Source organism: Corvus hawaiiensis, chromosome 3, assembly GCF_020740725.1.
Source record: "Corvus hawaiiensis isolate bCorHaw1 chromosome 3, bCorHaw1.pri.cur, whole genome shotgun sequence".
NCBI classification, from domain to species: domain Eukaryota; kingdom Metazoa; phylum Chordata; class Aves; order Passeriformes; family Corvidae; genus Corvus; species Corvus hawaiiensis.
In genome coordinates, this window is record NC_063215.1 from 72,603,411 (window position 1) to 72,725,306 (window position 121,896).

A 121,896-nucleotide genomic window follows, 5' to 3' on the forward strand; every position below is an offset into this window, starting at 1 on the left:
GCTTACTGTGTTACGTTCCTTTAAAATTTGAATTACTGAAATCACTCAGTTATTGGACCTTCTGTTATCTCCACCATGGTGGTTTGCCCTTAGGAAAACAGCCCATTTACCTCTTGACAGATCACTTCATACCAGCCTGTCCTGGCTGCTGTTTGCCCACAATTTACTTTCTACAGTGAAGGCTAGTGATCAACTGTTTTCTGACCTCTTCCCTGTCCAGCAGTACACAGGAAGCTGGAGAAGCACAAATGTAGTTCATAAAAATAATACCCAAAGCCTCTCTTGGCCTACTGAAGGTTTATGTACGGGTGAAAAAAGAGTTGCCCCAGGAGTCTGGAAATCTTGCATAAAGCAACGAGTTAAGTATTTCTAGTTCACATGTGCAAATGGAACAACGTTTCAGGAGGCTGCAACTCATCACCCGCATCTTTGAAAACCAGAGCCTGGTGTGCTGAAGAGAAGAACATTGCACCTTGTGCTTACAGGCACTTTATGGACTTTGTAAAAAGGATGATTTTGTTAATGGTTAGCCAAGTCAGCAAGAAGACTGGGAAAACTGTTAATGCTGTATTTACCCAAGAGTGCAGCTAGAGCAATTTGAAAAATGATGTGTGATATCCACATGAATACACAGACATATCCCAGGGAAAAGTGGGCAGAGTTTCACGAGCGGAGTGCAAGCTTCCTGACTCACAGGACAAATAAAAGAATCAAGGGAGTATCACTTGGAATGATTCCATCCAAAAAACAGCATTATATAAGGACAAAAATTCACTCCAGTTGTGGTGGATTTCATTTCATTTTTGACTGCCCACACTTGGGGTCAGAGCAATAACTTGTGCCAAAGAGTCCTTGACTCAGGATCATCCAGATTCCTGCATGTTGCTGTGATGACTGGATGCTTTTGTTACGCAAACACTAAATGATACGGAGCACAGGCAAAAAAGAGGACTGGTTCGAACTGGGATGTGGCTCTATGGCTCCCAGTCATTCCCTCCGTTTCAGCCCCACCTCTGAAGAAAATGGCAGCCTTGCTTATGGATGCTGCCTAAAATGTCAGTGGCTGCATATTAGTGCCACTTTGTTCCCTGCCTTCTCGTGAGATCAGCTTCTCAGGGACAATCCCACTCCCTGTGCCCATTTGTGCTAGCCCTGCCACAGCCTGTACATTACAGCACTGTTTCTGTTCATTAGCAGGGCGTGGTTTTGAAAGGCCTCTGAACCACCATGGGCATCCTCCTCTGCAGGCTGGGGAAAGGCTACCACTCTCTCCCATCTTTCTCTGGCTCTCTGGGGGGCTCACTAAAAACAGCAGCTGATGGTCTGTTCAAAGGGAGCTTTCACATCTGTCTGTAACCATAGTGACCAGTGACTTGGGGCCAGTGTTCTGGAGTTCCAGGAGCTAGAAATGCAAGTGTGTGTGTCTCTTCTGTGGCACCTTCTCTTTTCTCTGAAAATATCTGCATGTTCTCCTCACACTATAGCCCTGGAGTTCAGACTTACAGAATTTCCCTTTTCATTTTTAAATACTTTTAGAGCCTGTTTTTTATTTCCAAAGGAGAAACACTTGGCTTCAAACAATGTATTTAAAACAACATAACTTCTGTGATCATCCTTCATCCACTGGATGTACATAAATATATTCACTCAGAAAAAAATGCTCAGAAGATTATTAATACAATGCAAATCATATTAAAATATGATCTGTCCCTTCTTTTTGTATTACAAACTGTGTCTTTGCTGAGTAGTTTCTCTTTGCATTAAGATGCTCAATATTGCTGCTTGGCTTTCTGCCACTTTTCATTGCTTAACTCGTTTTGATAATTAGCAGCTCTTCTGTTTATTAGGTTTGTATTCGTTTAGTAAAGCATCTCCACTGGGCACTGTTAAATCTCTCTCTCTCTCTGTCTCTCTCTCTCCTTCTCTCTCTCTCACAGCATTCCTCATACTTAGTGACTAGTTTCTCCTGTCTCTGCAACTCCGTTTAGTGAAGTCCCAAGCTTCTCAGCCTGAAGTGTAGCACACAATCAGTGCCACAGCATGCAACAGTGCAGGGGAGAGGAGTGTCCTAGTCACAGGTTGGCCCCACAGCCCACTACTTCTGTATAGGAGTCCAGATCCCTCAGTGGCTCCTACACAAGTAAATGGCCAGCCTGGATACTGGAGGCTTTGCACACCCCTGGGGATCTGCAAGCAGGGCAGGATATGGGTGAGCCCTAACCTGAGAGACACTGACATAAATCTTTTGAAGAGAAGCAACATAAAAGCACCAATATCAGTGTAATATGTTTGTATAATGAAGTTAGAAAGTTACTGGTTATCAGAGTGACTAAAGGGGGTGATGTGGGTTCTGCTGAGGCCTGGAGAACTGTTTTTTCTGCCTCTTGTGCTCTGTTTGGGCTTTTAAACTGAATTTACTTAGTCTGTCATGTACACAGCTGCTATGGAAGCACATATATGTAAATATTGACTAAGATAAATATACTAGCTTTAATAAATGCATCAATAAAACCTGTCCAGCTAGCATAAAGCAGTACAGATACTAAAAGTAGGGGTAACAAGTAGAAATTTCTCCTTTTGTGTGTCACAGTAGATGTCAACTAACTTGTCTCTATTGCCATGATCCTCTTATCTGTACCATAAGTGGTCTCTAGGCCTGCATTGTGGAGATGAAGAAGAGGAGGGTTTTCCTCAGGACAGCTACACTTAAAAATGGGAATTCTATCCTTAAGCAAGACAGAGATGACCTTGGGTTTTTCAGGAATGCTTCAGAGTCTGGAGTTCCTGAGACCTCCATTTATCTGCCACAGAAAAACAGGCTGCAGGAGTCGCTGCCAGAGCCATGTCGACTGAGTGTGTAGCTGTCACATGGGCAAAGCTCCCACAGCCCAGGGGCTCTGCAGCTCCCTTGATCTCTAAGGCTCAATATTACAAAGTGACAGACCTACTTTGCCCATGCTGAAATCTCTCAGCCTCTGTGGAAATTACCTGAAGTGGAAAGTTCTAAACACTTTCCAAGAGCTACTTGACACTCTGCAAGCTGAAGCTGTAGCAGTTTGTCATTTATTTATCTTTCATTTGCATGTTGGCCATCTTGCTGAACGGTGCCTGGTGCATACTTACACTAAGGTTTCCCTGGATCACTACAGGATTAAGGTGTGGTGGTGACACTCAGGTGCACCTATATGGTGAGTATATGGTCTTCAAAGCCCATATACTCAAATTACTCTCTCTCTCTCTCTCCTTCTGAAAGGCTTAAGCTGAACTGTCAAAGGCTGCTTCTCTGCTGCAGGCTGTCAAGTAAAGGTGCTTGTGAAGAGATGAGCTAGAATTTACAATAAGATCTGATAAATGGAGGAAGGAAGACAAAAAAGAGCAAGAAAACCTAACTACCTGCATACTGTAAATTGTCACTGGTATTCTTATGCTCCCTTCAGACCACTGAACCCTTTTAAAAGAATAGAGGTACAGTTTATGACATCTGATGCTAGCTACAAACTGGAAAGTTTGGAAACTGAATCTCAGGATCTGTGCCTACTGAAGTCTGACTAATGTTTTGTGTCTTTGTTACATTGACTTGATCTCCAGTTCAAATTACAGCTCAGAAACTGAGACCATAAAGAGATAAAAGAGAAGTTTATCTGTATCAGACATAACCTTTGCCTCCCTTGTGCCTAGTCTCTCTCTGGGTGAATTGGCATAGCTCGACAGGATGTGAGTGAAAAAGGAATAAAATATTTCCAGATACTTTACCTATACAAGAACCATCCTTGCTCAATTTACCCTACTTTTGTTTCTCTTTTGTTTTCTACCAACATTTGCAAAAACTGTTTCTTTTTGCTGACATTTCAGGGAGACTTTTTTTAATAGACCAGTTTTAGATAAACTCACTACATAGCAGAAATAATGCATATGATTTAACTGATGAGTCACATGCAACAAATAATGAATTATGGATAGTAGAAGTCGAAAGAGAAGTCACAAGCCTAATGCAGCATTTAAATCCTGTTTGCAACATCAAATGAATGTGCTTACATTCAGTTCTTTGCATATTTGCCAACAAACTGGCAACCTTTCTGGTTTCTGTGACCCAGAAAGGAACGTCACTGATTTCCCTTTGCTAGTTCTTGCTTTCCATACCTTGCTTTCCAACCTATTAAAATAAAAGGGAGAAAAAAAAGATAAATAGGAAAACATAAGAAACAAAGAATCAATAAATGTCCTTCAGGTGAAACTTTTAAAAGGGCAGCCATTGGCCAATGCACAGAGACCACCACAGCTGCCAGGAATTGCCAGCGTTGCTGAAAGACTGAGCCCAGGGAGGAAGGAGCAGGTGCCTGTGAGAGGCAAACTGCTGCAGCCCCTCTGCCCCCATCTCTGTGGCCCCATTGCCTGGATGAGGCACGTTAAAGGCCATGCTTACACTGTGTTTGTCTTGTGGTTAAAGGTACAGTTTTACTTGCCGAAAGCCTTGTTTCGGCATTTCTCACAAGTGTTCTGATCATGCATATTAAATTCATATGTGGGCATGGGTAGAAGAAACATGAAGCACATTTTGATTGGTTGCAGTAGAGTCTGAGGCTTGGAATAAAAGTGTCACTGCAAAATTTGTTATACCCCTACTCTGGGACCAAGACTATATGTTTTATGTATAAAGCAGTCAGCCAAAATAGTTGCTTGCTTTTGCACCTTCTGACATGGAAATTGGTATGATACTGATCTAACACAATCTTTCTCTTCAGGATCACACAGCTCAACATCTGCTCTGCACATACCAGCCCCTGTCTCTCTGACCCCAGAGGCAGAGCTGGCTGATGCAGGGAGTGCATTTAAAGCAAAAGCAGGGAGGCAAAGTTGGCTGGCATTGCTCCTGGATCGTACTGTGTCCCTGATTACCTCCTCTCCAGACTGGCTATCAAGCCAAACCCTTTGCCATCCCTTTTTCCCAGTTCCTTCACTTCCAGCCAGTTTCATTGCCTGTTCTTTCTCTTGTTCTTTGTCCATGGTTTATTCCCTTCAGCTGTGGCTTCCTTTCCTCGCCCAGACAAAATTATGACGGTCTGTTCTCTCCTCCCTCCTTTTACTTTTTACTAGTGGATCAATCTGCAGTGCAAGCCCCTTGCAGCAAACACTGCCTTACTGTGAGTTTGTGCAGTGCCCACCACACAATTATCCCAATGCAATCTGAGCCTTCTTGGTGTTGCTTAGCCAGCCCATCCACTGTATGAGGAGAGCACTGCCCTCTCTCCTGTGGATGTAACAAGGTGATTTTGGCCCCTACCGTCTCAGAAGGCCCAGCTGAAATCACATGTCGTATGGGAGCTGCCTGATGACGACCATCATCTTCAAGGAGTAATTAATTCTGTGACAAAATCCCTTAAGTCTTCACCTCTGCCTGTTACCCTCTCGCTCTTCTGCAGCTCCATGGCTTTTCCACGCTACAGCTCCAACAGCCAGTGGAGCCAAGGTACTGTGTATTTTCTCATCCATGCCTTTACAGGCTTGGTGGAAGCCACATATATAATTTCCTCACACTCCTAGGATTGGGATGCTGAAGTGGCATAGGTGGAGCAGGGAAGAGACACCCTGTTTCTCACAAGTGAGCAGAGCTGTCCTAGGCTGGTGGCCTCTTTCTGCTCTGGCTTGTGAGGTTGTTGCCTGCTGCCTCCTCCCCTGCCTGAGGTGAGGGAGCTCCCTGCCTCTTCCAACAGCCCCAGCCGGCCCAGCTTGCCAGAGCAGCACAGGGAGACAAAGGCTGGCAGTGCCTTCCCTGCACCTGCAAGCTGCAGGGCCACCGCTGCCTCTCACCACACAGCACCACGTGCTGGCGTGGGCTGCTGCTCATCACCTGTCTGCAGACTTCTGGGCAAGACGTGGCCTCGAGTGGGACTTCCCAGGCTTGCTTGGGGAGCCTGATGTCAGCTGGTGCAGAGGAGATTTGGAGGCTGCCTCAGGGCTGAAGAGGCATCTGGCCACATTGTAGGGAGCTGAGCAGGGTCTCTCCCACTCAAACTCAGGAAGACAAAGCAGAGCACTTGAAATTCCCATGTGTTCCATGTCCATTAAGTCAACCTAGGTAATGTTTTCCTGCTAATTTCCTGCTAATACTCTGCTAATGTGTTGGGGTTTGGGGAGATCTTATGGCAAAGAAGAATGCTGGGAATGGGTCTGTGGAAATGGTCCCAGAGAGCTGATGTTCATGTAGAAGTGGCAGAAGGATGTCTCCTTCCCTTAGGCCCCTTACAAAGTGCCTTCTGGTCCTTTGCAGGCACCTTGCTCCAGCTCGCCATCCTGCCCCTGCAAGCAGCTGCCTGGCTTACTCTTACCCAGGGATCGCTGTCACTTCATTGTGAGGAGACAGGAGTTTTAAAAGGCTTCTGGAACCTCTGTTTGCAAAAGAAGTTCCTCCTACCCTCTGCTTCAGTCTAGCCAGCAATCAGAGGTTGCAGTAGGAAGTAACATGGGCACCTCTGCCAATCTTAGTGATTCTGTACTTTGCGGGGCAGAGAGTTTCATCCCAGAGCTGCCTATGCAACCTGCTTTAAGCCCTGGCTCAGAGCAGTCAGCAACCCATGAAGGTGCCTGCTAACAGAAAAGCCATGGGGAAGTGAGTCTGGGTACTATTTATAAGGATAAGCATTATTGGCAGCGAACCACACTTCATGTGCAGCATTTGCTCTCACTCACGACATGATGTCACTCAGCCTGTGGCCTTATTCTGTAGTGTAGGAAAATGAATACTTTTGGTCAGTACTAGTCAGCTGATCCATTCCTATTTGGAGGCAAATTTCATGCTGGAAAATGAGTGTGTAGTTAGTTGGCAGAAAGGAAACAAAGGCAAAACTTTACTACACAGAATGTTTTTATTGTTGAAAATTATGCAATTATAATAAGCCCAATTCATTAGCTCTCTTTTAAAAGTCACACACCTTCAGAGATAACAATCTACATTTTAATACCATTTCTATGTGACTTGGTTTGACCTGTTTTGCTAGAAATAATAATCCTGCTCATGAATACCATCTGCCCATTCAGACTGCTCATGTACCAAATAATATCTTCAAGTCTGGAGCTTACAGCTTTAACTATCACATGATACACAGTCCCATGCCTCTTAATCAGAGCATCAAGTGATTTATTCAATGTGCTTTTTTATTTCCTGCCACGGCCTGCACTCAGAAGTTTCCAACAGCTCGAGGCAGCCAGAATTCATTCTTGGGGCTGTCTACTTTCTGACCAACAATGCTGCTATAAGCAGCAGCGTTTTCTGCTTTATCTTGCTGTATTTGCTTCTCTCCCAGTAAACTTCTCCTTGTAAAGCTGGTCTAGTGAAAGCTCATGGTAGGGGGGATGGAACAAGATGATCTTTAAGATCCATTCCAACCCGAGCTGTTCTATGATTCTACAATTCCCACGCTGTCTGATGAAGCACACAATTCTGCAGTGAGCGCAGCAAGATCTTCTCTGGCTTCAAAACCTGCTTTAAGAAAGAAGATCATTTATTTGTATCCCACCTGGCCCAACAGGACCCTGAACCAAGGCCACACTTCAGGCAGTACTGCACTGTAAATGTAAGAGAGAAATTGACAAGATTGCATGAGTAACACTACATGATGTTTCCATGTCACATTGCTACAGAAAAGCTCAGCTTGTAATGTATTTGGCAACTGACTTTTTTGTGTTTATGTGGCCATGGCCTGAAAACAGCATCTCGTAGGTGAGCCATGGGTCAATCAGTACAGCACTGAATGCTTACTCCAAGCTTGCTTTTAAGACAAGCAGCCACACTGATTTAGACATATAGAGAGCATTCATTTAGTCAGATTTTCTATTGGAAATGTAACTAGCTCTAGTTAACCAAATTTGATCTGATCACCAGACTTTAAATCCAGCATTTCTGGGTTTTATTCTTAAAAGTTCTTATAATCCTGTAAGCTAAGGAAGCACGTCACTCACTCTTTCCTAGGGCAAACAGTGACCAAAACTACTGAGAAAAATTTTGAAAAGCTTGATGTTGACCTCCTGACTTGTAGCCTGTGATTATAATCACAAGACTATCCTTTCTCCTGTTTTAGTAATAAAAAGAAACAACAAAAACCAAAGACTGAAATGAAACAAAAATGTCTCTTTTGTTTGAAAGTGTTTAAATATTAAGGATGTGTATTGCTGTTTGTTGTTATTTTAGGTCACGATGAAGTTAAGGAAGGAAACTTTCTTAGCATCTCCTTTCAAAATCTCCCTGAATGTAGGTGCATGATTTGATTCTGGCCATTTTATTGCAATGACAGCTTCCATCTGTGACTGAGTTGCACTGTGTTTCTCTTACGGCTGTGCAAGCAGAATGTTAGGAGCTGTTACACTGTTCACTGGATTGGGAGGGAGGCTGTTGTGAGAGCAGTGGAGCACAGAGCCAAAGATACCATTACCAGCCTTTCTTGACTCTTACATTACATTCTGCATTTTTGTGTTTTAGGTGGAACACTGGAGAAGAAGAAGAAGCAGAACCCCCTGGCATGAGTCATTTGTATATCCTGTGATTGTGGTTTTGTTTTACCATCCTGCCAAGATATAGATTAGAATCCTCTGAAGGATGACTAAAAATTTTTGTATGTTGCTGCTAAAAGAGCATCAGCTGTCTACATTAGTATGATCTTCTAATTTTTGTAATCTTTCTGATTCTTCTCCTAGAGGTTTTGTGTTAACAGGAGCAGACATCCAGCTTTCTTAAACGGCCTAGCATTGCTACCACTGGCTGGGACAGCATTAGTGCTGCTGAGGTGACGCTTCTGGTGGCATCCAAAGTATTAGAACAGGATTTCCTGAGCATATTCAGTACAAGTAGGATGTGTTAAAGCAGCTGGTATGTAGAGTGCATGCCACATGGGAGAACCTCTGGTCTCCAGCATCACCTTGTGAAAAATATGTATTCAAGAACTGGCCTGGTAAGGCAGCACCAGTGTAAGCAAAACGGATCTAACTTATGCACTGTAGAGATATTATTCCAGATGCAAGAGTCTTTCTTCTGTCTCCATGGTGTCCATATCAGTTCTGTCTATAGTCATGGTGGCTTGGACACCAGTCCCAGACACCTGAAGCTTTTTCTAAGTTTTCAAACAGGGGCCTTGTTGTACAGTGGGAGAGGATGGAGTATGTAGTCTGCTGGGCTACTCCACTCAGTCCCCTAGTGCAAACACCAGTCTGAAGTTCTTTTCTTAGAAAAGAAGGTGATGATCAGCTTTCATTTCCTACTGGTCATGAATAGTTGAGAGATGTCCGAGTTGATTTCAGGACATGACAGGACTGTGTAGGAAGAGCCAAAATCTCAAAGACATCTCCCAGATTTCATGATGTTGTCATCAGACACCTTCTAGCAGCAGCCTGCCAGGACGGTTCCATGCTGCACCTGAAACAATTCTTTGTGACCTCTTTTAGATCCAGACTCTGACCAAAAACTGAGGTTCTTGGGTTGCAAAATGAAGACTAGCAACTACAAAACTGCTGGATGGGGAAATGAGTGTATCTGTGTCTTCATCAGGAGTTTGGCACCACTGCACCTCAGATCCGGCAGCTGGAAAAGGATTCATCTGGAAACTTCTATGTTATCCTAGGCAGTATTGCCTGGACAGTGGCTTGTGGCTGGGAGACCTGCAGTGGGCATTGCTGCAGTGTTTGGAAGCAGAGGTGAATGGTACAGCAGCACTCCTGGAAATGCTGATAGATGAGCTCCCCAAGAAACCTCAACAGGAGCTTAGTCTGATCCTCTTCCCCAACAAGTCCTGAAGAACAATAACCTAACCTGATCTGCGGTAAAGCAGGTATTAGAGAGCCATTGTGGATAGGGCTGGGGCATGAATATCACATGAGAGGACACACTGCATACAATAATGGTCCATCCAATCTCTTTCCACTGGACTACATTGGAGCTATTGTTGCCATCTTTGTGAGCATCTGACTGAACATCTACAGGAAATATTGATGAAAATTGCTTTTGGCCACTTGTGTAACCACATGTAGTATTACTGGTGTTTTCAATTAACTCTCTTATCAGGATGAAAGTTAGTAGAAATTGCTGAAGAAAATGCTTGAATAAATTCCTGTAACCAATAACTGACATCTGATACCAGGTTTTCCTCGGGAAAGGAGCTGGAACGCATGAGATAAGTAAAAGTTATTTAGAGATATAATCACAAAAATTGTAATGCCCCAGTCAGGAAACTAGTACAGAGAGAATCCAGTACCTGCTCAGGTAGCAGTAATTTTTTAATGTGGTATTTGCAATGAGTATCTTTTAAGGGCAAATCTTAACAGACTCCTCTGATTAATTTTATTTTTCAACCAAAGCATAGATGTACAGACAGTATAGTTTGTAAGTGTAATTAATGTACTTGTTGGAAAACCAAGTGTTTTCTGTAATAGAGCCAACCAAATACCTAGTGCAGTAAAAACTGATGAGCTATGTGGTATTTTACACCCCAGTAATGTTTTGGTATATAGCCACAACTTCATTCAAAATGAGTATTATTCACTTTGTTTTCTCTTCATTGCCAGTATAAAATGCTTCAAAAGAAAATCCCAAATACCCTGGACTGTGAAGTACGCACAGTGCTAACCTGAGCTAACAAGAACATCCTGCAACTAAAAAAAGAAAGAACAGTCTTCTGAGCATCAGAAATAAGGAAAGAAGCAAGAGCTATGATCATTATATTAAGCTGTGCAGCCAGTTACTAAGTGCTAATCAATAGACACCGATTTAGAAACAAACATAAGTCCTTTCCAGTAACAGGAGTAAGCAGAGGGCTCAGAAATAGCATAGCAACAAACCTGCTCTCTCTGGAGGAAGCCATTTCCATCACTCAGGCTCCACTGCCGTCAGCTGTGACACACGCAGGCCCTGGAAACGGTACTGCTTCAGCACTGAGTGCATGCAGCATTGAGGCTTTTCTGCTCCCAAATTACACACACTTGCCCTCTTATCTGAGCAGAAATGTCTGTTTAAAATTGTACTCAGCGTAAGATTTATGTCCTTCCTGGACTGGAGCCAGCAAGTGACAAATTGACTTTGTCCAATATGCAGAAAAACTTGTAAGCCTGACATTTTCACTCTCTGCCAGAGGAGCATTTCCAGACTTTCAAGTGCTGCAGACTTCTGGACCTACATCAAGTGCTTGTGCTTGTCTTCCAGTATGGTGGGCACACGCTCAGGGTGAGCAGGATCTAAACTCTGCCCTGGCTTTGGACCTCTGCACTCCTGCCCAGTGTGTGCTTCCTCTGCCCACAGCAGTCACCTACCTGAGAAAAGAGACCCCTCTCCCCATGCCCATACAACTGCATTGTCCCTGGCACTTCCCAGCAGCCTGAGTTCCACAAGTTAATGATAGCTCAAGAAGTTAGAATAAAACAGGCTTGCACAAGTTTCTGACTCACCTGTGCCTTGCTTAGACAGCACCTGACACGCACAGCTCTAGATTACTCTGACAGCCCACTTCATCTTCATGAATCTGGGGTTTTTTTGGTTCAGATTCATCCTTTAGTGAGTCCAGAGGAGTTCTTTTCCTTCTTCAGTTTAAGGTCTTGGCTTCTTTCACCTTCAGTGGTGAGGAAGGGAGAGGGGCATTTTCAGGGTTCAGTTCACCCCACATATGCATAGCTACTGGGTGGATTGAGTTCCCTTCTGGAGGTTACTCCCTCTCCCCACTCACCATATAAGAATTTTTGTTTCGACTGCATGTTGAATTTATTGTAAGGAGAAGTTAGGTAATACAAAGATCAAGATCCACTTACCTACTGCAGATGTCTATCTTCCAAGCAAAACTCTAAATGCCATCAAAATATTTAGAAATGCCCAGACAGATGTACAAACAGATTTCCTGGTCACCTTATGACAGGAAGGTACTACAGCACCAATGCAGGAATGGTTTTAGGTCTCTGTGTCAGACAGATTTTTCTGCTATAGTATTTCATAGTGTTCTGTGCTACATTTTGTCTCCTTGAAATTCAGAAGAAGCTTCCTCTTGGTATAAGAAAAGAAAAGACTTCTACATCCAGAAAATTTCCAAAAGGTTAGCAAAGCTGAGAAGTCAAACTAAATAGTGATTAAATGTTTTCAACAACATTGCACTGGCAATGATCCATATCTTCCTTCCTTCATACCAGCTGCTCCTTGTACAGAGATTGCCTGAGTTACCCCTCAGACAACTATAACTTTGGAGTAAATCCTCTGAAGTTAAGGTAGTGCAGGTCTGGTGACTATAAATACAGACTCAAGCATGGTAGAACTGTGCTTATCCAGGATCTGTGCTGTCCGAGTGTATGGTGAACTTTGCCTTCATGGTGAGGCTTAAGAGATGTTCATGCAGACTGAAATCAAAATGGATGGCACTATCCTCCATCTTGCATGTCCCCCTCCACCCTTATGTTGGCAAAGTACTTGTGACTATGCCATCAAAGAGATCAGCAAGCTGATCCGGTTGAAAACTTGCCATAGAAAAATAGCAGATTGTTTTTCAGCTGGGTCAGTGGGCTGATCCAGCTGACTGCAAGATCAGACAAGCATGAGCACTCCTGTTCCAGCACCTGGGCTTAGTGAAACTGTGCCCTGAGATGTAGATGTGACTATGCAGAAAGTAAAAAACAAATACACTTAGTATATACTCAAGGCAAATCCCAAGTCCATATTATAGTGACAGGAGAAGCCGTAAAGGTAATTCAGTGTATTAAGACTAATAGGTAGATCAGCATGGTGATATTTATTAGGAAAGCTAAAAGAAGAAGTCTCAACCATCAGACTCTTCATAAAACCCACAAATATTACACTGACAGTTTCGGGGAGGTGCATCAAGATTTAGTGACTTTAGTGTTTTTGACACCTTAGCACACTCACAGTGCTAAGGCAGATCACTGTATTAAAGGGTTTGTGGCTCTGGATGTCTTCACATTTTGCTGATACCTGCTGACCAGTATTAGCCATAAGAGGGTTGTTGCCTATGCAGTTGGGATCACTCAGATTTAGATCAAGTAATTTGGTATTTTAGAACCAATATAATTTCTTTAGTGTGACTAGAATAAGGGAATCCTGGCCTTGTTGTCCTTGCAGTTGGAAATTCAAAAGGAGACATCTAAAACTTCAGTCTCTGAGAGGTATACATAGACTTTGAATTGCAAGGTCTGATCACCCTTCTCCTTTTTTTTTTTTATTTTGTTAATGTTGTGCTTGGAGAAATGACATCAGTTGGAGACCAGAAACAATTTTTGCAGATCAGCTCAGATTGCTTATTGAGAGTCTTTTTGGCAGAACAGGACAGAGTTTTGAGTTTTTCACTCAGCCATCTCAGTTCATGAATATGGCCTTAAGGCTGAACTGTTCCCTCTTTATATGCCTATATACAATACTCAAGCAAACACAATGGAATGGCACATTGGAAAGCTTTTACACTCTTGCACCACTTAGCACAATCTTTTTAGCTGTCTGCACTGTTTATTCATGCTCCTGCACCACTGACAGTAAAAGCCTGCAGGAATCCATTTTCTTTCCTTCCTTTCCTACGTGTTTTTTTCTCCAGCAGCACTGCAGACACAGCAGCATAACCAACTCAAAGGTAAACAAGCCAAAGCAACTTTTGAATTCCAAGACTCTGCAGGACAGGCTGCTTTTGTGAAGCTGAAAGGGAGCCAGAGCATACCAGCAAGGAAGCTGTGATTTCGTCCAGCAGTCTGACAGAAAATCCAAGGTTCCACCGCAGCAGTTTGTGCAGATGCAGCAGCCTCCCTCTGGCTGGGTCCATGTCAAATGCTAACAGAGGAGTGCCCAGGAGGATGATGCCCACATAATTCTGTGTCGCTGCCCCTTTGCTTTTTAGTAGCAACTCTCTGTGGAAAGCAGGTATGCTCTACAGGTTTTCAATCAGTTTTTATTCCTTGTGATGATGTCTGATTTCTAAGGTAAAGGGAAGCTGCTAGGAAATGGGAAAGATTGTTGAGGGGAAGAAAGCTCCCCAGGGAGGGTCGTTCCTCTTGCCATGGAGTGGTAATAGTGGTGTGTGAGGATGTGCAGGAAAATTAACCAGAGTGGAGGTGGCTGGGGCACTTGCCTGGGGTGCAGGTTAGCAGGGAAGTCTCTGGTGAGGTCCGGCATGAGGACTCAGGGATGATTAGCACCTGAGTCACACATGTTTTGGTGTTTGTCTGGGGATGGATATTTGTGGTTTGGCATCTGTGCATCAGCTTGTATGCCACATCAGCAAGCAGGGGAGAAACACTGATCAGGAGGGGCAAAAGGTTTAGGATGGTGTGTGCTGGGTTGGGGAAACACTAAAGATTGTATCAAACCCATTTGCACCAGTGTGACTCTGGAATGACTCTGCTGACAGCAGTAGAGTAAAGCTGACAAAACTGCGAACAGGATTTTGCCTTATACTGTGAAAACGAGAGGATTTGGCAGAGGGCCTGGATGTGTGCTGGGAGCTAGTGTCTGAATGTATAAATGCATATGTTTCTGAAAAAGTCTGTGCCAGTTGCTGGATAGATGTCTGAAGCCCTACAAGCATGCAGCACTCTTCCCTTCATAGGAAACAAAGAGGCTGCTGCACTTCAGACAGCACTGAATTATTCAATGCAACTAAATAACCACAGAGATCCAATGAGTTACATAAAACTGAAAAACTGGCTCACTCCCTTGACTTGAATCAATGGTTTTTTTCTCTTTCTGAGCGCTACATTATAGCAGTAAATCCATGGTTTGGAGCAATGCTCACCACACTTGGAGAAAGAACAGAAAACGTAGTAAGAGGACCATGGAGGTGAACTGACAGGACACTGTAAGAAAGACTCCGGCTGAGGAACAGACTCCTGCTCCTTGTGAGAAAGTGACAGTGTCTGAAATGGGCATATTTTGTGTCTTCAGAGCTAGTGCCTGCCCAAAAATGCTAATTTGGAGACAGAAAAGCAGAAAAGCACAATGGCTGAGTGTTTTTACTTCATGTGCTGGGTTTATTCCAAAGCAGGCGATGCAAACCCTGCATACCATCCATGCTGGCTCTTTAGCACCCTTTCGCTTGCCCAAGATCATCATTCTTCTTGTCAGAGTCCCCTACTGTGCCAGAGCTGAAGCTGTGTCATGGTTTTAAGTCCAGCTGGATATGAAACACCACACATCCTCTCTCCCAATATGCAATGGAATGGGGAGGAGAATGCAAGTAAAACTTTTATCTTGAGATAAGAACATTTTAATAATTGAAAATAAATATAAATATAAATATAATAATAATAATAATAATAATAAAGGAAAAAACACAAAATTATGCAAGATGTAATTGTTCATGCTCTGCTGATTGATGCCAGACCCCCCTTCCTGAACCCAGATTGGCTGTCATTCCAGGTAACTCCCCCAGTTTAAATACTGAGCATGACATTCTGTGGTGTGGAATATCCCTTTGGTCAGTTCGGATCAACTGTCCCAGCTGTGCTCCCTCCCAGTTTCTTTTACATACTTCCTCACTGGCAGAGCAAGAGACAAAGAGAAAACAAAAGTCCTTGACGAGGAATAAACGACTTAGCAAAAAACCAAAACATCCATGTGTTTTCAACACTGTTCTCATCACAAATCCAAAACACAGCACTGTAGCAGCTTCTGAGAAGAAATTAACTCTACCTAAACTGAAACCAGGACAATATCCACCCCTTATTCCATACCATTATATCATGCCAAGTTTCACACTCCCCAATATCCCATCACCTTCTCTATACATCTGTTTTGATAGACATACATACAAACATAATTCTCTTGGTCTATGGAATAACTTTGTCAAATGTTCATAAAACATCCACACACACACACACAAAAGTGTGTTGAATTCATTTATTCTGTGACTTTGGCCATCATCCTTGATAAGGGTCCTTCAAGCAGGAAAGAAGGTGTGGGTGTTGGATTGTTGCATGCTGCCCATTTGGGTCAGTTCTGATTCCAGTACTGCTGCGCTTGTTCAGTTTTATCAAAGTTCATTCTTCATTGGTGTGAGTGTGACCATCAGAGGGAAGTCAGGCTCAGATCCTTAGAATGCTTGTGGTTAAGATTGATGCCATGACATGCTCAGTGAGATGATGCACACGTAGCCACAACAGAAGTAGTAATATTACCACTGGATAGTTATTAACACAACACAGTGTAATTAATTGTTTATATTCACCCAAAGCCAAATCCCTTTAAGGCATGCTGGACTTCTGCCATGTCACCCATCAAGTGCATCCAGGTCTTTCAGCAAAAGCAGTCCCATGGATAGGTTTGCCTTTGCCTAAAGCAGCAATAACCCAGGTTTTCCCCAGCATGTTTTTAATGTGTACCACAGGAACTTTATCCCTTTCTAAAGTATGTAAAAGTTTTGATTAGGCAGGGCCATCCCAATTGGTCCTCTGGTGTTGACTAACCAGGTGGCTTTTGCTAAACGTGTACTCCAATATTTGAACCTCCCACCACCCATTGCTGTTAGCGTAGTCTTTAACAGTCCATTATATGGTTGGATCTTTCCAGAGGCTGCACAATAGGGAATGTGAGACAACCGCTTAATGTCATGTTCTTTGGCCCAAGTGTCTATAAGGTTGTCTCAGGAATGAGTTCCGTTGTCTGATTCAGTTCTTTCTGGAGTACTACGTTGCCGTAGGCCTTGCTTTTCAAGGCCCAGGATAGTGTTCCGGGTGGTGGCATGGGGCACAGGGTGTGTCTGCAGCCCTGCTGTGGTTGCTTCCACCATCATAAGCACATGGCACTTGCCATCATGTGTTTGGGTGTGTGGTACAGACAATCTGCCAGGCCTCCCCATGCTTAAATTTCAGCCATTGTCCACCACACAAAAGAGGCTTTAACCAATTGGGCTGCTTGATAGCAGCACATGTTTCACATTCATGGATAAGCTGAAGCTGGCATGTGTACCAACAGGGAACCAAACATCTCTAAATATCTGGAGTTGCTGGGCTGGGGGGAGCATTTTGTCCCCATTAGAGCAGTTCTAGGGAAATGTCCTGTTTGCAATGCTGCCACGAGCACCCACAAACACTGTGACTGGTGGGGAACAGGCACTGAACCAGCCCCTCACCTCCCCCTGACACCACACCTCTACCTCCTGCATGGCGGAACAGGCAGCCATGAGCCGTCTCAGCACCAGAGAATTATTTGAAAGCAGCCTTATGATTGCTCTGTGTCTGCTTTACCAGCAGATAAAGAGCACCCTGAATGCTGCTTAGCATTCCATGCTTGGAGGTGGTTACTGCTTCTGAAGATGGAGATACTCAATGCTCAGAAAAAAAGTGTTTGCAAATATTGAACATTTGTTTTTGCTGAATCACCTTTTCTTTTCCAGCAAAGTCACTAAGAAATTAGAACTATTAGACTGATAATCAGAAATCACAGGGAGAAATGCAGTATCAGTCTTATGCAGAAGCAGAAATGTTTTAAACAGCTTCCTTTATTTGTTTTTATGTAGCAGTAATACATGGGTAAAAATCATAGTTTGCCAGAAAAATGTAATATTTGCCTCATAATTTATTCATAGTCTTGTGATTAATAGGTCTGTGTGGTTGGCCTGTATTATCTACTTTTCTTTAAAAAAACCATCAACAAAAACTAATCAATATAGAGTGACTATTTTCATGAAATACAAAGTTGTGCTGCTGAATCTTTCTAATGCCACACTGACTATACTGAACTCATGAAATGTTAAAAGGTCAAGTCTCAAAGAAAAGGCTGCAGAAATATTGAACAAACTGGTAGAAAATATAATATATAATGTAATTAGCAGGTATATAAATATATGTGATATTATGAAAAAAAATTGATATAACTTTTATAGAAAAAAATATCTCACATCTCAATGGAGTTTTTTGGGAGGAGGGAGGAGAGGGAAGTCCCCAGTGAAGTCTCAGAAATCTGCCCCTGGAATTGTGTTGTTTCACATAGAAGTTATCTGAAAAAAGAAGCATAGCCTGAGGTGAGAGAATTTCCTGATGGCAAGTTCCTCTAGGTAGCAAAAATGAAAGTCAGCCAGAAAAAAAAGGATTTCATGCAATGAATTATTTGGTTAAAATGGCAGAAGAAAATCAATGTTGTCAAAGGAATCCTAACACTGTGTGCAGAAAGAGAAGTGTTGAAGAGAGAAGTCCTATTACTCGGCCAGAAGAGATCCCTGAGTTACGACACACAGTTTTATAAAGGGCAAGAAAGCTGAACAAATGGTACAAACTGAATGATTAAACAGCCAGGGACTCTTCAGAGCGGAACAAAAGAAGCAGATGGGTGATTTGACAAGGAGTCTTAAAAACATGAGCAGTGTAGAGAGAGGAGCTAAAGAGTCATTATTCCCTCCTTCACCAAGCAGAAGAACTAGAGGAAACTAAGAGAAATGGGCAGGTAAAAAGTCCAAAACAAATTTAAAAAGGTGTTTTTTTGCCAGACATGTAATTCAACATGAACACTGCAGGACTTGGTGGGTGCCAGAGGCTTTTGGGGGCTCGCACAGCTACTGGACAAATCAATGGAAGAAAAATGAATCAAAGTCTGTAAACCATGAAGACACCACATCTGTCCCAGGATGTTACTGAACTGCAGACAGCTGCAAAGTGGAACAGGTACTGTGTCACCATATACTTGTCCTGATCATGTAGCCTTCTGCAGGCAACTGATGCTGGGCTGAAAGGTCTGCTGTGACCCAGACTGGCCATTTTGAAGGTGGGACTGAAATCCATCAGGAAACTGAAACAGTGAAAAAGACATGGAGGTATCTGCATTGAAACAAAACCAGAAACTGATCCCATGTGACAAACTAAAGAGCAAAGGAGAAAGTTTAGCTGTCACTAGAATAGTGACAGGTGGTTCCAACTGTCTTCAGGCAAAATAAATAGGATTTTCCTTCTTGCAAATGGGAAGAGATACACCAGGAGTGTGAGAAACAGGGTGAAAGGGTTCAACATGAAAGCTTGGCTAAGCTTTATCCAAATAAATATATACTCCTATCGCCCCAGCCACATAGTTGATGGGGTTTGGACCTGCAGTTTCCAGATCTACCATTCTCATGATATGCTTCTTTAAAAGACAGATTGTTATCCTGACAAATTCTTGGGAATAACCTTTATTAGGATATGAATGGATAGGCAAATTATGACAGAAATGCACACATGGCAACAAGGTCACTTTCAGGGGCCTCTGCATGCTTTTGTGAATTACCTCTTTTTGTATTGTTTGCCCTTTATAAAATATCTACCCATTCTAAATTCTAAAGTACAACCTTAATTTTTCAAGAAGAGCAGTGCAAAAATTCAGAAATGGTGCATAACAGGTGAAAATGAAAATCTGCTAGAACTTTTCCTATGAATAAGAATTAAAAAGAAGTTTTAAAAAAATAATACTTCTTTCTATGAATTAGGCAATTTCATAGAGTTGATTGGGAAAAGATAAGTATAAAGCATATCTGTTATTTAGAACTGCAGGTACGGTTTTTGCAGTGGATTAGGATGATAGTAATTTTGCGTGGGTTGTAGATTCAGCTAAAGACAATGGTGTGCCTAATAAGGACATGTGAAAACTGCAGCCTGACATGCTTTTAATGTGGTTTCATCTCAGTTTCACCTCTTGAACTGACTCACTTCAAGAACACATCCTTTGCTTGTGTCCTGCAGAACAGGTGTGAGTCTTAAGACACATGACAATGTGTAGCTGTAAGAGGCTATGATGTGGTGTAATTCATGCATTTATGAGCCGTGAGAAGGTCCAAAATGAGACTCAAAGTCTGTACATATGTTTTTAAACCATTTGCATTTCTCATTAGGCTTCTCTCATTCTTTGTAGTGGGAATTGTTCTCGCTTCAATCATTTCTGCATAAATCAAGTTTTCTTACATCATCCAAACTCATTGCACTAAAGGCAATTTAATTCTAGTTCAACATACATTGCAACTAGTGATTTACCTCAGTTGTGTTTGAGTAAACTTTAAACTGGATTAGTTCCTTCTAAATGAAAAAGCCAAGGCTGGTCAAAATGGACTCACTGATTCAAAACTGATAAAGCAGGTAATTTTTAATTCTTTCATCTAGATTAGACATTGGACAGATTCAGGGGTCATTCAATGTCATTTCACCAGGCTAACTGCCTACCTCCTGTTCTGGAAATGGGCCCTAGAACCATCAGTAAAAACATTCTGATGTCAGAGTGTGCTGACCAGGAATAACTGCAATGAAAAATCAAGTGTCACTGGAAATCAAGTCCTGCTTGCAGTATGCAAACCTAAACAAGGATTATAAACAACTAGGGAGACTTTCCACAATTCCTGTGCTTTAAGCCACTTTTGGAAGCATTTAATTTCACCCTTGCTTCTGACCTACTAGATGATGTTTTACTTTTGTGTCTGGTCTTTCATGGTAATCAAACATGAAGAAGGCAAACATGAAGTGTTCAGCTTGTATTTCTTTGTCCTTGAATTCATTCAACAACTAACTCCTCCAATGCTGATCTGGAAGTGAGTAGATACTCACAAACTGTTTCTCCTCGTTATATAGATAGACCCACACCTAGACAAGTATATTTTTTTAATGAATCACATAGACCATTCTTTGATTTCCTAAGTGCAAAACTCTTTTTCTATTTTATTCACTCTTTTGATTTTTTGAAGTAGTATAGGAATAAAGGAGTAATGTGCTTCCTTGGGAAAACAGACCGTTATTCATTCCCTGCTGAAAGGCTGCTCATCTCAGCTGACAAAAAATGCCCTTTCCACAGACCACTCTGATTTGAGATCATGGACTCAAGACAGCTCACGTATTATATTAATTACTGCACGGTTTTAAATATTGTTTTTATTATATCATTAAAACACAAGTAAATTTTCCTAGACAAATACATGCTCATTGGAAAGGAGAGAAAATGAGACTGTAGAAGTGGCTTAGAAAATCTAGACCTTACATTACTTTTGCAAGGCTTTCAGCTGAAACGTTTATGATGAGAGTAGATGGAGCTTTATGAAAAATGTCTAGTGAGTACTTAAGAAGCTCTGGGAACGGACAGTGGCTCACTGAACATTAAAATTTTGGAACCATTGACCTCAAACCACTCTCTGTGAACATTATTACCACACACTGAAGAATCTGAGTACTAGCGTGATCTGTGCAGGTCTCAGTGCTGTGGGCTTGTTCTATTCTTCAGGAGAACAGTAGGGAAATACCACTTGTATTCTTGCTCCTTGCTTGTTTTCCATCTTATTATCTTCTCCATCTATGCAGAAGAGAAAGAATTATAGTAGAAACCCAGGAAGAATTCTGCTGAAGAACTTCATAGATTTCAAGTGAGATTCAAGTGCTGTTAATAGGATTAAGGGAGCCATCAGTGAACCAATGATGACAAGAAGAACCAGACTTGATTTGAAGTTATTCTGGTATGAACTGGTGTCATTCTACTCACTTTCATGAAGGTGCTGCAAATTTATATTGATGTAAATGAATTCAGAGTGCTTAGTACTTTACTGAAAAACTTTGATTTGAAATTGAAGATCAGGCAAAGTGTTGTATCTGAGCAGGATCTTTAATTATTGTAACTTAAAATCTGCATGGCTGAAAGACAGGTTATACTTTGAAGCATTCAAGTGAGAAAAACATCATTCTGATAAAAACTTTAATTGCCTCTACAGTTTATAATCTTTTTTTTAGCACACATGATAACTGTTCAGTGCACTTCAACTTAGGCTATGGCATACTTCCCTTCTAAAGATTTTAAGTAAATGCATTCTGAAGATTCACCCAGATGGTTGTATGCAATGGCCAATTCTCTTCTGAAAAGTCTTATTTTCAGTAAAATTTATATTACCAATCTGAAATGTTCACGTTCTTTGCACTGTAAAATCTAATATTGCAAGGGTGAGTTCACATGCTGTTGGCTGTTGACTTCATTTTCATGGCTGCTGTTACAGCTTTGCTGTACAATCACACAACGCAATGTACAGCCTGCTTAGCCTCACTGGTCTCCAGTGAGGACTCCATAGATAATGTGCAAATGCCAAGCACTGTGTTTGCTCTGTCCTACACCTGCTGCTGAGGAAAACTGGGCAGCAGCAGAGGGAACAGCAAAGAGCCTTGGAGGTATTGGCAGACAGGAGTTTAACAGGAGAGGCCAGTAGAAACCTCTGTCTTCAGGATGCCGTCAGCAGTGAGAAGGGACACACATATGCATTCATCCTTTGGCAACTGTAAGATCTGAAAGAAAGATAAAATAGTGGTATCTCTTTTTTTTTTTTCAGTTAACAGGAAGTCCTGGTTCTGAGGTAGAAGAGACTTTTCTTTCTTCTTGGCTGCAGGAAGTAGAGAAGATTTGTGTGAGCATTATTAGGGCAAGGACTTCCTGAGCCTGGGTTTGGGAATCTTGGCTCACTTTCCTCTCCAGTAGCTGCAGTGCCAGATGGGCTGGGCTGGACTGAATCCTACCACATTCTCCAGGAGTTTAAAATAAACTGGCTTAAAAGTAGGATTTAGTCTGCCTGAATTAGCAACTAACTGGCATCTAAAGTCCAGGACATTGATTGAACCACTTTTCCCTAAGTCCTCTGTGGCCACTGAAGAGGCCTGGGTGCCTTTGAAAGCCACTTGTCTCTCTGAGCTTCTCAAGGGTGGGCACCTAGGCAGGAACATGGGGCGTCACTGGGGCTCCCACACCTGCAGCTCTGTGACTGTGCTGTGTAACCTTGCTTAACAGCAAAGCAGTGTGTTAGGCTCCTTGCCCTTCCTGGTTTGTTGAAATACTGGTGGCACTTGCCTAGGACTGCTTTTCTCAAGAGATTTAAGCCATTTTTGAGTGCAGAAATGTTGCCTAGGTGTTTAATTCCCAGAGAAAGGCACTGTCTTGGGGTCAGTGCAGCTGGTCCTTGCAGGGAAGTTGCTCTCTTGGCTTGGACTAGAGGCCTGTTTAGCCCAGTACCCATCTGACAGGGATAGGTTGCTCCCTGTCAATAAGGTGAGGACAAACATGAACAACAGCCAAAAGCAGGTGCCAAGGGAAAAAAATAAGAAATGTGGTCATAAATATATGCCATGGGAAAGAGTATGAGAAGCAAGGTGTACCGGCAGATCGAAGTTTATATTTGCAAGACTTAACTGCTGTTACCTCGTGTGTATCTAAACTTCCTTTGGCAGGTGGGTCCTGGGATCCTGCTGTTTGAAGTATTCCCAAGATTTGGCTCTGTCCATCCGTGTAATCCCTGCAGGCAGCCTGGTTTAAGTTTTACAAAGCCAATATGCCACCAAGGTAGCCATCAGGCCCTGGGATGGATAAGTGAAATGCAATTACACCGTCCTCACCAGAAAAGGCAGCAAAGGTCAGGGAGTAGGAGGCCAATGCACAGGGGAGAGGCATAAGGATGTGAGAAAGATGCACTTGTGCACCCTCTGTATGTACATTTTTCTGATTTCGAGAATCAGGATGGTGATGCCAAACCTAGGCATTCATGAATACATGAAGCACATTCTTATTAACATCTCCTGTGACATATTGCTGTCACTTTCAGAAAATTACTAACTTCCCTGGCCGTGCAAGGTGAATTCCTGAAGCAGGAGAGAGCAATGACATGCAGTCAAGCCTCACTATTTATTTATTTGCCTACACGAACCAGTTCTGACAGGGAGTTGATCGAACAGCATTCAGGGCAACCCTTTCTTCTGGGCATTCCAGCCAAGTGCCAAAGCCCAGCTCCGCAGCCGTAAACCTGCTCCAAGAGTTTACTCTGAGCAAATACCAAAGCAGAGTGCAGACCCTCCGGAGTCCTTCGTGAGGCAACGCAGCGCGGCGGTGACAGCGGCTCGCAGCAGCCCCGCAGCGCCAGACGCCAGCGGGAGGAAAGGCCACAGATACGTGACACGCATGTTAAGGGCGTTTTTAATGTTGACGTTAAAGCCGGGCAGGGTGGTGGTGGTGGTGAGTGAACCGGCTTAGGGGGGGACCTGCCGCCCGCTCGGCTCCCCAGCAGGAGCTGCAGGCCGGCCGGCTGCCCATGTGGCACTCACCGGGCGCTGTCACGGGCCGACCACGGGAGCACGGGGAGCCGGCAGTCGCAGGCTCGCCTCTGCACTCCCAGGAGCGCCCTTCCGCCGCCAGCCCGGCCAACCCGGCGGAGCCGCGGCGGCGGGCCCAGGGCGGGCGCGGAGGCGCGGGCGGGAGCGGGCGGGGCGAGCGCTGTGTTGCCGGGGAGACGGGGGCGGGCGGCGCGGCGGGGCCGGGCAGGAACCTCCCGCCATGGGCTGCCGGGACGCTGTCAGCGGGATAAGAGCGGAGCGGGAGGCCGGGTACGTCGGCTCCGGCGGGGCGAGGAGCGGGTAAGGGCGGGACGGGTACCGCCACCGCGGGGGCTCGCCTGGCGGCGCGGGGCCGTGGGAGGGCGCTCAGCATAGGCCCTGTCCGCGGGTTTCGGCGGGCCGAAGCCGGCAGCCGAGGCGCCGGGGCGGGGTGTCAGTGGCGCTGCTGTCGCCTGGAGATACCGCTGGAGGCTCGGGGCAGCCCGGCGGCGGCGGCCGTAGTAGGCGGAAGGAGCCGCCGGCAGTGGCGCGGGTGGGGCCCGGCCCGCCCCGGGGCTCCCCGGCAGCAGCGGCCGCCGGCGGCGGGAGGGGCGCCGCGGGCTCGGGGCCCGAGTGTTCCCGGGGCCGCCCGGAGCGGTCCCTGCTGACATGAGGCCTCGGCCTTGCCGAAAGGCGACGTTTAGTACTCCGTGTGCGAGTCCAGGCGGTGCGTGCGGGTTCTCCTCCGCCCCCTCCCGTGTTACCGGGATGCTGTGCGGGTGACCGAGCACTGGAACAGATTGCCCAGAGAGGTTGTGGAGTCTCCCTCGCTGGAGATGTTTCAGAAGCGTCTGGACACAATCCTGTGCCACGCTCTAGGATGACCGTGCTTGAGCAGGGAGGTTGGAGCAGATGCCCCACTGTGGTCCCTTCCAACGTTGTGTGCGAGGTGTTGGCGCAAAGCGGGAACATAACGCCTTTGCTGTCAGCGAGGCGTGTGTTGCAGCTAATGATTGAAGAAAAACAAATGTGGGCTGTTCACGGAAACGCGATAACGCTGGCGGACGTGGAATATACAAGGGTCGCAGCGTTTCAGCACCTGAACTACCTTTTTTTAACAACATCCATCAAAATGAGTGGACAGAGGAGCGATGGGAACTCTTCTACATATTCTTTGAGAGTGGGGAGAACGTTCAAAGATGCTTTTCCGAGAGAAAAACAAAAATCTGAGAATTGCATATTGCCTGATATCCCCAGAGGAACTAAAGAGCTACCTTTTACTAACATCTGCAGTGAAGGGAGAAGGCAGGAAAAGCAGATGCATCACTGGAAGTGAAAATAAAAGCTCTTGTATGAGAAAAAGCAGAGCAATTGAAGAAATTCAGAAAGAAGATCAGATGACTGAATGTCATGGCCTAGGAGTTAGAAAAGCATCTAATGTGGTTATAAATGGGACTGGCTAAAAAAAATCTGGATGGCAGACTTTTTGCTTGCTTTCTTTCTTTCTTTTTGCTTGTAGTGCCATGTGAATCAGTAAGACTTCATTATAAGGATCTACAGAAATCTGGAGCTAGTGACACAAGCTTGTGTACTGTTGCTGATGAGATGGTGGGACAGCTATCTGTTTTAGTCATGTGTATCATAATCTTATGCTAGGTAGCAGAAAAGAGGTGTCTGGAACATTTAGCATTTCCTGAAGGAAGGATCTGATTTTGTTTGCTTGGACAAGAAACCATGTCTGCACAGAGCTTTTATCATAATGGAACTACAGTGTGGTAAGGACTCAGGAAAATATTCTTGAGTCTCCTTTTTGCCTTTTTTGTAGGCTCACAGACCAGTAATGCAAAGAAGAAAGCATCCTCTCAGGTGCTTTAGAAAATCTGTGGTTTACTGGCTCTGAGAGTTTCTGGTGGATGTTTTGAGTAGAGTGAATGAAAAATAATGTTGTTTTCATAGATAACCATAGATAAGGGAAAAACCCTCATCTTTTTCTATGGTGTTTTAATTTTATTGTTCTTCCTTGTTGTCCTTTGGACAGAGACTCTTGCAAGCTAAAAGCATATAATTTTCAATGCTTTACTTTTAAAACCAAAGTTAATAGTAAATAAGAGATCTCAGGAAGTCAGTTGTCACTTGCTTTGTTAGACTATACAGATTTCTTAAGAAGAGCTTTTTTGATGTCACTCCCTTCCTGCCTTCCCTTTCTCTTTGTCGTGTGAATTTTTTTAACAATACTCAAAGACAGCTTTCTATCAAAAATGTTTGATTGTAAGAAGTTTTTCTGTTAGGTTAATAAGCATTTAATGAAAGTTCTCCTTTGATGCTTCTTTTGCTTCCTCCTTCCTCCTAGTTCCTGGTAGGTTTTTCATGTGTCGCCACATCACTTGTTAGTGCAGCTTAAGACACTAAGGAAAGAGCACTTTGTGAGCACTTTGAACAATAGTGTAGGATCTGTTGGAAAGTGAGACACCGGATATATAAACATTGGAAAAGAGAAACCGCATTCTTAACACATATTGAAAGTAAGTTGCTGTTTTCATGCAGTTCTCTTTACAGTTGAGCTCCAAGAGCGTAAGTAAATACTGTGATCCTGTGAACAAGCACTTCAGGAAGCTCAGCTCTGTATTTCTATTGTCAGTGATTTTTGTAATAGACCATGCTGCTTCCTTATTAGTATAAAATTGTACACCCTTGCAGCTGGTCATTTCGTATTTCCTTCATATTCGCAGAATTTCACCATTGTCATGTTGATCTCTTTTCAAATAAGATAATGTTACCCATGGAGGAAATCTGAAGCAAAACTAGTTTTGATGCTTGTCTTTTGAGTGCAGAAAGGAGCAGAGGGAATTAGGGTGAAATGATTATTTTGTAAGTGGATTCTGCTGCACCTGGAAGTGCTGTGCAGAGCACGCCTGCTTGTCCTCTGTGGGTGAATTTCAGTTCTTTGCAGTGAACAGCTGTCATTGACAAGACACACTTATACCTGTTGTATTTCTTTTTGAGGAGTTGTCAGGCTCTGTGGGCTTCCTTAGCTAAGAACTGTAGTAGCTGTTGCATGAGATGTCACTACTTCATCTTTTTTTATTATGTTTGTCGGAAAATTGGATTAGAATGTTAGAAAAGGATTGTAATATGCAGTGGAGGGAGGCCTTTATGTATATATGCCTGGGATTACTTTGTCTCTTGCTTTCTTTTCCAGTTCAGAGATGGTTGTGAGAATATCAGGTACTTTGGAAAATTATTGCTCGATGAAGGTTCACGGGCATTTAGATAGGATCAAGTAGTTGAGCTGGTGTCATTGCAGCTATTGGCTCCTGTGACAGCACTGCTGAGGATGGTATACCTGGGACAGGATCAGGTAGAAGAGACTTGAGGTTCCTTCTGTTGTGTGACTTGGACTTACTTGTCTGAGCTTGCTAAGCTGATCAAGCGGCTTGTTACTGCTGAAGGGGGAGATCTCCCTCCTGCAGCCTTCCCTTCACTGACAGTGACAACTGTCTGATCCCTCAATATGGCAATTCAACAACAACAAAAAATCCAGCTGAAAATGCTAGTTTTCTGCAAACCTGTTGGGGTGGGTCACATCAAGAAGGAACTGGATGAGTGCAGTGCTGGAGATAAGAGGAAGAGAAGTGTTGCTGGGGAAGAACAGAAGTATCTTCTTGCTAGTCATGAGCTGTCAGGTGGGCTGAGCTCTATACCCCTAGCTGCATTTTGAGAGGTGGGGGCTTTTACTGAGGTTCAGCAGGGTTTCTGATTCAGCTGCCATGGCCTGTTGAGAACTAATAAAGCAGCATGGTATACAGGATCAGGTTTTCTTTTCCTCTGTTTAGATTCATGTATTGCATTTGAATATGGCTCTCAGGGACTTTGAAATTAGTGCAAGGCAAAATCTTGCTTCCAGATAGAGCACTCTACACAAGTGATACTGGAATTTGTGATGGGAAAGGAGGAAGAGGCTATGTGTAGTCTTGAGGGTTTTTTTGCTATAAGCTATTAGCTCTTTGATTCATGGGGTCTGATTAAAATCTCTTTTTCTGGAAAGTCAGGTTTTTTTGTACCAATTATTTAAGTAGAAGTGTGAATCTTCTTAGTGTGATTTTTCGGCATCTATGTTGTGTGAAGATACAGATTAAATCTGATGCGGAGTGAGAGAGCAAGATGGAAAGAAATCCTGTGAAATTCCTTAGCTTATGTATGTGGAAGAAGGGATAGGTATGTAATACTGTGATCCATGTAGTGAAGTCCTAGAATAATGCTGTATGTTGGTACCTGTACCTGCTGAAACTTCTAGTGCATCTTTGTTTTGGATATTTCTGTAAAATTCCGTAGCTTTTTTTTAGTCACTACTGCACATTTAATCTTCCTTCATATTCTGTACCTCATGGGTTTTGTGATTTTGGTGTGTTACGAAGGAGCCAGGGCTTCCACTCTTCTGCTTCTTTGTCTTCTATTTCTTAATGCTCTTCTCCCCCATAAGTAACTCCCTACTGCCTGCCCTTACTGTGGGTGAGATTTTGCAGTGACCACGCAGTGGGAAGCACTGACAGGGTTGTCTTCTGCACTTCTGAGCTTGTGTAGCTCCCTGCAGGCATCTGAGGCTTGTCCTGTGACACTTGTGTTTGTATGGGGTTGTTGAACCATGTGCTGCTGAGGCACTGTGGGTATTACTTACATTATGAAAAAGCTTTTCCACGCTTCCTGGATAATTTAAAAGGTGGGAAGTGGAAGGCGAGTAATGAATGGTGGTTTGCCAAAAATGGTGGAAGACTAGTGCCTGTTAGACTGTGTCTGTCAGATGCTTGCTCAACTACTCTGACAATCTCAGCTAATTCTCATGTTTATGAATTCTTCGCTCGCTTTTCGTGCACCCAGAAAGTTGAGCTCCTTGGCTTCAGTTAGAAAAGTATGGGAGCATGAGTGAGTATGGGAGCATAACTGTGAGGTGGGAGGAGGGAGTTTCTGATTTTTCCAGCTGTTGACAGTAGAGAAAAATCTTTTTGCTTTCCCAAGAGAAAATTGGGAAGATTAAATATTAGAAGGAATTACTGTCAGGTAGTGCCAAACGCAAGGGTTTGTTGGAAGTATTAAAACTGATGTTAACTTCTGTGCAGTTTTATTTCAGCAAACACTTGCAGAAAAAAATACACATCATCTATTCCTCTTTAGTATTGTGAAGGCATTTACCAAAGATTTATGTTCTTTGGGGTAATAAATGGTGCAAAGTATGTAACTAGATCTGTTAACTTCAGTAAGCTACTGATTTGATGACTTTAGTGCATTAGCTAAAAGATGGGGAATGAGTAACAGAAACAGCAATCTGAAGGGATGAATATGTCTCAGTGCCTTAATTCTAGAAAAATGTGAATTAGTAAGGAAAATATTTAAGACTTAGGGCAAGAAATGTTCTTGATAGCTTATAATTCTGTTGCAGGAGCTGATAAAAATCCAGCAATATGCTGATTGTTGTAAGATTTCAGAAGTTGACATCTGTACAGTTTTGATTCACTAGTTTAAACAGACACTGAAATAGTATTAAAAAAAGTGCTAGTCTTTGACCTTCCTGTTCTCCTTCTATTGGAAGGCAAGAGAGTTTAACAATCCTAATTTCCAAGAACTGAGATCAAACATTCTTATGGTTTGCTGTAGAAAAAACAAAGCAAAAGCCCTCAAGTCTAAAACCTTGGGTGCTACATGATTATTATAATTTTTCTTTCTTGCATCTTTCAGTGATATGGGGAGATTTGAGTCAGTGAGGAATGTGTAATTTCTTTTTTTATTTGCATGTTTCAATTAAGAAAAGATCAAAGGAAAACAGAAAACTTCCTTTATGTGCCTGAATATATAGAGAAAATGCTGGGGAGTGATGTGGGGGTGTATTTTCCACTCCAGAAGGTACTCCTAATTACTCTAGAACTATTTTTAGAAGCCTAAATTACATCAGTTACAAAGTCAATTTGATTATTGGAGTCCCACTAAGTCCTTAGCATTTGCAGGAAAAATTATCATATTGTGTTTGCTTACTGAAAATACTACTTGGCTACATATGTACCTTCATCTGGCATACTTCATGCATCTCCTCACTATTTTTAAGAGTGTAAAATCTTTTTTGTGTGTGCTCATGTGTGATACACATTTATAATTGGGGACTTCCTATTTTGGTGCTTTTTTTTCTTTGTATTGTGCATAGATTAAAGGTTTTTTCTGGTGATTCAGCCTTTTGTTAAATGTTTGTCTATCTAGTAATAGGTATACTGGGAAACTTCATTTTTTTGGTCATTGTTATAGGTAATTATTGTGTAATTAAGTGTAACTATTGATTGCAATTTTTCTGTTGGCGTCTGTACTCCTTGACTAATTTGGAGTGCTGTTTAAACTTCAAAAATAAGTAAAAAATCCCAGCTGTTCCTTATTTGCATTCCCACTGGAGAAAAGCTACCTAAAATGAGATGATGTGAGTCATTTTGCCTGCAGTTATCTGGAATGTTGACTGGGTCATCTGAGTCCAGTTCAGTCTGAGACGGGCAGCTGAAACAAATGCCTCTTTGCTGTAAAGCCCGGGAGAAATACAGGGTCTGTTTCCCTAACACCACCAAAGCTGTTTCCAGTTTTGTAAAGAAGCTGGCATACTGATCTTAACAGGAATAGCAGTGTATGTAACTCTCAGATATTTAGGTAACTTTTTTAAATTGCCAGCTGCTGTTTTGTCTGCTTCTGATTGATAATAGAAAGTACCTACTTCATTGACCAGTATTAAAGATTCAGAAGTGGAATTAGTTTTCTGACCTTTAATGACTTTTTTTAAAAAAAGAACTCTGATCATTGATCTTTCCCTCTTATTTAGTTGTTCTTAGTGGGTAGTTTAGTCACAATGCCAAAACTTATCTTAAGCACTTTGTAGTTTTAATCCTCTAACTACTATGCTTTCATTTAGCATAGCCTTTATTCATTCATATCCCTTCACCAAGAGTGCCTCAAGATACTGCTCAAATTTTTACTTCTTCTCTTTCTCCAAGTATTGGTACAATCAAAGTGTATAATCTTATAAGTTACAAAAAGTTTTATATGAGCCTCTAGATCATGACTTGAGTGGATATTTGTTGTTCAAAATGCAGGATGGTCTGCATACTTGTAGTGTGGCCCCAACTATAGTCACAGAGACCACACTATCTCCAGTACTGTGGATTAATGTAAGAGAGGGTATCACAAAGTCTGCCTGGTTGTGCAGGGCTGATCTCTGTGGGCTCAGTACTGGAGACAGAGGCCCTGAACTTCTGACTTACCTGCTGTGCTAGACTGCTGCTTTCCTTTCACTTTGTAGAGTCTGTGGAGGTTAGTCTTGATCTTTAGATTTAGTTGTTACTGTGCAGCCATGACTGTTAAGGCTTGCTTATAGTCTGTTCTGTGGTTAAAGTATCAAACCTAAAGTATGGAAGAAGGTATCTAGGGGTATTACTTGTATTTATTTTTATTTAGGGAAGAGCTTGTTAGCAGTCTGAGTAGTGTTCAGAACAAGGCTCACTTAGGAGCATTGCCTTCTCACTGCCAAATGTTTTACAGATGATCTTCATCCTTCATCTTTCTTTTGTAAGAACTTACTGGTCTTTGATAGATTCCACCTTGTGGTGGAATATTTGTCAGTTCCTTCCTTTAGTACCATGTGTTTGCAGAGGTATTGGCCTCTGACACTTTGGATAAGATCTGGAAGAGATCTTAGCCTTCAACTCGGCTAACAAAGCTTGTTACCAGCATTCTCATGGTATTGGTAACAGCATTGTATTCTTCAGTGCGTTTTAGCTGATGTTCCTGATAGCAAGCATATTTGTTTTTGACGTGGTGCTGCAGTGATTATCTTCAAAGGCCCCCAGCTTTCCCCATGCCTCTTGTAAGGAGTGCTTATGCTCCATGCCTGTATGCAGTGGTCTGAAATGTGAAAATTTTAAATGAACTGGAATGGATTTAATTTGGCTAACAGCTATGTTGTAGTTACTGACTTTGGATAGTGTAGGACCACAATCTTAGCATAAACTTGAGTATAGCATACGTACCGGGCTAATGTATAACTTGAGTGTAGGTGGTTGTTTGAGAGCCTGTCTTTCATTAGTGTTGTACTTTTTATCTTGTTAGATGAATCATCTCTCATTTTTGTGCTTGATTTCAGGCTTGACAAGAATGTATTCACGGGTGTTTCATATTGCTTGACGACTAAACAAAATTCCCCATGAAGCTGAGAAGCTGTCTCAAAGCACTTGTGTAATATGCAGCTAGCTTGTGGGATTCTTTGCCATTAGCTCTATCTCAGTGGTATTTCCCCCAGACTCAAAAGGAGGAAACTATTGATAATCTGTTAACTTGTAAAGGGAATATTGATATTTGTAGCTCAAGGCAGAACCTGAGAACCTGATGAATTTTAACGTGAAAAAATGTCCTAAGATGACGTTTTAGAAACTGTTGAACAGAAAAACATGAACTTGTGTGAGGGAGTAGGGTGTATTGTTGTATGTAGACAAGAATAATGTGTATATGTTAATCTGAGATACCTCTGAGCAATGGTTCTATAATTTAGAGCTGATTTCACCAATAGTTATGCTAGACAAGTAAGATTCTAGAAGCAGTTGTGTTGGAGAGAGCAGACATAAACACTCAGCAGTCAGAATATATCACAGGAAGCTGATTAAACTCTAGTAAGTACATTAGGTTCTTTTGAAAGAATACGCTGACCAAGTTTTGGAAGTGTAGTCTGCAACAAGCTTTGTGCCCAGTGACATTACCCATGAGTTTTATTTCAAACTGTCAAAAAAACATGAGGCCTGAAAATCATGGGAAACTATAATTTGGGAGTAAGCAAGTGTTTGGTTTTTTTCTTTCTTCTTATTTCCCTGTGTGGTACACCACAGATCTGGGTCTTGATCAGAAGAATGACAGCTCTGAAACTCTTTCTGAGAAGGTGACCTGCCTGCACCTGCTATAATGCCTCTGTGTATCTCAAAGTGTCTGTAGCCTTGGGTATGTTTGCTGACTTGATTTTATATATATATATGACAGGTATTTTGGAGAGCACATGTTTCTTTTATTTGAACAAACCTGGCATATTATTTGTCTGATTGCATTTGGTTTTTTCCCTTGGCATTCCTATTCTGCATCAGGAATGGCTAGTTTAGCCATCCACATCAGTGTTCCCCGACCATACACAATCGGAAAATGAATGTTTTTATTCCTTTAAAGACTATTTTTTTCAGTAAGCACAGATAATTCCTTTAAATATTTTTTTTTTCAGTGCAAGATACAATTCTTTCGCATCCACTTACAGGTAGAAATTTTTTAATTCTCTAGTTGTACAAGCACCGAGCTTCATGGATTAGATTTTTAATACCATGGCAGTAGAACACAAGTAAACAACATACTTACAGAAGGTTTACAATACTTGTAGAAGCAGGACTCTCAAACTTCAGGCCTTGCAAGACAAACATCCCTCTTAAGTGAGATGGGAGTTAACACATAAAAGTGGCAATATTAAGATTATACATAAACATGCTTGTGTGTACTGAAACATCATTGCTCTGATGGTCTCACCATACTTTTGAGGGTTCATTAAAATAATACTTGTTTACTGTCTTGTGCACTTGACACACTTTCCTGGCTTGTTAAAAGGACAGTGCATGTGTTATTTAACCAAACATACCAAGCATTTTAGGTTTTCACTTTTTTCTTTATTATGGGGAGAGAGACTCTGAATAACTTGTTCAGAAGTAATATTGATCTAGTGGACTACACATAAGGCTAAAAGCTGGTTACTGAACTCCTTGACAAAATCAAGGACTTGGCTAGAAATAGCACTGTGCCGAAAAAATTGACAGCTACCTGCAGTCTGATAATAAATTCTGTATGTTAAGAGGTTGGTTTTTCATGTGCTATGTCATGGTTGGAGCAGCACTGCCTTAGTATGTAATGGGGTTTCTGCTTCTGTAACCCCAAATAGTTAATAAATAATAGCAGAGGACAGAGCAGACAGTGGTTGAAAATATTAAGTAGGAGGTCTTCTGTGGAGCTGGAGTGTTGTCTGGTATGTCTGTTTTGAGAATGAACCAAACTTGAAAGTGTCTTGGTTTTGCTCTTGTTTGCTCATGTTTTTGGCTGAGTTGTTGGATGGTTTGCAAATGTTCACTGTGTTTTGTAAGCTATGCTTTTGGCTGATTGCCCTGCATCAGTAATGCAAAGCATCAAAGTGTCTCAAGCTTTCTGAGATGCTCTGCTTAAACTGCAGGTTCCTGTTTTCTTTAGGTCTATGTGTTGCTCCTGCTGTGTAACCTATTTTTGGCAATGTCAGCTGAGTATTTCTTTCCAGCTTGTGTAAAGTTTTGAATCATATCAAAACAACAGAAAATGAAGAATGCTGATTTTGGTGATGCACTACTTCCAGGCTTTACTTGCATTCTCTCACCACATACAGATTTCAAAGCAGCACTTTACTTCCCATTTCATTCCAGGCCACACTAGATATGTATTTCTCTGTTGTATGCTCTCATGCACTTTCTTTTCCTCCCCAGTTTGCACAGAGGTTTTTATTCTTAGTCTGTTAGTGAATTTCTTTAACCAGACAATCAAAATTGCTGTCTGCTACTAACAAGCTAAACTTAGTTTCTGCAATAGCTGTGACAATCTTTGCTACAATAGCAAAAGCCTCTTGTGGAGTGTCCCAGTGTTAATAAGATGCGGATGCTCTTCATTATGTATCTGTCCTCTGCTAACAGAAGCTTGAGCTTAAATTGCAAGTTTAACCCCAGAGTAAATCTGATTAAATAATGATTGATATATTAATGTAAAAATCCTTCAAAAGGTAGCAAATATGCTCTCCAGAGAATAAACATTAAGTGCAAGCAGTGAGACTGGGAAAAGCATTTGCTAATGGAAATGAATACTGTATAAACTAAATGTAGTGCGTGTTGGCCAGTGGTGAACTTGTATTCCCACATACTTTATCCTACAGAATGGGTGAAAAGGCTGCAAGTTTTGAACTGAGGCCAGAAAAAACTTGATTGCACTATGTCTTATGGAAACTAAGGTTTTTTTCAAAGCATTAATTTTAATACCTACTGAAAATGCAACTTCATTGCAGTTTGTACTTTTATGGACTTACACACGTGCCACGCCTGGTCAATGTTTATCTCTTACCTGAAACAGAAAACTAGGGAAGATAAATAAATTAACAACTTCATGTAGCTATATGTCATCTAGTATTCTTTTACTCCTGCTGCATCTGTTATGCAACAGTTACTGGAGGTAATAGACTAGTATTGAGGGCTTTTGACTTAGTACTGTATTTCATTATGATGGTACTGTAGTAATTTAGTAGTTACTGCTTTTTGTTGTTTACTGGACATTCCAAGCCTTTCTGGGCAATGCATTGCTGAAAACATGACTAAGGAGAAGGCCCAGTTCACTCTAGTATACAGAGTACTAGTTCTGACTATGCTTTTGTTGCATTTTCTTCTTTACACAAATTCTACTGTTGTTAGAGATAACATCTCATCATTAGCACTAATCTAGTATATTAATGATTCAGTATTCAGGATTGCTGAAGTGGTCTTATTTTTGAGTTCCATCCTTTTATGAACAATTTTGATATTTTCTTTTAAAGTCCACTGAAGCAAGTACAAGACAGTCTTACATTTTAAGATGCTCAGTTGATTAGGTACTTCATAAAAATGGAAGTAAGTTCAGAGAAAATACAATTTTCAGGTGTAAGAAATCGATTTCTACCACAACAGTAAATAGGAAATAACTCCCTTGAGAGCTGATGCAGAAGGGGTCCAGAGGGCAGACATGATACAGGCAGAATTATGAGCATGATGCAAAGATTGGCATGAAATGGGCAGATTATAGAAGAATATCAGGTTATTCACAGTTAAGTGATTTTTTTTTTTTTAACTTGTGGGCTTTTTCCTTTTATAAATAAATACTATGTAGTAGAGGTGATTTTTATGATACTCATGTTCTAGGAAAAGAAATGGCTTTTTTTTCTTTTTTTTTTTTTTTTTTTGAGGAGCTGGCTATGTGAAGCTCTGACACAGTGTATTTCAGAGCTGTAAAACTGTAAATGTCTCATTGTGACTGTATACAGCATTCTAGTAGGTTTCTTTCTGCTCTCATACAGCTTAGTTCATAAGTGATGTTTTAGGTTTTGGAGGTTTTATGTTGTTAAGGTGACATCTCTGAAGTTGAAAGTACAGGGGTTTTGTGTAGCATCTGCTTCCATATTACCAGGCACCACAGCAGTTAAAGATGTGTCACTTGAAACAAAAGAAAAGTGCTGCAGTAGAGTAGATCCTACTTGAAACAAGTTGTCTGGCATACTTTCTTGGAGATGAAAGTCTATGCTGTGTAGGGTGGAGTATCAGCATACCACAATCTACAAGAGAAGGGTGAAAAGCAAGTGGAAACCTTAGAGTGGGGGTGGGTTAAAAAAAAATAATAAAAATGCAATTAAACAAAAGACCCAAAACAACAAAAACACCCCCATGAACACCCCAACCTCTGCAGAGGGTTTACTGTGCTATAATGTCAGGAGGGCAAGTGGTTCACCGAGTTCTTCTTTGAAAAGTCAGGTTCCTAAAGTGCTCAAATCACTTGTCAGGAAGCAAATACAAAAGGGAAGAAGGTTGTCTGTCCACAGACAGCTTTTTGTGGAAGCTTCTTCATTAGCTCTCGGTTTTCCTTGTACGTTCTTTGTCTCTAGCCTCAAGAAAAGTTGAATAATGAGGTTATATCACAAACTGTTTTGACAGACGCATTTGTGCTGTCAGTCTGTTTCAGAACTTAATTGCAGAAAAAGAAATAGGTACAACAAAACTCGCTAGCACTTGTTGAAACAAGTCCTAAAAGAAGTGCTCCATTAAACAGCATATCTCTTCACAATTTTTTTTTCTGCACTGTAGGATGAGAGCATCTTAATTCCTTATCCATTCTATATTAAATTATTGTATTCAGAATATATGCTTAGTGTCTTTTTGTGTTAATGGTAACAAAATTGTACTTTATCTCGCTACTGATCCACCCTTTTGATAGAGTATGGCAATGTATGTTTAATCCATGTAATAATGCAAGCAGTGCAGGAAACCTGGAGACTGAAGCTTCAACTGGAAGGATACTAAAATGTGATGGACAGCTTATCTCTACATCTATTAGTCTGGAGCAACTGCAAAACCACTAGCTTAAACTATTCTATTTCAATAAATTGTGAATATTAGCTGAATGGGTAAGTTAGTTTTTTTGTGAGGCTGTGGATGAAACACGTTTCCTAGCACTCAGAGGGAGGCCAATTATTAGGTGCTTGCCTGGGTAACCTGTAGTGTTTGTCTCCTTCCTTAAATAAGTCTGTCATGTAATGGTCATGCTCATCATAACTAACTTAAAGCTGCAATTTTTATTTACTTGCCATCTGAGAATACTAAAATAATGAATTTAGTGTATTTCTTTCCTTTTTTTCCTGTCTCTATCTGTTGGGGGCTTTTTTCCCCCCAAAATTAACTGTGGATATAATAAATGTCTTCTGAGTGCTCACTTAGAGACCTTTAGTAGCTTAATGTTTTTGAGACTTTTCTTGGTTATGACCCTTTGCATTCCCAGTGATAATTTTTCACTTGATGAGTTTCCCACTGACAAATTTTCAATTTTTATTAACTAAATCTTCCCCAGTGCTTAGTGTAATAAAGATTGGTATTCTGGCAGGACAGACTAGGACAGATTTAAGATGCATTTACTCAACACCTGACTGCATAATTCAGTTCTCCTGCTATCCCTCACTTGTACCTGGAGCTGCAAGTTCTTCAAATATTATATATGCAGGTAGTGATCACTAAAAATTCATACTGTTCCTAGAGGGAACTATTTACACTTGCATACCTAGCTCCTTTTGCTTTTTAAAAACTAATGAATATTATTATGTTAATTTATCTCATATATGCCAATTATTTTCTCTGTAATAGGATTTCTGTTGTGCACAGTCCTAAGCTAAAAGTGAAAACCAGGGCTTTGAAACTCAAAAAACCCTCAAGGACTCTTCCTAAATTTCAAATAGCTATCATAAAATAACTTTTAAAAAAATCAATTTCATATTAACCATGATAATTTTCTGTTTTTAAAAACAGGTGAACCAAGAGTGATATTTCCAGAATATATTTGCTTTTTCTTCCAGGTAGGAGATAGATGTGTTAAGCTGGCAAAGGGATTCTGGTAAGAATTTTTTTGTTACTTCTACAGTGAATGTCATATGTATAAGTGCTTGCAGTTTTGCTACTAGAAGGAGCTTTCTGTACCATTAGTGCAAACAAACTTGCTTGTACTTCAAAGGTCTAATTTTTTACCTACTAATTACATATTAATCCATCTGTTATATTTAAATGTTGCACTGAAAGTTATTTGGCTTTTTTTTCGCATATTCTGTGCTTGGATATAATGAAAATACTTGACTTTTGAAGCTTTTACTTCAGCTGTTTATACAGAAATAGGAGTTAAATGTGCTGTTGTAGCACTTATTAAGTAGGGTTTATGTGGATTAAATCATCTTGTTTCCATAGTTGCCATCACTGGTTCTTGTTTTTGTTTTGCTTTCTTCAGTGATCCTCTTGAGAATTTTCTACAGCTGAGTCTTGCATTTCTTGTCTTGTTTGAGTTAAATGTTTCTTCATGTACTAGTGCTGAGCATCCAAAGCAAAATTAATCAGTTTGGGAAGCAGAACCAATGTTTTTGGTATTTCCTCCTGAACAGTGGCAGCAGAATTGTCTCTTGAATTAAGCACACTCTAGTAGCGACTGCTACCCACTCAGTTGTGCCAGAAGGAAAACACCTTCTGGTTTAGTTGTAAATCTAAAGCATTGTACTTCTGCAACTCCCAAAATTATCTGAACTCAGTAATTTTTTTTTCTTTTCCATTTGAAACAGCCTGAATACTGTTGGAATACATAATATGATATTGTTCAAATAACGTATTAAAGAATATGTTTTCCGTACAATGATGTGTACGTGCTGTGTGTTTTGCTCTTATGCTTCAGGTCCAATACCTTTTAGTAGCAGACAAATGTTGAAGCTTGCATAGAGGTTACAAAGAAAAGCTGGAACAATGTCATTAACTTCCATTTATGCAGTAGGAGGGAATGCTCTGTCACAGGCTTTCACCTGATAGATTTATAAAATCAGTGTTTGGGGTCCTGGGCTGTTAGCTAAAGTTTCACTGATATTCTCTAAGTTCATTCTTTTCTTTCCCTTCCACCCTACATCGCTGTATTGATTCCTTAGTTCAACAGACACTATCTTTTGGAGGAGGTGAGAGACAGGGAAGAAACACTCCTTTTTTTTTCCCCCCAGTATTTTGTCTAAAAGGTATGTGTTTTCTGATGGAGTTAATTTCTGTCCTTTCCTCTACTTACAGCTCAGACATGAGCAGTGCCAGTAACTCACTGGCACGGGAATTCTTGACTGATGTCAACAGACTGTGCAATGCAGTGGTACAGAGGACAGAAGCCAAGGAAGATGAAGAAGAAGAAACTCATATGGCAGCACTGGGACAATACTTAGTTCAAGGCCGTGGGTTTATTTTGCTTACCACTCTGAACTCAATTATTGATCAGGTAGTAGCTTTTCTTAACTGGTTTTAATTTTTGTATTGAGCTTTGGCTGTGTGGATTTTTCTGGCTCATGTTGTTCTTGGTGCTGGTTTTCTTTCCTTTTTATGGGAGAGTACATGAGTTAATTGGGAAAACTGGAAATTCAAAAAGATATGTTGCAGTTGCATTCTGTCCTTTAGCAGGAGCTGAAAATGCAAAACTAGATAATCATATACCTGTTTGCCAGCTCATATTTGCCTAGGCATCTGTGAAGCTCAAGTGCAGTAGCTGGATGGAAAGAGACTTCAGTTGCATGTCCCAGAATGATGTAAAGTGCCAAAATGCTTGAGTCAGCTTTCTCTGTTTAAAAGTTTTTGTTCTTTAGGACTGAAACCGTTCTGATAGCACTGCAAAGCATCCCATAGGAATTGTGTTTGAAATCTGATTTCTACAGTTCTTCCCTCCACTGAAGTTCTTAGTGTATAAGTGTTAGAATCCCAGCTGGAGTGGAGGGTTTTTAGTGGTTATTCTGTGGTTTTGACTTTTTTGCTGTTACATTTTTGGAGCAAAGTTTCAAATTTGTCTGGGGTTTCATGTTGACTTTTTAAAATCACTGTTCTGTGCTTCTGACTTTTCTGTGGGGCTTTGGGTTTTTTTTGGGTAATTCTTTCTACAAGGGGTTTTAGGAGAGCTTTGTATAGAAACTGTTGCAGAGGTGTAATAAATATCTTGGATGCTTTCTGATTGGCTCTAGTTAATGATTATAGCAGTCTTTGCAGTTGGGTCATTTTTTTCAGTGCTTAAAACAGCAGAAAGTCATAGGGAACTGAATGCTGACTAGCTTGGTAAAATAAAGAAGGTTAATCTATTTTTTAAAAGTACAAGATCTTTTGGTTTTATTTTGTTCCTAACATAGGAGCTGACATGTCGAGAAGAACTTCTGACCCTCCTGCTGTCCCTTCTGCCATTGGTGTGGAAAATCCCTGTCCAGGAAGAAAAAGCAATAGGTATGTTTTATCACTGACAGTATTAAGCATGTAAAATAAGTGATTTGTGTTTTACTATAGAGCCTAGGACTTTGTGCTAAAAAGTAGCTCATTGTAGCACATATCCTCTAATGTGGAATGAAGATGTGAATTCTGCAGAGAATTTAAATTAAAAAATGGCAATCTCCTGTCAGCATACAAGGAAGGTGAAAATTGTGCAGAGAAGGTAAAGGCTTTTGGTCAGTGTGAAAGGCAGTGCTTGTGTTGCTGTGTAAAAACTGAACAATGAAATGGCAGTGATCTTAGTCAGATTTTTTTGTTTTGTTTTGGGCTCTTAGATTTGTCTGATGCATTCTTTTCCCTCCCAGAGGGTAAAACAAAGAGAATGAAAGAAATGAAGTTACCTGACTGTTTGAGAGAGCTTCTAAGGATTCATACCTGAAGCTCTTCCAGGGTTTTTTTTGCTATTTGAAATTCCTCCAAATTGAAGGCTTTTTTTAATGTTTGTAGACTTGGAGTCTTTAAAGGGCCAGTTTCATAGAGCTTTTATATAATAAGCTTTCCTGCTTGCTCAGTTGCATCATTCTTTCATGCCTGTAAGCATGATGGAATTAATGAAATGTTTTGGTTGCTCTTAGTGGCTTTTCCAGAGTTAGTTTAAAAGGCTGTTGTGTAGAGAGGTTTTAAGATGTGGTTTACACACTACGTAATGCACAGCTTTTACTTCTACAAATTACCCTCTCTTAGTACTGATACAGTAAGCACAATGTATGCAGTTGTGCACTAAGTAGTTGGGTTCTTTCTCGGACTGAAGTAAGTTCCCCTGTTAGGCAGCTTTTTTCTTCCTGTGCAGGTAATATCCTTTGTTTGGTAAAGTACTGGTTAATTTCCTGCCTTCAAAGTAGATGATGTTTCTTCCTTAAGTATCACAACTATGACTTTTGAAACAGCATGGCACAATAGTGCTTGCACATGGAAGCATCTTTTCTTTCAGCTCAAATAATGTTTATAGCTATTATGTGGGCTTCTGGGGTTTTGTGGGGGTGGGGGCTGTTGTTGTTAACTGTGGCATTTTTCTAAATACTGAACTTACGGGGTGAAGGATACTTGCACTTATTTTATGGTAGTTATTTTACTGCCCGAAGCATCCCTTTACAGTCCTATCACTACTTTAAAACAACAATGGACTTAATCCAAGAACATGCAGAGTTGTTTCTCTGCTTGCTTTTTTTGATAATTTGATCTGAGTTTACTGATATAAACGAACCAGTGGTACTTCTGTTTTATTTTTCAAAATGTTCTTGCCCATAGAATCAGATTTAAATTTTATATTTGCTATTTTATACTGCTTACTTGAAAGTTGGGGATTTTGTCTTGGCTGTTGTAGGAATATTCAGGACTCTAACCTTTATTCATTTCCATCTCCCTTTTGTCCCTGACTATTTTTAAATCCCCTGCTTTTATTTCTGCTGCTTATATTTGGAGCAATTAGTGGTGAAGTAAAGACTGAGGTCTGTATACTTGAAGATTTGCACTGATAATAAGTAGAGAAATTTATTTTTTCTATTACCACTAGTACACTAACAATGTCCTCATGCATTCTAAAAGGTCTGTGAGCTAACACACCCGGTTCCTATAGCAGCTGAGTTGCAAAAAGTGACAATGGAGCATCAAGTTAAAAAGACCTTTCTTCCTCCCTTTAGTTTGCTTGCCAAAAAGTTCTTTCACCTGCCTTGATGACAACTTGTCTTGAGAATGGTTTTTTGAGAATAGTTGTGCCAACAAGAAGTTTTAGGAAACCTTTTAGCACACTTTTGTCTAACCCTAAATAGAAAATGAAATAATTTGTCTAGGCTTTAAAAATAGCCAGTATGGCCCATAAACATGAGTTGTTGCTGCCTGTTTTATGCTGAAAATGTCTGACATAGGTGTATGCAAAACCATGACCTATTAAGATACAAATTTGCTGCATATTTTAAATCTGGAAGTATTTAACTATAAAATTAGGAAAAATGCTTTACATATTATAATGCTCCTTTAATGTTCCTTTGTTATTTTGCTGTTTCAACAGATTTTAATATACCCTTTACAGTAGACATATGTGTGACCAAAGAGAATAATACAAGTTCTGTGAAACCTACTCAGGAAAAACTAAGCTTGGATGGAAACGCTCATTCATTTCTTCAGACTTCTGTGAAACTCAGTCTTCGCTCTCGAAAAAGCGGCCGTCTGCGCAAAACCACCCACCGCTACTCTGTGCGAGATGCAAGGAGGTCCCAGCTGTCCACGTCCGATTCCGAAGGCAATTCGGATGAAAAGACTGCTGTAATAACAAAACACAGGCGCTCCCAGTTACTGCAGCCCTTTTTAATGGCTTCTGGTAGGGACAGCTACCCTGGAGGTAAAAGTGATTGCCGACCTGCCGAAGTGGTACCAGATTCTAATATTGATGCCCCTAATCTAGAAAGTTCCAGCAAAGTTAGGCCAGCATTTGAGATTTTGAATGAGCCAGCTGCAGGAACTTCTGAGAGCAGCATGAATAACTCTCCTTTTGACTTATGCCATGTCTTACTATCTCTCCTAGAGAAAGTGTGCAAATTTGATATTACTTTGAATCACAGCTCTGCTCTTTCAGCGAATGTTGTGCCCACATTGACAGAGTTCTTATCAGGATTTGGAGACTCTTGCAATGTAAGTAGTAACACAGAAAATGAAGTGGTTTCTGCAGGGTGGACAGAAGAACCCGTGGCTCTGATCCAAAGGATGCTCTTTCGAACAGTGTTACATCTTATGTCTTTAGACATTAGCAATACAGAAACAATGCCTGACAATTTACGAAGAAATTTAACAGACTTACTTAAAGCAGCATTAAAGATCAGAGTTTGCTTGGAAAAGCAACCTGGTCCTTTTGCTCCAGGATACAAGAAAACACTACAGCAGCTGGTTCAGGATGACTATATGTTTTCTAGGTATCGTCACAGAGCCTTGCTTCTACCTGAGGTTATAGAAGGGGTCTTGCAGATTTTGATCTGCTGCCTACAAAGTGCAGCCTCTAATCCATTCTACTTTAGCCAAGCTATAGATCTGGTTCATGAGTTCATACAGCAGCAGGGATTTAAGCTGTTCGAAGTAACAGTGCTTCAAATGGAATGGCTGTGTATGAAGAATGAGGGAGTACCTGGAGAAGCCTCAGAACATCTGAAAGCCCTGATCAACAGCATCATGAAAATAATCAGCACTGTCAAAAAAGTGAAATCAGAGCAGCTCCACCAATCAATGTGTACAAGAAAGAGGCACAGACGATGTGAGTACTCTCACTTCATGAATCACCACAGAGATCTCTCTGGGCTCTCTGTATCTGCTTTTAAAAACCAAGCTTCCAAAAACCCTTTTGAAACTGCTGATGGAGAAGTTGATTATCCTGAGAGATGCTGCTGCATTGCTGTTTGTGCACACCAGTGTTTGCACTTGTTGCAGCAAGTTTCTTTGACCAGTACCTGTGCTGAGATTCTCTCAGGTGTACATAACGTAGGAATATGTTGTTGTATGGACCCGAAGTCTGTGATTGTCCCATTGCTCCACGCTTCCAAGTTGCCAATCCTAAAAAACTTTCAACAGCACATACTGAACATCCTTAACAAATTTATATTGGATCAACTAGGTGGAGCAGAAGTCTCTCCAAAAATTATACAGTCATCATGCAATATATGTACTGTTGACTGTGATCAGCTTGCTCAGCTGGAAGATGCCTTGCAGGGCAACTCTAGTGATGCCAGTCCTTTGTCTAGTTCCTCTTGCAGAGTTCAGGGAATTCTGCCTAGCACTGGATCTGAAGATATGTTGTTGAGATGGCATGCACTGGAGGCTTATCAGGACATTGTTTTTGAAGAGGACAAACTACGTGGCACCCAGATCGCAAGCCATATTTGCCACTTAATTCAAAAGGGAAATGTAGTGGTCCAGTGGAAACTGTATAACTGTATCTATAATCCTGTGCTTCAGAGAGGAGTTGAGCTAGCTTGCCATGCTCAGCAGCAACTTGGAATAAGTACAGGTGATAAACAGATGTGCAGTTACCATAGCCAGGATTTGCCTTCTGAAGTGCTTCAGGTTTATTTGCAGATGCTCCCTGTGTTGCTGAAATCCAGGTTGGTTGATTTTCTGTTAATTATTGGAAAACATGCTAATTAGGTACAGAGCTTTGTATATTTTTTACTGATCAGAATGTAAGTTTTCTTTGGACTCTAGGCAATGTTTTGCTATTGCAGGTGGCAACAAGGTAAATGCTTGAGTAACGAGGTATAAGCCTAGATTCATAAACCTTAGGAGGTGAGGGCTCTTTACTCGTGAGTTATGGTCTTTAACAAGCCAAACTGTGTAGCAACAAATAAAATCTTTGTCCTGTGTGACATACTCTCTGCCTCTTCATTTCTTATTCTAAAATTAGTCTGGAATGTTAAACAGATTGATATGCCATTTTTCTGTGGGAATTAGACTACTTAGTTTTCTGATCTGTTTCCTTTTTCCTTCTAGAATAGAAGGAACTATAGAAACTACCTTTCAAAAATAAGGCTTGATGTTTACTTTTCCTGAAATAATTGGTTTCTAACTTACAAAATCCTGTTCGTTGAAACATAGTTTAAAAACAAACTAAAACAACCCCAAAACATAAAAAAGGCACAAACATTCTCCCAGGGCATAAAATAGAAACTTTATTCATTATTAAATGGATTAAGTAATTGTTTAATAAATATATGGAAGTTTTTTCAGAATATGAATGTGTCCTTTTGTCCAGGAAAGCTTCTGATTTTATTTCTCTTGGAGTCCTGAAGTGAATTTAGTGGGTTTACCCAAGACAACGAGTAGACTAGTATTCCAATTTATGTAAAGGGATTATCTCATACAATTTTAACTTCTATCCTAACCTAAACTGTGTCAGAAGCTATTCATTTTTGAAAGTGTACTTAGTGGCAAAGAGGCAAGAGAAATAAAGCTTAGATTAAGAAAAAAGTTTAAGATGTCCTATTTTTTTTTTTGCTGGCTTAAGGGTGGGAATATACAAGTAAATGATTCTTCTGATTCTAGAGTAACTTGGTTAGATTAAAAGCTGATCCTGTGGGGAAGGACATGGGAGGTAAGTAAGGTGGATATCTACGAGCAAACATAATATGCTAAAAAACTTCCAGATCCTTACCCCAAATTTTGTATGAACTTAACATAATACTTGGAGAGTAGAAGAACGGAAAAATAGACTTGGAAGCAAATATATGGAAAGTTTTTTTGTCATTGGATATGCTGGCATAACAATTGCACAAAAACTTATGCTTGAAAGGTATTCCTAAATTTATCTGAAATTCATCATCCATGCAACTAGTAGACATAGCTAAGAGTATGTCTTCAAGTTTCTTTGAGAAGGAATCTCTGCTTTCTCTTGAAATCACAGAACAGAGAAATAAAGATACTTACTAGCTTCAGTTGCTAATAAAAAATTCGGGGAAGGAAATACCACTAAAGAGAAAATGTCATAAATAAAGTTAATAAACCGCCTTTAATGTTTTGAACATCATATATTTTTGTGGTCCACCTTTTAGCGGGAGGTATTTCCTACATTGTATCTCAAAAAAAAGTTGAATTTTCCACTACCAGCTAGATGATGCTGACTTAGGATCCTAGAGTACTGCAGACAACTTCCTTTTCTCTCTAAAGTAATTTATAGCAATTGCTCACCTTACATGAGTTTTTTGGCTGATTTTATAAAGGTAACTTTCTTATGCTTTTCTCTTGCAGGGTAATTAGAGACTTGTTTCTGAGTTGTAATGGAGTGAATCAAATGATTGAGCTAAATTACTTAGATACATTAAGAAGCCATTCTTTGAAGGTGTTAGAGACATTGATACTCTGCCTCGATGATCAGCAGGAAGACCAAGCAACACCAGAACTGGAAGGCCTGAACAGCGAACAAAAGGAATCTGTGTCTGACTTGCCCTCTTCTCTTTGTAGCCAGCATGCTGTTTCAGAAGTTACTCAAAGCCTGAGCAAGTTTTATGCTGGCTTGAAAGAGGCTTACCCAAAAAAGAAAAAGTCTGTGAGCCAAGACATTCATGTCAACACAATAAACCTGTTCCTCTGTGTTGCTTTTTTATGTGTAAGTAGAGAAGCAGATGGTGATCTGGATTCAGCTAATGAGTGTGAAGATACATCAGGATATGATAGTACAGCTAGTGAGCCATTAGGCCACAAATTACCCTATCTGTCCCTGGAAAGCCTTACTTTGCCCTCTCTGGAACATATTCATAGGGCTGCAGATATTTGGTCCATGTGTTGTTGCATCTATTTGTATAGTTCAGTTTTCCAGAGACAGTTCCATAGACTTGGAGGCTTTGAAGCATGCCATAGATTACTAATCCTGATAATTCAGAAACTTGCAAAACATAAGGAAAATGAACGAGAAAAGAGGGAGAGAGTATTGAGTGAAAGCAGCAGAAGTTCACATGGGAATTCTTGTACTGAGCTTCTCAACAAGGATGATTCTGTTCAGCTGGCTAAAAGCAGAGAGATGACACAGTTGGAGCTTGATAGTTCTGGCAGTCTTGCTGGTGCTGAACAGCTGGTGCCTGGCTCTGTCTCCTGTGACAGCCCTGTGAGCATGGAGCATGCTGCAGTTACTTCAGCTGCCAAGCTTGAAGGGATAAGGACTTCTGTAAGAGAAGAGACTGAGTGGGCACTTCAAGGTATCAGACTTCTAGAAGCTCTGCTGACCATCTGTCTACACAGTGCAAGCACCATGCAGCAGAAGACGGAAGGGGAGATGTTTCACCAGGTACTGTGCAACTTTCCCTAGCTTGCTTTGCTCATATTTGTTTCATACAATATTATTTTAACAGTAATTTTGTCAAAAGTTCTTCTAGGGAGGTAAAAACCTTATGCTGTTTTTATGGTACCATATTTTGTATAGTACTGAAAGCATAGAGCTAAGTAATGAGATTGGTAGAGTGGTGGTCTGCTTGAGTAATACTCTTTTTAGAAAGAGTATTCAGTGGAGAATGTGTGTGAAAAGGATGCTACAGGAAAGCTGTGTAGGCAAGATGTCACCGTTATACATAGTGACTCACATTGCTTTTTGCCTGAGAAGGGACTACTGAAGGGCACAGATACTGAAAGGACACCTGAAAAAATTATTCCTTAAGCCTTAGAGGTGGACTAATTCAGTGTTCCACAAGAAGTTGTTAATTCACAGAAGACACCTCTTTTCTTTAATGTTTTAATTGCTCTTTTGAATTTTACTTGGCAATCTGTTGCAAAGCAGGAGGCATTAAGTAGAGGAAAGAACTGGAGTTCTGTCTCCAACACTCATTACTTTTGTGATCTTGGACATGTCACCCTCTGTCTTGTTAACTTCTAGTAGTGTTGTGGTGTGATTTGAATGCACAGCATACCTGAAACTGTTTCAAAGATGTTTATTTTTGAAACAGCACTTTTACCTGCAAATAGTAGAAAACAGCATTTTGCCAGATTTTTTCAGTGTGTAGGTTCCAATTAAATGTCATGACATATAGGATGAATCTTTCTTATTTCAAGAGACTGGATGAAGTCTGGTGATTTTAGATGAGAAGTCAGATTGATGCTTTTTCCTGGTCTCAATGCACATTGCAATGCACACCCCACAAAAGATCTGGTATAACATTATAGGTCTTACTAATTAGCATATCTATCAAAAATTCCCTAATGAGAGGCTCAAATGAGCCCCTCTTTCTCTAAGGAACTTTCCCTTGGATGGTTTTATCTTAGTTTGTAAAATGTGTTGTGGAGAGGACCTTGGGGTCTGGGGCATATTGATCCTTAACTACAAAACTTCTAAAATGTTTAATCTCTTAGCTTAACAAACAAGTTTAAGAATGTAGGCAAAACCCACTAAGAATACAGAAGTTGTAAAAAGGTATAAAAGGGGTTTAAAAGAAAAAAATCATCATGGCATCAAGATTTGTGTAGGTGGAAGGAGAAGCTCTTAAATGAAAGAGCTAGACTGTTTGTGTCAGCTAGAAATAGTAACATGAATCAAAATGTTTTTTCTCCCCCAAAACACAGAATACCTGTGTGGATGATATCTTACTTGAAATAAGAGAGCAGCTTGCTCTGGCGAAAGTGGTAGAAACTGACTTGGCAAAGCCTCTGTTTGAAGCACTGCTTCGAGTTGCCTTGGGCACTTTTTCTGCTGATCTGGATCATTCTGAAGAAAAAATTGAAAAGGTATGAAACACCAGTTAAGCAGTCCAATTCTGAATAATGCAAGATTTTCTCAGGTTTGTTCTCTGGGTCTTTGTAAACTTGACAGGAAATGTTTAAATATGTTTGATTATTGTGACAGTTGAAGATGAAATCTCTGCTTCTCGTATGAAAGTGGAATGCTGTTTATTGATACGATCCCCACATTTGCTGCTCAGAAATGAGTCATGCCCCAAAAAGTAGCAAGCTCAGTCAACCTGATGTTCTCTTTACTCCTTCATCTCACAACAGTGTGATGAACTCCTAAAGGAAGAGCCTCAAACAGGGATGTTGAGTGACCTTATTGACTGTGAACATCTTCACCTCCGAGTGAATGTCAAGGTGCATGCTGATGGTGATAGTGATTTGGAAACACAGTTACTTTTAATGCTGCTTACTAAAACTCTGATTAGGTAGTTAGTAAGAAAAATCCCTCTTTGTGGATTCAGTTTTTTACAAAAGAATGAAATATTTTTAACGTATCTCAAGTTTCTTGAAAGTGTACGATTAATTTGTTTATTTTCCCAATGGGCTTGGAGAAAATAGGCATTTGGATGGTTCTAAATTATTTGCTTTTCTGATTCAAAGATTTTTTTTTCTGACCAATCATAGTCTATTTGGCTGTATTGTACAGACCCATTACACTGAGAAGGAGCCTATGTCACAACCTGGAGAAATTTCTGAAGAAACCGAAGAATCGCAATGCTGTAGTCTTAAACTTTTTGCTGAAGAGGAAGGATATGAAGCAGATAGTGAAAGTAACCCTGATGATAGTGAAACTAAGAATGAAGGTAAATGGGAACTTTCTGAATATACAAAGCTGTCTTTATGATATAGCAAAGCTTGTTTGTCTTTTGAAATGTACCAAAACAAGGCAAACACCTTTAACAGATAGAAATAATTAACTTTATTTACTTTAAGTAGGATGGAGTTACAGATGGAGAGATGATAAATATTCTTATTGAGTGTTGAAGAAGTTCTGTCTTGGTTGTTTTGGCTTATGTGACCCTTGTTCTAAACTCATGTTGCTCAAATATATTATTGTGGTTTAGAAACTCCAGAGATATTTATCAGTAGCATGTTTGAAAATCAATGCTCAAATTTTTTTTCTTTAGAACTATAAGTATCTGGTGAAAATTAAATAGTCTAATTGTCTTATAGAATACCAGATTGAAAGGGACCACAAGGATCATCTGGTTCAACCTTTTTTGATGAAGGCACAATCTAGACAAGATAGCCTGGAGCCCTGTCCATCTGAATCTAAAGTGCCCAATGTTGGGGAATCTACCCCTTCCCTGGGGAGATTTATTCCAGTGACTGATTTCTCATTAGGAAAAACTTTCCTGTTGCATCTATATGGAATTTCCCCAGAAGTAACATGTACCCATTACCCTTTGCTTTGTCCATGTGACTCCTTGGAAAAAAGGAGTCTACCTTCTTCATAGACACCTTTTAAATGGTGGTAAAATGTCCTCCAAGCTGCCTTTTCTCAAGGCTGAGCAAGCCCAGTTCTCTCAATCTTTCCTCTTGTCTTTTTTGCATAGTGGGGACAAAGACTGAACTCAGAGTTCCAGGTAAGGCTTGATAGTGCTGAGTAGAGTGAGATAATTTCTTTCTCTCTCCTGGTGGTGTCCTTGTTGATGCAGCCCAGCATCCCATTGGCTTTCTTTGCCACAGCAGCACATGTTGATGCATACTGAAGTTGCTGTCCACTGGGATCCCAGCTCTCCAGACAGGCAGATCCCAGCCTGTGCTGCACTCCTGGATTCTGTTTTCCCATGTGTGAGACATTACATTTTTCTGTGTTGAACTTGATAAGGTTCTTGTTAGCCCACTCTTCCAGCCTATGCAGGTCTTCCTGCAGGCTGGCTCTCCCTTCCCAAGTGTCCACTTCACCACTCAGTTTGGTATCACGGGCAAGCTCCATCAGGGGAGATTGGTCCCATCACCTAGAGCACTCAGGAAGGTATTAAACAGCCTTGGACCCAAAATCCCTCCCTGGGGACCCCACTTGTGACAGTTTCCAGTTTGAAAAGGATTTACCACCCCCTCTGGATGTGGCCAGGCAGCCAGTGCCCACCCACTGCACAGACCCCTTGTCTCCACCCTAAGGCATCAGTTTCTCTGGGAGGAGCCTGTGGGAAACTATGGAAAGGCTTGGAGAAATACAGGTAGACAGCATTCGCTCCTCATTCCATGTCACCTCAGCAGGTTAGTCGCTTGTGGGAGGCAATCAGGTTTGTCAAGCACTATTTGGCTTTTCCCAATCACATGCTTCATTTGACTTGATAGTCCCCTTGTTATACAACATTTCTTTTTATTCTAAACAATTGATGTGCTCATATCTTGCTGTATTCTGCTTGTATATTTAATTTTAACATGAATTTGCTTTAATTTTTTCCTTTGTGCTGAGCACATCTGGGTGCATATGTTCTGGTATGAGATCAGCATGAGCGGTAATGGCCTTTAATAGAGCTGCATCAAACTGCTGCTGTTTATCTGCGTGACTAGGCTTTGTCAATAGATTTATAATATTTTAAAAGCATTTCTGAACTAAGAAATTAATCTGAAACACTTCCATGATACATTTGCATGTAGCATATGTCTGTACCAAATAATTTTAAGTAATGTATTTTAAAGTCTCTCCAAAATGTAATAGGGGAGGTTTACATGTTTGGGGTTTTTTTTTCTGTGATTGTCATGCAGATATTCTGTCATGTGTATTTTCTGAGTTAAATAACAATCTGCTTCCTCCAGAATTTTAATATGAAATTATTTAAATGTATTTCCTATCTTGGCAGGCTCAAAGTTTTGTATAGAAGCTTGAGCCTCTGTTACAATGATTTTACTGTTGTGTTTCATGAACTGCATATTTTGCCATTACTATGTGTGTCCAATTCCCAGGAAATTAAGCCAGATAGTTTAAGAGCATGTAATGGGAGAAACTGCATCCTTGCCCTTCTGTGTTAGCAGGAAAATAGGAAAATCTGAAGCAGAATATCGAATTATGCTAACTTGGGAAAATTGCTTATAACCTAGTGACTATTTTTGGTTTGTACCATGAGAAGGTTGGAGATATGTCCTTGGATGTTCTGCTTAAGTCATGCGAACTGTATTTGGCTGAGTAAGTTTCAGTAAGACACATGTGGTTTCTTTTTAGGAGCAGACGCAAAAGCAGAACCAGGATGTACTGGTGCTTCAGGTTATTTTAATGACCTAGCTGAACACATCAATCAAGGAGAATTAATGTATCCTGAAATCTGCATGTTAGAATTAAACTTGCTCTCAGCTGGTAATGCAAGTTTAGATGTGCTTGCTCATGTATTCCAAAGCTGCCTGAAAATCATCAACCAGAAGGAGAGAAATGCCACTGTACTTATAGAACAGGTAAAAATGTTATTAACAGAGGCAACAGTTTAGCAGCTGTGTATCTTTTCTTTAATTTTTTAGTACCTAATAGACTGATCTTGAATATTCTCACTTGTTATGGGATTTGATAAGATGTGAAACAGTGTAAATTACTGATATTGTCCACTGCATTGCATTTAAGTTACCAGGAACTGAGTAATTTATTGAAAGGTATTTGTCCTGCAAAGTTTTTAAGTTTGTAGGTGTCTTTTTTTATCAAGACTGTTCAATCCCTAGAGAGAGAGATAGATTTGGTGATTGTCAGAGCCTTAAGAAAAACAGGCAGATATCTGCTTGTATGTGTGTATATGTAAGCATTCTAAACTTTTATCTGTTGGCATGTGTGAATTTACACTTTTAGAAACTGTGAGTCATGTACCTCAAAAATATTCCATGCTTTTTTTCTTCAAAAGTTTATATTAGGAATTAGTTGTGCAAATGTTCATGTCCTCATGATCCTTTGGAATTTCTGATAGGTTTTTTTAATAACTGAATTGAATATCCCTCCTGCAAAAGATAATAATTTGAATTTCAAAGTCTCTCCTCTGCAACTGAACTACAGAAAGATTATTCATCAAATATAAAAAAAGTCCATAATTTCAAGTAATCGGAATTATCATTAAAATCAATAGTAGGCAGGAATTGATTGGAAGAATTTCTTTCTTAGCTCTTTGAGCAGGTGTATATTCTTCAGATATTCATTTTACCTACTCTTTTTAACAGGGAGCTGTTAAACATCTTTTGGGAGGATTTATGAATATATTGACACAAACAGAATCTAGTTTTCATGGTGAGTTAAAGGTCCAAGTAACTTAAATATTGTTTTTTAAAATTTAGTGTATACACAGTCGAACTTTTTAGTTCACAGTGCAAGTGCAAAATTGACAAAGGAAATCTGTTGGCATGTGTGAATTTACACAGCTGCTTTTTTAACTTGTAAGAAACTTGTGCAACTTTAGTGTAAATATAGGGTTATTTCTGAGCTAGTGGAAATAAGTTAAACAAATACTGGCAGATCTGAAAATGATAGTTGAAACCATAAACACTAGTGTGACAGTGTTAAACATTGCTTGGAAAAAATAGCAGCTGATGAATTCTCATTCCATCACAACATCAGTCCTTATTTCCAGTTTCTTTGTAACACAGATCTTGATGATGCATTGAGTTTTATTTCTAACTGGAAAGCAGATAGCTAATCCAAGAATGTGGAAGCAGATGAAATGCTTGCCCTAATATAGTTTCACATAATCAGAGTGCTTCACAACCAGGAGATGATGTAAACCTATCCCAGGACTTGGATCCGTGGTGGCTTTGTGTGGAGAGCCTTTGCAAGGCAGACACTTGATTCTCAGACTTTCAGACTCCATTTTGCAAACCTGGGACAAAATTTAGCATAGCATTGATTGATTCAATGAAATTTTGAATGGTAGTGTCAGGAAGTACTGTTGGATCTCTCTAGAATTCATCTTGTAATTGTTATTGCTTCCTTAATTTGAAATGTCTTTGAAAAACACATTGAATTCCAAGTTAATCTTTCCCCATAATAGTATAGAATATGAATTTTTAAAGCTCAAAAAAATTCATTTCAACAATATTATTGTCTCCTTATTTTTAGCATGCCAGATGGTGCTGGTAGATCTGCTAGTTTCCTTGATGAGTTCACGGACCTGTTCAGAAGAGCTAACCCTTCTTCTGAGGATATTTTTGGAGAAGACACCTTGTACGGTATGTATGGAGTAGCACATAGCAAAATTCAGAGGTTTAATGAGAAAAATGAAGCAAAAAGAAAATCCTTTTGTGTCCAAGAATTTTGGGAAATAAGGAGATGAACAGCAATGTTTGAACTATCAGAGCAAATAAAATTTGATTGTAGAAATAGTTCATTCTCAAAACTTGAAAAGGAAAGAGGAGATAAGAAGAGAAGGGTTTTGAAGGGTATGTTGGTCTTGGGAACTCTCTTCAGCACAACAAATCAAGAATCCTCTCAAGGAGGCTGACGTTGTGGTTATGGATGGCAGAACAATAATACTGTAAAATCTGAAGCAATTCCTTTAAAGTTATGAAGCATCTCACTATTTCAGGAATGCTATAGTAGCAGGAATTACCTTCAAAAGTGTCCTAAGCTGGTTTGTGTAATGCTGGAATCTACTGCTTGTGTGGGATATACTGCTGAAATAACTCTGTTGGTTTGTGTAAGAGTCTGTAGAAAAATACAAGTCGAAGAAAATAAGAAAATGACTGTGCAGTGTGAAATAGTACTAAACCAAACAAAGACTCACAAGTCAATTTTTCAATGGTAGCTTGTAATTATTGGCCAAATTACCAAGAGAAACTTTTTTGGCATAAGGGCTCAACTAGTTTTGCTACTGGTTATGCAAAATAACAAAGTGGTGGCCTGTGTGTGCATTCTTAACCAGCCTCAAAACACAGGGTAAAAGGTGCAGTCTTTTTTTGCACATAACAGAAATGAGATAAGACTGTGCAATGACCACCTGCTGCATTTCAGCTGATTCCTAAGCGTGGAAACTTGAAGTCTGATGTGCCCAGACTGACTCTCCAGAGCTTTGTTGGGCCACAGTCTGTTGAAGTTGCTACCTGATGCTTTTGCAAATGTGTGTAGGCTTGGATATATAAGTCCACCTCCCTTGGAAAAACATGAATCCAAGTTTAAATGATGAGTAGGCTTCTATTTAGTTGCATGATACTTGACTACGTGGTGTGAACAGTTTCTCTTTTTTTTTTTTTTTTTTTTCCTCATTTGTTTGGTTTATTTCTTCTAGGAGATACTACTCAAGGGTGTACTGAAGATTGTAGACACTAATATTTATATGAATCCACTACAATACCTTGCCTTCCCTTTGCTAAATGGCACAAATTTGAGTAGCAGTTCCTCACAAAAATGTGCTGGCACTTCCAACAGTAAAACTGCTGGACTACTAAAAAGAGCAAAATTGTCGCAGAGTAAGAAAGAGGCAGATGGTGAAAACTTGAGTCACCAGCTACTTTCTTCTTGGCATGTAGCCCCAATTCACTTGCCTTTAGTTGGACAAAACTGTTGGCCACACATGTCTGATGGTTTCAGTGTCTCACTGTGGTTTCGTCTGGAGTATGCTCATGAAACAGAAAATTCAACAGAAAAGGGGAAAAAAGTCAAGAGAAGAAGCAGACTCGTAGCTGTAAGAGAGAACAGTTTTGACAGCACAGGTGAGAATATAGTACTTTGTTTCTATTTAGGTAGCACTGAAGGACTCTGGTTACAAATATTACTAATCTATCTACCGTATACAAAAGTTTGAAATTTTATGATTGATATTAAACAGCGCAGTGGTAGTATTTCTGGTCTTTTTATGACTACTGTACCATATTCTTACAGATACAATGTTTCCACACCTAGTGCTTAAATTAGATTAATGCCTGCTTCCTTAAAAATTTAGTATTCTTATTGAATTTGTAACTTTAGTAACATTTATGCTACTTCATGTTATGATGAAAATAGTAAATGCTGCAGCTGTGGTCATGGAGGAAAAAGTGCTCAAGTTTATTTGACTTCATGTATTGATGATCAAGTCTCAGGCTGACTCAGTATAAATCCTCTTAACTCTTCCTTGTGTGTGCACCATGTAAATGCCAATAGCTGTGCAATAATTTTGTTTATACTTTTGTAGAGACTCGCTTGCTCCCAAACTGTTCTGAGCAGAATATTTTGGATTATAATTTGTAGGGGGAAACATTTCTTATTTAAAATGTCTCCCACTCGCAACACTTGGAATACCTTTACTCTTTTTTTCCTTCTCTTTGTATTTAAATAAAAGGAGGGAAAACCCAACCCTGAACCTTGGAACTCACTAGAGTTGCTTTTGTTAGGTCTGTGCTTTTGCTTGGTAAAGTAAGAATACAAGATACAAGATCATGCTTTTTAAGGGTAGGATGATTCGTGAAGAAAACTCTGAAGATTTCTTGGTGCATACTGATAGTTCAGCATAGGAATGTTTTATGATATGGCATGTCAAAAGCATCATTGGTGGAGTGTTTTCAGCTCAGTGGATTTACATATTACAAACAAAAACACTTGAAGTGCTGAGTTAATGTTAAGTTTCAGTTTGAGACCTAGGTTTCTAAAGAGAGTCAAGCATATTAGTCAGCCCACTTAAAAAAAACAAAACCAAACCACCTTAATAAAAAAAACCCCCAGTTCTATGCAGTACCTGAACTGTTTCTTTTCACGCTTGATACATGCTGTGAAAAGCATTGTTGTTGTATTGAATTGTAATGGCAACGTGTTTATATTTCTAGAAGAAACAAAGTCTATAGGAATGGAATATCCAAGCCTAGGAGATAAACTTGTTGAAGATGGCTGTATTCATATCATTTCCCTGGGTTCCAAAGCTCTGATGATACAAGTTTGGGCAGACTTGAACACTGGAGCATTCATATTTCGGTATGGTGTATTAGTCCAGAAGCAGTCTGGTGGACGTATTGTATTGTTACTTCTAGTAGCAGCTTGCAGAGAATACTGATGGAGAGTAGAGAACTAATTTCTATAGTAGAGACATCTTGCACACTGATGGGGCAACATCAAGTAAGTGTATTGGATACAGATCTACAGGTTTATCAGCTTCAGCTGTTAAGCTCTGGTCTTTCATGTTTCATGTAGTCATTTATAAATAACTGCCCACAAGGTAGCGATTCAAGTTTTAGTGAAATGACACAATAAAGGTGTGAAGATGGAAAAGGTTTTTGCAGCTGTAAGTTTTCACACCTCAGCTGTGAAAATTGCTGTTGTGTAATACTTACTGGGACAGTCTTGTTTTTAATCTTCTGAGCACATTTTAGCCCTAATTTAGTTCTCATAAATAATCCTTAAGTATCTTTGAAATGTGTCTAAAACTGCAATTTTGGAACACTTTATTTCAGTGTTCAAAGCACCTGCGTGTTTTCAATAAATTAAATATAACTTTTCTCTGAAATAGAGATATCTTTATCTTAAATGTAAGCAGATTTATGCAGACAAGTTAAATAACTAAGTTGAAAGTGTTGTGATGATTTCCCTAGGTTATGTTGAGCACTCTAAAAATAGAACTGTGATCCAAAAAACTACCTGTCAAAGTTAAGGAATGTCTTAAATTAACTGAGGCCAAAATGAGTAGATTTGTGGCTTAAAATGCAAATGTGAAAACACACACCCTCATTTTTCCTTTTCTGCTGTTTGCATAGTATGTGCATGGATCCGAATGATGAGATGAAAGCTGGTCTGCTGGCACAGGCTGAGTCTCCAGAGAACGTTTTCCTTGTGGGCAGGTGGCAGCATTTGGCATTAAAATATCTGCAGAAGCCAGAAGGCAAGAAAAATTTCCATGGAAAGCTGTTCCTGTGGGTTTCTGGTCAGAGGTAAAGAACATATTAGTTGTACCTAGACATTTATCTTCTTTAAAAGATATTGTCTGGTAGGAAAACATCTGCAATATTTTGGTGCAAGCTGCAGTTATGGCTGAGTAGTCTTCTAGGATAGGAGAAGGGGGTGTGTTACACTGCTAGGAATTCTTTAGAGGTATCCGGAATATTCATGGATTACTTTGAGAATTGTCAGTTTATACCATGGACCAGTGCTAACATCAATGGTTTTTTTCATCACAAATAAGTGAAAGAGGGAAGTACTACAAGATTTTGAGTAGAAGCCAAAATAAGCTATGGCATGAAGTTAGCAGTAGACATAATGTATCTGGATGAATCCAAATTAAGGAGGTGTAGGTCAAGTACTGGCAATATTGTTGAAGGTAGGAATTAAGAGGAGTCGGAGAAAAGGCAGTCACTTTGTTCCACTGAGAGAAATGAATAGGGAAGAAGTTAAAAAATACTTTAGAGAAGAACTGACAGTGAGAAGTACTACTTCCACTGCAAAGTTAAGGTCCATGCTCCTAAGTGAGGTACTTGATACTAGGTTGAGTGGGCCTGTATGTGCATGAATTGTTTACTGATTAGAGAAAAATGAATTTATTAAATATCACAGTCTTTTCCCTGTCTTCCTAAAGTCCAGACTGTGAGGGCTATGTTAAGCCTGTGCATGCTGGTATTCAATAAAGTCCAAATATGGAGATATGGGAGGAAGCTAAAAATACTACAATGTTCTCCCCATGTGTAGTTGTTGAGGCCTCTCTGTGTATAGATTTAGTTGCTAGTTTGCTAATAGTTAGGCTCTTTCAGGAAGCTTTGAATGACCTTTACAGTCCAATCAGTCTGTTTATGTAAAGGCACATAAAGTTAATTGGATGCTTTCTGAAAGCATCAGGCTTATTGCCTGTGGCTGTGCAGCACACCAATTCTGACAATGTTTCCTGGTACAAGCAAATCCTCAACATGGTGTTTTCCAGCATATGTGAGCCACAGTTTTCATGATATGCTTTAGCATACTCAAAGGGCTTTGACTTGTTAGGAATAGCAGAAATGCTTGAAAAATTGTGGTATTTTAAAAGTGTGTATAGTGCTCATACCATTTCCACTTTGAGGTCAGAGGAAATAAGGAAGTTATTTCAGAGCTAGGAAAACTTGATTTCATGGCAGCCCTAGCTGGGACTGTATTCATCTGTTCTGTGCAGTACTTGAATACATATATCATTGTTACTGAGTCTTAAGGTGCCTGGAAGTTGAAGAGGACTTCAGTAATTTAGCATTGATGACAGCATGGCTTCTCATCTACTGAATATTAAAATGAATTTTAAACGTAAGCTGGATATCTTAGATAGCAATTTTGATCAGTTCTTAATATTTGAACTTGTTTATTTATATGTATTTTTAGGCAATGTGAAATTAATTTAGATTTTGCACTACCGAGGAAAACAAGCTTATCATCTGACAGTAACAAAACATTTTGCATGATTGGCCATTGTGCATCATCCCAAGAAGATTTGCTTCGATTGTCGGGTAGATGGGATCTTGGAAATCTGCTTCTATTTAATGGTACTTTTGTATGCTTTTTTCTTGAATGAGTGTTCATTTCCTCTTTCCCCTCCAAAATCAAATGCTTATTTTAATATGTTGTTTAACATGCCAAGTTTTTACAGTAAAAACAATGCACCCTTTAGCAGCATAATATATCAGGGAGAATGTAGGCAAATGTTTCAGTATTGGATACTTCCTAATGTGTCCTTCTGCCATATTCTCTTGCTTTCTGTTTAGTGCCATAATTGGCAATTTTTTCAGAATTTTTTAAAATAATACCTTGGGATAGGGGGTAGAGAGAGAGTGATATTTGCTCTATTTTTTTTTTTCTTAAAGCACTCAGTCTCTTACCTGGAAAATTGATTTCAGTTACCTGCTGCTAGCTTCAAATCACTTGAAGCATATAAAAAAGTTAACAAAATCTGAACTACTGAATGCTGAGTTAAGCATGCTTATTTCTGGAACTTGTAGTGTTACTCTGGGGATTTCTTAGATGTATAATTCTCCCCCCCTTCCTTGGGAAATTTTATCTAGTATTTTGGACTGTTTGTTTAATGCTGAAGGCTGGAACCCTGCTGTTTTGTCACCTGGCATTTCAGGTGCTGTGGCTCAGTCAGGACTACTCCACAAGCGAGATCAGTTTGCCCAGGGTGTGTGGCGCATACAGGTCCTGTATGTGTAGCTGTGTATTTGTGTGGGCATAGGCAAGATACTTGTCATAAATGTAACCTGTAGAATCTACATGGTCTGGTTGCCATGTGCCTACTGCCTGCATGGCTGACATATGCAGAGAGCCCTGGATTTGCTGCTGTACAGTTGTCATGCCCCCACACATCAGACCTGGGTACTTCTGGGTGCTTCTTTTGAGCTTGTGTTCTCAGGTCACAGATGACCCAAGATGTGCTGCCCAGAAAGGGAAGATTCATTTGGTCTTCTACCTCCTATGGGATTTTTTCTCTTCTGTCACTTGTAGTGTGCTGTTGTTGCATCCTGCTCAGTCACTACCCAAGTCCCCAAGACAATGCAGCATATTGTTTCTGTCTGTAATCCTGCTATGCTTTGAAAGCTTTGAGGAGGCTTGGATAGATGACTTTTTAATTTTAAAAAGTGAAATTACTCAGAGATGTTGATCTTCAGTTCATGCAGGTCATTTTCCTGGCTTGGTTTCAGTTGTCTTTGCCACTGAATTGATCTGGCCTGTGATGTGTCAGAAGTCACTGATCTACTGTGGCTAATAGCAAGCATAAGGCTGCACTGATTGTTTTATCATCAGAGCCTACAAAATCCTTGTAAAGTCTCTGATCCTGCTAACCAATGTATGAATTTTGCCTTATTGTATAGTCAAGAGCTAACAGATTATTATCTGCGTTTTAGGTGCAAATATTGGACTGGAGGAAGCATTTTACTTATACACATGTGGCCCAGACTTCACATCTATAATGCCTTGTAAATATGGCAAAACATTGTCTGACTTCTCTAAGTACATAAGTAAAGAGATTCTACAATGTGAACAAATTAAGGAGCTCTTCATGACAAAAAAGGAAGTGGATCTTGGGCCTTTAATTGTAAGTTTCTACTTAAAAGTGTTCCTTAATATTTTGGAATTGATTAAGAAAGTGGCAACATGTTTCCCGCTGTCTCCCAAAGTGCTTCATTTGATCAAAGCAGAGAGGATTGAATCTTCTTCTCATTAAAATCACTGCAGGGCTCTTCCTACTTATTTTAATGGAAGCTGAACTCCACACAGGGTGGCCATTTCATCTTACTTTAGGTTGGGTTCTGAGAATTTCTGCATGTTCCAGCATCTATAAATAATACTGCACATAAATCATAGTGGATAAACAGGCACCTCCAAAAGCTCTAGAATGGATACGTAGCTCTTCCCTCCATTTGTGTAAAGGTAGCCAAGGACTGCTAAGTTAACCTTTTAAGATTAAAACTGAGAGGAGAAATGAAGATTTATCTGGCTTTAAGAAAGCAAAAGAATTCATCCCAATTCCTTGAAGGTTTTGAAGGGAGTAAGTTTGCATCAAGTTTAGCTGAAAAGTCATTTTCCAGCTGGCAGATACTGCTTTTGTCATCTTTCCCAGCTGAAACAGCCCTGCTAGATTCAGGTGCAAATATACTTAGGCTAGAGGAAGAAAAAATAAAACTTGCTTATCAGTGAAGCCTGCTATATTCTGGGAATTCATACGCTAGTAATTCCTGCTGTATGAATTGTTCCCACTAGAGGGATTTTTCTGATTTCATTTTGTGGGCAAAGGATCATTCTGTCTCGATGTGATCCTTGTGAACAATGGTACTAAATTTTGAATAGGTTAAGAAGGAATGAATGGGATAAGAGCTTAACAAATCAGTCATTCAGTTTATAAGCTTATTTTGCCTTACTGAACACCAAATAGCCAGAGAGAACTTGTGCTCAAGTGATAAATTAATCTTTGCACTTTTGCATAGAGTGCAAGCTGCTTAAATGAAATTATTTCTCTGTTCTAAATAACATCCAAATAAGATAATATTACATGTTTGTGAAAATAAGTTAGTTCCTTTCCATAGGAGCTTTGGTTTAAGTCTCTTCATTAACAAAACTTGTGTTGAGTTTCTCTTATGGCAAAGCTGAATAAAGAATAGAATTAAAACAAAAAACTGGTGGAGTTTTTAATAAGCATCAGTATTTTGGCTTGCTACTTTAGAAAAGGAAACTATTTACTCATTGCCTCTATATGCTCATTTTATTTTAAATTTTGTCAGTAACTTTGGTTTTTTTATGCAAAAAAGTTATGTAATTCTTCAGATAATGAGAGGGGGATCCTTAGTGAAATTTCTTAGCATTTTCTTAATTTTCTATGCTTTAGCTATTGCATGAGTTAGCTAACATTTGGAAATCCTGTCGCGTTTTAGTGTACATGCATCCACACGCAACCTCAGTGCCTGTTAACGCTACAGTAGAAATGAACTGCCACAGTTGTTACAACTTGCTGTTAGGTGACTTTTGCCTTTGGCTTTTTTGTGTCCTTGGTGTGTGTGGTTTTTGGTATTATATTTCTAGAAAAAAATTTAAACTCCTTTTTTTTTTCAGGAGAGTCTTGCTGTTGTTTATACCACAAGCTGCCCTGGTCAGTACACCATATACGAGCCTGTCATTAGACTGAAGGGTCAGGTGAAAACTGTACCTTCTCAGAGACCTTTCAGTTTGAAAGAAGTTCAGAGCAATGTATTGGACTCTCATCACCTAAAAGCACTTCAGCCAGTTGAATATAAAACTCTGCAGAGTATACTACATGAAATTGGAGGAACTGGTGCATTTGTTTTCCTCTTTGCTAGGGTAAGGGGAGGGGTGTGTGTGTATCTGTTCTCCCATATAAAATTTTCCATGTATCTTGGGTAGAAAATCATTGTTCTAGCTGCCTTGCTCTAGTCTGCATGTGATGCTTTTCTGTTAAAGAAAACTTGTTGAAAATATCTGTGGCATAAGACCGCATCATGCAGGTTGTCTTAAACTGGAAATGTAATTATAGTTCTATTGCATTATGGCTTTTATAATATTGCCAATATGTAAGATGGGGTGTTACATTCTGATTTAGAAATGAGGCTTTTAAATATCAAAAGAGATTGTTTTTAAGGGTGTTGTAGAACTGATTATATTTTTGGTCTCTGTTTTGAGGCACCTAAATTCATTGCATATCTTTAACCACAGGATACTCAAAATGCAAGTATGAATAAATATGAAACTACATGGTATGCAAAGCTTTATTTTTATCTAATGACTAGTGAGAGCTTTTTGGTGATAACTGTTCAGCTGTGTTCAAAGTCTTATCCTAATAAAAATTGCAATTTGAAAAATAGGAAGGCTGTAACTTAGTTACTGCATAACTGTGGCCTTTACATGGAGAGGCTAATATTTGTGCTAGCAGTCTCTGAAGTACTACAGTTAATACAAAATACTAATGTAGGCCTAAGACTTGTCTGATTTGTGTGCCTCTGGCATTGTTCTGAAAGGTATGGCAAGAGTAGTAACAAATGCACATTAGATAATGATTATAAAGACACTGCCTGTTGTAATTTTACCACTGATAGTGAAATCTGAGGAGAAAATCCTAATCCATGTTACTGTATTATGTAAATTTATGCTAAGTATCTTCTATAGATCCTGCTGAAGACTGTTTGCATCAGTAAGGCAAGCAAATAGATCAGCTGTGAGACAATGCAGGTCTTACACATTTATACACCTGTATTATAAGTGCAGCAGAATTAACAGGTACATGTCAAGGGAACCTATAGGAACTGAAGTTCCATTAATGTGAGATTTCATTCTTGTACATTTTTGGTAAAAATAGTAGTTGCTCTTGGGATTCAAGAATCGTAGAAAGCAAAGAGGGGGAAAAGGGTTCATGGTCTTCATCTATCAAATTGCTTGTCTCTTTATGGATAAAATAAAACTTTAATGTTTGACATTTACAGCTAGACTTAGTCTAGAACTTCAGGAACTTTTTTACAGCTTTCCTTAAACACTTAAGAAAAATACTTTTTTCAGGGCAAACAGTTTATTCTTATTAGTGGCTCATGTATTTCATGACCTTGTGACTTTGTAGTATGGCAAGTACCTTCTGCTTAAAATTTATTTAGAACAGATTTTTTTTCTTAGAAAGGGGTTTCTGTAATGTGACTTCTATTTCCATAGCAGTAATTTAGCACAGTAGAAATTAGCACCTCAAGCATAATATCTGCATGTACACACATAGACAAAAGAGATTTAATCCAGAAGTAGTTATTTAGGAGTGCAACAAAGCTTTTTTTCTAGATGTTTCTCACTTAAACTGTCTTATTAAATTTGCCTTTTCCTCAGGTAGTAGAGATTAGCAGCTGTGAAGACACTCAAGCTTTAGCACTACAACTTATACTATCTTTAACAAAATACAATCAACAGAGAATACAGGAGATGGACAACTGTAATGGTTATTCTATGATTCATCGGGTGTTGATCAAACCAAAATGCATTGTTGGATTTCGCATGCTGAAGGTAAAGTCCTCTTTTAAACCTGGTATTTTGTTCAATATTAGGACAAAAAACTTCTCTGTGATTTTAATTGTATATTTGAAGCTGCTTTTACAAAGGCAGAACAGTGATTTGAAGCAAGTTTGGTGTTGACCAGGTAGATATGTCTTCCCTATCAAGAGTATGCTGTCTCTTTAAAGATGTTTTTTTATAAATTGGATAGAACAAATGTTTTTATAAATTGGATAGAACAAATGTTTTGTGTTTTGATACTCAAAAAAAAAAAAAAATACCCCCTTTTTAAGACTCTCCTTGAAGGATGCTGCAGTGATGAGATTCTCTATATAAATGAAAATGGGCAATTCCAGCTTGACCCAGATTCTACTGCAGTTATTCAAGATGTCCAATTGTTAGAAAAGCTGCTGCTTGACTGGAAGATATGGTCTAAAGCAAAGGTAAATACTTTAATTTTGGAAATACTTCAGGTCTAATATTCAATATTTAAAAACAGTATTATCAGCTCTGAAATTAATTTTAGAAAACTGTAGTAATTAACTAACAACTACTACTCCTCCAGTTACTAACATGTAACTGGAGAAATTAATGTTCCTTGTTTTTCTTTGAATAGCTGTTTTAATATTAATCTCCCATTATCAATGATGGAGGTAGCCTTAGTGTATTAAATCTGTAAATGTGATGCATGCATATGACTTCTAAGTTGAATTGATAAGTTTTTTTGTGGAGAAACTAAGGAAGACCTGTTTTCTTTTGGAGTTAAACTGTTGAAAATAACCATTCAGGCTTAATATAGCTAAGAATGTACAAAACTAATTTTAGACAAGTAATTTTTTTCATAGCTTAATCATTAAAACATGCTTAATTTTGTACAAACATGACTTTTCTGGTTAGTTTCTAACCTGTTCTGACCTGACCAGTTGCATTGATTTAGTCATCATCTTAGGTGTAAAACTAACTTGACTTTGTGTTTATCGTTTTTTGTTGGGTTTTTTTCCCTTGGTGTGTAGACTCACAAATATATTTTTGAAGCTACATTCCTGTTTTTTGTTTTTCAGCAAGGTGTTTGGGAAACCCTGTTAGCAGCTCTAGAAATCCTTATCAGAGCTAACCATCACCAACAGATGTTTAACATTAAACAGCTATTGAAAGCTCAAGTGGTACATCACTTCCTGTTAACTTGTCAGGTTCTGCAGGTACTTCCACTCTGAAATCCTACTTTGTTTGGCAAATACCCATTTTTATTTGGGGAGGGTGGTGTAGAAGGGACTAAATTCTGTAGCAAACTTTGAGTAGACTGCCCTCTGTGCTTCCAGACTACTTCCATCTTCAACAGATGTTGTTGCTGTAAACTGGTACAGTTCCTTACTGGGTGCTCTATTTACTGCTGGACAGAAGGGACAAGAGCTTATAACCATCTGGTGTGATTTGGAAACCTAGGTACCAGGTTACTTGCACAGCCATACACCTGCAGGAGCTGAAATGAACTGTCCCTTTTATGTAGAAACACCTGAGAAGTCTTGTGCTGGTTCTTGTCTTCATTACTGAAAACCAGATACTGGGCAGTGAAGCTGTCTGTGCCATATCTCATCAGAGCTAATGGGGCAGCCCACCTGTAGTGCTCAGTCTGAGCACTCATCTCAAATTTTTGGTACAGTAGTAGCTTCTTCCCTGACATGGAAATAGCTACACCAGAAAGGACTTTAGGGAAATGCTTCAGTCCTTTGATAAACACTTCTTAAGAACATGATTTTGAAATGGTTTCCTGCTTATAGTACATGTATCCATTTGTGAAAATATGTATTGTAATCCCTTTTCTCTGCACTCTTATTTTCTGTCTTGGTTTTCCTTACTTTTGAAACTTTTTAGTGGTATAGTTAACTTTTGAAATTGTATATTAGTGCAAATGCCTAGATATAGAATGTTTCATAGTATTTCTTCTGTCTTTTTTGTATATTGGGGAAAAATTAATTTCTTGGTTAAAAAATCTACTCAAATTGATCAACAGTGACTTGGCAATTTTGTGATGGAACAAAGGTGAAACTACACAAAGTTTTTTCTTTGAAAAAACTTACTCAGATTAACTTCATTTAATCTTTTCCTACAGCAGTCTCAGTTAAGGTGCTTGGGTATCAAAAAAAGAGGTAAATTTAGAGAAGTTGGAAAGAAACAAGATAATCACCATGCTCACCTTACAGTGAAGTTTCCCACAAGTTTCTTGAAATTTTGTTCTAAAATCCATATACATAGATTTTTTCAGCTAGCCATTGTCAAACTATATGGAATGCTTGATCAAGCTGAAGTTACAAGTATAATTATCAGTGAATCTCAAATGTGTATGTTTATAAAAAGGGCTGCTGAAGTGGAAATACAGAAGACTCAGTGTGGTATTGTTCAGAAAGTTATTAATATGTTTGAGTTACTGCTTTTGGCAACTATTAGTTTCTCTACAAATATGTAATCCAGTGATAATAAACTGTACTTTCAATGGTGATTCATGTCCTAAAGTTCCAGCATTTCTTGACAGAGCAGTATAGTATGCAGATGTTCATTTTTCTGAAAATCAACTTGCATAACATCTGCAATATTTGGTGCATGATGGATTTAAATAACATTCAGGAGGTACAGTAGCTCCTCTCAAAATTAAAGAATACAGCTTTATTAGCTGAGCTTCTTTTCTTGTCTGTTCTACTACAGCATGACAATTGAAAAAAAAAAAAAAAAAAGACAATTTGTTAAATTAAAATTGCCAGTAGCTTACAGTTGTGCTACTCTTTCTTTCTAGGAGCATAAAGAAGGACACCTTACATCCCTGCCTCGGGAGGTTTGCAGGTCATTTGTGAAAATAATTGAAGAAGTACTTGGTTCTCCCCCAGACCTGGAATTGCTGACACTGGTCTTTAATTTTCTCTTAGCAGTTCACCCTCCCACTAATACATATGTTTGTCACAACCCTGTCAACTTCTACTTTTCCCTACACATAGGTAAATATGCCACATTTAGCTAGAAATAAACAATAAAATAAAAATCTTGTCATAAACTAATATCTAAAAGAAAAAAAGATGTGCTGTATTTTAATGAATATCTATTAAAAAATATTGAACTGTTGGAACTTAATACTATAGACTAGTTTTAATTTTCTGAGACAGGTTACAGTTAGACTTTGTTTGCTTGGTTTACTTTGAGAGCTTTCTTCTGTCTAGATAATTTCTCTGGTGGTTATGCCTTTAACTTTCTTTAAAGTTTGATGCTGCTAAATAGAATGCTTAATCTTAGCTGCCTTTCTGGACACATTTGTCTGCAGGCAAATTTAGAAAAAACATCTAGCTTACCTATAAATGGAACTTCTTCAGAAATGTGTATTTGGTCCTTCCTGCACTTCTTTCTTGTTTCTTGTTACTGAATTCCTAGAAAAATAATCAGCCTGAGGAGCATTTTTAGCAACTGATTAGTTGCACTGCAGGATGTCATTGTCAGGCTCCATCAGTTCATTGCATACGAGCTACTGGCAGTGCTTGTGGGCTCTGAGGGGTGCAGACCTAGAGCAACAGCTGTTTTAATATATCTGTGCTGGATCATCATGTTGGCAAAATGATGTGAGCTTTAAAAAATACTTCTTGCACTTCTTAAAAATGTGAAACAATGTATAGTTCATGCTTGAATATTAGCATTGTACAACCTAAGCTATGATTTATGTAAACGTGGAAAGCATCATCCAAGTTTGAAATATTTTCTCCTTTTGCAAATACCTGTGTACTTCCAGTTTTAGTGATCAGTTTCAAAGGCAGCACAGTTGTGTTTATTTGTATCTGTCTTCTAATACTAACTGTTATAAAATTCTGAGTGAGGGAAGAATGCATGTTTTGATACTTGAAGCCTTTTTAGGCTGTTTGAGAACAGTCACCTGTTTTTGACATGACAAAGTCGGTTGTCAGTGCTGTCAGTATGTCTGCAAGGACTGTCTTTAAATATAATTGCTTTAGTACATCATTATATTTTCAGTGTTCTAAAGTAAATTTTGAAGTTATATCACTAAACCAAAAAGTGCTTTTTCTCAGTCTTTTGGATTTGAGCACTTCTCATTAGCCTCCAGTGATCAACTCAAAATGTAGCCTGGCTACTATGAGTCTAATTTATCAGCAATGCAAACATAAAAAGTTTTTATGTAACTTCCCCCCTTATCTTTTCTTTCTAGATGGCAAAATTTTCCAGGAGAAAGTTGAATCACTTAGGTACCTGAGAAATTCCAGCAGTGGTGGGAAGTCAGTAGACAATTCTGCATTTGTGATTACATCTCCAACTGGATTTACAGCTTTACCACTGGAAGGTAAAATAATACTGGAAAAACAAGGATGTTAAAACACACTCTTTTGGCAAATGACTAGAATGCCTTAAAGTGTTACTTTCCCACAGATATTTCTTACAAATCTCCCCCTGTCCCTTGGAGCTTGATGCCTGAGCAGCAGAGTAAGAAGGATGGAACAGAACATGCTACCTAAACTGCTCCTCATTCTTAAGCTGAAACAAATTGCCACATTGATGGCTCAGGCAGTGAAGTGGACCAGATAAGCAGAATCATTTCATTTGTTAAACAGACCTGCTAGAGATGTATGAGAGCACCCTGACCTGGCAGCAGCTGAAGTAGCGAGCCATAGGCAGCTATCTTATCTGGGTAGAAAGCATTAAGCTGATATTTTTTGTGCATAATCCTTCACATCCATCCATGTATTTCAGTTCATATGTGACTGGCTATATTCTGTGTATCACAATATAACACCTTTACAATGGATATCTTGTTGCTACTTTGTTTAGGAAAAGGAACTTGAGTCTTGAAGCGCTACTTCAGTTGAAACAGTGTTTATTCAAGTTTTTTTAGTCTTTTTAGTAAAGCGGCGGTATAAAGAACATACCACAGTATTAAATTGTGTGTGGAATCAGTCCTTTTCCCATATGGAAAATGTATGAAATCTCACTCTTCTAAATGAGTGCTTTTTTTATATCAGTATTTCCAGATTGTTGTTGTTGAATAGAGATTATTCGTATGAGCCAGAGGAATACTCAAAATAATGTTTTTTGTGAAAATAGATGTTTGAGTGTTTGTGCTTCCTAATTTTAATTTCAAAATTATATAAATTATACATTTATTTATATAAAATATTATATTTAATCAGGAACTGTAATAGTGATAGGACAAGGAGTAATGGGCACAAATTAAGAGGGGAAGTTTAGATTAGATATTAGGAAGAAACTTTTCAGTTTGAGGGTGGCAAGACACTGGAACAAGTTGCCCAGGGAGGTTGTGAATGCCCCAACCCTGACAGTGTTCAAGGCCAGGTTGGATGAAGCACTGAGCAGCCTGGTCTAGTGGGGAGGTGTCCCTGTCCATGGCAGGAGGTGCTGGGACTAGAAGACTTTTGAGCTCCATTCCATCCACTTAACATTGCATGATTCTATAAAATATCTGAACTTGTATGTGCGTTAAATAGCCTGCTACCTGCACTTGGGTTTGCAGTTTGTTGTACTACCTGCTAATGTGTGTGAAAGCTTGACTGTAAGACTGTTGCAGCTGTGTAGATCTCCCCTGTTGTGTGAAGGCCAGCTTGGTCAGGCTGTGTTGGCACGAGTGTGTGTGTATGTATATTCATGCATTTCTTTCATATATATCTCGCTCATAAAAAAATACATTCCTGATGCATCGTCACTGCATTAGTACTAACTGGTTCATGGTCTCCAAAATACTTGTGAATGAAAAAACTCTTTTTCCTAGACTAACAGGAAACTTCTTCTACCTGTCTTGTATACAGACTACTTCCCCTCTTAAAACTATATTTTGTTAAAGACTTGTAACATGCTCTGAAAGTTTGACTGTTTCAGGTCAAAAGATGCAGTTAAAAGCAAGCGCTGTTAAATAAAACATGCACTTATTTGTTCTAATTTGAAGTATGTGTAAAACCTTAGTGTAAAAGGGTTGGTGAGTAGTATTTTTATGTCCACTGAAATACTGCAGATTGGACCTGTTACACAAAGCTCCAAATAGAACAACCTGCTCTATTTGACCCTGCTTTGAGCAAGGAGTCTGGTGTAGACACCTCCAGCTCTGCCCTCTACCCTCAGTGATTCTACAGAAGTTCCTGCTGAGGGTTAGGTGGAAGGATCATAACTTAAATCTAGAAACTCCAGTATATTGGCAAAAATTACATTGCATTTTGTTTCTTTCACATTTGTGACTTGCTAAACATATGGCTACATAGTAGTTTACTATCTCTACTTTGATTAACCAAATCTGAGCTGTGTTAGGCATTGAATCAGTTTTGCACATAAAATTAACTTGGGTCACTGCAATTTAAATGGATGAAGAGCATAACATTGAGAGAAAAGCTGGGTTTTAGTGTGAAAGAAATGCTGATCGTATCCTTATTTCTCTAGGGAGCACTTCCAAGGCTAGTGTACAGCAGAAGATAAGCTCTCAGGCACATAGAAGGCTTTCTAAAAGCTTACCAGCATCACCTACTTCCTCACCCCAAGTTCATCGAAAAAGACTTACTGAAAGAATGGCAAGCAGTGTTGATGACCTGCAGATCACTGGTGAACGTGATTACATTGATCTTCAGGGTAGAATTGGTTTTGTAGAAAGTTCTGAAACTATGAGGAGAGTACAGGAAGAACTGTTCCTTAGCAGCTGTGAGTCTGCAAAAACAGTTTGTGACTCAGAGCTAACATCTGCTGAAACATTTGAGGATATTGCAAAAGAAGTAGAGTTATCTGAAAATGCATTAGAGAGTAAAGAAGCTGATGCAGACCTGAAAGGTAATGAAGCTGCTGGTGGTGGTGCAGCTGAGGCATTGCTACGGCGTCCAGACAATCTGAAAGGACTGTCTTCGTTTCAGAAGGGTCAGAGTAATTTTGCAGGATTGGGCTTAGCATTCTCTGTTCTTGGAACATCATCAGCCATTGCTCGCTGGCCAAGCTTTGCTGACCAGAAGAATGTACTTCCTGAAGACTGGGACAGTCTTGCTTTTTCTTCAGCCAATGAGAATACCCCAAAACCATCTGAAAGCCCTGATGACAGGTAAGTGCATAAAATAATAAATTAACATGAGCTTTAATTTTACAGTTCTTGGTCTTGATTACTATTCTCTAAAATTTCGAAGCCTGAAAAGTAAGGGAATGTTTCCAATGGCTGTCATACACAAATTTTTAAGCTTTTAGTGTATGTTGTTTCAGTTTTTGCTGTATTTACATAAAAAAATTTTAAAATCAGGATTTTTGCTATGTACAGTAGAAGTGGGAACTGCTCACAAAAAAAGTAGTTCTGGTCAGAACTACTTTTTACTATCTGCCATCTAAAAATAAGTGTTAATGAAGATTGGTAGTAGGAGTATTGGAGAAATGATGTCTTCCAAATTTCTAACCCTTACCTTCTTCCTGTCCCTCAAGAATTACAACTTTGCATTTTTTAATTTTCCCTGCTGTAGATCATAAATAGTGGTAAAACATATTCCTCTGTTTTCAGATGTGCAGAAGACTATCTTGTGCTTATCTGTTGTGGATTATATGATCTCTTGCGTGGAGTTCTCCTAATCCTACCTGATATCATGCTAGATGATGTGATGGACAAACTTATCCAACCTGATTATCTTATAGTTCTGGTGAACCACCCATCTCCTCTCATACAACAAGGAGTCATTAAAGTAGGCCTATATCAAATGTTTTCTGATAAAAAGATGTGAACTGGCATGGTTAACATGTTGGACATGTGATGGGTTTTTAATATTTTTGTTAAGCTTTCTTCAATTTTCTGCATCTATTTCTGAATTTTAAGATAAGTTTCCACCCCATGGATTTAAAAAAAAACCCAACCAAACAAAGCAACATAAACACAGACTCTTTGAATAGATAAACAAAGTCTATAACATAAGCCAAAGGCCTTAAGAGTTTATGATGGCATTACCAATGTAAATGGAAGCAACAATGTAGAAAGTCAGTGGCACAAAACACAATGCAGTAGGTAAAAAAGTGCTTGCACTTTAGTTTGGCTTTTATCAGAGTTGACTTTGAGCTATTCTGAGGAGTCATCCACACATTTGTGGACTGAAGATGGAGTTGAGGCTTTACAACATTTTCAGAGATTTTTGTAGTATTAAGGACAGTGTTCCTTAATGTAGATGAAAAACTTTGAGTAGATTTCTATTTTAATTTGAAAAAGAGTAAGACTGTATGGCTTTATTGAGGACAAAAGTCATGCATGCATTTGCATGCACACCAAAGTGCAAGATGGAACAAATGTAGGAAGTTTGAGTGTTTTTTGCTAACTGTTGTGTGATTGCATCTGCCCCAAACTTTATGAAAAACATAAGAATCTTCAGATCAAAAATATATTATCAGATGTTGATTGTAACAAGGACAGTGTAGATTGCAGCTGCCAATAGTATAATTGATGTTTTCAATCTTGAATTTTAAAAAATGTTATTTCAGTCACAGACAACAATTAACTTTTAGGGCAATTATATTAAATGTTTAACTCTTACACCATAATTATGCATTTATTTTTAGTTGTTGGATGCATATTTCAACAGAGCAAGGAGGGAGCAGAAGGAGAAGTTCTTAAAGAATCGAGGCTTCTCTTTGCTAGCCAACCAGCTGTATCTTCATCAAGGGACTCAGGAAGTTGTAGAATGCTTTTTGGAAATGCTTTTTGGCCGCTCTGTTGGCTTGGATGAAGAGTAAGTAATGCTGTGTTTTTATGTCCCGTAACAATGTGTGAGTTACAAGCAGTGCACTTTGCTGGTCAACAGCCATAAAAAAAGTTCCTTCAAAACTATTTTGGTATGTTTTGCTTGCTTAACACTGAAATGTATTAAAATCTTTAGGGCTATTGTGTGGCCCTTAAACTGTTTGCAGGCAGCTTCATCTGATGGAGGCTGTGAGCTGGGATCTTGTAAACACTCAGACTTTGAGTGCCTCAGAGGCCTTTGCACTCAAATGTTCTGTAATCAGTTTAACTCTGTCTCTGATCCTACATGATACTGATTTGTATCCTTAAGTAGTAGTCACTAGACTTCTGCTCTTGGATTTTGGAAGGTGATTAAGGAAAAATCTTGAAGCCACAGCTGCTTCCTGGTCTTGGCTCTAAATTTAAATGACTGTCCCTTTTAGGGAAAATCCCAGAGATACCCCATTTTCATGAACCAAAGAGCCACCTCATATTGACAGTAAAGGAGATTATCTTTAAGCAGACAGCTATATAAGTAAATGATATTTTTTAGAATTAGTCTGACTAAATACTTGTGCAGAAATCACATGTGTAAATATAATCAGTGCAAAAATCTTCCAAAAAGTTCCTTCTCAATCGCTGCCTCTGCAGGATTTGTAGCCATATTACTTCTGCCTCTTGACCTGATCTTCACCACTCAAAAACTATTCCTGTTTAACTGCACTGTTTAGTCATGGCTGCTTAATTTGCCCCAAAACTGTTACTTCTTCAGGATTTATTATGAGGCTGGAAAGGTAATTCTAATGTCCCAAATTTTTAGGATTGTGTATAATAGTCATACGATAACTATTATAACTAGGCTGATAACCTTACAATAGTAACGCAGTTTCTTAGTGCACCAGTAAAATAAGGTCTGAAGCACTGCTTTGCATTCTGCAATCACAATAAGCCAGGTGCTAAACTTAAACTTCAGCAGCAACAGATACAGGATATCAAACCTGACAGTCAGTATATTGTTATATTGATGACAAGCTGTATTTGTTTTCTTGATAGTGTCTGTGTTGGTTGTAATAGTGACTATTGGAAAGGTGATGCATCCTTTTTCTACACTGATTAAAAACCCCTCTATTTTCATGGAATCTATATTGTAGACAGTTGGTAGTTAGCTGGAGCATCAGATTTAATTTTTAGGCACTTAATTTCTTTGAGGCTCTATGAAAAGTTTATTTTTCTCTTACTGGATTTTTTAGTAGATAGGTATTGATACTACAGCAAAATGTAGAAAATTACCATGGATATCTTTGCCAAAATACCAGTACCTGATATATAACTGGTATTCCAGTTGCATGTACTATTTTTTTAATCAGGCTGTTCTTTAGGATGCCACTTACTCATATTTCTGGTAACAGATTTGATCTGGAAGATGTCAAGAATGTTGGACTCTTTCGAAAATGGTGTGTCATTCCTGTTCTGGGTCTAATAGAGAATTCTCTCTATGATAACGTTCTGCTGCATAACTGCTTCTGTCTCCTCCTGCAAATCATAAATTCCTGCTCAAAAGTTGCTGACCTACTGCTTGATAATGGTTTGCTCTATGTGTTGTGTAATACACTGGCTGCTCTCAACGGACTGGAAACAAAGTGAGTATTGTTTCTGTTGCTATCTATTCTAGGCACAGCCTTAAGGCTCACAAGAAAGTACTGTATTGTATTTTTTCTACTTTCTGAAATTATCAGAGAGCATGTACAAAATAATACTGGGTTTGAGCTTTTCAGCTTTATTTATATCTGTAATTTAAAGTTAATGTTTAGATAGTCAGTTCAAATAATGGAATATAAAATGTTCTTTCCATATCTTAAACATTCAAGGAAAATGACATTTTAAAATGTGATTTTTCTCACACTGTCTGCACTTTCAATGCTTTTCTTGATAAAACTGATCAGTAAGATAAAGGCCCAGAAAATTATAGCATTCTACTGTACCTATGGTCAATATCAAAACTGAAAAGTCTCTCCTGTACTGTCTGTGATTTAATATTTGAGATTTTGAATAACTTCAATGACTTTATTAGCTATAAAGATTCTGTACTTTAAAAAAGGTTATAGAGGGAACAAAAGAGAGACAGGGTTTTCTTATTTTATTCCATTAGTTGGTATCCTGAAGAAATGGAAAGGTTTCCTTTTTACCTCAATATAGTTTTTGTTCAGCATGGTTACAAAATGAGATTATCCTGATATTTTTTCGAGAAATACAGGATTTCAGACTTGTTCTTTAACTTAAAAGTCTGATAGTAATACATCATTGCTTTTCCAATAAAACTGTGCTGCTCTCAACATTAGAATGCTTCAAAAATTTGCAGGCCTCCAATCTGCCAGAGTTAACACTGAAGAAATGTCTTGAAATATAACTTTCTAGTCTTCAGCAGTAACATTTTTATATGAAGTACAATGTAATACTAGGTACAGTGGGCAGAAGTAACAAGGGGAATAATAATGGGTCTTAAGAGTTACAGTCTACTAGAATTGTCATGTTTCTGGTAACTACAACTTTGTTTGCAGCATTCCCTTGAATGACTACAAGTTACTTGCATGCGATATACAACAGCTGCTGGTAGCAGTTGCAATTCATGCCTGCAGCTCCTCAGGTTCTCAATATTTTCGTGTTATTGAAGACCTCCTTGTGCTGCTGGGTCATCTTCAAAATAGTAAAAATGCAAGGATGCAAAGTAAGTTCTCTGCTAATTTTTGGGGTCATGGGACTGGAAAAGTAAATCCCTTCCCCATTGTTTTTTGTTTAATATTCCTGCTGAGGGAGAAGGGGGAGTTTCCTGGTGATGCATCTTTCTCTTCTAAGTCATACTCAAATTAGTAGTTTTCCTTAGGAGCCTGCCTTGTGGTCAAGAATTGTGTACTGCTAATCTGAAAAAACAGTGACTGTAAAAGTTCTTTAAGGATATTTAAATGGAAACATTCTGTGCCGTTTCATGTAGCTTGTTTTGGAGTAATCAAATTCAATGGCTTTTGTATGAGAACTCATTTCTGTAGTGTTTGTATCTGTGGAATAGTGAGCTGACTTTGTGTGACTCCTGTGGAATCTAGAGTTTTATAGCTCTTGACACATTTTGTGTTTTGACTTGTTACAAACATCTGGTAAAAATTCTTGAAGAGTTGTAAAGCAGGTCATGTATACTTTTTATGCCTCTCTCTCTAGATATGGCAATTGTTCTGCAGTTAAGAGTTCTTCAAGCAGCCATTGAATTAATAAAAACCACAGCAAGCCAAGATGCTCAGGAGCAGGCCAGTTCAGCCCCATCACCCTCAGCACCACATCACACAATGTTTCAAAAGCGCAAAGGCATCGCGGGTGAGTAGCAGAAGCGTAGCATTCTTGTACTTTCTCCTGTATGTATTACTTGATGGTTCCACAAGATTACCTTCTTTTGGGATTCTCTTAAATTCGCAAGTTGCTTAGTAAAGATGCTTTTAAAGTGATTCATAATGCTTGTAATAGCCAACCTCACAGTAAGATAATGCCAAAATCAAGTTAGTGCTTGTAACTAACACTGCTATGATGTGAGGATTGCTTCGTTGCAACAGCTTTTCATTAGAGATCATCCTGAAATAAATACCTGCCACTCCAAATTTATACTTGGAAGTGCCACTGTGGTTTTTAAAACCTGTGTTCAGTTCTAGCTTCAGCAGTAATACTTTCCCAGTATTCAATAGCTTGTCAGTCCTGTAGAGGTTTTAGAGTTCTCTGGCTGTAAGTTGATTTTGTATGTTTCTTATAAATGAAGCTGCATTAAGGACTTCACAAAAGATACAATTTAACAACCTGTCAAAGACTTGTTATTCCCTGTTTACTATGGGAATGTTTCTCTTGAGATGGTCCTCTTTTGAGAACCCCCTCCATCAACCTAGTGAAATGTTATATACATATATATTAAGTATAGTGAAATGTTTTTATATTAGTGAACTTGGTAAGGCACTAAAGGTAAATAGAAATAGTTATTTCCAAAAGAAGGAAGTACAGTCAAGGCCTGCCAGTTCATTTCAAGAAAATTCTGAGGAATATTCTTGTAAGTTAGATACTGTGCTTCTATTAGTGGCAATAGGTATGGTACAAAATGTGTTTGATGATATGTCTGGCCCATCATTTGTGCTGATGAACCCACTCTGCAATATGTGATATTTTGTTGCATTGCTAGTTTTTAATCCTTTATCCAATTTATACAATAAAAAGAGGAATAAAAGTAGTGTGTTCCATATTTTTGTGCAAAAACATTTGAAGTTATATGATAAATCTGATCTTGAGACTAACTCATTTTGTGGTATTACTTATTATTTGAAATTTATATATTTATTATCAAAAAGCTTTAACAATTAAAAATAAGAAAGACAAAAACACCCAGTGACACTTCTGTTCCCTTTGATCTTGATGTATTTCGAATGTTAGTTTCCTTAAATGATGTGGTCTCTTTGGATGTAAGCAGTTGCTGAGTGATTGAGTTTTTCTACATTTTAGTAGAATTCTATTCATGCTTCTCTCCTTAAAGGTTCCAGGAAGTTTTCACTTGCTCAGTCTGATGCTCTGCTGGTGAAAATGCGCTCACTAGCAAGTGAGGAATTCAACATGATGATGCAGCGGAGAATGAGCCAAGAAAATCCTATCCAAGCCACTGAGTCTGAGTTTGCACAAAGGTTACAGAGGCTGACTGTTCTGGCTGTTAACAGGCTCATTTATTTAGGTAGGATTTCTTTTTGTTTGTTTCTGTTTTGATGACAAATGAATTCTTGCTTTTGCAGTGTTGAAGTGTTAGGAAAGTTGTACTATTGACACAAGTTTAATGGATTCAGCCATAAAACATCATTCTCTGTGATTTGTTTCTCAGTATTATGTAACTGGCAATCTGGGTAATGTTTTTTATCTGAATGAACTGAACAGTTGTTTTATTTCTACATTAGTCCATTCGTATGTTAGCTGCCTGAATTATTACCTGAAGATTTAATTGCCAAAGGGAGCATCTGCTCTCTTAAAATGCAATTTTTTAATGAAATGACTACATTAGTTATCAAGGCTTGATGACTTTGAGAGCTAGTTCAAATTCTGCAAAAGCAAGAGAGAATAAATATGGTAAATATATCAGCAAAGACAGTATTTGATATAATTAATATACAAATATAATCTTGTACTTTCTCCTGTATTGTACAATCTTTTAAATATAAAGGGTTGTAGGATTATCACGCTTGAGACGGTACTGATCAATATGTACCTCTTAAAATTTAAGCCTCTACCGAAGAGTGCCTGGATGTACTGGGTATAACAGAAAATACAAGTCAAAGCAGACTTTCAACATCCCAACTGGAAGTTCCTGAAGAAGAAAGCCAGCAAGAACTGACTAGCAGAATAAATCCTTTTCTTAAAGAAATGGTCAAAATGTTGGTGGAAGGAATCAAAGTATCCATTGTAAGTAATTAGATGCTCTCCACATTGAAGCGTATTTCGTAAGATTCCTTTATTAGGAACTTTCATGCATAGTGTATTCGGTCCATAAATGCTTTTCTTACTGCATCTCCCCATTCAAGTGTGGCTTTAAAAACCCTGTTCAGCTTCCCAGTTACTCTGCAGTTGTAAAATAATAAATTGATCTGTTCTGATTTTTTATCTTTACATTTAGCAAAATTCTGCTTGAACAAGAACACAAAACTTAAACAGACTTTCTTGCACTAAGCAAATTTGCTTGGTGTTTTAAACTTCAGCATTTAGGTTTGCTGAAGCCTATAAAACCAGATTTTCTGTGCCTCCACAGGTGGTGATTTTCTGAGCAATTTGTGTTTATAGTATTTTTTGGAGTTGGGAAGGACAGATTTCTCTTTTTTTCAATTCCTTCCAAAGGGCTGAAAGTCTTCTCTTCTAACATACAGGTGTTAGCTTGTCAGCCTTTCCAAGGTGATCAGTTTTTGCTTGGATAATATGAAGTGTGTTATTACTCTTTCTTAGGTCATCTTGGTAAAAGTGGTTCTACATAATTTTCTTTCTATCTCAGAAAAATTACGTTAGATAGATGGATTATCTTTCCATTGTGCCATACTTGTAGTACTTTGCAAAGATGGCAAGTTTCTTTTTGTGAACACACACATCTCCTTCCAAGGCATGGTTTCTGATCTTTTGAGGTAATCTGTTCAGAAACTGGTGATTAATGTAAAAGGGCTGTTGATTAAAATGAGCAATCAAAAAAACCCTCTGTTTTTTAAATCTTCTACATCACAATTTTCACTTTCTGGATTGTTTTAGTTGAATGCCTTTTAACCCATAATAATAATCACTGTACTAAATTAAAACACTTATTTTGGTAGATAAAACTTTGTCTTGTATTTTGATCATATTAACTGTGTTTATTTTGTAATGTGAAAAACTTGGTAGAAGTAAGCCCTAACTGTGTAATATTAAAAAGTTGTCTCCATTACTAAGGGCACCAGCAGAATGAGCACTGCAAAACAGCAGTGGAACAGGATCCTCTTGTTATGTAAGGACACATTCCGTACGCAACTTGGGAGGCTTCTTGTGCACAGCTTGTCTCCTGTAAGGCCGCTGCAGGAGAGGAAGCAGGCTTTGGAGATGCTACATGAAGTAAACCACCAAGAGATTTTGCGTGACTCTCTTAGCCCAACTTTGCAAGTAAGCTCAGGAGTGTTTGAGAGAAGTTTTTAAAACCTCTATTCAATTGTTTTAGATGTTACAGTTATTTAGAACTGTATGTGCCTAGTTGTTCACTGCTATTTTAGCAATGTTTAGTGACTGACAATTGGCATACAAAAGGCCTGCATGTACCTCTGCAATTGCTGTGCTGTCTTGAGGACAGATAGAATTAAGTCTGGGTATGTTGATGCTGTTCTGCATCGAACACCTTCCCTGTGCAGTGTAGAGACAAAAGGTGGTATGAGTTTTAACATGAAGGATTTTACTGAGGAAGCTAGGAATTAAGGTACCCTAAAATAGCAAATTAAGGAAGAAATTATCCTTGCTTTGGAATTCTTAACTGCAGACTTCCTGAAGCTTGTAAGAATTGATTTCAACTAGATTTTAAGAAGCAGTCAATCCTCAACCAAAGCAGTACTCTCTCTTTCCTTACTTAGCCTTTATCAGTTCTTAAAGTGGGATTGTGTATTCCATTTTCTTAAGTCAAATAGCTGAATAGGTTGTCCTTGCTTTTCTGAGTTTGTCAGAAGAAAGCTTTTTTTAATTGTACTCTGTTAGTTCAAGCTTGAGAGCAAGCATTTCTTAGAGCCACAGGGAGAAAGCAGGTAGGAATGTTGCAGTTTGAGACCTTCAGGAACTGCAAGAATGAAATAAGACATGCCACAATTTGAGTCACTGTATACTAAGAAGAGAAAGTATTTATTGGATTCATTTATAGCACTCATATTTCTGATCACGTATACATTATTCAAATAAATAACAGTTTTACCAGGAAAAAACCCCCTCTTTTACTAGCAATGGCTTCTGTGTGGGAGTGTCATGTTGAGTGCATTTAATTTATGGCTTGTGTCTGCTTAACTTCATTATCTGTCAGCTCTAATTTGATTAATCAAATGAGGTGTAGCGTTCTTGGCAGGAAAAATTAGAAGTCTCTGGCACATATTTCCTGAAGTATAAACAAGGCTGCAGGAGCTGAGTACTCAGGGAGAAGAAACAGTTCTCTTGCAAGCCATTTGAAAAGTCACAAGATGCTGGGGCAAATCTTATTATGTGAGGATAAAATTCAGCATGTTCTTCTAGTTTTATAAAAGTTTAACCATTAAAGCTGACATTTTTTAAAATTAGAGAATAATTAGTAGAAGAAATCTGTGCAGTTTGCCTAGAAAAGGGAATAAAAGCAGAGGGGAAAAAACTGCTCAGTGTTGTCAAAATGAGAGTGACCATACATCTGTATTCCCCTCTTTCCTTCTTTTCATCTTCTAGCATGGGCCTAAATTAGTGCTCTATTTGTATGAGTTAATGCACAGTCACAGCGATGGGATGACCAAAGAGCAGCAAAGATCGGCAGGAGACTTAATGAATACATTGAAAAGTTGTGGCTATAAATGCATTCCCCTGAGCCCACGACCAAAACCAGATTTAATAAAAGCATTGAAAGAGGTTTGTGAATAAAAACTTTGCTTTAAAAACTGGGTGTATTTGAGACAGTTGTCTTATACGGGATCAGAGTTTAACTGCAGATTGTAGTATTCTTTGGTGCATGGCTTATGCTTTTGGGAATTCTCTTTGGGTTCTAAATATTTGTGTCACATACACTCAGCACTTCACAGCAAGCTCAGAAGCTTCTTGGTTAAATGTATTATTTAATCCAGATGAAGATGGGAGTTCATAATAAGCTACTAGTATCTCTTATTGTCAAGAAAATTTTTGATTTCTTGCAAAGAGAAAAATTATATATAAATATAATAAAATGGCAGTAACTGAAATGAAGCCTTGCTGGCTTTAAATGCTGTGAAGATATCAGTTGAACAGTTTTTTCAGTCTTCCTTTTTTAAATTGGCATCACCTTTAGCTTCTCCTGCCTTATTTTGTCCACCTGAGAAAAGAAAGTAATGTGTAAAACTTCCATTCAGGATCAGAAGAAATATGAGATGGAAGAAGGTGTAAACAGAGCTGCTTGGGAGAAGACAATGGCTAATAATCGACAGAAGTAAGTACCTTAAAGGGGCTGCAAGAACTCTAAGAAATGTCCTCTGTTCATCACTTTCCATTGCAAAGTTGCTGTGTGGTTATTATGGATGGGGTTTTTTCAAACTAGCAGCATCACTGGCTTTCAAGCTTTTAAGTTTACTGTTATATTACAGGCATATACATTTTGGTAGGTTGCATAATAAATGGCATTGTGTGAACCTCAGAATACTGAATTGCTTTTTTCCACATTTGGCATTTCACCCTTAATTTTACGACTACTGCATCTGTCCAATCACTTCTCCTGTTGCTGTGGTCTGTGCAATTAAATGTCCCTGCAACTAACCCTGATTTTCAACTAATAAAATACTGTATTCAGTATACAATTTGAATACTTTTGTGACCTATGTAGACTGCTGCTCCTTGGCGTAATTGTAAATTTCTGTACATTGTGGTAGATTGAGTTTTCCATTAATTTACATTTCAGGCTTTGCCATAAAAATCAGATTTGAGATGCACACACAATGTGCTTTAAAGTAGGCAAGTGCAGTAACTGTAAAGGTCAGCTCAGTCAAGTCCACACAGACAAGTGTTAAGACTTTATTATGTTCAGTGGCTTAGGAGATTTAATCAGTGGTAAATTAGTGTCCTTACTCCAGATTTTTACTGTAATGAGTATACATGAATTAGTCAAGCATGGTAATATATAGCCATTGATCTTCTGACTGGCTTGTCTTGTCTTTGGCCAAAAGTAATAGGTTTTTTGATGGCTAAGAAGCAGAAGGTGTCCATGAATCTCATGTAGGCTAAGTTGCTCTGCATCTGCTGTAACAAGAATTCTATATATCTACTGCTAAACTGATTGTATTTTATAAGGCATATTGGTGTCTTTCCCTTTTCAGTGTGTTTATCTGACATTTTAAAACACAACTCTCCTCCTCAGTCTCTTTCAACGTCTAGATACAAAATCTAAAGACATTTCTAAAATAGCTGGAGACATCACACAAGCTGTGTCGCTGTCACAAGGAATGGAAAGGAAGAAAGTAATCCAGCACATCAGGGGAATGTATAAGGCAGAGCTAAGTGCCAGCAGACATTGGCAGGAACTTGTTCAGCAGCTTACCCACGATCGGTGAGTTTTCTCATCTCGATGAAAAAGTGAGAGAGACTTGATGCCTGACATGCACTTCTCATGCTACTCAGAGGCATGTGAAATTGAGATGATATTAAAATTAGAATTACTTTTGCTAACCATCTGATAGTAAGACTTATAAAAGACTTGATTTTTTTTTTTTTACCCTATCTTTTTGGGTGAGTAGCCAAGTAGTATTTCTATGCCATTTAGACAGTTTTTTTTTTCATCATATACATTTTGCTGTGCCCAGTAAAATGAAGAGTGTCCTAAAGTTTTCATATCTTTCCCAACATAGATGGAGTAAAAAAATTTTTTTGGGGTAATGTTGCTTGTATTAGCATGTAGATGCACTGTTCACTAAATAGTGTAGAATAAAGGATGTTAATGTTGATAACAAACCAAACTGTTATTTTCATCACTGCAGAACTAGTATTATCTCATGTTTGCAGCAGCAGAATTTTCAAAATAATGTTGGATGCATTGTATTGCTGTTTTCATTAGAGTAGCTTCAGAATGGTCTTACAGCAGAAGCTTGTAAGAAGTTATTCAGTGGAATAGTACATGAAAATAAACTACAGAATTTAGTCTCAGTATTTTTTCAGAAGTAATTGTCCTGTGTACTACTGTGCAACTTCTATCTTTCTAGTAGTTGAAGAAGAACAGAATTAGTAAGTGCATATTCTGCCTCTGCTGCCAAACTCCTAACTTTTTTTTTTTTTTTTTTTGGTCAGTGCACTCTGGTATGACCCAGTCTATTACCCAACTTCTTGGCAACTGGATCCAACAGAGGGCCCAAACAGAGAGAGGCGCCGCTTGCAGAGGTGCTACCTAACTATTCCAAACAAATACCTTCTCCCAGACAGGCAAAAACAAGAAGGTAATTAAAACATCTTCTATGCTGGATGTAGTGTAATGTCTGAATTGTAATGACTCTTGGTACCTTATTATTTGTGATTTCTTTATAGGTGTGATTAAAACTCCATTGTCTTACTTATTTGAAGACAAAACACATTCTTCTCACTCCTCTACTGTAAAGGACAAAGCTGCAAGTGAACATATAAGGTAAGTTTTGGATAACACTTGCTTCCCTTTCTTATCTTTTCCTAATCGAATTAAACAGCTGTCACTTTTTTGTCTAAATAAACTATTTTTTTTAAAAAGGTAGTGGGAAATGAGACAAGTGACAAAAACAGTAGGCTTCTTGCTTTACTCTAAAGCAAAATACTAGAGCTACCAAATACCATCTGGTGTGCTGTGGATAGGACTTTTGTGGGATAACCGGACAGGATATCTGATTTTCACTTAGTATCTCTGACTGTCCTAGATATCTAAGATCTGGTAGGTCTTTCCATCAGTGTTCAAAAGCAAATTGTGTTTTCATCCTCTCTGCTTTTATCATTGCGTTACTCAACTCTGCAGTTGTGTCAATTTGCCACCTGTTAATACAGCCTAAAACACATCCATAGAAATATACATGCAAAATAGACTAATGAGCAAGTCTAGAAAGTTGAGGTACTATTTTCTTTTCCTCTTTGGGATATGAACCATTAGTCACGTTGGACAGTTTTTCTTCAGCTGTAACCTTGGAGGCTGTTGGCTTTAGTGAGGAGGTTGACAGCTGGACTGACAATCTCACAGAGTCAGACCTGAAGCCAGTAAGAATTTACCCATGAGACTATTACAGTGAAATCCACAGAGAAGGCCAAGAAGATAGTCAATGAGAGAAGATGTTCTGGACACAAGGGGAGGATGTTCTTGTTATGGGACATTGAGAGTGTACAAGGAAGAGCTTGTGGATAATATGTAGCAACTATGTTTTTGCTTGTATAGCTAATTGTTTTGCTGTCTGAATGGTCATTGTTTGTTAGACAGCCTTGTCATTGTTTGCTAAGCAGCCAATCTCAATTAGGCCACAGCATCTGTGAAAAGGTATAAGGATAGCAGTAGAGAAAATAAAAAATCTTTCTACCTTTCTCGACTATGGATTATGACTAGTGCATGCTTTTATGTCCACCTCAACAAAACCACACTTTAGGTCAGTTTTAGGTCTGCTGAAAGGTACATAACTCTGTAAGGATAGGCATTACCATAATCCATAAGCATTTCCACTTTGAAATATTTCAGAGTTAATAGAAGATGTGTAAGTGTAGCACCTTCTAGAGAGACTGCTGGTGAACTGTTGCTAGGTAAGTAGAATTTTCAGTCTTTATATTTTTGGTGTAAGATTCTGCTGTATATATAAACCTGGCTAGTTTTTTTAAGTAATTGAGCTGTTGCCTGCCTTCTTGTGGATTAGATACTTTATATGTCAATTTTGCCTTTCTTCTTTACTGTTTGCATGAGTGCTGTTTGAACTGCCGTTGAGTTTTAAGATCTGCAGACCACTTGCTAAAATATGTGGAATGATAAATTGTATTTCTGTTAAGTACTGTCTTGCCCCAGGTGCTATTCTTAGCATTCTTAACTCTTGAATAATGTTTATATAACCCAAAGATGCATTGTGCAATATCATGTACGTTTTTATAACTTTTTTGCTGTAGGAAAATGTGGCATGTATTTTGTAGAAGATAATGCTTCAGACACAATTGAAAATTTGGTAAGTGTCAGAACATGTTGTCCAGCTTTAATTTTTCCAGACTATGGCCATGAGTAGCTTTCTTCTTCAGCAATTTCAGTGGCAGTAGCACTAGAGTTAGAGATCTCTGGACAAAGCCAACCAAACTGATTAGTTTGGTTTGTGTTGCATAGCCCTGGCTATGGAATTGGTGGTGATAGAAGAAAACAGGAAAGATGTGGGCCTGGGCCTGAGACTGGGAGGGAATGAGGAAGGGGTGATGTGAGAGGCTTCTGCACCTTGCAGTCCATTGCTTTGAGTTAATCAGCAAATGCACAGAGTTTGCTTTGATCTACACCTGAGAAATTGCCTTAGTGGAAGCTGGAACACTATGAAGTGCGGAAACTCAAAAGTTTATGAATTGTGCTGTGCTCCACAGCATCTGAATCTTGACTTTTACATTATATATGATGTTCTAGCTCTTCCCTTATTCAAGAGGACTATTTCATGAAGGAAATGGGAACTGACCTAATCCTTCTGATGTGTTAATTGTTTATCCATCCAACAGACATGTAAAAGTAATCAAGATATAGATTGCATTCCTGAAAGATTTAAACTGCTTTTACAGAGCTCTTCCTTGCATCTACTAAACAGACAGCTCCTGTGGTTTAGGATGCTACCAGCTGCTTTGTCCTTCACAGAACTGTCAGAGCTGGGATTCACAACAAAGCTTTGCTTGCTCGGATTGGCTGTCCAGTATTTTAGCTTAAGAGCCAGTGAAAATGTGGCATTGCTTGCTAGTGCTGGATAGGGAACTGGAGCAGCTGAGGAGCATGTGTGATGTTCTACCCACTGCCTTGAGGAGAGTGGAGGATGGGGAAAGTAGCTAAAGAAAATCACAACGAAGTATTAAAGCATTGCATTAAAATTAAAGTTTGCCTTATGATATGCTGTATTGTTATAAACTGGCTGCATTGAAGGGTTTCTTGTTTGGAAAATCCACTATTTAAAATTACTTTTTAAATTGCAAATTCTACAGAGTTTTCATGGAGAAACTGAACCAGCATCATTTTCTTGGACCTATGAGGAAATTAAGGAAGTTCATAAGCGCTGGTGGCAGTTAAGAGACAATGCTGTGGAAATCTTTCTAACAAATGGCAGAACTTTACTCTTGGCTTTTGATAATACAAAGGTACTGTGCACCAATGCAGAGTAATGCACCAAAGCATTTTGCTGTGTCTTTATAACATGTATATTCATGCCTTAGTTTTTAAAGAGACCTGTTGCATGGACTGTTGCTGCTAATTAAATTCTACCTAATACCTTTGAAAGAACTTCTCAGCTAAACTTCTAGACAATCATAGGCATGTTGTAAAACACATCTGATATAGTAAGACATTAAAGAATCTTAATAATCCTAGGCATTATTCTATTACAGTAGATATCTGGAAATACGTAAAATGAGAGAAACTTAGTCTTGATAGTTTTAACCTTTTAAATTGTGTGATTAAAGGTATGGTATTTCCTTCTAGGTCCGTGATGATGTGTACCACAACATCTTGACTAACAATTTGCCTAACCTTTTGGAATATGGAAACATTACTGCTTTGACCCACCTGTGGTGCACAGGACAGATTACTAACTTTGAATATCTGACTCATTTAAACAAACATGCGGGCCGTTCCTTCAATGATCTCATGCAATATCCAGTATTTCCTTTTATACTTTCTGACTACACCAATGAAACGCTGGACCTAAATGATCCCTCGGTATATAGGTAATATGAAATGCTTGAAACCCTTTTTTTCCAAATACTTTTAACTGATCACCCTATATAGCTTTTTAGCTTTGTTGTACTAAACTGCAGACACGCACAAATGGAACTGTTCAGGGACAAGCCTCATCTGTAATAACTTGGGCTTTTACAGTAAGTGGCTGCTTTGCCTGGGATATTGAAATAAAACAGGTGTGGAGATGCAAATGGAACGTATTGGACTTGCATTGTCCTAATAGGATATGTATAGTTCACAGATTTAACATAGAAGCTGTATGTTTAAATTCATATGATTACAGACTTCCTGGCCAATTAGCGAAAATTAAATAGAAAAGGAAATAATATTGTAAAATACTTGGGCAGTTACAAAATCAGTCTTCATTGTGAATGGATTTGAGTGAATTGTCCCACCCTAATAAATTTCTGTTAAGCTGATTTAACATTTGTGTGCACTAAGTCTGCCTTTATAGGAGGCCTCTGATTTGACTGAGGCACTTGGCATTTGCTTGCCTGTTACTGTGCTGTGGATCTGAGTTTCCCTTTAGCACTAACTAAAAGTTGTTCTTTTCTTTTCTGAACTTTCATGAAAAATGTTATGTTTTCCTTGTCCTTTTAATTATATTAAAGGCATTATTCTTAATATTGTATTATTAAATTATCGGTGTTAATATTGTAATAAAAATTACAACATATCAGTACTGCTTCTGTTGCAGAAACCTGGTCAAACCAATAGCTGTGCAGTCTAAAGAAAAAGAGGATCGTTATGTGGATACTTACAAGGTAATTTGGATAACTTTTTCTTCTTGCCTTTGTCCCATGTATAAATGACACAGTGGCTTTAGTTTCTGTAATGTATATTTATTGGGGAAGAATAAACCACAAATACAGTATTTCCTGGCTACAGAACTCTTATTTCCAGGAAACATTTCCTGGGAATTGTTTTATGACATGCTTGGAACTTGTGTTTGTTCCTGTACCCAAAATCATAAATCAATTTAGCCTATCCATGTGATACTGTTGAGGAATTTAAATGGGTACCGCCTCATATTGGAACATGTGTACATTTAAAGAACGCTAAAGATCAGGAAGATAATTTACTGCTGTTTACTTGACATTACTTTGGTGGAATTTGTAGCTATTTGTTCTGTTTGATAACAGAAAGGCTGTTTTCCCTCACATACTCTGTTATTTTAACATGCCCTACAATGATAATGATGCTTTTTGATTTTTTTTTTCCTCTTTAACATGTATTAAAGGCTGTAGGAAATAGCAACATACTGGGGAATTAAAGCGTCTGCAGCTGGACTTTCAAACTTGTCTGTGTCACCATGGTTGGTGTATTATTTGCAAATACTGTTTTTCCATGACTCTGCTGTGTTAGAAAACAAGAGGGGGGAGTGGGGAAAAGTGAAAGTAATAAATAGTGGAAAATAGGTCATTTAAATTGGCTAAAGACTTCAATACCTAACTGGATTGTAAAAGTGATTGTGTGTCTTAAAACATTTAGAAGTGTATTTGATTCCAAATCACTTTTAAATGTATGTTCCTGAAAAGTTTGAGAGTTTATTCCTAAATGATTTAGGCAAGCTCTTATTTTTGTTGTTGGAATGCATCTAAGGAGGAGGTTTGTGATTTTTTTTTTTTTTTTTCTCTACTATTTTTCTAGTATTTAGAGGAAGAGTACCGTAAAGGAGCACGAGAGGATGATCCAATGCCCCCTGTACAACCATATCACTATGGATCTCATTATTCTAACAGTGGAACTGTGCTTCATTTCCTAGTTAGGCTGCCACCTTTTACTAAAATGTTTTTAGCTTATCAAGGTAAGGTTACATTTGCTTGCACTTGCCTTTCATATCTGGGCCTTGTTCCAGTGACCCAGGATTGCTGTATTTTGCCCTATTTAGCATAATTTTTCAGTTCCAAACAGCTGAGCTCAGTAAAATTTAATCTGGTATGCTTTAACAGTAAGTAGGTCCATTCCTGAAATTATCAAGCTAGACCATAAAGCTGTTCATCTGATGTTTATACCTTTGTTTCTATAGCATAAAAATCTGACCTTTATTTGACTTGCAGTCCATGTGTAACACAAAGCAATTGAGATAAGAGAATTCTAAATGCTCTCAGCTAACTGGAGGGTAGTTAACTATGTGAAGTTGCAGATGTGCAACTGTTAGGGTCCATCATCAATGTAACAATTGAGTTTGGATTTCTTTACAGATCAAAGTTTTGACATCCCAGACAGAACTTTTCACTCTACCAATACAACCTGGCGGCTCTCTTCGTATGAATCAATGACTGACGTAAAGGAGCTTATACCAGAATTTTTCTACCTTCCTGACTTTCTAGTTAACAGAGAAGGTATACTAAGAGAACAACAAAACTATATACCCAAAAGAGTTGTATGATTGAGCATATGGGTTGAAACTGAGAACATTTATATCCCTTGGCTGAATATGCTAAGCTGTAGATGTATGGGAGAAATCTGGCACAAATTTGTGGGATATGCTAAAAAAGCTGCTATGTGGGAGTTAAGCTAAGTTTTTCCCTAATTTTGTCAGTGGGGCAAAGGAGTTTGCTGTTTTCTCATTTTTCCATTTGAATGAGTATGTACAGCTGAATGTGTTTTGGAGAGACTTGCTAATGATGCTGCTTTGTTGATTGTTAATCACTGTGCTTAGTTGTTAAATTTTGTACAACCCTATAGACCTTTTTGAAGTTACTGTCAACTAAAATGTTGGATTATTCGCTCCCCTGATTCTAGGTTTTGATTTTGGAGTGCGTCAAAATGGTGACAGAGTTAACCATGTCAATCTTCCACCTTGGGCCCGTAATGATCCTCGTCTGTTCATCTTGATTCATCGTCAGGCTTTGGAGTCTGATCATGTTTCCCAGACAATCTGTCACTGGATTGACTTGGTGTTTGGTTATAAGCAAAAAGGCAAGGCCTCTGTTCAGGCTATTAATGTCTTTCATCCTGCAGTAAGTATTTGTTTGTTCACTGTCCTTAGTAACTTAATGGGGGAGAGTTTGGTCTGGCTTGCTTGGAAAACAAGATCTCTTGCTCATGAAGTATTGAAGAATAAGAAAAGGCTTTAACCATTTCAATGTCGAACTGTAAGATCCCAGGGAGTATTGTGAGACTTGGTGAATTGTTGTTCCTCTTTCTTGCCTTGAGCTAGGTGTGGGGGATGATCAAGTCTGGGGATTAAACCCTGTGGATAGTTGTTTGCAGTGGCTTGCAGTAGTCTGATTATTTTAACTGTGTGTATCTGCTTCTGCCTAATTCAAAAGCCTTTAATTTAGGCAGGTGGTGCTGCAGCTTTTGATAGGACTAAAATAGTTCTGATTGTCCTAGGCTCATTGTGTTTTACTTCATACATGTCTTCTGTTCTGTCCCTCTAATGAGCATTTTTCTCTACAGTAAATTTAATTTCAAGTAAGTCTTCATTGAATGTAAAGACTTCCAGGGTTTCACTACTTTATTGTAACATGGATATCTTGGATTGTATTTTTTAGCTTCAATCCTTAATATCACAAGGTTTGCTCAGCAGGTAGTCCTGGTTTTAAATGCATTCAAATGTTTTGTGTTTTTAGTGTTTGTTTATGGCTGGAAAAGCGAATAAAACAGTAGTGTTTGGCAGTGATGGCTTTTTCAAGTAGCCATCTGAATACTTCCCTTTCTTTTCCTCTTTTTGTGCTTAAGTATTGTTTATGTTAGTATCCTGAGCTTCAAATGTTAAGATTGTCTTCATTTTTTAAAGTGAAAAGTCAAGGCCTTTGGTGTGACTGAGGAAAAGTGTGTGGTGCACAATTGGAGAGGCATGAAAAAGACAAGTAAAAGGAAATAATTTCCACTCTCTTGAAGTATGAGGTTTCTTTCTCCTTCCTTAGCCCAAAAGAGAGCTTTAATATGCTCATTAAAAAGAGGTAAAGGAAATAAACTTTTCCAGTTCTTTCCAATTCTTTTGTTTATCATCAGCACCCCTTCCAGTTTTGCAGATTGGTAAAGGTCTCAAAGAAAACCTTTTTGACAGAAATTAGTCATGGCATTATATGTAGGAGCAGCTTATATGATAATCCTTGAAGTGGTAGTTTATTCCAATGAAGAGGACGTGACAAGGTTACTGTTCTCAGTGGCTCTTTAATCATCAGTCACTGTGGGATGGCTTCTGGTCCACACCTTAAGCAAACAACTCAATATTATGCCTCTGAATTTGTGTGTACGTGTTGCAAAATCTTTCCCAAAGACAAACCTGACAAGCTTATTCTTGCCCATCCCCTTTCTTTTTTCCCTGTAGACCTATTTTGGGATGGATGTTTCTGCTGTTGAAGATCCTGTTCAGAGAAGAGCCCTTGAAACAATGATAAAAACATATGGGCAAACGCCTCGCCAGCTGTTCCATGCAGCACATGTTAGTAGACCTGGATCCAGGCTTATCATGGAAGGAGAACTTCCTGCTGCCATGGGATTACTAGTGCAGTTCGCTTTCAGAGAAACCAGAGAACACACTAAAGAAATAATCTATCCAGTATGTAATTTTCAGTTGCAAGATGGTTTAATTACTATTCATATGCTGTAATTATTGTACCATGTATCCTTGGTTTAGAATTTTCTCCCTAAAAGTGCTACTTGCTATATAGTACTGTAAAGAAAATACACAAAATTAGTAAGTGATAGTGAAAATTACTTTCATGGATTTGTAATATTTTGTGTAAACTGAGATCTGAGTTCATCTTGGTTTTGGCAAATAGGTGTTGGAAAGCATTTCACTTAACCAGTTTTATACTTTCAGTGATGAATTGTGGAATCTATGTGCAGACCTATAGCAGGCGAACACATACTGTGCTTTCTTCCATCCTCAGCTTTTTTACTGCCTGTAGGATAATTAAACTTTCTTCACTTCAAACACTTGTTTTTGCCAAAGTCCAGTCAGAAACTGAATCCTTGGATTTAGAGAAATCTTTATTTTTCACTAAACTACCTGAACTAGAAGCTTGCTGCCTATGCCTTTAAAGAGGCAGTAGAACTACCTTTAAGTTAACAGTTTAACTGATGGTACTGCAGTGCTTTGAACTCATCTTTCTATTGGTTTTAGAATAAATATTTCAGCTGTCCTTAACATGTGATTGCTTACAGGAAAGTGACATGAATCATTCTCCATTACTAATGAAATTATTTTTTTCTGAAACTTCTATAATTTTGAACCTTATCTATGCTTGTTTTAGAGTCCATTACCATGGATAAAAGGCTTGAAATGGGGAGAATACGTTGGTTCCCCAAGTGCTCCAGACCCTGTTGTCTGCTTTAGCCAACCGCATGGAGAAAGGTTTGGCTCTCTCCAAGCTTTACCAACTAAAGCTATCTGTGGTTTGTCCAGCAAGTTTTGCCTTTTGATGATATATAGCAAGGAGCAAGGTATGAATTTGTGCTTATTCTCTATATGCACAGTATATGTGAAATGAGCCATGGAAAAATTAAATCTAATGCTACTATTGTTCTAAGTTTAGTTGCTTTTGCCAAAGATTAGTTTATAATTCCATTAACATCTTCCGTGTGTGTGGTATCTTTACTGTGGATTTTACTTGTAATTTTCAAGTCAAAACTACAGTAGAGGCATTCTGTAATTAAGTTCATATTTTTCATTGAAGTGACTGAAGCGTGAGGATTTAATTTCAGAACTTGCCAGCAGATTGAGTCCAAGAACTGAAGAACAGCTGAAAAAACTCCTGTGGCAACAGAAAGGAAAACTTAGGAAATGGATTTTAGAGGCAGACAATGAGAAAAGTTAGCAGTAAAGAGGCAGAGGCGAAGGATCTTCTGCTTTCAGTTAAACTTCTTGGAGAGATTCTTGTTGAGAATATACAAGCAGGTTCTCACAATCTCTTTTGTTTTCTTGGTAGCATATTCTAGTGCAGGTTTTCCAAAAGTAAATCACATTTAATCAACAAAAACAAGTAACATTTTCCTTGGAGTTATGACCAATTGTTTCTCTAGCTGTTCTCAAGAGATGCAATGCTTCTGCAAAAAAGTTTTGTCCAGGTTGCAAACTGTCTTTGGAGAAGACCAAATGTTCATTCGGTCTCTGAAAACTGTGTTTGTTTATAATACATTACAGATTATGTAGCCTAATGGAAAATATCTTATTTTGAAACTTGGGAGGGTTTTGTATTTTAGCTTGTGATAAAATGTGCACCTGAGACTTTTGTTGTTGACTGTTAAAGTGATTGAGTCTTGCTGTGTGTGTGACACATCTTATGTGCCTTCCTTCAGGAGTGAGGAGCATGCACAGCACTGACATTCAGTGGTCAGCGATCCTGAGCTGGGGATATGCCGATAACATTTTACGACTGAAAAGCAAGCAAAGTGAACCTCCAGTGAATTTTATACAGAGCTCACAGCTCCATCAGGTAAAAAGAAGTCATTCCTTTGCTCTTCAATTTAATACTGGTAGTTTTAGTGGCTTGACTTGGCAGCAGTAGGTACTCTTGCTTTAGCTTTTTTTGGAGATGAGCATCCAATCACAACTCCTTTTAATCTTTTTGATTTCCTCTGGAATGTGTTCCTTATGGCTCCACTGTATCTTGTTCCTGGTTGTTTTCCTGTACTAGATGAAGATTCCTTTTGAATTTGTTCGATTTTTTGTAGATTTTCCTTCCTATAGACTATTGCTGTGGACTTAAAGTTTAAGTTCTGTCCCAGAAAAAATCAATACAGAAAAAAAATACAGGTGCTTCATGTTAGAAGAACAACTCCACTATAGTTTAGGATCCATTTGAAAAAGATTGTCTAAAAGATTGCTAGGGAATGCAGCATTATCTCCATCATATGCCAGTGAGCAGTAAAATGCTGCCAAAAAGATTTTTGGTGGCTGATGTAGTTGCAGATCTTGAAGTCTGCTCTAGTTCACTGCTCTTTAGCTGTGAATTTTAGGCTGCATAGAACTCTCTCTTTACTTTGTTTCTGACATAGTAACAAATACGATGTAGAGCAGCTGTATTTTAGCCCTTGGATTTCCTTAGTTTTTTAGGTGTTTTACATAGCTTTTCTTAGGATAACTAATAAAGAATCAGTTTGACCAAATGCTGTGCCATAATGAAACCAGCAGTTAGAATAGTTTTTCTGTTTCAATTTTTTCTGGCTTTGTTTGTCTTTTCAAGGTAACAAGTTGTGCTTGGGTGCCAGACAGTTGTCAGCTGTTCACAGGTAGTAAATCCGGTGTCATCACAGCATATATGAACAGATTCACTAGCAATACGGTAAGTTGCATTGGATGGAATTCATAATTAAGGGTTTAGGTGTATTCACTATTACAGTCTTTTTTTTTAAGAGGAAAAATGAGAAAGAGACATATTCTGGATAATTGCTAAAAAAATTACATGCATTTTTAGTATTTATTTTTAAAGGCTCCTCTGACATCTCAGCACATTTGTGTGTTTTTCTTAAGCTGTTGTTTACAACAACAGCCCTCATCACCTGAGTGCACAACGTGTACAGCTCTGACTGTGTTCAGGCCAGGGCTTGGAATTGAAGGTCTCTGCCACAGTGAAGCTCCCTGCATTAAGGAGTAACTTTTTCTCTGAAGGAGACAGAGCCTTTCAATGTTTTAACAGAAACTGTAGAATGCAGTTCTCCAAAGTAAATAATCATTCAAGTGCAGAAGGCACTTAAACTACAGAGAGCCAGGATGAATTCTCAGACAGTGTATGTATTAACCACCCAGCCTCTTTACTTTGTCATATTCTCCAAGGGGAAAAGCTGTGAGTAGGGAAGGGAGACAGTAACTTGCATAACTTAATCTGTTAGTGGAAAATACTGAGAATAGTAGAAACTCCCTTGATACTGTTTGCTAATAATCATGGTATAAATAGAAAAAAATAGAAAGCATAAATAGAACTCCAAATTAAAAATCTGATTCTGAGTTTTGAACCTTCCATCTGAAGCTTTCATACTTTGTTTAGCAGTAACTTCTATTCTCCATAGTTTTAACAAAGAGTAGGCAACTTTCCTAACAGCTCATTTTAGGTGTGTCTGCAGGATTACCCATAGCAAAAACTGAACTAAATTGATTTCCTAGATGTAGCTTGATACAGGCATTAGCAAACATTTGTAGCATTGTACTCCTTGATGCTCTTGAATCACTACATTAGCATGAGCTAGAGAGAACCTTGGTATGATCTGCTATGCCTACCCAGTTTTCCGTTTTCAGTAGTGACAAACAGCAGATGCTTAGACTAAGAAGAGCATAAACACAGTGATTTTAAAAAAAATTTTTCCCTTGGCTTTCTTCCAGTTTCTGGTGATCTGCCACTCATACTTCCTAAGCTCAGCAGCACTCTGAGTACAGAAAATGAAGTAGAGGTTGAAGCCTGCAAGCTTTAGTTAGTTGGATCTTAAGGCAGGCACCTTAACTGCTCACCAGAATAGTGAATTTGTAAATAATCTGTACTGAGACTTGGATTCCAGTTAATTTTTTTTAAAAGTAGAAATTAAATATACTTGCCTCCTGCAAAGCTGAAAAGAAACTCTAGTTAGTGGGGTTATGATTCTTGAATTCCTTCTGCTTCCTAGGAACAAGTGATTTTTGTTCATCTGCACAGATGATGTTCTTTGAGACCATTTTTGCTGAATTTCTCAGCACTGACAGTTTTATGTGCCCCAGGCAGAGGGACCTTGTGTCAATTTTGTAGCTCCTGTTGTTGAGTCAGTTACCCAAGTCAGGGCTGCAGGGAATGCAAATGTGCTTCCTGACATCTGCTCTGTATCCATCTTGTCAGCTGATCAGCGATAAAGTGAACAGTTTGTTTCAATGCAGTACTTGAAACATGAATATTTTGCCCTGTTTCACATTTGTATAAGTGCAATGCATGGGCATGAAATAGGTATCACGTAAATTGGATATGGGAACTCAAAGGCATGCTGTCAGAATTAAAGAATGCCTCCATGTTGTGCTTCAACGTGTGCTCTGTTTTTCCTTGCCTTACGATGGTCAAAACCCCGTGAAGTACTGCTTTGACACTGTGATCTGTGTTGACTATAAGTGACACCTGCATGACACCTTCAGCCACAGGTGTCTGGTTGTACATATTACTTCAGCCTTCACTTGCTGACTCTTAGAGGTGTCTTGCAAACAGAGCGCTCTTGAGGGACTTGTTTGAGTAAAACTGGGAAGTGATCACTTCAGTTCCCCGCTTGAGTGCTGTAGGCAGAAAGAGCTGCTGTTTAAAGGTAGGCACATACGTGCAGGTGTTCCCACTTCTAGATACCATTGTAGGGGTTCTCACCTAAAAACAGGAGGGAAGTAAGAATGGAACAACACTTCAGGCATGAGAAACACCTATTTCGTAACTTAATATAAGAACTTAATATAACTTTTAATACAGTTGGTGTTAGAATTCCAGCTTGTCTCATTGCAGTGTTGTCACAGTAAGAATCATAAGAATCATGCTATTAGTACGGTAGAGAGAAGCTGCTAAATGTGGGTGCTGCTTTCAGTTCAAGTGTTGAAATGCAGATCAAGTGTTAATGCTTTAAAGGAAGTGGCAGGAGCACAGTAAAAGGGTTATCAAAATCAGTTCTTCATAAAAACACACGTCTTGTTTGTTGCTGTTATAGAAAATTTTGGTAAATTTTCTCTTAACTGAGTAAGGATTAAAGAAGGATTTTTATATGTGAGGTGTCATTGAGAATGACACCTGGGTACTTTCATAAATGTCTTACATGGATGAGATGCTCAGTAGCAAGAGCAAACTAGCAGGTTTTTCTTTTTCTCAGACAGTGCATTGCCTTTTTCAGTATTACACAGATTATATTTTGTGCAAAGACATGTAGATTTTCTACAACCTGTGAGTTGAGCATATGTGTACTTTTATCTTGTCTGTTTGAACTTCCAAGGTGTTTTTGTAGACCTGCTATAGGTAGGCATCCTGTACCTTCATACAAAAATGCAGATGATGTGCTCTGACATGTGAGGAAAGAAGCAGAAAACTGTTCTCTTCCTTTACAAAGATTATTCTAATCTCTGTACAGCAAGTTGTCTTAAATAAAGCATTAGCACTGTGATTAAGCAGCTCTTTCAACTTAGCCAGTTTTCAGGAAGTTTGAATAATTTCAAATATATAACTTGAATAAAAAGTGTAGTTTGGTGTTAAATTTTGCTGCTTTAATTTTTGCCTAGCAATTTCTATATTTAAACTTGACTTCCTGCATGTTTTTCCAACTTGGTATCACTTAAGAACTTGGCACCAACTTGAGGAATTCCTAGTGTAATTCGCTGTTCAGAGAGCGACAACTTCTGAGCTGGGTTTTCCTTTTATGTTTCCAAGTGCTTCCACTAGATGCTAAAATATTTCCCTGTCATTTCCCTGTCGTATGGAAAGAACAGTCTTGCAGAAAACAAATCAGCCAACTTCAAGGTGTGTAATTGAGTTGGAACTACAGTGGTTTTTCATTTCAGTTCATTGGATCACATCAATATATTTGCTGAGGCTAAAGCACTGGAAGCAAGAAGTTGAACATTAATGATGTCTATGTCTTGTCAGTGTTGAACATAATAAAGCATGAACATAGTTGCTAAAATGATATTAAAAGCAATGGGAACCATCCTTTGAAATTGACAAATTAAACTAGGCTTATCTTTTTTAAAGAAAGAGACATTAATTTTCTTTTTCATGAGATTTTGTTTTATCTTGCTGTTTTTCAGCCTTCAGAGATAGAAATGGAGTCACAAGTCCATCTGTATGGACACACAGCAGAAATAACAAGCTTGTTTGTGTGCAAACCATACAGTATAATGATAAGTGTCAGCAAAGATGGAACCTGCATCATATGGGATTTGAACAGGTACAAGTTTGTATGTAACTCCTTCCATAGCTTTCTTATAAATGCAGGTTTTCCCACTCTTGGGTATCTTTGCCCTTTTGAAGTTGAATTTGTTCTGTGTGTATCTTATTGTGGAGTCAAACCCTTACTGTTTTTTCTCATAAAAGGTGCTAAAATTTTATAGTGAATATGAAAAATATCATAGTTGAGCAAAATGTTAATTGAAATTAATGTAACTCTTTTTAATATTTTACTCAAAGGACCTTTTCTGCATTTGAGTCTGAAATTTAGGCTTGTTCCCTTTGTTTTCTTCAGGCTGTGCTATGTCCAGAGTCTGGCTGGACACAAGAGTCCTGTGACTGCAGTTTCAGCTAGTGAAACCACTGGTGATATTGCAACAGTTTGTGATTCAGGTATATTTGTCAGTCAAGAGAGCTGTTTTGACTTGCAGACCCAATAAATCATGAGACTTGTAATTAAATTAGTTACTGAGTGTGTATTAATCATCTGAGGATTCATTCAGTCATACAGGAGCAATATTTTGCTTTTTTTTACATAGTAACATACAAATTTTTCCAGAAGTGATTAGGCAGGTGTTTGAATTTAATGTAGAGATACGAAGGCCAACAGCTTGTCTCTTTATAAAAAGACTTGAAATTTCAAAGATTCCTGGGAGACTCACACTTTTGTGATGTTGGCTGTGTTCATTTTAACAGAGGTTTGTTGTCAAAAGTTTTTCAGGGGAGTACAGTGTATTACAGAGCACGGGCAAGGGGTATTAAAGGGCAAGGGGACATTATTCTGGCAGTTTCAGAAACCTAATATTTAGATTTTTAAACTTAAATGGACTTGAAAGTCTCCAAGTCTATAGCTCACAAATTAATTTTTTTTTCTGAAAAGCACTGTATTCTTTAAGTAGTAAGGGAACATTACATTTCCTTTTAAGACAAAAGCAGTAATTGGGTTATTAGTTCTTTGACAGAATCAAATAATGCCAGATAACCAAGTAAGAGAACTGCTTGCTATTTTTCAAGTGTTTTGCTTAAAATGCAAGGTGAGGTATGAGAATCAACTGCTTAAATAGCTAGTATAAATGCTATCTTAGTGCCTTCACTGTTAGTACATGAAAATTGGTCATTAAAAGTAAATTCATGTAGTGTTTTGTAAGTAAAATGTTCTATAAATATGATGTGATGGCTTCTAAATCACTGCAGTGGCTTGGTGGTTTGCGTGCTTCCTGTCACGGAGAGAGAGAAGTAATTGCAGACATCACTCAGTCATTTAAACCTTATGAGCTCTCAAGAAGCTGAATTCTTTGCACAGAATATTTAAGTACTACAGACTTAACTGTGGTCTGGTTTTATTTTTTTAATACTCCCATGCTATGTTTTGTTGCAGTTGGAGGAGGCAGTGATTTGAGACTTTGGACAGTTAATGGTGATCTTGTTGGACACGTGCACTGCAGGGAAAGTATTTGCTCAGTTGCTTTCTCTAACCAGCCCGAAGGTGTGTCTGTCAATGTGATTGCAGGGGGCCTTGAAAATGGAGTTGTAAGGTAAGCATTTGAAATGTTTATTTATTAAAATGCTCTATAACTTAGGCTCACAGTTCGAGAGCATGTAGCCAAACATCATGCTGGTATTTGGCTTTAAAGAATGTGGACAAGCTGTTACTCAGCTCCCAGTCTTAGCAGTTGCTAAACAGATTGTTTATCACTGAAATATTTGTAAAAGCAAGTGTGAAGAAAAATGCCTCTTTCTTTCAGACTGTGGAGTACATGGGACTTGAAGCCAGTACGAGAAATAACATTTTCAAAGTCAGCCAAACCTATTGTAAGGTAAAAAGATCTTAAGTATAAAATGAATGCATTTTTCTCTTTGGGGGAAAAAAAACCAAACCCACAAACAAAGCAAACCCACAACAAAATAGTCTTGAGTTTTGAACATGAAAATAGGAGGTAAACACCCATGTCTAAAAAGAGTAATACAAACCTACTAATTATTCATGAAAGCAAAGTGAGCACAAGTGTACTGTATTTGTAATGACAGTAATAGCTAGCTTCTGCTGCTGGCAGATGGAAATTAGCAGGATTCCCTTGAAAACAGAATAAAAGCTATTCCTCTTGTTTTTAAATTCAGTATTTTTCCTCAGAAGCTGCATTAAAATGAGATTAGCTTAACTTTGTCAGACTTAAATAGACGGAGTGTTTCTTCCTCAAAATTAAATGAAAGTACTGCCTTTTCCCTCACCCTCTTTTCTGATACTGGAGGGAAATGGTGGAGAAAGGGGTAAACTCAGAGTAGCCTGGAAGCTGCCATTTTGGAGGGCTTGTGTAGTTAGTTTTCTCTAAGTCCCCTTGATTTATATGAGCAGAGTTCTTGTGCGAAAGTGTTTTCAGAACACAGTCAAAGGATCGAGTCTCTGATATCCCCGGTGGTACAGGAGTCTGCACAGAGGGCTTAGAGTTATGCCAAAATTTTATCATCTTAATGTTAGCATAGTAACAAATGACTGAAAAATTGTTTTGACTGTTGGTGAAATACCATTTAAATGGTGAAATACCATTTAAAATCCAAGCTACCATTTTTTTTTAGAAATTAAAAATATAGCAGTTATTGTCTTTTTTACTTCCTTTGAGCAGTATATTTCACAAAGCTTGTTGATGACGATTTAGTAGCTATTGAATAATTTAAAGTTTCCTGCTTAAATGTGACAGAAAATGGATGCTGACCTTCATGCTCTCTGACATTACCCATGGCAAGGGTAATGGGCTTTACTAGCCTTGTTATGGCTCAAGAAATGCCCATCTGAACAAAAGTCCTGTGCTGTGCCATGAAATCTGATGGATTTAGTTTCTGCCTTTGTCAGCAAAGCAAGTTGAGAGGGCACTGAGCTCTGTTGTAGAAAATCCTTCCTATCAGGAACAGAGGGGAAGAGGGTAGGATTTTGCTCCTGATCCTGCCCTTTTTTCTGACACTGCAAAGAAATGAGTATTAAACCACAGGGGATGTTGAAGCGCTGGCCAAAGCTGTAGTTCAGCTAGTTTGGGTACGAATGGATAAGCAGGTATATGCAAACATTGCTACGCTAATGTAGGCTCTGAGCCTCCCCTGACAGCTGGTCTCTGTTGGCTGAACTCTCATGGGCTTTTAATGTCTTCCAGCACTATAAATAGCCACATCTGGTATAGACTCTTTTCTTGTTTTGCAGCCTTACGTTTTCCTGCGATGGTCATCACTTGTTCACAGCTAACAGTGATGGGAATGTCATCGCCTGGTGCCGCAAGGACCAGCAGCGCTTGAAGCTGCCCATGTTCTACTCCTTCCTCAGCAGCTACGCAGCTGGGTGACAGTGGGTCTGCTGCTAACTCATGTCTCTGATGCACTTTAATCCAAGATAGGTTATAGGATCTCTTATTTAACTGGACTTTGAAGTACTTTGAATGTCTCTAGAATGACTGAATAGAAGGGGTGTTTTTAAAAGAGCAGCCTGAGGTGGTTGTAAGATTGCATATGTGCATGCACAAACTTGAAGCATATCCAGGTCAGCAGGAAGCTCTGGTCATATTATCCAATGCCAGCAAAGTGACTAATAAATGCTCAATGCTGCAATATAAAACACCAACAATATTTTTTTAAATCACTTCTTGCACAGAAGTATTTAAAAAAAATTGATTATGCTTATTCCCCCCTCTTCGTTTGTAAAATATCAGCAGCATCAATTCTGTAAATATCTATTCAAATGTCAGCATATGTATATCTGATTAGTTGAGTGTGGTACGGTTAGCTCCAGGATAAGCAATCCAAAACTTAAAAATCAATGACCACTTAAAATTGCTTTTTTTGAGAAGCAAAGAACCTAGTAGGTGCTTTTTGCACCATTTATGGTATTGTAATGCTAAAAATTGAATTTCTGTTATCTTTATATTTGTAATTTTTGCCATCTTCTCTGTTAACGTAATAGTCTTTGCAATAGATGAAAGTAAAATATTTGTCTTAGTGATGGGCAGACACCTCATGGCATCATGAAACACACTGGTTAGATCCCAGTGCAGTGTGAACTGCCTAACTTTGTGATAGTTGGCTATCGCAGTTCTGTGGAAGAACATCTATTATGTACACACAGACCTTTTCTTCCAGAACTCTGAAAAGAGGTGTTAAAGAAGGCATAGATGTGCTCCTGCTCTAGTGTCATTGAGGTTCAATACACTGTAAAATGTTTGAATCTAACTGGTTGAATAATCAATGTTCACAAGCATCAGATGATTTGGAAAGGTTTACACAGATACACTGTGCAAATTTGTTGTGTATTCTTGGGTGCTACTTTGAGGGGAAAAAATAAGCCGCTCTTGTGAAAGGCTTAACAAATTTGAATTCTTAGGCCAGATGAAAAATTAGTATTTCAGCTGATGGATTAGAAGACCTCTAAACCTGACACCGTGAGTGAGTGCCTACTAGTCATGTGAATGGTAAAGCAAGAATGCTATTCAAGTCTGATGTAGTTACATTTTCCTTTTAAATTGCTTTGCTTTTTCATCTCTGACATCTTCTGCTATTGCCATTCAAACTGCTGTATCTTCTCATGTTTAAAGCTCATCTGCTTTCAGAACACTTTATGTGAAATTGTCAGGTTGTGACGAAGGTGACGCACACACACAAGCAGTCTTCACACTTCTTTTGAAAATTCCAAATAGTCTTCAGAAATTCTTGAGACCTGGTTGAAGAACTTTTCAAACTAGAAAAAACTAAGAAAAATATTCTCATAGTTCATGACACAAAGACTCATCATTGGCTCAGTTAAGCAAGTGACTGCATACTATATGGATTGAATTTTAAATTGCATATTATTGTAGCAGCATTGTATGGGATGGCTTTAGTCATATTTTTCTGTCTAAATGTTAATGTAAGGTCCAAATACAGACTGAAAAGCTTCCTGGCTCATGCTGATGTGATGTGCTTTGTTTAAGAGAAAAAAGACCAAACATCATGGGTTTGGGGTGCTTTTGTGCTCCCTGTTTTGGGGTGTTGCTCACAAAGGCTTATTTTTTTATAAAGTAGAATTCCACTTGTTACAAACCGATATGCAAAACTGCTGGCCTTGTAAAGAGTGCAATATTATATATTTTTATGTAAAAGTGAAAATGATTTTTTGAAGCAAGGAATATTTATTCAGCTTAATATTCTGGAACTATTAAAATAACATTGCAATAGTGTCTGTGCATGGTGTACTTAAATTTCCTGTAAATGTCACATTCCACACTGTATTTGTATATACACTGTCACATTGTTGGGTAATAAACAGATCTTTGTACCAAACCATTCTGAGATGATTAGAAACACGTCTTTGGCTTAATTGCAACTTCCTTCTTTTAGGGAATTTTTCACACCTTGCTCCAGATTAGTCTGCTGATTCCCATGTCTTTCATATTTTAAAAATCATGAAGTGGGAAAGTTGTTTATGGACTACATCCTGTGTCTGTTAAACTGAAGGGGGTAAGACAGTGTAAGACGGGAAGTGGGAAACGCTGGGCATGTCACTTTGCACATGTGGGCACATGTCCTTCCTTCCCATATGATGCATGACTAGAATTTGGATGAAATGATGGCTCTCGAAGCAGAGCCATTCCCCTTCCTTCCATCTGCCTTCTCACTGAAAACCTGTCTGAGCTGCAAAGGCAGAAAAGCAGCTTCTCTCTGGATTCTTAGAGAGGTGGAAACTGCAAGACTGGGATCTCGGGAAGGCATCTGACAGGATGTGAGGCTCTTTCTCTAGAAAGCCAGGATTTGGGAGAGGTTCATGGGGAAAGGCCTATCTGCCTGATTGCAGGATTCTGGGGTAAACCCAGGCCTTTATGTTCTGGTAGTGCAGAGACATCATGAGAAAGAAAGGGGAGGCAATAGCTGGGTATTCACCTGTGGTAGGAAGAAGGAGTCTCCAACCCATTACTGAAAGGCAGCCCAGATCTTGCATTTAGAGATCCAGTGCTTAGACAAACCCATGACACTGAACAGGAGGAAAAACAAAACTCTGAACTGAATTAAGCAAAATATAATAATAGAAGATAACTTAATGGAGCAGTGGGGGAAGTATCTGGCTTGCTACTAACAAGCTTTCAGTTTACCTTTTAATTTCTTCATGCCTTGTTTTGCTCAAGGCTATATTGGGGTTTTTTTCCTTCTTGCATATGAAAATGGAAGTCATGCTTCCATATGCTGCTAGTCTATCACAAAAGCAATCAAACAATTACTGTTTCAAAGCTCTGCTTGCCTTGAAAAATATCCACTGAAATATTTAAGCCTCTATACATGCAGACAGTTTTTTTTTTTTTTCCCTTAGCTACTGTAGTAGCTACTTAATGCAGTAAGTTACAAACTACTGACAAATGGCCATTGTTTATATTAGCCATTACTGCTCTGGAGTGGGGTCAGAAAGGCACTGATTTTGCTTCTGGGTTTCTGTAATAGGCTCTATTGTGTACTTTGCAATTTTGAAAATGGATTAAATGTGGCTGCTCTGATTAGACTCTTCTTAAACTATTCTGGACTACACACCAGAAAGGAATTGAGTAAAACAGGAGCTTGCTTACTGTTTCCAGCTTTGAGCTAGCATTCCCAGAAAAAAAAAAATTAAAATCCTGATTCTCTAATGCAATTGACTGAAGCCCATATAAGACTCATTAGGGGCTAGTTTGTGTAAATTCAAGGAATAGAAATTTGTGTTAGTTTTATGGGTATTGCCTTCAGAATCTGTAGGGGAGACTCCTGGTTGTGGTGGAAGGTAAGAGTTTGCAGATTTAAAAGAAAGCAATTTAAAAGAAATATCTCTGTAATATATGATGAAAATATGTTTTAAAACAGCCATTTCCCACTTTTAGATTTTAGCTTAAGTCATAAAATTGTTAGAATCCAGTGGTAAAAATATTGGGAGTGACAACGGTTTCATGATTAGAACCATCTAACAGGTGTTGTTTGTCTAACAGCGTGTAAATCCTTTGCCTATGAAATGGGGCCTTTTGTAGGCTGCTGATGTGGTTGAACATGAATGAAAGAGCAGCAGCATAGGCCAGTGAGGTTTCCATCAGTTTCTGGAACTCTGGTTGTAGGAAGCTTATGAACTTACCTATTTCTATTTAGTGATATTTACCTTCTTCCTGTTGCATCTCCTTCTGCCACGCCACTGTCCCAAAAGCCGTTGACTCCGTCTCAGAAGAGGCTGCCTTTGCTTTGAAGCACCTTTAAAAATAGGGCTCTTCCTTGTTCTCTTTCATATAGAAAACAAATGTTACTTGGAAATTCTGCTCCATTATCATGGAATGCAAAATAGTGCTGAGGGCAGGGTAGGAGAAAACCTACGCCTCTCCAGAGGGAACAGCCACCTTACTGGGGAACAAATTATTGAGACTCTGGCGCTCCTGCCAATGGGTTTTTGCAGCTGACAAAATTTTCAGTTAAAAATGTTAATTGGCACTTTTAAATGCTGCTGATCCGTACAGCTTTTATAGGGAGAAGCATATAAAAATTGATCTATGAAGCTGAATTGTATTGTTCTGACATAGTAGCCCTGACAAGGTGAGTCTAAGCAGCCCCTTTCCCCCAGCAGTTCCATTCCTCATGGCAGGCTTTTTACTTCATCTTTCCTATGTTCGCTGTGAGGGCGGGACAGGCACTGTGGGCTCTCACCCCAAATCCCAGTGCCCTTCGGGCTTTGATGTTTGAGGTACAGCTCTACAGGCTGGGGGCAGAGTGGCTGGAAAGTGGCCCAGTGGAAAAGGAGCTGGAGGTGCTGAACATGACTCAGCTGTGCCCAGGTGGCCAAGAAGGCCAATGGCAGCCTGGCCTGTATCACAAATAGCGTGCCCAGAAGGATCAGGGCAGCGACTGTACTGTGCACAGCACTGGTGAGGCTGCACCTTGAGTATTCTGTGTTTAGTTTTGGGCCCCTCAGTTCAGGATGGACACTGAGGTGCTGAGGCATGTGCAGAGAAGGGAAATTAACTTGGTGAAGGGTCTGGAACGCAGGTTCTGTGAGGAGCAGCTGCAGGAGCTGGGATGTTTAGCCTGGAGAAGAGGAAACTCGGGAGACCTTATCGCTCTCTACAACCACCGGATAGGAGGCTGGAGCCATGTGGGCGTCGGTCTCTTCTCCCAGGTAACAAGTGATGGCATGAGAGGGAATGGCCTCAAGCTGTGCTAGGAGAAGTTCGGTTTCGACAGTCGAAGGAATTTCTTCACGTAAAGGGTGATTAAACATTGGAATGGATTGCCCAGGGAGGTGCCAAAGTCACTGTCCCCGGATGTGTTTAAGGAAAGACTGGCTATGGTACCTATTGCCATGGTCTAGCTGACAGTGGGTGGTGTTCGATCAAAGGTTGGACTCGATGATCTCAGAGATCGTTTTCAACCTAATTGATTTTGATTCTGTGATGTGTGATTCTGTTTGATAAATACCTGGATGATCGCTTGATCCCTAGCGCCTGCTGGAGCCGGGGCAGGAGGCGGCTGCAGCAGGAATAAGGAGGGACAGAGGCAGGCAGAGCGTGGGGGCGGTGGCACCGGGGGCCGCGGCCGCCCCGCCCCGCAGGGCCATGTGCCACCGCCGGGCTGCCCGCAGCCTCCGCGCCCGCCCGCCGCCCCGCACGGCGAGGGAGGGACCCAGGGAGGGAGGGACAGAGGCAGGGAGGGAGTGCCCGGGGGCCCGGGCGGGAGAAGGTGCCGGAGGGGCGCGGCGGGGGCGCGCAGCGCGGCGCAGGGCGGGTCGGGGTTTCCGCGCGGGGGTTTCGCGGTCGGCGCTGGTGTCCTGGGAAAGCCTTGGCCGCTCCGCCCGGCATCCCGGTGTTCCCGTGGGCTGCTGCGGGCAAACAAGGGCCGGCGGCGGCCGCGCGAGCCGGAGTTCCCCGGTTATCCGCAGGAATCGGCGTCGGGCTTTGGGCTGCGTTGTCGCTGGCACCGGCGGGACACGTCCTTCTCCGGAGAAGCTGCCCCGAGCCCAGGTATCCCGCGGGCGGCGGGGAGGGGGTCTGCCCGGCGTGCTCGTTCCTCCTCCGACGGCTGCCTGAGGCGGAGGCTCGAGGAAGTGGCCCCTTTTCCCGCTGCTGGCTCGCGCTGACGGAGGATAGCTCCCGCTGCCCGGCTGCTGCCGGCGGGGATCGCTGGTGTGCGGTGCTGGGAGCTGCTGCACAGCAGAGCCATTAGGGCCGTGCACTGAGACACAAAACTCGGAATAACAACTTGAAAAACGCTTCTGCCCTGCAGGCGATGCAGTGCCGAGCTTCCCAGAGGCGCTCTTCCTACCTTGTAGGTTACAAATCAGTTCAAATACGTTTTAAGAGGAGTTTAAGTGGAATAATCAGAATTCCCTGTGTATTTCTTTAAAAGCTCACAGCTATCTTTCTAAATTACCTAAAGAGGTAAAACAGTAGACAGGAATCATCTTTTTGCCTCAGACTTTATGGATCTCTGATGGTTTACTGGGGTGTATGTTCACATAACCTGTATGCTGGTGATAAATAATATTGCACGGAAATATTGTCCTTGGGAAATATCGTATTAGTTTAACCATTGTTTCCTTTGATTTTTAAATGTTGAAAAGCAAGATGATATTTTTGAGTAAAAATTTGGGTACAGTGGCAAGAATTTTTGGAACTTGACAGTTAGACTGGGTATGTTAGATGAGAACTGAGCTGCTGGAGTTTCACTGTTTTGCAGTTGCATGATTAGAAGTTATTTTCAAAGTCACCACGTTTATGGTATGAAAATTACATTCTTTCCTTATCATGAACAATAGTCTTGCCTTTAATCTAGTCATTTCTGCTTGTACTACTAAGCTTCTCCTTAGGAGATGGAGTGAAAAGCTGTAGTGATTTCCTAGTGTTTCTTTGTGCAGGCATGAGATAGAAAAAGAAAAGGATTCTTTACCCTCCCTCTCTGTTTACAGAGCTACATCAGTTGCTGTAAATCTTAGAATAAGAAGTGAGATAGCAGGGGAAGTTGGGTTTCTTTCCTTTTTTTTTCCTTTTTCTTTTAATATTTTTGGTATACCAGTTTGGCATCAAAGAGCTGGGAGGCTGTAAATTTTGCTGTTTATGTTCCTGCAAGTGGATAATTAAATGTGAAGATCTCTCCTCAGTTTAGGATGTGATTTGCAGATCATTATCCAGGGATGATTCCTGCTAATGTCACTGGGACTTAGTTGAATGATTGGGTTAAGTTTTCTCTTGGATTGTGTGGTCCAAGAAGTACAGAGCTTGTGTGGAAGGTGTTCTTCAGAGCTGTCAACCTCAGGTTTTCTAATCTAGTAATTTCAGGTCCAGTACTTCAGATTAAGGCAGCAATTTTGTTTAGGGCTTTTTAGATTTAATTCTTGAGGTTGCTTTTCTGGTATGGCATTTTCAGGTTGTACTTGGAGCTGGAGGGGGGGGGAAATTGTGGCTTTTCATCCCTGCTACTTGTAGAAATCCATCCTAAGGAACTTGAAAATTCTATTTTGCTTCTATGTTACTCAAGTCTTCAGACTTTTTCTGCATTTTACTAACAAATATTTATAATGTTTAGTAAGCAAAAGTTGCACTCCTTACCCCAATGCAGGGTCAAGCTATACCTGCAAATATTTACGCAGCTTTCTGCATTATTGTAAGTTAAGTTTGCCTTTGAAGTGCTGTTGGGTATAATCATCCATTGTAAAAACAAAATAAGAAGAGCTGCTCTTCACAAGCATTTTTAGGAGCCCAGGAAATTAAGAAGTTTGACACACGTGCGTTACCTGCACTCAGAGAAAGGATGAAGTAAGGCAAAAAAAGCACAAAACCCCAGAAAATGCAGCTGGCTGGGAGGCTGTTGATATGCAGCTCCCAGGAGTGATGCTTTAGGAAAGGGCTGTCTGGTGTGGGGTGCCAGTCAGCAGAAACTGTTTGGCTAAAAAAGGCTCTGTAGCTGCTGTCACTGTTCTTTGTTAGCACAGTTGGTGTTCCCCTAAAAGAAAAGAATCAACAGAGACCAGGTCAATGAACTCGGTGTGCTGCACAAAAACACACTGCATAAATGAGCTCCTGTAGAAGCCAGGTCTGCTGGCTGCATCAGTCACATGCAGAATGCATGTAGGCTGCTCATTAGCATAGTTACTGTAACTACGGTGATTATCAGGACCTGTGTACGCCCCTATCGATCCAACAGCCAGGAAAGAGCATTAACAAACCCAGCTGAGAATTTCTGGTTCAAGGGGTTTAGGTAATTCAAATGATGGGGAGACATTACTCCTTTTAAGTATCAAAAGCAATATGGCCAGCAGGTCAAGGGAGGCAGTTCTGCCCCTCTACTCAGCTCTGGTGAGACCCCACACTGCATCCAGCTCCAGGGTCCCCAGCAGAGGAAGGACATCGACCTATTGGAGTGAGTCCAGGGGAGGGACACCAGGATATCAAGGGGCTGGAGCACCTCTCCTATGAAGGATGTCTGAAAGAGTTGGAATTGCTCATCCTGGAGAAGCAAAGACTCTGGGGAGACCTTATTGCAGTGTTTCAGTAATCAAAAAGAGGCTTACAAGAAAAACTGGGACAGAATTTTTAGCAGGGCCAGTTGCAAAAGGACAAAGGGTAATGGTTTTAAACTAAAAGAGGGTTGATTTAGACCAGATATAAGGAAAAAAATTTTACTGTGAGTGTCGCGAAACACTGTAACAGGTTGCCCAGACAAGTGGTGGATGCCCCACCCCTGGAAACATTTTAGGTCAGGTTGGATGAGGCCCTGAACCACTTGTTATAGTAGAAGATGTTCCTGCTCATTGCAGGAGCCTTGAACCAGGTGATCTTTAAAGGTGCCTTCCAACATAAACCATTCCATGATCCTACAGACTGCTGACCCAGGTACAACAAAAATAAATGATAAATGTGCCTTTCTGTGGGACTAAAGGCCTAGAGAACACTTGGACAGCTTAAGAGGAGTCGTCTTAAGAGAGAGGATCAGAGCCATTTGTCAGGCTGCAGCCTCAGAGGAAACATATCCTGCAAGAGGGTGTTTGAAGGAGAGGCTTCCTCACATTCCAGGGGATGGGTGTGTAATAGATTCTCTCGTAATTAAAATTTCTGTTCTCTCCAGAGCATTATTTCTAAGTAATGATTTTATTTCATTAAAGAATATTAAGCTTAAAGTTATTATCATAGGTCCTAAGGAGAACAGGATCAAGTGTCATACAAAGCTTTGTCTGCAACAAGGACCTTTATCACAGCCTGGTTTGAAAGTGAGTATAATTCTCATTATCAACATCACACCACTTGTAATAGGGCCTTAAATGATGCACAAATATGTACTGTATTTGCAGAGTGAGCGAAGGTAGAGGTATATGTAGCTTGGTATGTGAGAAGTCAGTCTTAGAAGGTTATGCAACCAGACCTGTCAGTAAAAATATTGAAATTAAATACTTAAATGGATGCTAAACACTTCCAGAAATATAGTAGTTAAATATTTAAATGCATGGAAAGGCCAAGGTTGGAGCAGGATTTGGAACAGAACAAATGTTTGTGCTTCAGAGTATAAACAAACCCTTGCTGGGAATAAGTGGAAATTTTCTCCAGTGTCTGAAACACCTAAGGCCAGACTTTTTTTGGCTTTAAAGTTCTTTTTTTATGAAGCCTCATATTCTGGTTGTTTTCTAATACTAAAAAAATTAGAATTTATTAGAATTAGAATTAGTGCTAAAAATTTCTAAATTGCTTTACTAGACAAGATACATATTTTCTTTTTTTAAATTTTCGTATTTGGTGTTTCAGAATATAAGTAAGGATATATTATCTTTGTGGCATTGCTTTAGAAACATGGTTCAGGTTTTTTTAAAGCATTTTTATGCCTAATAGCCTTTTCAAAATTCTATTATGGACTTAACTCAATCCTTATTCTGTAAATGCTTAAACACTAGCTGGAAGTACTATGAACAGTGTTCCTGCCAACTCTGTTGCAGCCAGTGACAGTTCAAATTGTCTAACACTAATGTTTATAGCTTTTACAGTGTGAGTGAATGAATTGCCAGAAACGCGTGGGAGATCTGGAATTCTCTGAACTGTTCAAGGAATTGCAGTTGCTTAATTCAGTTTAATTTAAATGTATGTGGCAAATGTAGAAAGGCCTCTGACTTGATTTAGCTTTGACTTTTTTGGCTTTGTGATCATTAGTAGGGTAGGTGTGGAGATGATAAAATTCAAATGATTCATCCTTGTGGGGGTATCATTTTGTAAACAAAGCTAAATGTGTTTATTCTAATTTTTATGGATAGGTTGATACTTAAAAGTGAGGGGGCTGAGTCGAACAAAAAGTCCAGAGATGTGCTGTAATTCAGAATCTTCTCCTTTTGTGACTGTCTCGTATCCTTCCTGGTGTTTGACTTTCCACTGCGAGTCAAAACACGTCTCAAAATTGATTGGAGGCTGTGGGTTGGTTGTGGGGTTTTGTACCGTACATGGCATTTTATGCAAAGCCAGTTCCTCCACATGTATTCAATCCTGTGCCTTGTGAGGAATATGAGTTAAAAGATTGTAAACAAAGTTGAAGACAAAGAACCTGCTGTGTTCTGACACGATTTTATTTCATCAGAGCACGCAAGGGGGAAACTTGTGTTCCATTCAAATGACACACGTATATGCAAAAAAACCTGTTCTTTGTCTTGGCATATGTTAAAGCTCTTGTTTTCTTTGGCACAATTAATATAAAGTAGCATTTCCCTGCCTTGACTTATACTAGACCTGAAAGAAAAAGATTCTTTTGTTTCTTCAAATTAGTGCTGAGCATGGCTCACCATGGCATTTGTATTCCACCATCCTGTTTAACAGCACAGATTACTGATTTTTAGAAATAGTCTGTTTCATACCAGGCTGTGAGAAGAAAAAACTGTCTTTGCCTTGTCTCTGAGCATTTGTGTTTTGCAAAATCAAAGCAGTTAGAGAGTTACTCCTCCATTCTTTCTGTACTATGGATAGTGTACTTCTCTTGAGTCTAACATGGGCATTGTACATACAGGTTTTTTTACAAGAGCATTTCCAGTGTCTTTATTTCCTGTTTGTATCTTATACCCCAGTGACCTGATCAGGTAAGCTATCAAGGTTCAAGAAGGGAAATTTGTGTGATTCTGGGTGTTTGCTTCTTATCCAGCAATAAGCTGGAAGTATTCATTTTGAAAGACCTGAGCCTAAAACCCCTTTGGCAGCAATGCAAAATGCTTCCTTGTGTGTTTTTCTTGTGTGTCCCATCTGCCTCTCCCACTCTGTGTCCTTTGCATTCTGCTGAACTTTGTATTGGTTTCTGAGGCTTGGTGCTTAGTCCAACCTCCAGTGAATTCAAAATAGTAACTGTTCTTGGGCTGGGCCAGCCCTCCATAGTGGTGTCAGCACAAGGGGGTCTAATATGCAGACCACCTCTGGCATAAATATTGTATGTTATTCAATGTCTGAATGTGGATGTCTTGACTCATTTGGTAACAGTGCTGAGGACTGCTTGATATTGATTTACTCCTAATCCCTCAGGGAGTAGCAATACAAGAGAACCAAACACTGACATACCTTACTTAGATGTCCCTTCCCAAGAGCTGCAGATCTTTAAAAAAATAAAGCATTCCTATCCTGTATGGTGTACTGTACTGGGTTTAGTAATCTTTAGACTTTACTGGGGATGTCTAAGCAAAAAGTTGGAAACCACTGCATTATGTCCTCTTAATCTGTTATTTCATTTCTAAACTTCTTTTATCGATAGTCAGAATTCTGAGTCGTTCTCTATCTTAAAATTTCTCTCTGATGCTTGGTGAGAGTGGTGTGGCATTCATTTCCACTGCACACATTTCTGAGCTTGTTTTGATGTTTCTAGGTGTAACTGGGGCATGGAGCCAAACTGTGTGATGCCTGCAAGGTCTGTTTGGGAACAGCTGCTCTGCGTTGGCAACGTGAACCAGGGCAACCATTTTCACACTGAAGTCATGGTCATATGCTCTGCATTTGTATGTCGTTTGCAGGATTCAGGCAGAATGCTGATGATGGAGGATGCAAATATGTAATGCAATAAGGTGCCATGGAGCAAGAGAACAGAAATAAATGGTGTCTGCTTTGTATTTGTGACCTACAGCCTGGCAGCGCTGATGTGGTGGGCGAGGGGTGGTTATACTTCAGATAACTGTCCTCTCAGTGACTGCTGTATTTCCTACTTGTACTTTAAATGGTCTCAACTTTGTCTCTTCTAGGAAAAACAAAATGAAGGAACTAGTGTCAAACAGTACAACCAGTATTTCTCAAGCCAGGAAAGCTGTGGAGCAACTGAAAATGGAAGCATACATGGATAGAATAAAGGTAAACTTAGACTTATTGTTGATATTTTGAGTTCGCTGACTAGTTTGTGAAACAGCATCCCTTTAATACTGCAGAAAACAAGAATTTGTGTTGAGCTATAAAACATTATTCAGTACTGTGAGTGATTACATACTAACTCACAGTACTGGTGGGTACTGAAGAGATTTCCAAAGCCTGGCTTCAAGTCTGCTTCTGTGTGACTGTCTGTTACATTTGTCAAAAGTGGTATTTTGTGAATGCTTAAAATTAGCTGGCGGGTGCCCGGGTGCTCTTCTTTGTCACCTGTAGCTGAATTTAAGTGCAGCCCTGGTTTCTTGGGTTTTCTCCTTCAAAAATCAGAAAAAGTCTTTAAGACACTGCAATATTTTTGAATAATGATGAGACAAGCTGAACTGCTTTGCTCTGTTCTGTTTTAGTGCAGGTGTCATTGCACAAAAAATGTGTATGATTGCAGCATGCAGTTATGATTCTTCACACTTGATAACTTGTTGTATGTGAAAATTTGGTTTCATCATACCTCTAAATATATGTGGATTAAATATTTTTGTTAAAGGCACTGTTAAACAGAGGATTTCAGTTTTTTAAACTAGAAAATCCCGTGGATTATTCTTGCATGTCATTCTGCTTTCCACTAGTCTAAAATGTTTTGGAATATCAAGCACGTAGAAGCTAATAATGTCACAGAACTTTTCAAGAAAGCAATGCTCATTTCTTTTACTCTCTGCCTCTGAAAATAGGGAATAATTATTTTTATAAAAAATCCAGTCTCTACAAGGAAGAAGTTTTTAGTCTTTCCGTCTATAAAAAGTAATGCATTTAAATTACACAGTTCTCTGCAAACAACTGTAACTGAGTTGTTACAAACTGTAACTGAGATTATTAAGTCAGTAGGACAATTCAGAAATGCTGTACATTAAAATCTTCAAGTAGTTTTAACTCAATCTGTTTGTCCATCCATCCTGTGTGCTGAAAATCTGCATGTAGTCAGCATGGGGACAGTAGTATATATTCATGATTTTTAAAATAGTCTCAGATCACAAACTCACCAGCTGGAAAAAAAGTGTTTATAATTCAGAAATATTAGTGCAATTCAGATGAGTGATCAGTCTTTCTTATATGAAAATAGAAATTTCAGTCGCTCTATTTTGTGGCAGTTTTTAGCAATGTCTTGTAAGACCACTGAATTTGCAAAAGTAGTTTCTCTCTTTCATAGTGTGTTACAAATTCATCACATAAGCTGTTCACAGGGACAGGTGTTTATTTCCTGCAGTAAAAGAAGGTCTGCCTTGGTTAGTCCCAACTCAGGTCGTATGGCAGCTGCATGACCAGAACTGACAAGGGGGTGGTGGCAGAGGAAAGTGTTGGAAAAATATAGCCCAATTTACTGCAATTTGAAATCATTGATACTTAGTAAATTGTCTTAGACTTGCTTCTACATATTCAGTAGTAACTGTCACGTACCACATCATTAGGTCAGTTATGCAGATAGCTTCATTAGTTAAGTGTATACCACCCTTAATTACATATGTGAGAAAGACAAAGGTGCAAGAAAGACGTAAGTTACTTTTGCAGTCAGTTTAATTAAAAAGAACACAGTTATTAGCAAATGTGGCAGACCTAAAAAACTGATAGCTTGAAAGTGCAATTATTTCACCTTTCAAAACAGCCTTTGACTGAAAACACACCAAAGAAAATCTGACGTTTCAGAATTATGAGGGTTCCTATACTAATATAAAACAAATTTAACTTTTCAGAATGTCTTGATTTCTAGAATTTCTTTGAACAAGCATATGGGGGATTGTGAGAAGTGGTTGCTTGGCTATTTATTCCTTAAAAAAATCTGCTTGGCTTTTAAATCTTGAATCAGTTAAGTGTGGGCTTCAGTATAGCCAAATTTTACCAAGAAACTTTCCAGTGGTTTCAACTGGAGATTTTAAGTTCTCGGATCATCACTGTGAAGGCAGATAAATTAACTTACTGTCTTTTTTTCTGGTGTCTTGCATCTGATTAAACTAGTTAGACATTTAACAAAAGATCAGTGCTTTCCAGATATTTTAACTAAACCCTCTTTTGCAAACAGCCATAGCCAAGTGGTTATTCCCACAATAGGCAAGACCACATTGCTAACATTGAAGAGGTATCTGTGTTATTGACTGGGGAAATCAGAAGTTCCAGTTTATTTGTCTACTACAGAGGCACTTTGTTTTCCATGCACAGTAGCTGCTGTAACCAGCAAGAGTTGGGTCTGCTCAATTAAAATGTTGTAGTCAAAAGTGTGTTGATAGTTGCCAACTCCCCACTGTGTTCTGGATTTTTCAACAAATTTAAGAAGTCCTATCAAGTCCTCTAGCCAGTCAGAGCAGCAAAGCAGTGCTGTGTTCTGAGGTTCCACAAAGGCAATTCGCTGCTGAGGTGTGAAAGAAACAAGACAACTCAACAGAGGAGGATGGAGTTATTGGTGTATTGATCGGTAGCTGGAAGGAGGAGTACTGTGGGTGTTTTTGTAAACTGTAGGAATCCCAGAAGGATCATAATTGAACCTGTCTTACCTGGCAGAGGAACAGCTAGAGTTATAATGAAGAAGTAGAAAGCCAGAAATGCAGATTCAAGATAGGAAATACCAAATGAAATCAGATGAACAGTGGCCTCTTGACTAGTAGAATAATGTCTTCTAAAGATGCTAGCAGTAAAATTGAGAAAGCAAAGTTAGTATTGGTGTTTATCAGAGTTGTCCTCAGAATAAAGCACTATTTAATCTTTTCTTTGCAAGCAGAAAAGCAAGAGTGCTCTGACATTTAGGACCCTTGGCATATCAGTTATTATTCCATTTTCTTTTTCCTTAGGAAGATAGGAAGTATTCCTAACTGGTAGTGAATAGTGTTGGGAGATGAACAGTGGGAATGCCAATAAATGTGTGTGAATCTCTTTGTTTTAGATGTAAAGGATAAGCAGAGAGGGTGTTTTAGCAGGGATGGTAATTAGTCACAACCCACGGCAAGACAGAAGACATAGTAATTGCAGCATTTTGCCCTGTCACTGAAGCTTATAATTATTAGTGCAGCTAACAGGATGTTCTAACTTTGGCAGTTTTTACCACCTCTGCTATTCTGAAATATAATGGTAAAATTTCACAGACCTCCTGAGACTAATTCTTTAAAGCATCAGGGTTGAGTGTTTTGTTAGATTTTTTTCCCCTTTTGTTGATTTGGTAACAAGATGTGGTTTTCGCTACAGAGAGTAAAAGTAATTCTACAAAATGTGAGATCAGTGTGATACCTATATACTCCATCTCTTCTACTCCATACACCTTAAAAGATTTTTAAAAAGTGAAATGCTAACTTTCTGCTAGAATTCATTAATCAAACTGGAATCTGATTTTTTCCTTTAGGCACTTCTGCAATATGTATAAATTACTTTGAATCCGCAGACCAAGCCGTATTGCGTTGGAAAGCTGACATGATAAATGTGTTAGCTTCATTTGAATATTCAAATCACATGCATTTATTTTAATTCTCAGGAAAAGCTATTTTGAAGCTGTCCAGCAACATTCAGCTACAAATAACCCCAAAGGCAAGTAAAAGCTACAATAGAGTGGGCTCCATTTAACTCCTTCCATGGCACAAACAGGACGATCAGCACATCCCTTTTCACAGCACAGGCTGCAGCCCTGGCCGTGGGGCACCTCTGGGTGCTGACTGTGCCAAAGCAGCCATCCCTGCTGGAGCCTTGGTGCCATGCTCAGTGCACAGCCCTTCCACCACTGCTCTTCCCAATAATGACACTGAGCAGGAAACTTGCTGGAGGCAATGTTGTATTTTGCTCTATTTTGGGCCACAGGTCTGACTTTGCCGACACTGCTCACAGCTGCAGGAACTCATGTTTTCATTGCTCCTGGACTGTGATCAGCTCATTTAACTCCCCGTTGTGAATGGTCATTATTCCACTGTGCAGGCCTAAGCTACTCCACTTCCAGTGAAGAAATGGCTGTAATTCACTTTCATGACTACTGTAATCCCAGTGGGAAGATTTCTCCTCTCAAAACCTTTTATTTGATTAACAGATGAAAATACATTTATTTTATGGCCCAGTGCAGGTTTAGTTTGTGAAAATGTGCTGAAATGTGATCACGTTTCTTAGTTCCTTGTTGCAGGATTTTTTAAAAATAAACTATACTATGGTTTGTTTAAAAGCAAACTAAATTGTGATTTAAACACTCTGACATTGAAGGAAGGGTTTCTCTTCACAGAAAGGGGTGATAGGGCATTGGAATGGGGTGCCCAGGGAGGTGGTGGAGTTGCCATCCCTGGAGTTGTTTAGGAAAAGACTGGATGTGGCAGCAAGTGTCATGGTCTGGTTGACAAGGTGGTGGTGTTAGGTCAAAGGCTGGACTTGATAATCTCTAAGGTGTTTTCCAACCTAGGTGATTCTGTGATTCTGTGAATGTATTACTCTGCTTCACAACATTCCTACCAGCATTACACAACAAGTTAGATACAAAAATGTATGTTGACCTTTTGGTAGTGAAAACCCTTTTAATTGTTAGATGATATCAGAGCACAGCAATACGTAGAGAAACAGGAAATTATATTATTGGGTTTATCCCTTCTAAGAATGGGGATTGAAGTTGTGCTTCTCTTCCACTGAATGAAAAGCAATATACTTGGGCTGATGTTGCTTATCCATGCATGGAAGAAACAAGATCGTTATGGGAAAATCATTACAATCCTTTGTACTTTGAGGTCTGTAACTTTGCACACATTCTTGTTTTACCTGCTTCCTTCTTGAGAAGCACTGGTCCTTGTGAACACCTCTTCTGATTTGATCAGTTTTCTGTTTTGCCTGTGCCCAGCAGCCTGCTGTTCACATGTAGTGTCTCTGCCACCCTTTTGTCTTACAGGCCAATTCAAAGACAAACTAATTTTTAATAACACTCATTTCCTCTGTTAGGGGGGATAGTCTATACTGGGGTGCCGACCACAGGTACTTCATAGGTTTAAGCATTCTACAAAGGCACAGAAATTAAAAATAATGAAAATAGAGAAATAAAGAGTCTGTAACTGTCTTCAGAACTTCATTTAAATTTCATGCCAATTCTGATTCAACACCCATTGACTTCGTAGGTCTAATCTGAAGCCTGCTATGGGCTGAGCTCATGTCAAAGCAAGCAAGTGGAGAAGCTTAAAGCTAACACTGATGATGCACCTGCTAGAAAAACACCAGAAATGTGATTTGTTTCTTCTCTTCACTCTAGTTGTGCAAACATGCTGATCTCAGTGCTTGACTGGGGACAAGCTGTCATGGTGCTCAGGGGAAAGACTTCTTTGTAAAGACTCCAGAATTCATTTTCTCAAATATCAGAATATTGAAAACACAATAATTCACCAAAACAAAGAGATACAGATAGCTCTGCATATCTTGCTGACAGAGCAGAACAAAAAATTATGTATATACTTTCTAAATTCTTGAAAAAATAAATGAGACACTCTGGCCTACTGTCACCAATATTCCTATGGCACAAAGCTGCAAAAGTTACAAGGTTTAATATTTCATTTTTCATTTAACGCAAAACAGCTTGCATTGCGAATATTCAACACACTGCTACATTTTTATATGACTTTTCAGTAAGCATAACCCCATGTTCTGAATTTGGAGACTTGAGAATTGTTTATTTTAGAAGTATAAAAATATTAAGTTAAAAAATACTAAGGTAGTGCTCAAGTTTAAATGAATGCTGTGAATAAAGGACTACTTATAGTAACTTACTGAGCAGAAGACATTAGTCTTGCTTCATTGAAGAGAGCAGTATTTAGCTTAAATGAGAGCTATGACACGTGGCGTTCAAGTTTTGTTCCTGATTTATTGTTTCTTTTTAATCCCATGGTCACGTGCCTAAATAACTTTTTATTTTGCATCCAGAGCAGCAAAGGGCAGAGAGAGTGTTTGAGGAAAACTTAAAACCAATGAATGGGAGTATGAGCTGAAGCAGGTTCCTCTACAGAAGCAGACACCTTAAAGGAGAAGCCGTATTGCCTGTGGGAGGTTAGCATATAAATGTTTTAATGACTCTGTGCTCCTGACCTCCTTCTGATGGAGAGGAACAGCTTCACATGGATCATATCAATTGATACCATCTATGTCACTACATTAGACAAAATGTATGTAAGGCCTAGTAAGAGCAAATTGAGAGATGTGATATCTAATAATTTAAAGGATGAAGCAATCTACTACCTGTTTTAGGATAGCTTCCCTTATCATTTGTTCTATGAAAAACATCTATGCAATTCAGATCGGTTCAGAATTGTTACAGTAGCTCTCTCTTCTCTTCTATTAGGTATCCAAGGCTGCAGCAGATTTATTGGCATATTGTGATGCACACATTGGAGAAGATCCCCTTATTATTCCTGTACCTGCATCTGAAAATCCCTTTAGGGAGAAGAAACTCTTTTGTACTATTCTTTGAGTCAGTTTTCAATTAAAAATGTCATCTGCTAAAACTTGGTATCAGTCTTGCATGCTTTTAGCATTATTTTCTTCAGATGTCAATACTTACCCCATAACTACAATATTTTTGGAAGGTAGTACAATTTCTGCTAAAAAAAAAACCCTAAAATAAAAAAAATAACCCTAAAAAATTCAAGGTAATGCTTATCTTTCAGAGAAATGTACAAGTTTAATTTCAGTTCTTCATAAATATTCTTTTGGTCTTAATGAAATTATTGAGTACAGTATCAAATTGTAGATATCTTTGCCAGTCATAGATTTTTCTGGGACCTAAATGAGTCATACCAATCCTTGAAGCTATTTTTAACATTCTTATTTTCTTTGGAAGGTGAATTCAATTCATTTGCCTTTACAAATTTCTATCTAAAGAGAGTTATGTGACCTTTTTCTAAAGTAGCACTATTTAGGAAAAAGTCCCAGTGATATACAATGTTTGGAATGATCGGTCTTATACAGTAAGTGGTGTGTATAAATATGTTTTCTGAAGACTGTAAGAAACTTGACTACAAAACCAGTCCTAGTAAAGTGCCATTGTAGCTACAAGCAGAATGAAGATGTACAGTCACACACCAGGATTGCATCAATAAAATTGTAGAAAAATGTGGTTGCTTGTATCTTTTTTCGAATTGTAATGATTTGAATTATTTAGAAAGTAAACTGAACTGTGAAATAAATCTTCCTTAGGGACTTAGTGGAGGGTGTAAATCTGCCCCGAACAGCACAGGGAGGGGGATTACATTTTTTGAGCAGCCCTCTACATGCTTTTGCCCATGAGAATAGGACTTTATGGGGATGGAGAGTAATGGTGAATAAACGTTGTTCTAGGATATGCAGCAAGACCACTGTGCTGCTGACAGCCACTATGTCTGTATATTTTGTGGCTGCAGATTAGTTGTCAGCAAGTAATTTGTGGAGGTTCTGGGAAATTTTTTTGTTTTAATTTCGAAACGCAGTGAGAGGAAAAGAATGAGGTATGAAATAAGACTGCCTTACTCAAGAAGTAAAATTAAGCTCATACAAGGCACCTGATGGAAGCAACTGTTACTTTACAGACTTTTATTATTATTATTCTCCTTAAAAAAAATAATGAAAGCTGCTTTCCAATCTGGTGCATTAGGACAGTTCTCTCACTGCAGTACCTCATATATACAATGTATCAGTCAGCCCCATAAGGCAGGAGACAATTTTGTTGGAGAACTGCCCGAGTATTAGCTGAGACTCTGAACAGCCACCGATAATAGATCAAGCTTCCTCCCTTCCTGCGCACAAACTTGTATTCCATAAACATCTTAAATACCTGCAAGGCAAAGAACTAGCTGAGGAACTGAGGGCCTTGGGGTATACTTAAATTCTGAATTTAGATGCTAAAAAGGGCTGCTTGGTGAACAAAGCTATGTGCATTTTCCCCGAAGTGCATGTACCTTCTCCAGCTTATTTTTAGCAATTTCCATTGATGTCTGCTGTACTGTTTTGTGCAGTGGAAATACAAGATATCTGCATTGTACAGGTTTTGTTTTCTTTGCCATTCAACTTGGATAATGTGCTTCACTCGACGGCGTTCAGCTACCAGCCTGGTCACACGAGACAGGGGGCTTTGGACTGTGCTTCTGCTGCTGGCAGAACTCACCTCATGTCTCACATGCAGTATTATTGTAAAAAAACCCTACATAACAATATTCCTTTTAACCAATGGGCTTTTGGGAGGTCTTTCATTCAAAGATTCATTTTTTTAACTGAGCAGCTGAAGACATCAGTATCTTAGTAGGCACAGAGCTGCTTGATATGCTGAAAAACATTCAAGTGTCTTGAACGTCTTATTTTTGTTAGGGACATTCTTGGTTCCTATTTTAAAGTTTTCAGCTTAAGAATCCCATTCCTAACTTTTAAGAAGAATATTTCTTAATGCATGGTGTGTTTTTATTTTTGGGGTAGAAAAATAGGGTTTAGCTAACTGAGTAACTATTTTATTGACAGTGAAATAAAAAAGGCTTTCTGAAAATATTTATTTAAAAAGAGCAACAAAATGCTTAATAAGGTTCTTTAGGGAATTCTTCCTACAGTGTGCATGATTTGGTAACTGCTCCAATCACCATGGCAACATTTTCATTTGTCCTTCCACATGTATGGTTTTAACTGGAACAGCATGGGAGGAGAATATAGGGCATACAGCCTTATTCTCTAAGGCTTTGCAATAACTTGCAT

At 39.0% G+C, this 121,896-nt stretch overlaps 2 protein-coding genes and 1 long non-coding RNA gene across 13 annotated transcripts; all 3 read left to right on the forward strand.

Moving 5' to 3' along the window:
• Window positions 1–8,154: 8,154 nt before the first annotated feature.
• LOC125324221 lies at window positions 8,155–10,104 on the forward strand. Its single transcript, XR_007202870.1, has 2 exons — window positions 8,155–8,245; window positions 8,474–10,104. It is a non-coding gene; the product is annotated as an uncharacterized LOC125324221 (long non-coding RNA).
• Window positions 10,105–24,235: 14,131 nt separating this feature from the next.
• LYST (lysosomal trafficking regulator) lies at window positions 24,236–103,192 on the forward strand. Of its 6 annotated transcripts, none has more exons than XM_048296532.1 (53): window positions 24,236–24,330; window positions 38,157–38,241; window positions 39,438–39,636; window positions 40,529–40,619; window positions 42,670–44,746; window positions 46,386–47,418; window positions 48,684–48,845; window positions 49,495–49,651; window positions 52,021–52,247; window positions 52,992–53,058; window positions 53,884–53,993; window positions 55,049–55,472; window positions 56,562–56,706; window positions 57,483–57,656; window positions 59,062–59,222; window positions 60,579–60,769; window positions 62,281–62,526; window positions 64,048–64,221; window positions 64,503–64,652; window positions 65,271–65,408; window positions 66,998–67,196; window positions 68,408–68,539; window positions 70,639–71,281; window positions 71,726–71,903; window positions 72,766–72,935; window positions 74,335–74,565; window positions 75,484–75,650; window positions 76,136–76,288; window positions 77,481–77,672; window positions 78,213–78,391; window positions 79,397–79,603; window positions 80,888–81,064; window positions 81,538–81,614; window positions 82,536–82,724; window positions 83,459–83,604; window positions 83,693–83,789; window positions 84,852–84,913; window positions 85,268–85,323; window positions 86,321–86,473; window positions 86,814–87,058; window positions 87,769–87,835; window positions 88,722–88,878; window positions 89,276–89,416; window positions 89,820–90,037; window positions 91,357–91,587; window positions 92,285–92,474; window positions 93,330–93,466; window positions 94,217–94,315; window positions 97,759–97,898; window positions 98,193–98,290; window positions 99,276–99,432; window positions 99,643–99,714; window positions 101,088–103,192. In XM_048296532.1, exons 3-53 carry the CDS (start codon window positions 39,445–39,447, stop codon window positions 101,224–101,226), a joined length of 11,418 nt encoding a protein of 3,805 aa, XP_048152489.1. In that variant the 5' UTR covers window positions 24,236–24,330; window positions 38,157–38,241; window positions 39,438–39,444; the 3' UTR covers window positions 101,227–103,192. The 6 variants fall into 6 exon arrangements, with proteins under 6 accessions (XP_048152489.1, XP_048152494.1, XP_048152493.1 ...); XM_048296536.1 differs by having other exon boundaries at window positions 24,249–24,330; window positions 38,204–38,241; XM_048296533.1 differs by having other exon boundaries at window positions 24,251–24,300.
• Window positions 103,193–106,609: 3,417 nt separating this feature from the next.
• GNG4 (G protein subunit gamma 4) lies at window positions 106,610–120,298 on the forward strand. Of its 6 annotated transcripts, none has more exons than XM_048299165.1 (3): window positions 106,610–106,866; window positions 113,088–113,193; window positions 119,525–120,298. In XM_048299165.1, the coding sequence occupies exons 2-3, from the start codon at window positions 113,098–113,100 to the stop codon at window positions 119,651–119,653; spliced, it is 225 nt and encodes a 74-aa protein (XP_048155122.1). In that variant the 5' UTR covers window positions 106,610–106,866; window positions 113,088–113,097; the 3' UTR covers window positions 119,654–120,298. The 6 variants fall into 6 exon arrangements, with proteins under 6 accessions (XP_048155122.1, XP_048155120.1, XP_048155116.1 ...); XM_048299163.1 differs by lacking the exon at window positions 106,610–106,866 and adding an exon at window positions 109,583–110,108; XM_048299159.1 differs by lacking the exon at window positions 106,610–106,866 and adding an exon at window positions 112,863–112,944.
• Window positions 120,299–121,896: the final 1,598 nt, after the last annotated feature.

Coding starts and splice junctions, on each gene's coding strand:
- LYST (XM_048296532.1), top strand. CDS start 39,445: ATGAGCAGTGCCAGTAACTCACTGGCACGGGAATTCTTGACTGATGTC. Junction 79,604..80,887: donor CTCTTAGCCCAACTTTGCAA/GTAAGCTCAGGA, acceptor TTCATCTTCTAG/CATGGGCCTAAATTAGTGCT. Junction 81,065..81,537: donor TAATAAAAGCATTGAAAGAG/GTTTGTGAATAA, acceptor ACTTCCATTCAG/GATCAGAAGAAATATGAGAT.
- GNG4 (XM_048299159.1), top strand. CDS start 112,919: ATGGAGCAAGAGAACAGAAATAAATG. Junction 112,945..113,087: donor CAAGAGAACAGAAATAAATG/GTGTCTGCTTTG, acceptor TGTCTCTTCTAG/GAAAAACAAAATGAAGGAAC. Junction 113,194..119,524: donor CATACATGGATAGAATAAAG/GTAAACTTAGAC, acceptor CTCTTCTATTAG/GTATCCAAGGCTGCAGCAGA.